General features: G+C 40.0%; 3 protein-coding genes across 9 annotated transcripts; all 3 read left to right on the forward strand.

Moving 5' to 3' along the window:
• The first annotated feature begins 3,876 nt into the window (after positions 1–3,876).
• Positions 3,877–7,906, forward strand: popdc3 (popeye domain cAMP effector 3). Its single transcript, XM_028030412.1, has 3 exons — positions 3,877–4,560; positions 5,551–5,659; positions 6,292–7,906. The coding sequence occupies exons 1-3, from the start codon at positions 4,055–4,057 to the stop codon at positions 6,568–6,570; spliced, it is 894 nt and encodes a 297-aa protein (XP_027886213.1). The 5' UTR covers positions 3,877–4,054; the 3' UTR covers positions 6,571–7,906.
• Positions 7,907–11,194: 3,288 nt separating this feature from the next.
• popdc1 (popeye domain cAMP effector 1) lies at positions 11,195–35,640 on the forward strand. Of its 4 annotated transcripts, none has more exons than XR_003597353.1 (9): positions 11,195–11,321; positions 11,966–12,223; positions 17,482–17,606; positions 18,027–18,214; positions 18,517–18,625; positions 20,176–20,343; positions 20,430–20,571; positions 27,962–28,207; positions 28,284–28,385. XR_003597353.1 is itself a non-coding variant. In XM_028032276.1 (9 exons), coding segments are annotated over exons 2-9 (999 nt in total). In that variant the 5' UTR covers positions 11,195–11,321; positions 11,966–12,000; the 3' UTR covers positions 34,870–34,980. The 4 variants fall into 4 exon arrangements, 3 of the variants coding, with proteins under 3 accessions (XP_027888077.1, XP_027888075.1, XP_027888076.1); XM_028032276.1 differs by lacking the exons at positions 27,962–28,207; positions 28,284–28,385 and adding exons at positions 28,801–28,842; positions 34,868–34,980; XM_028032274.1 differs by lacking the exons at positions 27,962–28,207; positions 28,284–28,385 and adding an exon at positions 34,868–35,640.
• Positions 35,641–37,651: 2,011 nt separating this feature from the next.
• hace1 (HECT domain and ankyrin repeat containing E3 ubiquitin protein ligase 1) lies at positions 37,652–83,702 on the forward strand. Of its 4 annotated transcripts, none has more exons than XM_028031192.1 (25): positions 37,652–37,948; positions 41,974–42,028; positions 42,184–42,273; positions 43,553–43,657; positions 43,945–44,020; positions 44,142–44,273; positions 44,746–44,805; positions 44,989–45,071; positions 46,383–46,479; positions 46,572–46,673; positions 47,237–47,343; positions 48,064–48,214; positions 49,587–49,864; positions 56,331–56,399; positions 56,557–56,644; positions 61,032–61,143; positions 62,691–62,788; positions 63,470–63,557; positions 63,638–63,787; positions 65,058–65,254; positions 66,478–66,609; positions 68,144–68,242; positions 69,712–69,782; positions 69,859–69,972; positions 80,950–83,702. In XM_028031192.1, the coding sequence occupies exons 1-25, from the start codon at positions 37,858–37,860 to the stop codon at positions 81,050–81,052; spliced, it is 2,748 nt and encodes a 915-aa protein (XP_027886993.1). In that variant the 5' UTR covers positions 37,652–37,857; the 3' UTR covers positions 81,053–83,702. The 4 variants fall into 4 exon arrangements, 3 of the variants coding, with proteins under 3 accessions (XP_027886993.1, XP_027886995.1, XP_027886994.1); XM_028031194.1 differs by lacking the exon at positions 80,950–83,702 and adding an exon at positions 71,347–71,793; XM_028031193.1 differs by lacking the exon at positions 44,746–44,805.
• The last annotated feature ends 28,480 nt before the right edge of the window (positions 83,703–112,182 follow it).

The raw sequence follows: 112,182 nt of genomic DNA on the forward strand, positions 1-112,182 counted from the left end.
TTCTTAACCTGGGTTCGATCGAACCCCAGATGAGTCGGTCTCAGGGGTTCGGCGGAGCCTCTGCCGTGGAGGTAAAGACACACTTGTGTAAAGCTGTGATGACAGACCCCACTTGGCCATCACTTGCTGCAGAGGATCATGTTACATTGCTCGGCCAATCAATGCTGCGGGAAATTTAGTGCACGCAGCATCAGCAGCTGTCGTTGTTGTACGTCGCGTGGTTTCTTTCTTAATATTTTTATCCATACTAAATATGTCGAGCAAAAAAAGAAGAAAATGAACAGACTTTGCTCTGAAGATGCACTTGCCAAGGTGAAGCCACGCCTCTCTGAACTGGTCTCCCAAAAACAACAGCAGAAGTCACACTGATTTACAGGTATGTCATTTGTGCAATACTTTATTCTGGCCCCAAAAAAGTATTTTGTGGATTTAAAACGACAAAAAACAAACTAAATTTAAAATAAAAAAAAATGAAGTTATTAAAAAAAAATGTAATTCTTTGAAAAAATCCAAATTTATTTTTAATTAGTAAAATAGTAAAAAAATATTTGGGGGGCTGAAATTCTTTTATGGGGCCAAAATATTTTTTGGGGGCCAGAATAAAGTAACACTGTAACTTGCTGTGAGTTCATGGTTTTGTTCTTTGAGCAAAGTGATGTTCATGCACGGCTCATTTTGTGCACCAGCAAAAAAACATATACCTATGTCTTGAATTTGGAAAAAATATATATTTTATTTATCACTAAAGAAGGGTTCGGTGAATGCGCATATGAAACAGATGGGTTCGGTACCTCAAAAAAGGTTAAGAACCACCGATCTAACATGTATTTACATGAACAGTCAAACACTTTGAATTGCCTTGTTGCTGAAAATGTGCTATATAATAAATAAAATGACCTGACCTTACCTTACCTTAACATCACCATAAACTTCACTTATATGCAGTTTCAGAACCCAGTACTAATTATTTTAAGAGCCAGTTTATCATCTTTTCTAGGTTTCTATCTGTCAGAAAACCTGCAACATGTTGACCAAGTATTCTAAATGACTTTTCAGGCTCTGTGATTTAATTAGCAGGACAATAAATCAATAAAAATTACTTTTAAGATACCATATACCATACATACACTATATTAACTTTGATTCTTTTATATGAGCTTACATGTTAATGTTGCTGCCTTTCTTATCCATAGTTTTCAGTCCACATGCTTCACTTAGTCAAATGCGGATTATGAGTGATTACCATGAAACACCTTTAAATGATTCAATAAATGTATAAATGACATTGTTATGGCTGCAGTGGGTCTCTGCCCTTTTTCCTTGCAGGGTTCTGGATCCAGGCCTTCTGCAGGTGTGGTGTTTTTCCCTGATTGGTGCTCTGCTGCTTTAAAGCTGCCATGCTGCAGCAGACAGGAGGCTTTTCCCTCTCCCTCCTCAGAACTCCATTTGGTTTGGTTTGTATCTTATGGTTGGGTTTTGTTAGGTTTGTTTTGCATCTGTTTATTTCTGGTTAGCTAGGGGATTTGCATAAATTTATTTTGGTTTCTCATTTCAGGTATTCACTTTTCAGGTTTTGCTTCTTTAGTATGATTTGATAAATCAAATTTTCATTTAGTCAGAAAATCCTTGTGTGGTCTCCTTTAATATTACCACCACCATAACATACATATTTAATTTGTGTCTTGAAAATGTTACATTTTCTTGCTGAAAACAAAGAACAAAAACATTAGTTCCAACACTTATGGACCAGTGACCTGTCTAGGATGTAACCCACTTCTTGCCCAATAAATGCTGCATATAGACATAGATAGATAGATAGATAGATAGATAGATAGATAGATAGATAGATAGATAGATGGTTCCAGTCCTCTTCTCAGATATTTGTTCACTTTGCGTTATTCATTTTACAGTAACTCTTGATACTGAGCACGAAAGAACAGATGAACTGGTTTAGATTTATTTTTCATGTTCATGAACAGGGTTAGGGTATTATCAAAGATAATTAACAACTCCTTTGTCATAATAGGGTAGACATGAGAGGTAATCTCAGTATAATTTTATTTAGCTAGAGCACAAGGTAACAACATGAGCTACTTCTTCTTCAAACCTGTTTTACATGTCTAGTTTCTGAGTTCTCCCCCACCGCAGGCTCAGAGCTATGTTGTTCTGCAGAACAACATTCCTTTCAGGCTTTCATGTCAATTTTTTGTTTCTCATGCATGCTTTATTCTTTAAGGTTGATTTTATTGTCCAGTGCTTTTTGATTTTATGTATGTGAAAAGCAGACATAGTAAAGTTTATATAAATGAACTGAACTTACTCTATTGTGGTGAACCAGCTGCAGCTGTAATGGCGAGTGGATCTCATGCAAGCGGTGAGCATGACAATGATTAACAACATAAGACTCTCCTGGCTCTAATTGGTTGTTTCTGACTGAGCAATGTGTCATGGTTTGGGATAATTTGTTAATCCACATGTAGATCACTCTCAGGACTCAGATGGAAATATTAAAAAGTTTATTGTACAAACAATGAATTGAGTCTGTGTCTCTGTCAGGGGAATCTGGAGAGGGAGAAGGAAAAGGGATCTCTGCAACAGAATGGAAGACTATGAGTGCTGAAAAACAGGCTGGAAAGTACAGGAGGAATGAGGTTTCTTACTGATTATGGTGGAGAAAAGTCTGTGAGGGAGGGAAGGTGGAGAGAGGTTCGAGCTGGGTCTGTATGGGAAAGGTGCCAGAATGAGGGAGATCTTGTGGATACCAGAGTGAAGCCACTGGATGGTGGTGAGGTTGGAGGGAGGACAGGTTTCTCCCTCCAACCTCAAGCAAGCTTGAGGAAGAGGAGCGGAGCGTTTCCAGTCGGCAAACAGGAATCAGAGGTACTAATCTTGAGCAATTCAACAATTGGACAATCAGGAGGAACAGAATCCAGGAGGTACCATGGAACTTTGGAAGGAGAACACAAGAAGGTAAGTTAAGGAAATATTCAACACCACCACAATCCAAAGGAAGATTAGACATAGGTCTGTGATTTATTACAAAAGAAGGTTTGTTAAGTAAAGTTTAATTACAGCTTAAAAGTCAATTGCAGCTTTCTTTAAAAATCTTTTAAATTGTTCTCACCTTCAGCAATACCCCTTTTTACTCTCATCATGAACTGGTAAAGTTTGTTATTTCAACTCACTGCTTCTGATTGCTTTTTCATGTTTTATATTTCTGTGGATCTCTACTGGAAGCCAAAAACTGGCCTAATCTTCATCATCAAGTTCTCTATTTGAAGATGAACGTGTTGACAGCTTTGTCGATTTTATTTGTTAATTCATGAGTCCTGTAGGCTCCAGTGAATCTGTCTCTTAAGGGTGATGGTGACTGGAAACATACATCTAAATGGCTCCTTGTGGTAGATGAGTCTCTTCATTCTCACTGTTTACTGAATTTGAACGATCATGTTTGTACTTCAAAAACGTTCTTTTTAATGAGTTTATGTTCTCTACCAGTCTGGAATGTGACTCATAAGGTTGTAGGTAGTAATAGTGGTTAATAATATTTGCATCTTGTAATAATATTGTAATAATATTTAGTTGGATAAGTACAATTATTACTATTGAATACATGTTTAGATAGCTGTGTACAATATCAAGTATTGAAAGAGTTTGAAACTCAATCTGGTCGTAGGATGATATCAGTGTCAGAAGTTTATTTTCTGACACTGAAAATAAACTTCAGTGTGCATTAATTTGCATTAATGATGCAATTAATGATTGCATCATTAATGCAATCATTAATTGCAATTAATTGCAATCATTAATGCAATTAATGATTGCATTAATGATTTAATGCAATCATTAAACTTGCATTTTAATGATTGCGTTGGGTGAACCTGTTTAAAATATAAATGTGATCAGCCCCTCCCTCGGGCTGTCTGCGGCGGCGCCTCATAAACCCAACAGGACAGGAAACGTTCGACAGCCAGGCAGGCAGTGCGCAGCCGCAGGTCCTTCAGGTCGGAGCTGATTCTGTGTTTGCTCTGCTTCTTTCTTCGCTTCCACCTCTATGGAGCCTCCGGACTTTGAAGCCATGAACCTGACAGTGAAGCCGGCGCCGCCAGCGTTCCCGCTCTGTGGCGAATGGAAGGAGGCTGCGGAGGGATCTCTGTTCCACCTCGCCAACATCCTGCTCTTCCTCGGCTTCATGGGAGGAAGCGGTTTCTACGGACATCTTTACCTCTTCACCTTCCTGACTGTGGGCTTCTTCTGCAGCACTGTGTGGGCATGGTCGGACCCCTGCACCACGGACACCTTCCTCTGGAACTTCGCCTTGTTCGGGGCATGTTTGTCTCAGGCTCTCTATATAGTCTACAAGCTGAGGAGCCTCACATTCGACAAGGACTTTCAGGAACTGTATAACTGCATGTTTAAAAGACTCGGAGTGTCCCTTCCACATTTTGGGAAGATAGTGACCTCCAGTGACGGAGTTGTCCACACCTTGGAGAAGGGCCAGTTCTTTGCTGTAGAAGGAAAAACAGCTATTGACAAGTTGTCTGTTCTTCTGTCTGGCAGGTGACTGCATGGTTGCTTAATTTCTACAGGACTAAAACTTGCAAGACAAATTTTTCACTAGTAGTTAAACATTTAAGTCGTTTCTGTTTAATAAAGAGATAACGTTCAAATCTGGCCCACTATTGCAGCTGGTCTGGAAAACCTCCCATTTCAGCTATGCTTTTTAAAAATAACGAACAAATTATAAACTTCTCCAGCTTTTCTGCAGCTAATCTGGATTCTATGACTGCTTCAATAGTTGCAAGTGTGGAGTAAATCAGCCAGGTTTTAGCCCTTCATACTGCAACTGGCAGAGGATAACAGTCCACAACGATTATGAAGCAAATCACATGATTCATATAATGTATTTCTAAAGAAAGCCCAAAGCATTCTTTGAGTTTTAATAGTGTCCGAAACAGCAGTTTCCCCCTTTTCATTCTAACATTTTAACATGACTGGTTCTTTAAATGCGTTGAGAGGAAAACAAGTCTGTAGTCGGAGATCAAGCACCATGCAGTCTTTTCTTCTGTACAGCATTAGTTAGTTAGTGAACTTGTTAAAAAGATTCTTGTTAATAAATCAGAATACAGAAGAATGCTCAATTGGAAAAGTGAATAAATATTTACATGCGGCAATATAACAAAAATGTCATGAATATAGTGACATTTCTTTCAATGTCTGGTTGAGGTGAAAGTCAGGGAGGATGGAACTGGCTCTGTCCAGCAGTCTGAGGTCTACACTTCATCTGACATGACTCTGTGTAACCGTGACCCAGATGGGGCTCCTAAAGGTTTAATGACAGAAGTTTTCAGTTGTGTTCTTTGAAAAAAGGACAGTCAGCCTCATCAATGCCTCACCTGCTGTCCCTGAGCCTTTTGGCTGATTTAGTCCTTTTCCATGTGCTGATGTCAGCAGCAGCTGTTGCAGACAGGAATCACAGATGAGCCGACTGACTGGCACAATGCTGGTTATAATACTGTTTATGGATTTTAATTCTCTGTTCTCTTCCAGAATCCATGTGACAGTGAATGGAGAGTTCCTGCATTACATCTACCCTTTCCAGTTCCTGGATTCTCCTGAATGGGATTCTCTCAGGCCCTCAGAGGAGGGAATATTCCAGGTGTTTATACTTCTCTGCATGTCATGAATAAAATGACATTTCTTTCAATGTCTAATTGAGATGAAGGTCAGGGAGGATGGAACTGACTTTTACCTCAAGGTCTTCTGTGTTACTGTAGGTTTATTAAGCCCTTTCAGCAGAGAAGCCCCACACATTTCTGAGCACAAATGTACACTTTTCTTTATAGTTTCAGTTTTTCATGTGTGATGCAGTTCCTCTCCCCATCTCTTCAGAATTCTTTGCTGTTGGTCCAGTGGTAGAGTATTTTAATTAGCACCTGAGCTCAGATTACTCTATTGACAGTTTTCATTCAAATCCTGGCTGAAATAACCCTTTAAAAACATTAGAAATAAATGCAGAGGTCACTGAGTCTAAGCTGTTTTTATATTTGTGTAGCTGTAAGTTTACCTCATATGTCTCTTGGGCTGATATAGAATGGCAAACCTTTAACTTTTTTGAGACTCTACTGGGAGTCACATTCTGTCATTTTGAGCATGGTGAATTTCTCATAAGTGATATTTAAATTACAAATATCAATTACTTTTATTACAAATAACTCTTTCAACACCTTGAACTGTGTTTTACTGGAAGCTCACAGAAAAACACGACGTTGTCTGGTTTTTTCTCTTCAGGTGACTCTGCATGCTGACGATCAGTGCCGATACATAGCCTGGAGGAGGAAGAAGCTGTACCTGCTTTTTGCTAAGCACCGCTACATAGCCCGGATCTTTGCCCTGATTGTGCGCAGTGATATTGCTGAAAAGGTGTACTCACTTAGTGACAAGGCTTTTGATATGGCAGGACACCGCTATGATCTTCGCTTACCAAGTTACTGCCACATGCCAGGGCCAGAATTAGAAAGAGCACATGACCTCCTAGAAGTTCCTGTGCCAGGGGAAAGGGCTGCCTAGTCACACACACACACAAGCCCCCCCACACACACACACACCCGCACCCCCCTTCCACCCACCACACACGCCCCCCGCACACAGACACACAGTCAGGCCTTTACATTTAGAACTTTCTTTCTGCATTACAAAATGTCATTGGGGTAAAATCTGTCCATACTTGGGCTGATGTTTAAGTGAATTAACCACCCTGTGCTCTCCTCTACTGATCACCTGTGAGACGGAAACCCCAAAGAAAACAAGTCAAACTGAAATCTGGCTGCCTCACTGATCCATGACCACAGACATACCAGGCATAAATCACATTCTATCCTGGAGTTTTTGTTACAGAATCCATGAAACCGTTCCAGGAATATACTGAACTGAAGATTTAACGTCAGCAGGCATCACTTCAGTCAATCAGTAATACTGCCAGATGTTGGTGGTTACAGCTGCAATCAGCCAATCAGGTTTGGCTTCGCAGAGGCAAATAAAGACACATATTCAATAAAAAGTTGAATGTTTTTCCCAATAGTGCACTCAAAGTCTAATTGTTATTGATTCAGAATCTGTAAAAAAATACATATAGAATGTTGTTTCACTCTGTATTAAAGGGTTTAACTCCAGCTTTGCAACTGTTAAACTCTTTGATTGTACATAACTGCAGATAGAATATAAACAGCTTCTCATTTTGGTGTTTTCAGTCTTTAACCTTCTGCTCAAGTTTTCATTATCCTGTCAATGATTGAGTCATGTAATAATAAGTTAGATGAAAGAGGGTTTTAACTGAACAACTCATGTTCAATTAATGTCTACATCTTTACTATTTACATAGACAGTGTTGAGAAACGAGATATTTGCTACCTGTTGCTCGTTGTTATCTCGTCTCCCCAGGTCCGTGGATGTAGATGTAGATGTCTACATCTACAGGGTGGGCCATACGTTTTCATACATAGAAAAAATAAACATTTTATATTGGACAACCCTTTTTATTTTGTGGGACTCTGTAATCGCTGCATGTCTTGGACTACTTCGTGGTTGAGCTGCAACATTTCTGTCATGTTCCGTGTTTTTCTGTGTGTTTATTTTGAGTTTCCTGTGTCTGTGAGTCTCCGTGTTGTCCTGTCTTCCCCTTGATTGCTCCCAGGTGTTTCTCGTTGTCTGATTGCCTCCTGTGTATTTAGTCTGACCTGTGTCTCTGTGTGTTGTCAGGTCCTTGTCAATGTGTCTTGTCCATGCGTGTAGCCTGTTGCTACCAGTGCTGAGCCCTAGCCTTCCGCTCTACTGTGCTGCCAGGTTTTGTGGACTTTTGGACTTATTTAAGTCTATTGTCATCATTAAACTTCCATCATTCATCTCATCTGGATCTGCTGCGTCTCCCTCACCGCTTCCACCACACCAATTCATGACAATTTCCAGTTTTCTGAAACTTGCAAATAAGGTTTCCCACAGTGTCGTGTGTGATGCTCGTTGTGATGCTCTTTCCATATTTTCTGTTAAAGTTTCGTGCAACCATGCGACTGCTTCCTGATCCAGCCATTAGTATAATTTCAATTCTTTGCTCTTTTGTCAAATGCGTCTTCTTGGGTGTCTGAACTATATAAGAAATACACATTTTACAGTCTCATATGTATGGAAACGTATGACCTACCGTGTAGATATCAAAAATATCTAGATGTTTTGTAGTCTGCTCACTAACAAAAAGAGTTGAGCATCAAGTTGCACCAGTAAGCATTTGTCAAATGTCGATGTAATATTTAGATAAGATGTGGTCGATTAAGTGACTCAGTTAATAAGTATTGTTTAAATTTCCATGTGTAAAAGAAAGTCAGGGGCCCACATGCTGTTAAATCTGGCACTGTAAACAGTGGCGGTTTCTGATATGGGCAACATGGGCAACCACCCAGGGAGGGATATTGTGGAGAGTAGCATGAGGGCCTCCACCTCCTCCCCCACCCACTCCCTGCTCTTACAACTGGAAAGTTGGTTTGCCCAGGGCACCAAACAGGCTAGGACCGCCTCTGAGTGTAAAGATTAATGATGGATCAGTCGCAAATATTTTGGCTCATTGAAGTGAACGATGGGAGCCGACTCCTCACTAAGAGCTATTTTCAGGGCCGGCCCAAGCCTCCATTGGGCCCTTAGCGATTATTTGTTTCATTCTGAATCGCACCCATCTTTACATAGACAGTTACATAATTCCTGTCTATGTAACTGTAACAGTTACATAGACAGTCTTGTGAAACGAGATATTTTCTACCTGTTGCTCGTTGTTATCTCGTCTCTCCAGGTCCGTTAATGTTGTGTGTAAAAGTGAAACCACAAAAACAACAGTCATTGTTCAACTTCACAATCAGCCAGAAATGATCAAATAATCAAGTGCATAAAATCACATCAACAACTCAACATAATCATCAGAAACCAAAGCCACAAAGAAGAAATGAATTACCGGTACCTTAGAAAAATACAAAAATACGAAGACGCGCCTTCGGAGACCACTGTGTGTGGCAGTTAAGACAGTTCCACCCCAGTGATCTGACCAGTTGTTTTAGTTCCATTACTTTTATATCAAATATAAAAGTAAAGATTTTTTACTGTCTGATGCTTTATAACGTACAGTTTAGAGGTGGACTCAAACAGCCCGTAATGACATGTTGCTGTTTGCAAGCCAGAGACCATGCAGCTTTTACCAAGGCCAAGGAATGAATTCATCGCTGTCTAAGCTATCCTCCCTGCGCATTTTCCCAGGGTACGAAGAATAGATGTGTTCATTTCATACAGAAACATTTTACTCGAGAAAGGGACCAAAGTTTATCAGCTATCCGTGTTTTTCATCCCTTCAAACTGCCTCAAACTGGTTCCTGAACCACACAGAGCTCTCCTGACCTCTGACCCAGTGCATCAAACAGCAGATTTGATTCTAAAAATTAGCACACATTTCATATAATATCTTCAAACCCTTATAAAACAGACCTGAGCAGTTTCAGGACTAAAACATCTATCACACTTAATATTTTATAATCAGTTTTCTACGTCTTTGGTTATAATGAACTGAAATATTTTTCAGAAGAATTTATGACATACACTTCGTAAGAATATGGTCTAATATAAAAGCTACTACTAATTTTAATCAAATTGTGCTCATAATATCTAAAAAAAATGTTTGACTGATAGTTATTGATTAAATCATTAGTCTAAATCTAACCTAAATTGAGGGCAACTCAAAACAATCATGATCAGTCTAATATTTCAACATGCGCTAAAGTCATCATCATTAAAACTAGCATAATTAATATTTCCAACAACAGGCAACCAAAAAATAATTTGGTTGCCTGAAATAGAATTCTGAAATAGAACTGTATTCTATTTCAGAATAAAGTTCTGAAATAGAGTTTTGTTTCCAAAAAATAGAACTTATCTAAATAGTTTCCCTAGATTCTTAATTCCAGAAATGGAGAATTTTTGAAACATTGCAACAGAAAGAATACTTGTTGAAATCCTTATTTCTGGTATATTTTACAAATCCAAAATATTGAGTTGTGGAAACAAGCAGACAGTATCATATCTGTGATTTTACTGCTGCAAAATAAAACGGTTGTCTAAAGTCTAGATTTACGAAAAATCAACTCTAGTGATGTGTCGGTCGCGAACGATCCGGCTCTAAGAGCCGGCTCTTTGAAGTGAACGATTGGAACCGGCTCCACAATGGGAGCCGTTTTAGGATCCTATTTGGGAGCCGGTTTTTTTCTACAGTATATCGCTGTCTCTCCGCCTCCCTGTCGTTGTGCTTGTGCTCTGCAAGTGCCAGAGCCGATAGTTTTTCCCCACATTGTTTGTTTTTTTGTCCTGCGGTGCCTCGCTGTCTCCCCCTTCTCCCTCTCCTTCACGTTTTGCTCTTCTGCCAGCGCTAGAGCGGAGAGTTTTTTCCCTCGGTCGGTCCACTGCCCTCATGTCAAGCGTGTGCTCCACACATCTGACCAATCACACATAGTTTCAATTAATAATGTGGCGGGAAAACACTGAAAAAAAAGTTTATCTCCACTTTTTTTGTGGAAACGGCAGGCAATTGGCCAAGCTGTATAGCGTTCGTCTGCAGGTGTTTATGTACAGACACTCAGTCAGCGTCAAGAAGCACAGAAAGAAGGGGAGTCAGTGTGAGAACTGAATAGGTGAAAATAAATGAGTGACAGAAAACGGAGCAAGATTTGGACTCATTTTAATGCTACATCAAGCTCCAGGGCAGAGTGCAGACTGTGCAAAGTCAGCATTTCCTATTGTGCAGACTCGACAAACAACCTGCACAGCCACATGCGGACATCACACGCATCGGTATTGCTATAGCATTGTTATACGGCATTTTTACTCATCATAAGTGCTTAACAATGTCAATAATGAAACAAAATATTATAAAATTAGGTTTAAGCTATTAATTAATTAATTAATAATGTCAAAAATATATATGGGGAGCCGTTTGGGAGCTGAAAGAGCCGGCTCTCCACAGTAAGAAGAGCCATTAGAGCCGCATCTCGAAAAGGAGCCGAAAATCCCATCACTAATCAACACTGTTCAGGTCCCAATGTGACATGTCGCCCCCTATCGGGAGCTTTCCGGTACTGCTCTCATTCGCTTGCCCAATTTAGCCTCCCCCTGTCAGCTCTGTGGAATGTGCGATGCACATTACGCAGACACCGAGAGAAGGTCCAACCTGCGGTCACTAGAAGCGCTCCGGTCCGCTTGCAGAAAGCGCTCTTTTGTCTTCGCCCTGAACATACTCGGTAAGAAGCCTCCCGTTTCCCTCTTCGTCATTAGGAAAGCGTTTTGGAAAGTTAGAGTTGGGGGGAATTGTTGTGTGAGTGCAGAACTATTTCCGATTCTATTTTTACATGGGAGCCTTGGCAGCGCTGGGAACAGAGCAGGCTGCAGCTGTTCCAGGACAGCTAAATCAGCTCTCCCTGACACTTCACTGTGTGTGAGGACATGATGGGATGGTTCAGCTCCGCAGCGAGATTCATCTAAAAATAATTATGCTTCATGAAGATTTTATTAGTAAAATATCCCAGAGTAAAGTACATGGACAGTAAACAGTTGCATTTTCCTCCAGTCTCTACCCTGTACCTGCTGCAGGGGAAACATAACTCACCTGCTGTGTTTGTATGTTCGGATTAGAAATTTTCCTGAAGTATAAAATCCACATTTTTGTAAGTTAATTCTGGGGATTTAGGCAGGTTCGAACAGACACAAATATTTCTTCCACTTCCGCATCTGTTCCAGAAGTGTCCGGAGGCAAAGCTTTCTCATGCTTTGCTACATGGTGGGTTTGCTAGCTGACCAGAAGATGGAGTCCAGCATCAGCACCAGTAAAGAAGTGGTCAGTTACTGTCAACCTTATATTCATGCAGTTCTCTCACCTTTTTTGCAGCCGTGTCCTGGTCCTCTGGCTGAAGCTCCATCAGGATGTCTACACCTGACTCAACCTTCTTCCTCACCATGCTGCCCACATTAACCTCATCCACTCCAGAGGTTCCAGCTGTGGAGGCCAACGCCACCTCCTGCCAGCAGTGGGAGCTGGTCCATCACATGCTGTTCCATCTGGGGAACCTGTCCCTGCTGCTGGGCCTGCTCATTCCCACCACCCTGGGGCTGCACATGATTTTGCTGCGCCTCCTCCTGATGACAGGTCAGCCTCCCCAAACCTCCTCTGAAGGCATTTCACTGATAATAATGTTGCATCAGACACAGCAGAGAACTGCACCTATCATAGTATTAGACTTCACAATATTTAGACTTTAATTCAGAGTGTACTGGGCAACATAACACTGAGATAAAGTTGTGTCGAGGTTTTACTGTTTTTCAATATGTTGTTTAAAAGTTTTATTCTACTGTTGATGTCTCATCATCAGAGCTGAGGCCTTAAAAGACTCTGGCTGAGTCAGTTCCACTCTGGAGAATATGGGGGGTGGCATGGAAAAACCTTCTCCACTTTGTTTATCTTTGCCTGGATAGACTGGAGACAGGAAACAGCAAGAATTATGGGAAATTGAGTTCTTTTTTATTTTCACCTACTAAGGACTAGCAGAGCTTTGCTGGATTCAAGATGAATAAAAATTTAAATAATAAATATTGAAATGGTAATGTTGCCAATGCAACTTCAGTAAACTGGATCATCATGTCACGGCATTACTGCGTCCTTTTTTTCTTTCTTTTTTTTTTAGAGAAAAAAACATTCATAGGACAAGAGTCCTACAGTGCTTGGGTATTTGTAGTGCTTGTTGATATGATAGAGGAAAAACGAAGATGATGTTAAAATTACTACATTACTACTACTAAAGAGAAAGAAAACTAATAATATTAAAGTAATAACAATATTAGCGATAATTAATTGAAGCTGTCTGCCCCTGAGCAGACCACCAGAGATCAGAGGGCGCAGCTCAGTGAACTCAGTCCACAACCGAACCAAACCACCGGTCCAGATGTCCCCACTCAGCCCATGGAATGATAGGTCCACCTTGTGTGCTGTGCTTAAAACCTTGGATACTCTATACTCTAATCTTGTGTAATGCAGTTGAAAGAAAGACATGGCAAAATGGGATGTGATCCCAGTTTAGACCATACTTCCCTATTTTTGTGTTTTTGCTTTTCTTTTTTTTTGTTTAACACAGTAAAAATAAAATACTGCATCTGATGGAGCTTCAGGTGGGATCAGAGTGTTTGCTTCAAAGTATGAAACCAAACAAAAAGTGGGAAATGTCTGTACACTATGTTAGTATACAGACATTCACATTCAAAGCTACACCAAATCTGTGATTGAGCTCAAGTTAAAGCTTTTAATTATACTTTAATCAATAACTCAACAACATAATAGCAAGAAAAAGATCAAATAAAAAGGTCACCTTTGACTTGATTTGAAATGTTTACTTAGGCTGATCTTCCCATTTCAGATTAAAATGACTAATCATGTATGATCTTGCCTTTATTTTAATTTAAAAAAAAAAAGTTTTTGTTTCTGCCTCATTTCCCTTTCATTTTTAAAAATCTGGTAGCCAAAGAAGAAAGTTTGATTAAATGGTTCAATTTATTTTCTCTATTTTTCTGATTGTTTTCAATCTGTTCAGTAGGTAGAAGAAGAGCACCTGCTGCCTCTTGTGTTTACGATGCTCAGTACTGCCCCCTATCACAGAGGCACGGTACTTTCTGCCTCACCTCGCAAATTTTTACTGCACATTTAAGACAGGTCAGAAAGACTAATTTCTCACTCACATTCATTAAATATATTAGACAGACAGTAGAACCTAAGCATATATGAAACATGAAAATAAACATGTTTTTAGAAGTATATTGGCAATATTGGGAGAACAGCAATAAGCATGTAGCAACAAACTGCTTCACTCACTTTTTGTGACACAGCGCCACCAAGGGTGAAGCACAGCACTGCACTGCCTCAGCCTGGTCTTCTACCATGTATTTCCAACTGCCAATTCATAAATTCAGCGATTTTGACCATAAAAATGTTGATATATTACCAATAAAAAATTATTTAAAGAAATGTCAAGTGTAAAACTTGATTTTCTCTTATAATTGTTAGAATCTGTTTTACTTCTCATGCACCTATTTAACTTGTAAGGATTACAGGTGAGGCACTGCCTGACCTGCCTCCCCTGACTGCACATCACTGGTTTTGAGAGGCAGTGGTGATGAATTTGCCTGATTTAGATGAACAAAGACCTGCATTTGGCAATGTAAGGTCTCATAATTTATGATCCTAAAGGTTCACAAATGTTTAATGTCCTGGAGTACAAAAGGAAGTAATTTAGGAAAGATGAAAAGGAAATATTTTACAGCATGTTAAGATTCCCCAAACAAACAAGTCAAGATTGTCCATCAAGGACAAATGTTTGGTCAGATTGTTCAATTACTATTTGTATTTCACATACATTTAATCACATTTTATCATGTAAAAATAAAAATCACTACATTCTGGTGAAGGGCTGCACAGTGGCACAGTTGGTAGAGCCGTTGCCTTGCAGCAAGAAGGTCCTGGTTCAATTCCCGGCCAGAGTCTTTCTGCATGTTCTCCCTGTGCATGGTGAGTTCTCTCCGGGTTCTCCGGCTTCCTCCCACAGTCCAAAAACATGACTGTCAGGTTAATTGGTCTCTCTAAATTCTCCCTAGGTGTGAGTGTGTGTGAATGGTTGTTTGTTCTGTCTGTTTCTGTGTTGCCCTGTGACAGACTGGCGACCTGTGGTGAACCCCGCCTCTCGCCCAGAGCGTTAGCTGGAGATAGGCACCAGCACCCCTCCTGATCCCTCTAAGGGACAAGGGTGTACAGAAAATGGGTAGAGAAAAAAATGAGAAAAAACAAAGGATATACAAATTTTAATAACCCTCAATGAAATCCTGTGGATCCAATGTCAGCTTACAAGTACAGGTCCTTCTCAAAATATTAGCATATGATAAAAATTTAACATTCATATATTTTAGATTCATTGCACACTAACTGAAATATTTCAGGTCTTTTATTGTCTTAATACGGATGATTTTAGCATACAGCTCATGAAAACCCAAAATTCCTATCTCACAAAATTAGCATATTTCATCCGACCAATAAAAGAAAAGTGTTTTTAATACAAAAAAAGTCAACCTTCAAATAATTATGTACAGTTATGCACTCAATACTTGGTCGGGAATCCTTTTGCAGAAATGACTGCTTGAATGCGGCGTGGCATGGAGGCAATCAGCCTGTGGCACTGCTGAGGTGTTATGAAGGCCCAGGATGCTTCGATAGCGGCCTTTAGCTCAGCCAGAGTGTTGGGTCTTGCGTCTCTCAACTTTCTCTTCACGATATCCCACAGATTCTCTATGGGGTTCAGGTCAGGAGAGTTGGCAGGCCAATTGAGCACAGTGATACCATGGTCAGTAAACCATTTACCAGTGGTTTTGGCACTGTGAGCAGGTGCCAGGTCGTGCTGAAAAAAGAAATCTTCATCTCCATAAAGCTTTTCAGCAGATGGAAGCATGAAGTGCTCCAAAATCTCCTGATAGCTAGCTGCACTGACCCTGCCCTTGATAAAATGCAGTGGACCAACACCAGCAGCTGACATGGCAGCCTAGACCATCACTGACTGTGGGTACTTGGCACTGGATTTCTGGCATTTTGGCATTTCCTTCTCCCCAGTCTTCCTCCAGACTCTGGCACCTTGATTTACGAATGACATGCAAAATTTGCTTTCATCCGAAAAAAGTACTTTGGACCACTGAGCAACAGTCCAGTGCTGCTTCTCTGTAGCCCAGGTCAGGCGCCTCTGCCGCTGTTTCTGGTTTAAAAGTGGCTTGACCTGGGGAATGTGGCACCAGTAGCCCATTTCCTGCACACGCCTGTGCACGGTGGCTCTGGATGTTTCTACTCCAGACTCAGTCCACTGCTTCCGCAGGTCCCCCAAGGTCTGGAATCGGCCCTTCTCCACAATCTTCCTCAGGGTCCGGTCACCTCTTCTCTTTGTGCAGCGTTTTCTGCCACACCTTTTCCTTCCCACAGAGGTGCCTTGATACAGCTCTCTGGGAACAGCCTATTCGTTCAGAAATATCTTTGTGTCATACCCTCTTGCTTGAGGGTGTCAATGATGGCCTTCTGGGCAGCAGTCAGGTCGGCAGTCTTACCCATGATTGGGGTTTTGAGTGATGAACCAGGCTGGGAGTTTTAAAGGCCTCAGGAATCTTTTGCAGGTGTTTAGAGTTCATTCGTTGCTTCAGATGATTAGGTTCATAGCTCGTTTAGAGACCCATTACATTATGGAAGATAATGAACTTTATCACAATATGCTAATATTTTGAGAAGGACCTGTACATAGAGTAAACAGAGATCTGCTCTCTGAAGGCCAAACAGGTTAGGAAGAAAGTTGTGAAGCAGCATAAAGCCAGGCTAGACTCTGAAATAATATTCCTAGATTGAATACTTCACAGAGCTCTGGTCAGTTAATCATATTAAAATGAAACATGGACCACATAGACCTACATAGATACCCATCTGACTTGACAATGCGTCAAAGAACAGCGTTAACCACAGAAGCACCTAAGAGACCCATGGTAACTCTGGAGGAGCTGCAGAGAGTCACACCTCAAATGGGAGAGTAAGTTGTGCACTTCCAAAAGCTCCACTATGTAACTTTTATAAATAACACATTTTTTACATATTTGTTAAAAAAATGTACAGTATCTCCTCCACCTTTTCCCTAAGTTACTATTGACGTCTGAAGAAATGCACTACTCCAGGTCAGAAATAACCAGGAGGAGGGTCTTGGTGCTATCAATCAACTTTGTGTACTCACTGCTAAATGTGCTCATGGCCGGAGAAACAACTCACCGTTCCAGGAAAACAATTTCTCTGCCATCGTTGCTAACTAGCCTGGCATTCATGGCTGGTTATGTTGTGGTGAACCAGCTGTAGCTCAGCAGAGATCCTGGTGGAGGGTGTGAGTAGAGCATACACAAGGTGAGACCCTCTTTCTGGCTCTGATTGGTTGTTTCTGACCAGGAGTGGTGTATTTTTTCAGATGGCAGGGAGGAGGCAGAGGAGCTTGATTCTTTTCACAGATTCTGTCTCATATTATCCTGTCAGGATGCAGTGACAATTTTAATAAATATATTAAAACATATAGCTTATAAAGTGACATACTAAAATAGAAGAGAAATTTAGCTCATTCCATGAACATTACTTACCATTATAGTACACCTTTAACCACTTCTTCTTAAATAAGCAGTATACCAATGAAGGTTATTGGAATTGCCTCATTCATCACTTCCATTGCATTGGGTTGAGGTGAGCTGCACAGAATAATTTTATTACAAGTTGTATGAAAATTAAAAATTTCAATCATGCAGCGGTTAATTGGCTGGACCTGTACTCCTTTACTAGCTTTGTTGTTTGCTTTATTTTGACAGGATGCAGTCTTTTCATTGCTTGGGCCACTTTGTATCGTTGCAACCTTGATGTGATGGTTTGGAACGTGGTGTTCTTGGTGGTCAACTTCATGCACTTATTCTTTCTCCTGTATAAGCGCAGGCCGGTGAGTTCTGCATCTCCATGCCCTATGCTCTCTCTTCATCATATTGTTACCATTACCTTTTACAGTATGGAAACAAAATATTAATGCTGAAGCACAGTCTTTAGTTTTTCCATCACTACCTAAGCTAATGATCACCATGTCCTCTGACATTTGACCCATTTGTATGCTAAGAATATTCAAGCAGCATCAGGACTCAGTGTTCAAATCACTAGGATCAAGTCACTAGAATGAGACCAAGATTCATAATAAGATGCAAAAAAACCTTTCTTCGCCCTCAGTTGTATTATCTAGTCACTGTCTCTCAAATTGGTTTTTACAAGCAATATACTCAATAAAGCTTTTTTGTTTTCATTAGTGATTATTTTAAGTGATTTTAGTTTACTAGAAGGATGAATTGGGGCTGTGACTGTGCTCTTTCAGATTAAGATTGACAGGGAGCTGCGGACTGTCTACAAGCGGATGTTTGAGCCTCTCCATGTGCAGGAGGCTTTGTTTCAGAGGCTAACAGGACAGTTTTGCACCATCCAGACTCTGAAGAAAGGCCAAGCATATGCTGCTGAGGACAAGACCTCCGTGGATGAACGCCTCAGTATCCTGCTCAAAGGAAAGTAAGTTATATTTGCAGCATGGCTAGCTACAGATTATGCTCCTTACTGAAGCATAATCTGAATAATCATGGCTTCTGGCAGAAAACTATCACATCCACACTTACCTTAACAACTTCAGGTTTTTTAAAGTTTCATTTATAAATATTTATAGCATCAGAAAAGTTTGCATCTACTTTATGCATCTACTCGTCATATAGGGAGGCTAAGTCTTCAAGGTTTTACCAATAGTAACACTTATTGACGATTGTTATCAGTAATTTATAAAATTGATAAGAATTGTGAATTGAATGTTTTTGACACAGGATGAAGGTGTCATATCGAGGTCATTTCCTCCACAACATCTATACCAACTCATTCATCGATTCTCCAGAGTTCAGGTCTACTGAGATGCACAGAGGGGAGAAGTTCCAGGTAAGAAGCAGAAAGTCAAAGAAAACATAAATATGCATATGCACCAGCCTATGACATCATGATATACTCAATCCTACACTGAGTAACTCTGTGTTGTAGCCAGATAAGCTCTAACCTCCCAGTGCATGGACTAGTTTAGGCCCTTGCAAGAAACCAAAATGCAGTGTAACAAGGCGGCCTTTTGCGGTTGGATTTTACAATGAGGATGAAAACCTTGAGGCAGAGTCAGGTGGAAACAGCAGTGGTTTATTCTTCACACAAAATCAACAACACTTCACAGGTGAAACTGCAGTCTTAAATAGTCCCAGCTGTGACGGACCAAACCACATTTAATTCACAGGGGAATCTCAATTCATCAATCTCCATCTATTTAAATAAAATACCTTCTACTAAATACAAACATCTCCACCTATCCCCCATAAATATCTTATGTTTTATCATTACACCATAATGAAACACCACAAAACCCATAACCCCCCCCCCCCCCCCCCCACACACACACACACACACACTTTTCAATGGCCTCTCCCAGAAACCATATACTGTATGGTGTCTGGACCCCCAGGGCAGCACTTGTCCAAACACCCTGGAGAGGACACAAAAAAGACAGGTGAGTCAATCTATAATAGCACTCCACACTTAACAGAATCTGCACAAACATTTGCTCAGTTTTACCCACCAGTAGCTCATTGCTCTGAGTAACAATTATCCTCTCTTCACAGGCAACCACCTCACTACGCAATGAGGAGCAGCTGTGCAGAGCCCAGAACAAAAGGCTACATGCTAATCTCTAAAAATACTCAATAAATACAATTAAAACTTCTTATGTGCAAATTGTTATTAATGTGCAAATCTATGCTTAAAGTGCAGTGCTAAATAAAGTGCTTGTTAATAAAGTGCAAAAATTACTTTTAAAAGTGCTTTACACTGATTTAAGTAAAAATAGTTCAAGTAATGAAGATCTCTTCATTACATGAAGTAATGGACAGAAAGTCCATTTAATGGACGTACTGCTCACAGTACATCCATTAAATACTGGTAGTAATAAAGTGGGGCCTCCATGGATTGGATTTGATTACTCAGCAAATCCCATAAAGAGTTGTCTGACTTGAGGTCTGCAGAATTTGGAAGCCAAAATTCAAGTTATGACTAAAATCAACTTTTAATGAAGGTTTGCTTGAGGGCATGGCAGTGGCACAGGGTAAAGCACACCACCGAAGTACAGAGACCTTTGTCCTCTACTCGGCCATCAGAGGTCCGACTGCCGGCCAAGAGTCCCATCCTCTTGACCATTACCTAATGTCTTCCTTCTCTCTCATAACCCACTTTCCTGACTACTCACTGTCAAATACAGTCCAGTAGAGGCAAGAAAATCTTTAGAAAAAATTAAGTTTGCTTTAATTTTTCTTGCCTGACCCTCTCATTCCCCAACCAGCCCACCATTTTCCAATACACTGGTTCAGTTCTGATGTTCATATGGGCACCGTCGATGCTTACAGTACCAACTTCGGAAATGAGTGAAAATTGTATTGATGTGTTCTTACTGATAGGTGACAATAGTGGCAGAGGAGAACTGCAAGTTCCTGTGTTGGTCTCGAGAACGGCTCACTTACTTCCTAGAATCAGACACTTTCCTGAATGAGGTGTTCAAGTACCTCATCGGCAAGGACATCACCAACAAACTGTACACTCTAAATGATCCCACACTCAGTGATAAGGTGAGGATAACTTTGTAAAGACACAACAATGTTTTCTTACCGATTGTGTTACCAGAACTTTGCTGCTGGTGGCGGTTGTGTTCTAGGCAGTGAAAAAGATGGACCGTCAGCCCAGCCTGTGCTCTCAGCTTTCTATGATGCAGATGAGGAACAGCATGGCGAGCACTAGTGACACAGATGATGTTCTTAACCAGATCCTACGAGGAGGATCTGCTGGATCATCTCTCCGTAAGTGTCACTATCCCTTCAATTCAAAACAATTTTTTTGGTCATTTAAATGGCTATAAGTTCTGCCTGCAATATGCCTGAAGATCTAAGGTAACAGTAGATTACTGAACTTCTCTAGAATTTATTGTATTGTTAGATAGAGTTTGGGCTCATTCTTACACTCTACCACAAGTTCGTGTTGAGAAACTTAAAAAAGGAGAATGGACAATGAACTTAACCCTTGTGAAAAATAAATATACTAAGTATATAACATTTTAGCATATTTGAGCATACTGGAAGCTAGACTAATCATCATTATACTTGACGTTTGTTAAGGATTATTTACCTTGAAGCATGTTATTTTGGAACAACTAATTAAATTGTAGAAAACCACTATTTGAAGTGCACTAAGTGTGCTATTACCAGAAGTACACTTTTTAGTTACTTTTCAGTGTCTTATTATTCTGCTTTGCCACTTTGTAAATTACATGCTTCATATACACTACAGCACTACAGTACACAGAAGGATCAATTACTACACACTTTCTGATTAAAAGAAAATTGCATTTTGTATTCAATATATTCACATTTTTCAAGAGTACATTGCCAATATACTGTCACAGAATTATACAAACTGTCAATGTATTAAAAGTTTACAGGGAACATGCTTATGAAAATTAGCACAATAAAAAAGATACACTTTAGAGGAAATGTGAAAAATATTTAATCAAAAGAGTATTGTTTTAATTTAGTGTCACAGTATTCCAGTATTACTCCAGACAAACTGGCTTTTCTAATTCCAGGGAGAGTCAACGACCTAACATTTCCATTCACTGCACCACTGCACTTAACAGAAACCTACAAAAAAAAAAACAATAGAGTAACTAAACAGAGAACGCACTTGTGATTTAAAGAGTACAGAAAAACGGCAAAGAAAAAAGTTTGATTCACAATTTTAGGACGTTGTTACATGTGGTATCATCAGAACTGATGATGATTGGGACCAGAGGTCGCGTTAACAATATTTTCCGTATTTGACCGGTTATTTTTTTAAACGACCGGAAAATTTAAACCCGTCCGTCATTTGACAGGTTATAAACAGGGTGGAAATTAACACCAGCCACTGGCCAAGCAGGTAAAAGTATGAAGTGGCATGTAAATTGGAGCAACGCAACCGCCACTGTGGCGGGTTGATAATTTGAAAAGAAAAAGAAAAAAAGCTGCATTCAGTTTGAACTATATCTGGCGGCCCTACGCTGTCATAGTTTAACAAAAAAAAATAAATTAAATCAAATTTTTATCGACCGCGACAGCCCATTGGTTGATTTTATTGACGGACATTGGGCTTATCCAATGAAATCCCTTAGTTCTCCTTGTCCCGCCCCTCCCCTCTATGTTTATAAATAGCACCATTTCAGCTAACCGGAGTCCGAGAAAATGAGCGGATACGAGACGAGCAGGTCAGAAATACTACAACAAATGCTAAAAAGCACATAAGCCCATTCAGAAAAATGTGTCAACTAACTTTGACCGTTGGAGGAGATTCAGTAGCGGACAAGGAGACGGAATGAGCGATTCAGGGGTTTTATTATCTTCGAGGAGGATGATGAGAGAGACGTGACCAGGGACAGATTGAGGAAGAGTTCAGATTAGCTGCTGCTGCCCGGTGGAAATGTTCATAAAGAAAACGTTTCATGCAGGTACGAAGGCAGGTGTGTGTGAGGGGGAAGCTAACACTAAGCTCCATTTAGTCAGAAAATCTCTGGAATAACACAGGATTGATGATGATGATGATGATGATGGCACGTGGAATTGATAATGAAGACGTTCTGAGATATTTTAGTAATAATTGTTCATTTCAATAGGAAACGTAATAAGTAAGGGAAAACAAATAAAACAGTTAGAAAACAGCTTTTGATACAATTTAAAAATATGGTAGAAATGACTAGACACATCTTTAATAAATATTATCAGGGAGAGTTGTTGCCAAAATTTGGAAATGTTCAACATATTATTGCAAGAATGTTAGGGTTGTGTAGTTAAAGTTTGTCGTTAGTAATTACTTCAAATGAACTTATTGCACTACAACCCTGTTAAGGTGTCCATGCTTTTGAAAACGTTTGGGTACCCCTATTAATCTGAATTGTTTTTATTTCTAAATATTTGGGTGTTTGCAACAGCTATTTCAGTTTGATATATCTAGAGAGTAGAGTGCCTTCTCCGGGTCAGGGGGGATGTCCTGCCCCAAGTGGAGGAGTTCAAGTATCTCGGGATCTTGTTCACGAATGAGGGAAGAAGGGAGTGGGAGATCGACAGGCGGATTGGCGCAGCTTCTGCCGTCAAGTGGGCGCTGTGCCGGTCCATCGTGGTGAAGAGAGAGCTGAGCCAAAAAGCGAAGCTCTCGATTTACCGGTCGATCTACGTTCCCACCCTTATCTATGATCATGAGTTTTGGGTCGTGACCGAAAGAACGAGATCGCGGATACAAGCGGCCGAAATGGGTTTTCTCCGTAAGGTGGCTGGGCTCTCCCTTAGAGATAGGGTGAGAAGCTCAGCCATCCGGGAGGGACTCAGAGTAGAGCTGCTGCTCCTTCACATCGAGAGAAGCCAGTTGAGGTGGCTCGGGCATCTGGTCAGGATGCCTCCTGGACGCCTTCCTGATGAGGCGTTCCGGGCACGTCCCAACGGGAGGAGGCCCCGGGGAAGACCCAGGACACGCTGGAGGGACTATGTCTCTCGGCTGGCCTGGGAACGCCTCGGGATTCCCCCGGAAGAGCTAGAAGAAGTGGCTGGGGAGAGGGAAGTCTGGGCCTCCCTTCTGAAGCTGCTACCCCCGCGACCCGACATCGGATAAGCGGAAGAAGATGGATGGATGGATGGATATCTAATAACTGATGGACACAGTAACATTTCAGTATTGAAATGAGGTTTATTGGACTAAAAGAAAATGTGCAATATGCATTAAAACAAAATTTGACAGGTGTTGCAACCCAGCTCAGCCAGGGGGAAAGAGAAGTAACATTAAAGAAACCTAGATGTTAAGGTTTATCAGTTTGGAATTTATTGTTTGGGTTTAACAAAATAAAAGGTAAAAAAAACCCTACAGTCAAAAGGTAAGGTGTTATAACCAAAAAGAAAAATACTGAATAAAACAATGTCCACAAAACAACCAGAGTTGGAAACCAAAGATCTTAACCAAACAAAACAGGACCAAAACCTAAGACTAACAACAAAACTCTAGTAGGCTACTATAACCTTATATACAAACCCCCCACAGGGACTATCACAGGTAACAAAGATTTACAAAAGCTAACAAAAAGACAATACAGTATACAGCAGTCAACAAACACCCAGCAAAGTGGCAAGCTGTCACTTAATTCTTCACTTAGTAAAGAATCAGCCACACCTTCTCCCAGGAAGTCTTGGGTTTAAAAAGGGAGGCCTCATCAGGGATTGGTGGAGCTGATAATTGGTGAGCCAATCAGCTCTGCTGTAGACCTCAGGGAGTGGCACAGGAGGATTAGGGCTGCAGCCAGTTCCCAATGGAGTTCATTTCATTAGGAAGCTGCAGATATACAGAAAAGAAAGAGACAAAGGAAACATACAAGGCCACTGGCCGTAACAACAGGTGCAAAAATTTGGATACCCTTATCATTTTATTGATTTGAATACCATTAACAACTTTTCACTGACTTACTGAAACACAAAATTGGTTTGGTAACTTCATTAAGATTTGAACTTCATAGCCAGATGTAGCCAATCATGAGAAAAGGTATTTAAGGTGGCCTATTGCAAATTGTTCTCCTGTTTGAATCTCCTCTGAAGAGGGGCATCATGGGGACCTCAAAACAACTCTCAAACGATCTGAAAACAGATTTTTCAACATAGTTGTTTAGGAGAAGGATACAAAAAGTTGTCTCAGAGATTTAAACTGTCAGTTTCCACTTTGAGGAACATAGTAAGGAAATGGAAGACCACAGGGACAGTTCTTGTTCAGCCCAGAAGTGGCAGGCCAAGAAAAATATCAGAGAGGCAGAGAACAAGAATGGTGAGAACTATCAAACCACAGACCACCTCCAAAGACCTGCAGCATCATCTTGCTGCAGATGGTGTCACTGTGCATCGTTAAACAATTCAGCGCACTTTGCACAAGGAGAAGCTGTATGGGAGAATGATGCGACAGAAGACTTTTCTGCAACCCTGGCACAAACAGAGTCGCTTGAGGTCTGCAAAAGCACATTTGGACAAGCCAGCTTCATTTTGGAATAAAGTCCTGTGGCCTGATGAAACAAAGATTGAGCTGTTTGGTCATAAAAAAGGCGTTATGCATGGCAGCAAAAAAATACAGCATTCCAAGAAAAACACTTGCTACCCACTGTAAAATGTGGTGGAGGTTCCATCATGATTTGGGGCTGCATGGCCAATGCCGGCACTGGGAATCTTGTTAAAGTTGAGGGTCGCCTGGATTTCATTCAATATGAGCAGATTCTTGAGAATAATGTTCAAGAATCAGTTACGAAGTTGAAATTACGCCGGGGATGGATATTTTAACAAGACAATGATCCAAAACACCGCTCCAAATCTACTCAGGCATTCATGCAGAGGAACAATTACAATGTTCTGGAATGGCCATCCCAGTCCCCAGACCTGAATATCATTGAACATCTGTGAGATGATTTGAAGCAGGGCAGTCCATTCTCGGCGACCATCAAATTTAACTGAACAGGAATTGTTTTGCAAAGAAAAACAATTCTACCTGTTGCAAACACCCAAATATTTAGAGATAAAAACAATTAAGATTAATAGGGATGCCCAAATGTTTTCATATGACTGTATGTATGCAGGTTCGTGCAGACGGGGGGGCGAAGGAGGCTTGAGACATTGCCCCTTTTATCTTGATGTCCCTAGTGCCCTTTTTGAATTTTATGAAGAGGAGGGGGCGGATCTGCGCCCTCTAACTATCAAATTATGGGCAAGAATATATATATATTTTTTACCTTGTTTTGTGAATAAAAACGTAGGTCTGATGTTGACGTTAGAAAAACGGTTTCAATTTATTTTTTCATAATTGTCCTTGCAATAGCTGGGACAAAACCCGCCTCTTTCCTAAACAGAAATGCTTCGGCTGCAGAGAAAACGTCTGACTAACTTCATCATTCTGCAAAATGCCTGGTTCGCTACAGGCAGTCTGAGTTGCTCCCACTGACAGAAAGAATGTCTGTCTTTATATCAGACATCCTGATATAAGACACGGTACCGACTGTCACTGCGAGTCACAACGCAGCTCAAAGCCCTGGTACCACCTGGCCCAAGATAATATGGGGTCTTAGACAGACCCCTCCTGACCCCCCTTTCCCAAAACCCGTCCTACTAAGAACCTCAGCATCACTAACATGTTTAAATACAGATAAGGTGAATCTGTGAGAGGGAGACCAGGTTTATTGGCCGAGTTTAAAATCAATCACTGATTATTGGTTGTTTGCTGTGATGTATTTGTGAACAAACCCAACTCAAACACAAAGATTACACCATATTGTAGCCATGGCAACACAGCAATCAAATTGTCAAGATGGTTCTTTAAACTTTTACAGGGTAAACTCCCTGCTTAAATCCTAAATGTACAATTCTTTTTTTATCAGCACGCAGTACTCCGATGCTGTTTTGTTGCTCATTCTGCTGCAGGTTGGCTCAATTTTGACGCGCAAGACGTAACCGGTAAAATCCGGTTTAGGATTTTCAAAATAAAAGATCCGAAAGTAGTTCATTATTTCTTGCGCGGACCGGTACCAGTCCGTGGCCCGGTGGTTGGGGACCACTGATCTAGTGGATGAAGAGGGAAGCAGCAGGCAACAGAAAATCCCCCAAAAGAGCCAAACTTCGGTTCCCAACATTTATTATAAGTTATTGGGGTCACAATCAGTGGTTTATGTCACTATGGAGAAAAATGTAGATGCATTTATCTGCTGTATGTGTGATGGGATCTGGATTCACGCTTCAATTAGGTGAATATTAACAATACCGCATAAAAATGCGGCTAAGTTGCCGATGTTAATATGACTATAATTTGACAGGTAAAAATAGTATATGACCGATTTTTTTAATGTGGTCAGTCAAGATGACGGATAACAAAAAAGTCTAGCGCGACCTCTGATTGGCATTGTTAAAAGTAGAAAAATAGTCAGCAATTACATAAAGTCAGTTGATGCTGGCATTAGCTATAAAGTGTGGGGTAAGTATGGAGACACACTACCTGAAAAGCTTTCCATCCATTGACATGCTGGTCCTTGCAGGGTGGTGAGGGGGGCTGGTGGTGCCCATCTCCAGCAGCCATCAGATGAGAGGTGGGGTTCACCCTGAACATGTCACCAGTCCATCACAGGGTTCTGAAAGCTAACAATGAATAAAATGTATGAAAGAGAAATGGTACAATAACAAAGGGAATACATTCTGTCAAATTATTTTCAAATCAATACATGTTTATTAAGCACTTTGTAGTGTTGGAAATACACTAGTTTCTGCTGTTGTTAAAATGTAGCCAGCTGCTCAGTAAGAAAAAAACGTGTCCCATGAAGACGATGTGGAGATTTATCCAAAGAACTGTGGTGGTGCTCTTTTGGGGCCCGGGCCCCTTCTGAGACAGGAAAGTCTTTAGGTTTTGTAATACCTGGTCCCTCGCTTCCTCTTTCATCTTGATTTGCTTAGACTGCAAAAATATGTTGAAGATAAAAACGAGTGATAACAGCTTCACAACAAAGTCTCCTTGACATGCTGAGTTTAAGTAAAACCAGATTAAGTTATATTTAAGATTACTACCAGCTAGCAAAAAGTTAGCATCCTTTGTCCCTTCAGGCTCCTTTCATGACCCACGTTTCATTTCCATCCAGTTCTTGTCCAGTTGAGTTGTCGTCTAACTTGGACTAGGACGTCACCAGCTTGAATTTACCAAAACTACTAACTATTATCAAGGCTCTCTCTACTTTTAAGGGAATATTATCAAACTTATTATTAATGTGTGCCTTGTCATGCTATTTTCTTAGAATTTTCTATGAAGACTGGAAAAAACAAAACATTGCCATAAATTCATCTTTTAATGCAAAATGTCACATGCAGCAACGAATTGCTGCATGTGACGTTTTGCATTAAAAGGTGAATTGTAATAGATTCGGTCAAAGTCTGCCTGGATGCGGACTTAAAGGTGGAAATAGGACCCAAAATGGGCGAGGTGAAGGGCGCCCAGTTGGATGTGGAGAATGTGGGACACACTACACACTCAAACCCTTCAACATGAACGCGCATTAGAAGAACACAAGGGTGGAACTAGGGTGGGAGTGGGAGTATTGGGACAGGGCCTACGTGTTCATGTTTATGAGTTTGAAACAGTTCCTGTATTGGTCACATGACTTTCTTATAGCGATATGCACATTGACACATGCTCCGACGTGTTGCCGGACAAATCACTGCCTCCTGTGGATCCCAGTGGGAAGTTCAGCTGCCTGAAAGCAGGATACCATTTCTACCTCTCTGCCTCGCTCCATCAGACTTCTAGATCTCTAATATGACCGCCGATCTCGTTCTCACCTCTGGAATGAACATAATCCATTCACCACACCGGACTCTGGCTGTTCCTCCCTAGTGCACCACTCAGATCCGTTCAAGAGTAAGCACAGTTATTCTGCTTTATCCCTCTTTGATCATCTCATTTCTGGCTGTTATTAACGCCACTTTCTTTCCAGACGGAACCGTTCCTGTGATCTTCCCACTCCAGAAAAACAAGAAGATCTTTTCACCTGTACAATCTGATCTCAATTTGAAAATAAATACAATTTCTTTATGTGGCTTCTCGTATATGATTCTGCATGTGGATTAGAAAATTAAACCAGAACATGCCGTTTTCACTGTCTCAACTTGTTTAGAATTATAGTTGGCAGATTTTGAACTTTCAAGCTTTCCCATACTGCTTCTTTGACTCTAGCTTTAACTTTCATTGAATGTTATTTTTCACCTCAATATTTGAAAGAGCCTTTATGTACAATCTTCTTATAATATCAAAGTAGAATAGTCTCCATTTTCTTTAACCTGCAACAGTGTGTGGAATTATACTAGTGTTTTCGCTTCTCCATTGTCATAATTTATTTACAAACTACAGTATAATTAGGTCCCCCACTGTAAGCTCATTGTAGTGTATTTAATTTTCCCACTTAGACAATATGTAGTGTTTCTCTGACAGTTGTCCTCCTGTCCAACCTTCAGCTGTGACCGCTCCCTCAGACACAGCACTTCCATGGAAATGTTGTAAGAGCACCTCTTTATTTCCCCCCTAACTCAACTTTCTGTAACCAAACACAAACCTACTGACCTGATTAGAGTTCTTCACTTGACATCAAAAATTTCAACTTCTTCACGATTAGATGACTTAACCTCTTCAAATCTACATTTGCCTTGTTTAACAGTCTTGTCCTAACTGTTGGGTGCTATTAACAGTTTATATAGTCAGAGGTTCGTCAAAATAAGATTATTGAAAGGCTAAGGCAGTGTTGAGGACTGGTAACATCTGATGTGGTCCTGTTAGTTGAAATACCCAGAGCTTCATTTCTAGGATTTAAGCCAGCCCAGTGCTGTTACTTTTGATACCTACATGTTCAAGCCTTTAGAGAATCTTGTGGTCGACTGTATGAAAAATTGCACTGAGATCAAGCATAACCAGAACAGACACAAGTCTATTATCTGAAGTCAAGAGAATATCATTTATAACTTTCAGAACTGCAGTTTCAGTGCTTTGATGAAACCTGACTGATACTCTTCCAACAGGCCATTAAATGCTCAAACACTTGATTAGCAACTATTTTCTCAAGAATTTTAGATATGAAAGGGAGATTAAACATAGGTTTGTGATTTATTAAGTCATCTTGATCAAAAGAAGGTTTCTTAAGTAAAGGTGTAATTGCAGCTTAAAAGCCAATGTGCCCATGTACTAAGAATAGGTTTATCATATCTAAAAAGTGGGCGGTAATCAAAGGGAACAGTTCTTTAAATAATTTGGTTGAGACAGAGTCCAACATGTTGAAGGTTTGGAAGACGTTAATGTTTTTGATAACTCAGAAAGCTCAACTGACTCAAAGCAGTCCAAAGACATATCAGTGTTGGGTATCAAAATTTGCATCAATGTTTGGCTTATGTAATTATTAATTATTAATGATTTATTACTAATTAGACAATTAGTAATATTTAGGTTTCTGTAGTTGAATCAGGGCTATATCCAAGAATCTTTGGAGTCATCAGAGAAACGGAGAGAGAGAGAGAGAAATCAATGAACTTCACAATTATTTGAAACAAGAAGACAAAGAAAGAAAGATCAGCAGAACCACAACAGCAACTAAAACCCTGCATTACTAATCAGTGTGTCCCTCCCTGCAGTGGGAGACGTGAGGAGGAAGAAGCAAAGGTGGAGGGGATCAGGTCTAGAGACACTGTTCAGATTTTGACCCGCCTGCCACTTTGGAACAAAGAGTGATAAAACTCGACCATGTGCTCAGGCCTAACCTTAAGTTAAACCGAGGATCATGGCTTTGTGACTCAGCGTACAGAAGCTCTTATAGTCAGTAACACATTCAGTTAATGCATAGATCTCCTCTCCATGTGGCTGCATAGTTTCAGTAGTCTTATAACAACCATGCAGGGTTTTTTCTGCATCCTGTAACCATCTTGTATGCCAAACAGAGCAAGGCAAACTTTGTCCAAAGATTTCAATTATTTTCTTTTGGATTGAGGTGACTAATAATTATAGGATAGGCTGTGGTGTTTAAATAGTGCTCAGTCGACACTAATGGAACTGTATAAAATATTCCCTGTATCATTACACATCTTTCAGCAGCTGAAACAATTTATGCAAGGGAGCATTAGTACATGCTTTCATACTTTTGTACCCATTTCCTAACATTTGAATGTTCCAGCTGAAGCTAAGACTTCATGAGCCTGTTCTAATTGTAGCTTCTTAGCAGACAGGAGTGGCATGTGGTATGGTTTTCTGCTGCTACAAAGACCTAGAACTGCTGTCAGTAGGCCTTTGTATTTAAGACTTTACTAAATCATAAGTTTGTTGTTAAGAGGATCATCTCTTCACCTGTCATCTGTTGGGGCAGCAGCATCAGAACCAGGGACATAAAAAGGCTCAACAACCTGATAAAGAAGGCTGGTTCTGTTCTGGTTCTGTTCTGGGGATGACAGTGGAACTTTTGGAGATGATGAGGCAAAGAAGGATTTTTCATAATATCATTAAAATTGTGGACAACACTGACCAACCTCTTCATGAGACTGACCTTGGAAATTTTGAGTGTTTTCAGTCAGAGGCTTCTTCAGATTCAGTGTAATACAGACTGCTACAGGAGAATTTTCCTGCAAACAGCAATCACTGTCTACTGTACAATAACATGATGAAGAATTAATGAGTTACAACAACATTTAATTTCCCTTTGGGATCAAAAAATTATTTTTGAATTTTGAATATGGTTTTTTATGAAGGTGATGTTGTGCATTAGATCATTTTTAAAACATTGATAATTTGTGTTCTCACCATTTAGACTTTCTTTAGCTGTGGTATTAATCCACATGTGGTGGATTAATACTGTGAAGATAATGTTGTTGTCTAAAACTAAATCAAAGAGACTGGACTGAAAAAATAACATCTCTGTTCACAAAGTCCTATTACTCATATTGTGCAAATGCTACTGAGAATTCAGTGACTTTAAAAATGAGTTTGACTGGTACATGATACAGTTGAACCCAGAATTATTCATACTCCCTGCCAGACTTACTCTAAAATAATCATTTAATTTTACCAATTTGTTTCTTTAGCTGCAAGTAATGTTAACATTCTGAATTGTTACACAATATGTGGAAGGAGTTAAAGATTAGGTGATGGCAAAGAGACCGTCTAGCCCCAGAAACTTGGACCTCATCACCAAACACCAACATTTTTATCTTACAAATGAATAATTTTAGGTGGAACTGTTGTTACCTAATGCTGACTGGTTAAAGGTTATCTTTATAGTGGATAGTAACATTTAAAAACCACAAAAAGGAAGACATAATAGAAACATTTAGGAAGGGAGAAGCAAATTCTAAAAACAAACATTTCAATCAGAAAAATCAATGTACAGCTTCACTGCAAATCAATGTTATGTTCCTTGGGTCTTTCAGAGAGCAGGACAAAACTATAGCTCTTTATTCAGTTCACTTTTTTGTATATTTCTACTTGAAAGCAAAAGTAACATTAAAGCAGCTCTCTTCAGATGACACTAATTAATACATATATTTGAGCCTGTATGCATACATTCAGAATTGTACATCCAGTTCTTAGAAGTCATTATCTTAAAGTGCTATAAAGTAATTCTGCAATGAATAAAAATATTATAATGAAGGATTCAAGGGTCACAGATACTTAGAATAATGCAGGGCCATGCAAAGACCTATGGAGGGGCAGGGGCTCAAATTTAAAAAAGGGGCACATTGAACAAAAACTCCTTACAACAACATAGCAACAACCCATATTAATCAAGAATCTAATTGGATCCTACTATATCATTGTCATCATGAGGGAAAATTCAAAGCAAATGTAGTCTATATTTTCCCCAACAGGTATAAAGTTTCTGTTTCTGCTGCTGACAGTCCTGGAGGGCTGAGCTGATCTGAGACTGTAGCTGTTAAACAGACCAGAGGAGAGAAGGTCTCTGGTTATAAAGTTATGAAATAAGCAAAATTGCTGCCATTTTACTAATGAAGCCCTCTCACTGTACAATAATCTCACTGTACAATAAAAGCTAAATCATTGTTCTGCACTAATCAGTCCGATTTTGCACAACTGCACTGTGGCACACTTGCTGTACATATATTTACATATACATATCTGCATTTTTTGAATCTTTGCAAGGACTGCTCTTAAGTTGTTTCTTATATTAACATCATTTTACATTTTATTTTTTATTTTATCTACAACTACTACTCAGTGGTAGTTGTTATTGTGTCTTGTCTCTATGCTGTAACTGCGAAGTAATTTCCCTGCTGGGATGAATAAAGTACTTCTATTCTATTCTATTCTATTCTATTCTAATAATATCTATTTAACCTCTACAACAACCTGATTTATAGATCAAAAAACTCAACTCAAACTCTACATAATAGTTTGATGTTAAACCTTTGAGACCTAAAATTATAAGACTGGGATATCAAGGCAAAGAAAACTCAGTAGCTGCTGGTAGGGGCCATTCAGGGGCCTCCAGACATTCAGGGGCCCCTAGAAATATAGCATATAGCTCCCATATTTATATTTATACACAATATCTATATCTCTTTGCTATAACCCCTTATAGTCCATACATACATAGTCTTGTACATCTGTAAATAAATATTATATCTCGTAGAGCACTTCTGGATAGATGCAAACTACATCTCGTTGCTTGTACTTGTGACAGTGCAATGACAATAAAGTTGAATTCTATTCTATTCTGTTCTATACTATTCTATTCTAAATGGTTTAATTGTAACACAGACCATAGATCTAAACCTGTAGCATCATTTATAGAGAATGACAATGTTATTACCTTTTATTTAATGCATCAGCTGAGAAAAATAAATAGTACATTTAGGATTTAATTAGGAAGTTTACTTTGTAAAAGTTTAAAGAATCATCTTGATAGTTTTATTGTTGTGTTACCATGGCTACAATATGATGTAATCTTTGTGTTTGAATTGGGTTTGTTCACAAACACATCACAGCAAATAACCAATAATCAGTGATTGATTTTAAACTCGGCCAATAAACCTGGTCTCCCTCTCACAGATTCACCTTATCTATATTTAAACATGTTAGTGATGCTGAGGTTCTTAGTAGGACGGGGGCAGAGGGGTTCTGTCTAAGGCCCCATATTACCTTGGGCCGGCCCTGGAGGAACAGCTGCTGCGATGCACATCTCTGGAATCTACCTGGAATCTACCTGGAATCCCCCGGTGGCCCCTGTCAGTCCCCCAATGCTTTGGAGACATTTTGATTCATTTCATTGTGTCATGTTTGGCTTTTTGCTGCGGTTCTAATTATTGCTACAATATTTTCTCTGATGTTTATTTTGTGAACTATCTTCCTTTAATACTTGAGGTTCTGCAATAACTTCCATTTACAGCCGCGAACCTCCAGCCCAGATCCAGTCAGCAGCGGCTTTAAACTGCCTGGTAGAAACGTTAAGGAGAAGCAGAGCGAACAGAGAGCAGGTGGTACCAGGTGGTACTGGGTGGTACTGGGTGATACTGGGGCTTTGAGCTGGGTTGCGACTCGTGGTTACAGTCGGTACCGTGTCTTAAATCAGGATGTCTGATATAAAGACACATATTCTTTATATCTGTCAGTGGGACCGACTCAAGCTGCCTGTAGTGAACCGGACTTTTAGCAGAATGATGAAGTTAAAGTCAGAAGTTTTCTCTGCAACATTTCTGTGTTTAGGGGTGAGGCGGGTTTTGTCCCGCTATTGCGAGTATGATTATAAAAAGATAAATAGAAACAGTTTTTCTAACGTCAACATCAGACCTACGTTTTTATTCACAAACCACTGTATGAAAAAATATTCTTGCCCATAATTTGATAGTTAGAGGACACAGATCCGCCCCCTCCTCACCATGGACCCGGAGTCTGAACAACATGGAGGCTCTGAGAGTCATTATTAGACTGAGGGCAGCCAGACTAGTTTAATTTTACTAAATTATTATATTTAGCTCAATATCATCGCTGAGGGGCACAAACAGGCCTTCTGACATACAGATTAAAAATAAAAATAAAAAATTCTGAAACCCCCCCCAAAAACTCAAAAAGGGCACTAGGGGCATCAAGGATAAAAAGGGCAGGGGCTCAAGCCCCCCTCGCCACCCCCGCCCCCCTCTGCACATGCCTGGAATAATGTCTTAATGGAAACTACTCACTATAACTCTGCATGCAGGTAAAAGGATGGCATACATGGAAAGCATATAATGTGTAATTTTCTTTCATTTTTTGAGAAAAAGCTGTGTTAAGTGTGAAACCATTATCTGCATTAGAAGGAAACAAACCATCTGATAAGTGAATGTGGTGAAGATACTTTCAAAATTTTATGTCAGATGCGCTACACCCAGCTCCATGAAAGGGTTCTTCATGTTGTGAGGCAGACACTCCCAGAGCTGCCGAGGAACCCTGGGGCTGATAATCAGTAGTTCTCAGTTTTACATTTTCTAACCCCTGGTAAAAAATGTGCATTTTATTTCTTCCTTATTGATGTAACTGTAATATTTATATTTCTAGAAAAATCACCTGAAACCAAATCTTCGACTAAGATGAGGCCTATAGAGGAAGGCATGGAGGATGATGTTTTTGAAGAATCCGTCTCCTCTGTGCAGCAGCACACAGCTTCCACCAAAGACGTGTAGGGATCAGGTGAAGATCAACTAGCAACACCAGTATTTTATCACCTCCTTTAGAGCCTGACTACTTTACTGATACCTGCCAGTGCCAGTAAACAAAGAAAGTGTTCATTTGTAAGCATCCTTTATACACAGTGTTTGTTCATTAGAAAGCATGAGTTTTATTTTCCTTTGTACTTTTTCAGTGTTGTGTTGTTTAAAAATTAATCTTTGCAAAAATATGTATTTTTTGCAAAATCAAGACAACTTCTTGGTTTGAGGGAATTTATGTAAAATATTATCAGAGAATACAAATGTTTGTCACTAGGTCTTTGTATTTAAGACTTTACTAAACCATGTATTTTAGTGTAGCTGTTTTTCCTTATGCTTCTGAGGTTTATTATATTCTGCTGCATTTCTATTCTTTCATTTTTGGCACCTGCTGTCATTGTTCCTATGGCAATCACTGCTGTAGTATGTAACATTTTTGTCATCTGCCATCTACTCAGTTTTTTCCTGCTAAGTCAGATAATAGTGCCCTCTTGTGTTCATTTGATTAAATACATGACTGAATCATTTCAGAAATATACTGTGTTCGATCATAACTGTCAGAAATGATCACTGTCACTAACAATTGTAATTCTATGAATAAATAAATGTTTAAAAATGGGGAAACTCTGAAGTTTTTTGGGTAAGTGCTATGGCACGTAGTCACGTGGCACAATCTTTGGGTTGAACACACACACACACATGCACCCCCACCCACCCACACACACACATTATTTCTTTGCAAAAGCACAGGATGGGTGGAGTTCCAGATACAGATTAGGGTAAATAAAAGGCATTATAGAAACAGCTATGGTCGCTAGATAATTACCATCAGGCATAATATTATGACTACTTTGGGAACCTTACTTGTCTTTGACTATGCAGCCATGTACATTAACAAATCTATATGCTATTTGTCCTTACAACTTTCTATCAGAACCAGCATTAATAGGAGTCTAAGCTATAGCTTGTCTGTTGGATCAGAACAAATACCACGTTTACTCCCATCATGCATCCATGAGCAATGACCGCCCTTGATCATAGTACCAGCTGACCTCTGTTCTGTTTTTGGAAAACCCTTAGTAAATACAAACTGACCTCTGCAGACTAGGAACATCCCCACAAGAGCTGGAGTTTTGCAGATGCTTAGAACCAATGATCTATCCATTACAATCTGACTCTTGAAAAGGTCTAAATACTTGTTGTTGATCAATAAATGACTTTAATTTATAGTTTCTTTTTGCCATCATAAATAGGAATTTCTTAATGAAATCAGTTTGGCTCGTTTTTATCTTTATATCTTTATATTTAAGTTTTGTATTTTCTCTTCCTTTTCTTCCCTCTTCACTAATATTATTTGAACTATGAATTTTACTAAATGTTCTTGCCAATATTTCAACTTTGTCTTCATCTTTTATCATATTTATATGATCTATTTTTAATATAGGATATTCAAACTTTCTTTATGCCATTCATTCATTTAATTATTTTCCAAATATGTTCCATTTTTGTTTGTTTCCCTATTGTGCTACAAACATTTCTCCAATATTCTCTTTTTGCATTCTTAACAGTTCTCCTTACCATTGCCTGCTTTCTTTTATAATCGGTTAAATTCTTATAAATTGGATTACGTTTTAGTACTTTAATGCTTTATTTCTTCATTTGTCCACCATGGTGCCATTTTCTTATTATGTTTACACCCTGCTATCTTTATAGAATTATCTGCTGCTTCCATTATTCCATTCCATTATTACAAATTTTTAAATTTACATCATTTATATCCATTCTCATAGCTACATACAAGCTCACTACTTCCTAAGAACAATGTTAAAGGTTTACTGGAAGGACATTGTTGTGATGACATACTAAATGCGAGAGTTGGAAAGCAAAGGATGTTCTTAAAAAGACAAAGATCCATATAAAAGACACTAATTTTCCAAGTCGAATTTCATTGGAGTCATGTTTGATGGATAGAGCATTTTTATAACAATTAATAAGGTGTGGTTTTAATGTAGGACTCAAATGCAGGAACAGCAGAAGCAGGGAGTTCATGATAAATGTTTAATATAAAACATTATGAACAAAAATCACAGAGGGTAGAAACAAAAAAGCCAACAAGGAGATCCACAGTACACGGGATTAGACAGGGCAGTTACAGGGTATAATGGTAGCAAGCAGTGAGACGAGGCTGAGAATGACGTACGTAAATACCTGAAGTTTGAATGCTGAACAAAAGACCTGGGCTGATGAGGTCATGGGTTGCAGGTGTGGGGAGAGAGAAAGAGGAAGTGACACGGGGTGAGGGACTAGGAAATGAATCCTAGTCAAAAAATAACTTGACATAAGAAACAAAGTGAAAACTAGAGTAACTAAGAAAAGAACTAGACACAAGAAATTAACATAAGTAGAATAACTAAGAAGAAAGGAACAGAAGTAAAATTAGAAACGATGTAGTAATAATTGAAAGAACTAAAGAGCACAAATAATAACAAAACGCAAAATGAACTCAAACAACACACAATCCTGACACATTTTCTTGAGTGTGCCTTGAAAATACATAAAACTGTCCCTTTAATGACCAGTTAGCCTCGAGCCGACCTTTTAGCTCTCTGACTTTAAGATTGCGTCACTCATACGTCATCACAACAGGAAGCATGAGAATCAGGGGAACAACGCAGGTTTACGGGCAGAATGAACCATTTAAACGCTCAGTAAATCAGCTTGTCTTTTAGAAAAACGGTTTATCTTCTGTCGGCGTCAATGGACGTGATTCATGAACAACACAACTCTATTAGCAGCCAATAGGTACGGCGAACTAGGCTCAGACGCATCGCCAGTTCACCTATGATGGAACGGGCGATGGAGCAGCTTAATGTACAGCTCAGCCGTCTGACCCGCTCCCTCCGCCGGGCCAGAACCGTGGAACTTCCAGAAGGTAACATGTTCTGTTCATTCTAACAGCATGGTGGGGCCTAGTTACATACAAATATCTGTTTATGATTCAGATCCCTGAATGGGTTCCTGTGCTGACTTATAAGTTACCATGCTTTAGCGATTAGCTGTTGAAACAGTGCAAAAGTGCTTTTGTTTTCATGGTTTGTACTCATAAGATGGACTCATTATTTTTTTTCCTTTGAGCTGTGTAAAAATGCTGTTGACTGGAAGACGAGTCCCTGCCAAGCTGAAGGAGGTTGGACAGATGTCTCATCCTCTTTTATAATTTTGACAGTTAACTTGGAGTACTACATGAAGTAGCAGTTAGAAAGAAGAACATAGCAGCTGGAATTTGAATTGGAAATGAAAAAGAACCATTTACAACATGGAAGGCAGGAAAGTCTTAATAAACTAAAGGACATCAGAACAAAGCTGGATGAGTTAGTAATATATAAAGCAGAGGATACTCTGAAATCATACACAGAAAATATTATGAAATAGGAAACAAAGACAGCACATTGTTAGCTTTTCAATAAAAAATGCACAATCAAACAAGCCCCAAAGCAATATCAATTAATTTAGCTGAATATTACAGACAGGAACAGTTATCAAGAGTAGAAAATCTAGAAGAATCCTTTACAAATTTTAAACTGGATATATGAACAAAATGAGTTTAACCACATCTATTAAAGAAAGTAAATTTAGAGAAACTATAAGAAAATTAGAAAATAAGTCATCAGGAACAGATTGATTTTCAGAAAATATTATAAAACATTAATAAATGATTTCTTAGCTATATTATGTAAACTTTAAAATTATGTATTAGCTTTGGGAAATCTGCCTGATGATTGGTCAGAAGCTATTATTAAAGTATTGTTTAGAGATGCAAAGGACTCAATAAAAAGTTATAGTTGTTGACCATAAGCCTTCTGTATGTTCACTATGAGATAGAAACTTCAATTTTAGCGACCAGAGTGCAGAATTATATAAAACAGTTAATTAAGCCGGATCAGATGGGATTTATAAATATAATGTATAAAATAGATAGATAGATAGATAGATAGATAGATAGATAACAACTTTATTCATCCCTTTGGAATTTACCCTCAGGGAAATTGTAGTTCAGTCTTCCACACAGAACCAACATATCAAACAATACATCAATACTTAAATGATGTGAGGAGAACTTTAAAGTTGAATGGCAAGAGAAGAACCATCGATGCTCCTTAGTTTAGACCAGTGGTTCCCAAAGTTTGGGGGCGCAGTGCCATTGCAGGGAGAGGGGGCGGGAACCGGTATGGATGAAAAACAAACCAAAAAAAAAACAGTTACACAAAAGTGTTTCACTGTAAAGATGGTTTGTAGTGTGTTTTGTTGCAACCTGAAGTGTGAAATAAACTTCAGTGGAGTTTGAAAACAAAATATCTTTATAGGTTTATGTCTGTTTGAACAATGTGTGTGTCCAGTTGATTTTTTTTTTCTTTTTTGGGGGGATTTTATTGTAATCCCAGAAGAAAATCTTTGGGAACCGCTGGTTTAGACGCTGAAAAGGTGTTCAACAGAGTAGACTGGAGGTTCTTAGAACACACTCTCATTGAAATGGACTTTGCTGGGAACTTTGTTAAAAGGTTCAATTTTCTTTATGAAAACAGTAGGTCAAAAATAAAAAAGTAACTGCTGTGACTTTTTTGAATTGTGAAGAGGAGTAAGACAAGGAGATTGAAGGTCACCTCTTCGCTTAGCTCTTTGGATCGAACCATTATTGGAGGCTATTTGACAAAGTTTACAGATTCCAGGAATAGCAGATAGAGAAGGAATAGTCCACAAAATGACTCCGTTTGCAGATGATGTACTGCATTTTATTAAACATTCACAGACATCTACGTATTCTAGTACTTATGTTTATATTTATATACATTTGCAGAGAATAAATTATAACAAATCTCAGGCACTTGGTATTACCCAGAGTACCTGGTGTATCAAAGAGTAATGGGAACTGGAGTTAAATATCTTGATAGATGATGAAGTATGAGACAGCCTGTGGAAAGACAGTCAAAGAGGGATTAACAGTCAAATATGGGAAATATTTTACTGGAAATTGAAAGTTAGGGTTTTTTTTACACCCCTCTTATCATTTCTAGTTTTGTAAAGGACCACTCAACTGCATGCTGCAGGAGAAAATGTAGGAAAGTATGAGACGATACACACATTCTGACATTGTCCAGTTATCCAAACACACTGGAGAATAACATTAATCTTCTATTGTTAAACTTAAACAATGAAACTGAACCACATCTATCCTCAAGCAATAAACTAACACTCACACAAAATAAATAAAATAAAAATTAAAGGATGTGAAAAACAGTTTAACTCCAAAAAGGTCAGGATGGATGACTTAACGTGGAAGAGGTGTAGACAATCACACGTATATACGCAGCTATGAAGAGGTGTAATTCTGAAGCGCTTTGGCACTGCTGGAGTAATTTGCCAATGGAAAGGATTCAGAGAGTACGTTCAGAGATCATATTGATCTGCTGGAACATGTTGATTATGGTTTATGGTCAAAAATATTTTAATGATCCCAAAGGGAAATTAAATGATGTTGTAACTCATATAATTTGAATTTTACAAAGAGTTATAATATATCCCTCAGTCGAGTCATGCCAGCTTTGTGAATGTGCTTTTATGAATAGAAAGCATCTCCATTCTGTAAATGTGCAATTTATATGAGCAAAGTTCCTGATAAATGTAGTGGGACGTTGGCCTGGTAAAATTGAAAATACGCCTCCACATTACCCCCTCACCGCAAAGGATGCTCTGCGGTGTCACTTTGTGTTGGTCTTTCACACTAAATTCCAATGAATTCTATTTATATATGTGGTTGTAAAGTGACAAAATATAAAAACGTCCAAGGGGTATAACATTTTTGAAAGCCACAGTACATAATAACACAAGAATTAATCACATCTCACAGAATTGTGTCAATCATTTCAAAACTCAATTATCCAAGTTTAATAAACAATGGTACCTGAGTTTCCTGTACTTGAACAGACAAGAAGTGGCAGCCAAGGTGTTCATCAGTGTTTCTGGAAACTTTTAAATGTAATTATTTCAATTTTCGGCCTAAGCAATTTATACACTCATTTTTTTAATACCAGGTACTGAATACGTGAAAGTATCTTTTATTAAATCTTCTATCAACATTTTCTTTCTTTTGGAGAATTATGCTGGTGGCATTTATTTGTTACTTAATTTGGAGCTTTGGTTGAGGAATTCAGGTATTTATAAAACTTTGACAGAACTACAAACCACTTGACTCAGAAACTTTAAGTGTTGAAAAGAATTTGTGTAAGGTAATCCAAATGTTCTGGTTACATTATCTGCTATCTGGTACTTCAGCATGGTCAAAGGTATTTTTAAGATGGCTTTGCTTGAAAACTTCAATTTTAATAGTTTTCTCAAACCTATAGTCATCAGTAACTGTTAATTAGAAGCTTCCTTTATACTGTAAGATTGTGGTAAAGTAAGGTGACAGGTCGCCACGTCCAGAGAACACACACTCATACCAACTTTAGAGAGACCAGGTAAGCTAGCAGTCATGTTTTTTGGACTGTGGGAGGAAGCTTGAGTACCCAGAGAAAATCCGCTTAGTCAAGGGTAAAAACTGTAAACTCCATGCAGAAAGACCCTGGCTGGACTTGAACCAGCACTTAAGACCCTGGTGCTGCTCGGCAGCAGTGCTACCAACTGTTCCACCAGGAGGTCCTAGCTTGTTTGTCCTATCAAGTAACTCAAACCAAAACTATTAAACAAAGTAAGTTATGTTTCATAATTCATGTTGGTCTTAAATTTAAAGCATAATGTTCGTAACATGTCTTAATTGAACTTATTGAATCTTTGCCCTATTGCAATATTCTTAGCACAGATACTAAACATGCCACTTGTCTGGCATTAGCTTACTTAAATGAGATTTTTCTCTATTTAAATGTTTAATGTTGTCTTTGTTCCCTTCATTTGTCTCTGCAGACAATGAGACGGCAGTCTACACACTCATGCCTATGGTCATGGCTGACCAGCACAGGTGAGAGTCCCATCTATGTGCTCCTGTAAAATTTCTTTAGAAAGCATGAGTTGAAACATGATTCACCAATGTAGTAAAGTTATGATTTTATAGCTTTTTGTTCCATAGAAAATGTATTTTTTCTGTCTTATTACTTTTGCTTCGTTTTCTGAAAGGTCTGTGTCAGAATTGCTCCTCAACTCCAAGTTTGATGTGAACTACGCCTTTGGACGAGTAAAGAGAAGCTTGCTACACATTGCTGCCAAGTAAGATGCTGTATGGCGATGTTTCTGCTCCTCTCTCTAGTGTGATGTGTTGCCGGTTTGATTCTCCGTCTACTGATTGTAGTGTAAAGCTTTTTTGGAATCCTCTGACTTGATAAGCCATTTACTATCAAGTCAAGGAACAAGGTTACTTTAAAAAAAAAAAGTAAGATAGCCAATAGTTTAAACAGTGTAAACACTGAGAAAAAAGTTATTTTTTTCCCTCTGTTGACTTGTAAGTTTCACTTCTATCCATAAAAGGACATACAAACAATCAAATCCACATCAAATATTTTTGATCTTGGGTTGTTGTCTGTTTGGAGGACCCAACAATATCATTCCCATATTGATTCTGCCCCATATATGGCCCTTTGCAGCAGTTGCTTTTGTCCCTCTTGTTATCCTTCATCCATTGATGTTTGGTAATTTATCAGTTTTTACTGCAATACCCTTTGTGGCTGTTCTCCTGCCCAGAGAGCTGATAACTTATTGGGTTTGAAAACATTTTCCCATCTCAGACACAGTCCAACATGTAAGCTTTGTTTCTACTGCAGAGTTAATTTGACATAGTTTTTTAAGTTCATTATTCCCATAAGTCTGATAAAACAGATATTTTCAAACTCCGAAGTCCTAAAAAAAAATAATTACAGATGCATGAAAATCATTGCATATTCTTAATCATCCAGTTCTTCAATACTTATGGCTGGATTACTTTTGCAGAGAAGAGTTTGTTTAGATGATCTTAATATAACTGTCATTATTCTTTAATTTTCCATTAACTTCTCCAAAAAACAAGGACCAATTTCACCTCTTCTCACCTATTATTTACTTTTTTTTATGATTATCATTTATGAAGCAGATGACTTTACCAATGATCTTAATGCTAATAAATGACGTCAATAACAAAACTGTCAGGTAAAAAGTAGCAGGTGTGTTTTCAGAACGGCGACAATGACAAAGAGAAGCTATTTATTTCAACACAGTTTTGGATCCATCTTCTGGAATAAAAAGTCTGAACTCTGAAATCTCTATTTATAAGTCTCAGAAACATTTTGGGTGTTGACGGTACTTGCTGAGGTGAACCTTCAGCCACATGTGAGCTGCTCCTATGCAGCTAAAGCTGAAGTTTAAAGACATCATCTCTATAGGCGGCTCCCAGCTGCACTCTGTTGTGATTTTAGCCTTGGTTCCTGGTACGGTCATATCACATGAGAATTTTGACTCTTCTTTTTTAAACAGTTGTCTTCTCAGTTTAGTAACAAACTTTTGTGTTCTTGTGCAGCTGTGGGTCAGTGGAGTGTCTGGTTCTGCTGCTGAAGAGAGGAGCCAATCCAAACTATCAGGACATCTCTGGCTGCACCCCTCTGCACCTAGCTGCTAGGAATGGGTAAAACATGACTAACCGCTGCCATCTTTTCTTCCTTCTATTAAATGTAATTACATTTGATTTAATCAGTTAAATTCTGAATTTAATTACGTTCAGAATTTAAATTGTTGAAGCAATTTCCCTTAGAGGAGAACAAAGATTGTGTTTTTTCTGACAGCTCTGCTTTATAGGTTTGTGTTAGACATGATGCTCAGGAGAACGGACCATGTTTAGACTCTCAGGCCTGAGTCATTATATGTGCATTAAGACTGAAGTGTAACCAACCATCTCCTCCACTATTTCCTCAGACAGAAGAAGTGCATGGGCAAATTATTGGAATATAATGCTGATGTCAATATCTGCAACAATGAGGGCCTGACTGCTGTGAGTAGTTTACAGTTAATGATGTTTGACTCTGTTAGCATAAAATTGCCTTTTCCAAACAAATTGCTGCTGTATTTTCTCCTTGTTAGAATGAAAGTGTTGATGTGATCCTCTGCTGCAGATCCACTGGTTGGCAGTTAATGGCAGAACAGAGCTTCTGCATGATCTGGTCCAGCATGTGTCTAATGTGGATGTGGAGGATGCCATGGGACAAACTGCGTTACATGTAGCATGTCAGAATGGACACAAAACAGTAAGCCAATTAAGAAATGTCTTATAAATAGGTGAAATAGGGACAATAATAGAAATACCCAGAGAATGTCTACTCTCTGGGTATCTGGTAAAGAAAGGGGCTAGTGACTACAGTCAGATGATAGGCATGTTAGAAACTCAGTTCAGGCTGAAAACAGTCTACAGTGCAGAAGTAATGATGAGGCATTTCTGCAAAAATTGGGAGTGGTCACCTCTGCTTCTAACATAAATCATAATTTGTAACAGCAGGAGGGTTAGAAAAATATTTATTACCTTTTTAATATTTCTGATTTTTCTTCTCGGATTAAAAAGAAATTTCAGGTCAAAACTTTACAAATACCAGAGATCGTAAAGCAGCCTCAAATTTTATAGTGCAATATTTATCACTGTTTAGTGATCAGTTTTCATGTACATTGGGGAATGACCATCTAAATCTTATCAGATTGATTGGCAGCAACACTTATCTTTTTAAGGTCTTTCCTTGTGAGCTCCCTCCACCTGGATTCTTCAGAGCAGCACAGTGTCTCAACCAGGTGGATGGCTTGTTATCATTTCCTCTTCACAGATGAACAACTGGAGCAGAGCTGCATGGGAAAGATGCAGGATGGCATAAAAGTTCTAAGTTTAAGTTCTAAAAACTGATGAGTAATCAGTTTCAGGGCCTCTTCTTTCAATGTCCTGATAATGTGACATGAAAAGGAGCTGTATGTTCACAGACGGTGTTGTGTCTTCTGGACAGTGGAGCTGACATCAACCGACCAAATGTCTCTGGAGCCACACCTCTGTACTTTGCTTGCAGGTAACGAAAAACCACATGACACACGGGTCCTCAGGACTGACCTGGTTTAGTGTGAAATCAAAATGTGTTGTAAATCAGATTAATTCAGATTCTTCAAAGAGTTATTGAAGATTGTCATGGCTGTCGGCAGGAAAGAGCTCCTGTAGCAGTCTGTATTACAGTGACTCTGAAGAAGCCTCTGACTGAAGATGCTCTGTTTACCCAAGACAAGAAGATAATGGTCAGGGATGTTCATAATTTTCTTGATTTTATGAAGACTCTTTGATTGTCTCATCTTCTCCAGAGGTTCCACAGTCGTCCCCAGAACAGAACCAGAACAGAACCAGCCTTCTTAATCAGGTTGCTGAGCCTTTTTATGTCCCTGGTTCTGATGCTGCTGCCCCAACAGATGAAGAGATAACGATCTCAACAACAGACTGATAGAAGATCTGCAGCATCTTGCTGCAAACCTTGAAGGATCTTAGCTTCCTCAAGTAGCTGACCACCTGGTTAGACACACAGTCCTTCAGGGTTAGGGTCAGCCAGACTCAGTCACAGATCCAGGTGATTGTTCAGAACTCCGCCTGTGTCTCCTGGAGTTTCTCACAGAGAAGATCAGGCTGAATTGTGTTAAATGCTGTGGAGAAATCAAAGAACATGATCCTCACAGTGCTGCCCGCTTTGACCAGGTGACAGTGGGTTTGTTGTGTATGATGGCATCATCAACTCCAGATCCATGGCGATAAGCAACCTGCAGGGGGTCTTGATATGTCTTTGTCTGCTTAGCCAGATGGGCCAGCAGGAGTTTCTTCTTTACCTTCATGATGTTGGTTGTCAGGGCAACAGGTTTATAGTCATTGGTGACTGATGAGTGAGTTTTCTTTGGTACCGGAACCAGGAAGAACATCTTCCATAACAGTGGAACCTTGTCTTGAGTCAGGCTAAAGTTGAAGAGATCCTGCAGAATCCCAAAGAGCTGCTCTGCAGCTTCAGGCCTTTAGGACTCTGGGGCTGACACCATCTGGGCCTGCAGCCTTGTTCAGGTTCAGTCTCTTCAGCTGCCTCTTCTCTAGAAGTTAAGTAATAGCTTAACTTCTAGATGCAGAAATGTGGGAGGGGGAGGCAAAGGGAGCAGCAGCATGTCCTGGTTTGGTGTGTAAATCACAGCCACAGCTGGTGCAGGACGCGCTTTGCTGCAAGCCTCTCCCCGTTTTCCTCCACACTTTTCTGTTTCTACTCCAAAACATCTTTGACAATTCAAAATGTTGAGCCTAGATTGAGCCAGCTTTTCTTATTACAGTGGGTTAAAGCTTGTGTTGTGTTGTTCCTCAGCCATGGACAGAGGGACACTGCGCAGATCCTGCTCTCTCGTGGTGCCAAATACCTTGCTGACAAAAATGGAATCACTCCATTGGATCTCTGTGTGCAGGTGGCTAGTTCAGCTCCATTTACTGTAGCAGAACATGTTTTACCTTTTCATTTCATTTGCTGCTGTTTTTGACCCAGCTGTGTTATTTTCAGGGTGGATATGGGGAGACCTGTGAGATTCTCATCCAGCACCATGCTAGATTGTTCCAGATGCTAATCCAGATGACACAGAATGAGGATGTTAAAGAGAATATGGTAATAACATTTTATGTACATAACTGGAACTTCATTCTCTATAAAATGCTTCCAAAGTGCTGGACTTAAAGATTTGTTTATTGTGTTTGTTAATCAGAATCACCTTCAGTTCCACTTTGCACCTAATGAAAATTCTTCATAGTTGTTTAAAGTACTTTTATCACAAAAGAAAAAAAAAGTCAATTTGTTCCAATTTCTGATGATAAAATATGAAAATCTAACTTATTTTGACACACAAAATAGTTTTTTTGTAACCAAAGAGCTTCTAACTAAAACAAGAATGACTAAACACATTCTTCTTGTTTTCAACATTTAGCTATTTCTGCTAAATGTTGAAGTAATAGCTTAACATTTGATGTATCTTTGTAGAAAGCTTTTTTTTAAGTCTATCAATTCTCCTTTTGACCTTTTTTTTGCCTTAACACACAAGCCTTGCTGTCGTGGTCAAATAAAAGCCAGTTGAGGTTTAAGGAAGACCAAGACACAGAAACCTTCCTTTATTAACATAAAGTAGTCGCGAACAGAGTATGAACTATAAGTAATATTTTTGCATTGTTTTGTAGCTCAGGCAGGTTTTGGAGCATGTGTCTCAGCAGAGTGACAGTCACTATCAGAAGGTTTTGACCAGTCTTGCAGAAGTGGCGACCACTAATGGACACAAACTTCTCAGGTGAAGTTACAGATTTGCAGCATTTGATTTGAAAAGGTTTACTTTTGGTTTGTTTCTGATATATTGCATGCACTGTGGCTTATAAAGGTATTCACACCCCTGGAACCTTTTCTACAATTTCATACTTCGATGTATTTTATTGGAATTTTAAGTGACAGAAAAGTATGCTTGGTTTTACGAATAATTTTGAAAAGTATGGCAGCATGCCCTACTACAAGCCTACCAAGATGGCGCTGCATGTAAATATCTAGGCCAGGAGAAAAGAACATTAATCAGTGAAGCAGCTGGAATGCCCATGGTAACTCTGGAGGAGCTGCAGAGATCCACAGCTAAAGTTTTTAGTCTGTTTTAGTTTTGATATTGACAAATGCTTTTGAAATGCCAACTGTGGTTCTACAACATATTAACTAAGGAGGGCTGAACATATATGCATGCCAAACTTTTCAGAATTTTAATTATGAAAGATATCAAAGTGGTTTCTTTGTACCACTTTGTGTTGGTTTTGACATAGCTTAAGATGTAAAAGGTTTTATGCTGAAGATCAAACCTGAAGATTTATGCTGGTCTGTCTCTGTGGAGACCATAACAAAGATGTAAATAAAGTCATGGTGAAAGTACATGTACCCTCACCATGTACCTTGCTCTAAGGCTGAATGTTTTCATGTATTTTTATGGTTGTACATGTTGATTTGAAACAACTGTGTTTTGTCCTTCTGTCAGTCTGTCCAGTAGTTATGAAGCTCAGATGAAAAGTCTTCTGAGAATAGTTCGTATTTTCTGCCACGTGTTCCGCCTCGGCCCTTCTTCTCCCAACAATGGCAACGATATGGGCTACAATGGGAACAAGACGCCTCGGAGCCAGGTCTTTAAGGTTAGTATGAGGTGCAGATCTAATATAGAATGATCAGTTTGACACACTGACAATTCATTTCCATTTGCACCTCACCTTGAGGCACTTTACACAATGCATGCCGGTTCAATTCTCGCTCAGTCCCTCTCATGGTGGTGGTGATCAGAGGGCCTGGTGTCTTGATGTTGCAGCCTTGTTTCTGTCAGACTGCCCCAGGGCAGCTGGGGCTACAGCGTAACTCACCACCATCAGTGTCTGAATGTGTGTGAATGGGGGAATAAGGTGGTTGAGGAATATAAATACCTCAATGTTCATCTGGAAAACAGACTGGACTGTAGCTAAGATCCTTCAAGGTTTGCAGCAAGATGCTGCAGATTTTCTATCAGTCTGTTGTTGAGAGGATCATCTCTTCATCTGTCATCTGTTGGGGCAGCAGCATCAGAACCAGGGACATAAAAAGGCTCAGCAACCTGATGAAGAAGGCTGGTTCTGTTCTGGTTCTGTTCTGGGGACAACTGTGGAACCTCTGGACATGATGAGGCAAACAAAAGAGTCTTCATAAAATCAAGAAGATTATGGACTGTCTTGATTTTTGCACCACCCTGCTTTTCATTAGATTATCTTGAGAAAACAGAACATCTTCAGTCAGAGGCTTCTTCAGATTCACTGTAATTCAGACTGCTACAGGAGATCTTTCATGCTGACATCCATCACTGTCTACAATAACTCGTTTAAGACTTTTAATTAATATGAGTTATAACAACATTTAATTTCCCTTTGGGATCAATAATTATTTTTGAATTGAATTTGAATGATTGAGTTAAGACTGCAACTAGCTATTGTTTTAGTAATTGATTAATCTATTGATTATTCTAACAATCAATTATTCTGATTGAAAAATTTGGAACATTCTGCAACTATTTTGTTAAATCACTGAAGCTTTTTTAATACAACACTAGAAATGCTTAAGAAGTTCCAATAAACAAACAAATCAATTCCTCATTTAAATACAATAAACTTTTTTTTGTGCTTAAAATGCAGTAACAACATTCCTTCAGAGAACTCTTGAATGTTTGTAGTAAAGGATGCACCGACAGCTAAAAAAATCTTCCAAACATCAATGTGTGAAAATCAATCAATACAGTGTAAGGCTGGTCTGGTGGTTGTTTTTATCGGGTCGGCTGCGTCGAGATCTGTGGCCTCCATGTACAGGGCCCCACTCTAAACTCTGAGCCATGCAGTGATCCAGTTTTCTGTATATTATGTTTAACTCATGAACTATGTGTTTTTTATAATGTGAAGCAAATGTTCCAAGAAGCCTCTGTCTTTTATTGCCTGAGTGGATGAAGTAGCTTTTGATCTTCCATCCCTCTCTCTCTCTGTGTCTCTGCAGCCGTTGGAGCTGCTATGGCATTCTCTTGATGAGTGGCTGATGCTCATCTCTACAGAGCTGGAAAGATCCACGAAGAACCCATCTTTGTCTTCTTCCAGCAGTGAGATAGCGTCCCTCCTGCTCAAGCAGCGGGAGTCAGACCCCTCCAGGACCACGCTCTCCTTGCTGGAGGGAGAAGCGTATGTTGACGGGGAGGATGTGATCTCCATGACAGCCAACCGGCTCAGTGCCGTTATTCAGGCCTTCTACATGAGCTGCTCGTGTCAGATGCCACAGGGGTTAGTGCTCAGCATCCTGGTTCACCTGACAGAGCAGAATCGCCCACTTCTTCCTGTCTTTGCACCACCCTTATCTTAGAAAATCCCATTGTTTGAATCTGAAAACCAATCGGCAAAGTGATATTGTTTGGAATAAATAGGAACTTATTCCATTTCTAAATGGCAATAAATTCAGTTAAATGATAAAGAGCCATGAAAGGGAATATTGATCCATTCTCCAGGCTAAGTTCTTAATGTATGAGGTTGAATAAGAGTCAGTGAGTTGAATTCATGAATTCCATCTATTAATACCAAAGTACAACTGGTCCATAGTTCATGCTCTCCTGAAGAGCTAGCAGAACAAAATGGCATCAACCAACAATATGCAGTTCTGCTTGTTAGCCTCTATCTAAGCTACGCCCTAAAGAGGGCGTTCCCTGAAACACCCTCAAATCTTAGCTTTGAGGGTGTTTCCTAACATGTCACTTCCTTTAGCTTTAACTTTGCAACTAGCTACAAGAGGTAGAAGAAAAACACAGAATTAGTTATTCTCAATAGTATGAAATAAGTTAACCACCATAATTATCCTGGCTTTGATACAAACATTGTTGTACTAAAATACTTGGCAAATGTTCCCATTATTATTATTATATTTCATGTGATGTGCATTTAATCCAGAACAGTGTGCTCCCCTGTGCTGTATCCTTAGCAACATGTCCTCTGTCGTGATCCAACATCATGTTCAGTTTTTACTTGAGACATTTTCTTCTTCTTCTTCTTCTTCTTCTTCTTCGTGTGAGAGGAGGGTGAGTGGAGAGCGGAAGAAGAGTGAGAGAGAGAGCGAGTGTTTACTTTTCTATCTTTGTTTTGTCTTACTGTTTTTTCACTGGGTGTTCATATTACTTGTTTAATTGTTACTTTGTGTTTTAGTTTAGTCACGCTTTCAGGGGTTTTGTGGGTTTGGGGGTGGCCGTCAGGCCGGCGTCTTCGGACGCCATGGTGGTTGGTGATGGGAATGTTTTGTCCTCCACGCTGACACGGAAGAACGGCGTCAAGGTGGGTGCCGGTTCTCCGTGCAGCGTGGAGGAAGTTTGTTTGGCGGTGTGTAAAGACATTGGGTATGGGGCTATTAAATCGGCGGCTAGGATGAACGGGGCGGTTGTTTTGTTTGTTGAAAAGGTGGAACAGGCTCAGCACTTGGTGGAGGTGGGCGTTTCTGTTAATGGCTTGTTTTTGCACGTTTCACCTTTAACTTTACCGGCGACTAAAATTACACTTTCAAACGTTCCTCCGTTCATTAGTGACGAGTTTTTAATTAAAGAACTGTCACGACACGGAAAAGTGGTGTCGCCGATTCGAAAGGTTTTATCTGGTTGTAAGTCACCTCTGCTTAAACATGTTGTGTCGCACAGACGTCAGTGTTTTATGTTATTGAATAGGAGGGATGAGGAGCTAGATTTAAGGTTCCATGTTAAGGTTGATGGATTTGATTACATGTTGTTTGCTACTTCGTCACATATGAAGTGCTTTGGGTGCGGTCAGGAAGGCCACATTGTAAAAATGTGTCCAGGCAGAGCCGAGCCGGCTCAGCCGGCTTCAGCAGAGCGGGAAAGAGAGCCACTGGGTGAGGCTACGACGGCGGAGGATTCCGCTACTGACGCGGGTGGACCCGCGTTAGCAGAGGGGGAGCCCACTGCTGACGCGGAAGTACCTGCGGTGGTGGTAAGAGAGGATGTTGACAGCATTGTTGGGAATGATAGCACGGTAGAAATGAGTGTGTGTGAGAACATTAATGAGAGCAGTGTGTTGAGTGGTGACGGTGAGAATGGTGAGAAAGGTGAAGGAGTACAGAAAGATAGTGAGCAGAGAGAGCAGGAAAGGGTGAGGGGTGAGAAGGAACAGTTAGCGGGTGGAGCTCAGGGTGAACAGAGAGAAATGCAGGTAGATGAACAGGATGAAGGAAAAGGTAGTGTAGAGAGGGTGGAGGGAGATGTAGTGGAGAAAGAGAAAGGACTGACAGATGATGAGAGAGAGGTGGAAGCTTCTGCCCCAATAAAAAGAAGGAGCAAAAGAAAGAACGTGGTGGCTGCTGCACAAGCTAGCAAACAGGCCTGCAAGCTACCTGCAGACAAAAAAGACGGGTCAGATAGCAGTGATGCTGAAAGCTGATTTTCAGACACCAGCGATGTATCGGTTACTCAGTCAAGTACCAAAGAACCGAGATACCCTGTTGAGGCTTTTCGCATCTTTTTACGCCAAACGAAAGGCTTGAAAGGTGTTAAACTCGAGAGTTATTTTCCAAATCTGAGAATGTTTTATTTTTCTGCCCGATATCACATAAGGAACAGAGAGTTGTCCGGTTTTGCGGATACAGAAGTGTTTAGACTGAAAAAAATAATGTCTAAGGTCAGAAAACAATTCTGAGCATTATGATGTATGACAGGATTTCATTTTTTCCCTTAGTTTGTTGTGTGTTTTTTTTAACCCCCTACCCAGTATGGATTCTTTTAAAGTGGCATCTTTAAATCTTAATGGGGCGAGGGAGGCGGGAAAACGGGCATTAATTTATCAAATGATGAACCAGAAAAAGATTGACATCATTTATTTGCAAGAAACACATAGTGATTGTAATACTGAAACGGACTGGGGTAGAGAGTGGAGAGGAGAGGTGGTGTTGAGCCACGGCACCTCACAGAGTGCGGGAGTAGGCTTCCTCTTCTCCAAAGCTTTCACCCCGAATTCCATGGACATTGAACACGTTGTTCAGGGGAGGTGTCTTTTAGTTAGAGCTTGTTTTGATCATTTTAGCCTGGTTTTTATTAATGTTTATGCTCCCATTGTCAATACAGAGAAAAGGCGTTTTTTTGAGAAAATTGGGGAAAGGTTGGGAGATTGTGTGTCAGAGGATTATGTTTTTATAGGTGGGGATTTTAATTGCACTGAAAATGATGTTTTAGATCGAAACCATGCAGAGCCGCATCCGGCAGCCCAACACGTTTTGAGGCAGCTGGTCTCATCTCACGGCCTGGTGGATGTATGGAGAAGGATGCACGCAGGCTCCAGGCAGTACACATGGTCCCACATTAAAGATAACCGTATCGCTTTAGCTAGACTTGATCGTATTTATTGTTTTAAACATCATTTTAATGTGTTTAGAACATGTCAGATTGTGCCGGTGGCCTTCACAGATCATTCGTTGCTCCTAGGTGCTGTGTTTATTAGAAACATCTTACCTAGAAGCGCGTACTGGCATTTTAATTCGATTTTAACTCATGACTGTAGTTTTAAGGAAGTTTTATGTCATTTTTGGATTGGTTTTAGACAGAAAAAGTCTGATTTTACCTGTCTGAGACAATGGTGGGATTATGGGAAGGTCCAAATTAAGCTGCTGAGTCAACAACACACTGTTAATGCCACTCGAGACATCACCGGATCTATTAGAGATCTGGAGATGAATATTGTGGACTTAGAACGCCTTAGTGACTCCACTGGAAATCGAGAGTATATTGAAGCTCTTAAATCTAAAAGGCTAGTCTTAGCCAACCTGTTGGAGAATAAAGTCCAAGGCGCATTGGTCAGATCTCGGGTGCAGAACATCGCAGAGATGGATGCTCCCTCCAGCTTTTTCTTCGGCTTGGAGAGGAAGCACGGGCAGAGGAAGCAGATACATTCATTGATGTCGGACGCGGGGCAGCAACTGAGTGAGCCGGGACAGATCAGGAGGAGGGCGGTGGAGTTCTACAGTTCCCTATATCGTAGTGAGTACGAGGAAGATGAGGAATTGTATGAGGAGTTTTGTAGTGAACTGCCTCAGGTCTCTGAGGAGACTAACGCTGACCTGGAACGCCCTCTGGGGCTCCAGGAGCTCCACGCCGCTCTCCTTAGTATGCAGGGTCAGAGGTCCCCGGGCGTTGACGGGCTCACTGTAGAGTTCTACAAGGCCTACTGGGACCTTCTGGCCCAAGACTTGCTTGAGGTGTACACCAAAAGTCTGCAAACCGGCTCACTCCCCCTGTCGTGTCGCAGGGCGGTAATCACCCTGCTGCCCAAGAAGGGCAACTTGCAGGAAATAAAGAACTGGCGCCCCGTGTCCCTCCTCTGCACCGACTATAAAATCCTCTCCAAGGCCCTGGCCACCAGGTTAGGGAAAGCTATGGAGCAGGTCATCCACCGGGATCAGACTTATTGCGTCCCCAGCAGGTCCATGGTAGATAACATTTACCTAATTCGGGATGTTTTGGAGGTCTCTGGTTCATTGGGTTTACAGACTGGCTTGATTTCATTGGATCAAGAAAAGGCGTTTGACCGCGTTGAACACGGCTTCCTCTGGAAAACCATGGGGAGGTTTGGGTTCGGCGAGGGTCTGATCGCCATGATCCAGGTGCTGTACAGTGGCATTGAAGGTGTGTTGAAGGTCAACGGTAGCCTGTGTGCTCCTTTTAGGGTGCGTAGAGGCGTCCGACAGGGCTGTGCGCTGTCGGGGATGCTCTATGCACTCTCCTTGGAACCCCTCCTCCGGAAAATTCGCTCAAATGTTCATGGTTTGGTTTTACCTGGTTTTATAAACAATAGGGTTTTATCTGCTTATGCTGATGATGTTGTTGTTTTTATTAGAGACCAACAGGATATCAGTGTTTTAACCAAGATTACGGACCAGTTCTCTGTTTTATCTGCTGCGAGGGTGAACTAGGGCAAGAGTGAAGCCCTGGCTGTCGGTGAGTGGCCCACGGGGCTCCCGGTTCTCCCTCAAGGTCTGATATGGAAAAGAGATGGTTTTAAGTACCTTGGTGTATTTTTAGGCAGTAAAGAAATTGTAAAAAAGAACTGGGAAAACGCTGAACAAAAAATACAAAACAAACTGTCAAAGTGGAAGTGGTTGCACTCGCAGATGTCGTATCGAGGCAGAGTGCTTGTATTGAATAATCTTGTCGCTTCCCAGCTGTGGCATAAACTGGCGGTGTTGGACCCACCATCCGGCCTACTTATGAAGGTCCAGGCAGAGATGGTTAAGTTCTTCTGGAACGGTCTACACTGGGTGCCGCAATCTGTGTTGTTTTTACCGAGAGAGGAGGGGGGTCAGGGCCTTGTCCACCTGGCTAGTAGAACGGCGACATTTCGTTTGCAGTTTGTACAGAAGTATTTGACGAGATTTCCTGTGTGGAAAGATGTGGCCAGTTGCATTCTTAGACGTGTGAACTTTCTTGGGCTGGATGCTGCTTTGTTTTTTACTGATTTTAGTTTTTTAAAGTTAAAAGGGCTGCCCCAGTTTTATCAGAGTGTTTTTAAATCGTGTGCTTTTTTTAATTTGCACAGATCAAACACGACTGATTCACTGTATTGGCTTTTAGAGGAGCCATTAGTGTGCGGCGCACGGCTGGATGTAGCAGACAGCACAGTGCCGGGTGTCGCTGGAATGCTGTCCAGGGCCGGAATAGTGACCCTGCAGCAACTGATACAGGTGGCTGGACCGGACTTTGAAAACGTCCAAGAGGTCGCTTCGACGCTGGGGGTCCGGTCTGCCAGATTTACGCGACGTTTTCTGGAAAGAGTGAGAGAGCGCCTGACGGCTGAGGAGAGACGACTCCTGCAGCGGTACGTCGCAGAGGAGTGTCATCCGGATCCGTCTGATTCTTTTCCAGATGTGCTTTTAGATCCGGACTTTGAAGAAGACGGCGGCCCCCTCCTTAAGGGGAAAAAACTGGATCTGTGTAGGACAGACTCGAAAGTACTGTACAGATGCTACATTAAGATTCTGAACAAAAGGACTTTGTACAGAAGGCCCGTTAGCGTGTGGACCGACAGATTCGGAGGATCTCGGCCACAATGGAGGACTTTGTACAAGCCTCCAATACGAAAAAGGACTGGCGATATGCAGTGGAGGATACTGCACGGTGCCATTGCCACAACCTCGTTTTTGGCGATCATCAGTCCCGGCGTGGTGAATGAGTGTCCTTTCTGCAGGTTATCTGAGAGTGTTTTTCATGTTTTTATAGATTGTGCACGATTACCTGTGTTTTTCACTGTGCTGTCGACATTTTTTAGTCTTTTTAGTGTAGTTCTCACCAGTTCTGTTTTTATTAATGGGTTTCCTCACAGTAAAGCCACAAGATTTAAGTCACGGATTTTAAATTATTTATTATCAGAAGCCAAGATGGCTATTTATTTAACTCGACGTGATAAGATGCAGGCTGGACCTCATTTGAGTATTATTGATGTGTGGAAGATTAACGTGAAAGCCAGACTGAGGCTGGAGTTTTGCTTTTACAAAGCTACCGGGAACCTCAAAGAGTTTGTGGACCTGTGGGGGTTTGAAAACAGACTGTGCTCCATTTCAGAACAGAACGAATTAGAATATAACAAATTATTATTATAAGTGTTAATTATTGTGCTGCTGATTGTTTGATTTGATTTTTATTGTTTAATAAATGTTGTGTTAAAAATCAAAAAAATCTTCTTCTTCTTCTTCTTCTTCTATTTGCTTGTTCAGAATGACCTCCCCACGCTTTATAGAGTTTGTCTGCAAGCATGACGAGGTGCTGAAATGTTTTGTAACCAGGTGAGTCGATATGCCCCTGGCTATACATCAGGCTCCTCTCACATTAGAGATGAAATATCGATCACACTGCTTATTTTGCTCCTAATTTGTTTCCACTGCTGTCTCTTTGTTCTCTCTGTGTCCCTGTGGATGTTTCCCCTCTGCCTTCTCTTTCCAGGAATCCAAAGATCATCTTTAACCATTTCCATTTTCTGCTTGAGTGTCCAGAGTTGATGTCACGTTTTATGCACATTATTAAGAACCAGGTATGAAAAAAGATTTGTGCTTTCAAATTTGTTGACTTACTTGTACATACCTTTATATTTTTGGCTGGTTAAATATTTCTTCGGTTTTGGAATAGTGACAATAGGCATGGCACAGTATGAGATTCTCATGGTATTACCTTAAAACTATCACAATATGAACATAAATATGAAAACAAATGTAATTTTATGATCTCATCACAAATTGTATGTAAAACCAAGCAGCAACAATTGCTTCTGCTGCTACTATGAGAATATTACATTAGTTTTTATGGTTACAGTGATGATCATCTGCAGATTTATTTGAATTTATTTAGATACTTAGCACACATAAAGTGTGAAGGCACAGGTGAGTGTGTGACAGTCTGTTTAACATCAGGGTACTTAGTTTATGGACTTTACAAACTAGTTTATGTAAGCAAAAAAATCACAAAAAACTAAGAATTTTTTCTTTTTCACAAATATTGAGATCAAATATGAAGTTGCCTGATTGTTTTTGTCATTTAAGAAGATTTATTGTTTTTAAACAGAAGTACACAGTGGTGAAAAAGCTGGGTGTCTGTAGCCTGTTAAAATAAAAGTACTTAATTTGCAGCTTATTCCTTTGTGTCAAACTAGTCCTTATATAGTTAATCAAACAAATTTTTATATAGTTACCCTGGAAAAAATAAGATGAAATTATTTGATTAATTAGTCAGACTGTCATGAGGTGCGGTGTGGATGAGTGGTGAGGCAGACGCGATGAAACCAGGTTAGATGAATAATGATGATTTAATGAAGACAAAGCCAACATAAAGTCCAAAACCAGGCAGCACTGCAGAGCGGAGACCAGGGCTCAACTCAGGTAGCACTAGCTATACGAGTGGACATGAAGACAGAGACAGCATGCACAAACGACTAGGACCCGACAAGGACGCAGACACACAGATGGCATTAAATACACAGAGGGTAATCACAGAAACGAGACACACCTGGGAATGATCAAGAGGAGACAGGATGGCACAGAGACTCAGGGACACAGAAAACTCAAAATAAACAGATAAAAACACATATCCTGACACAGACCACTTACTTGGTTGGCTAGCCTGAATCCTGGTGCTGTAACAGACATGCTACTCTTAGCTTCCCAACTGTACTTTCAAAAAAATCATTGACTTATAAAGAAAGACAAGTTTTCTTCCTTTACTATCGCACAATGACTTCCTAATACCCATCTTGGAATCTCTTATACCCTATAACCCTGTCACTCTTTTTCTAGTACACCTTTATAAAAACAAATTCAGAAGAATTGTGTGAATAGCTTGAAGGAAAGCTGTTTTCAAACTTAACATCCCGACATATGTTGACATAAGGTGGCCCATGCCTTGGTAAGAAGAAGCAGTTTGACGTGGAGCAGCAGTGGCTCCGTGGGGGTCCCAATAGTTGCCTGAATATTAGTGTTTAATTGTTATATGATTGAAATAAGCAATTACTAATGTGACAGGAGCACACGGCTTTGATACTTGGGTGGTTGTTGTGTGGATGTGGGCGTGGCTGTCATCAGCTGTCCTCACCACATGGCAGCATTCCTCCCACTGCGCATTTTCTTGAAGTCTCAGAAAAATCACAATCAGGCTCTAAAAAAATAGCTCAGGTCTTTCTTCTTCTTTTGTCTCAGAAAAACAACAACTAGCTTTAGGTCGCATAGTAACGAAGCACAGCACATAGCGCCCAGAGGCGGGGCGCTATACCCCCCCCCCCCTCGCCGCCAGGAGACGGCACCCTGCTACAGAGCCGAGTCGGGCTGGTGGAAACTCGGTCTCTCTGAAATAGACCTGAGCCGGCCTGCTGAAGTAGAGCCGGTGGAGAAGGGGCAATTTTCACTTTGATCAACAAATCCTTTTAGTTTTCCATTTTAAATATTTTTTTCTTGAGTTTTTTTGCTTAAATTTTTTATGAAACGACCTTGTGATCCCTGAAGGGCATCTTTTAAATAAAACGTGTTATTAGTTTCAATAGTAGTTGGAAAGCAGGGGCCGTTGGAATGATAATTGGGACAAGTGGTAGCAGCCTTCTGGTTATCCATCCATCCATCCATCTTCTTCCGCTTATCCGAGGTCGGGTCGCGGGGGTAGCAGCTTCAGAAGGGAGGCCCAGACTTCCCTCTCCCCGGCCACTTCTTCCAGCTCTTCCGGGGGAATCCCGAGGCGTTCCCAGGCCAGCCGAGAGACATAGTCCCTCCAGCGTGTCCTGGGTCTTCCCCAGGGCCTCCTCCTGGTGGGACGTGCCCGGAACAACTCACCAGGGAGGCGTCCAGGAGGCATCCTGACCAGATGCCCGAGCCACCTCAACTGGCTCCTCTCGATGTGAAGGAGCAGCAGCTCTACTCTGAGTACCTCCCGGATGACTGAGCTTCTCACCCTATCTCTAAGGGAGAGCCCAGCCACCCTACGGAGAAAACCCATTTGGCCGCTTGTATCCGCGATCTCGTTCTTTCGGTCATGACCCAAAGCTCATGACCATAGATGAGGGTGGGAACGTAGATCGACCGGTAAATCGAGAGCTTCGCTTTTTGGCTCAGCTCTTTCTTCACCACGACGGACCGGTACAACGCCCGCTTAACGGCAGACGCTGCACCAATCCACCTGCTGACCTCCCGCTCCCTTCTTCCCCCATTCGTGAACAAGATCCCGAGATACTTAAACTCCTCCACTTGGGGCAGGACACCCCCCTGACCTGGAGAAGGCACTCTACCCTTTTCTGGCTCAAGACCATGGCCTCGGATTTGGAGGCACTGATCCCCATCCCGGCCGCTTCACACTCGGCTGCGAACCGCTCCAGCGAGAGCTGCAGATCACGATCTGATGAAGCCAAAAGGACCACATCATCTGCGAAAAGCAGAGATGAGATCCTAAGGCCACCAAATCGGATCCCCTCAACACCTTGGCTGCGCCTAGAAATTCTGTCCATGAAAGTGATGAACAGAATCGGTGACAAAGGTCAGCCCTGGCGGAGTCCAACTCTCACCGGAAACGAGCCCGACTTACTGCCGGCAATGTGGACCAGACTCTGACACCGGTCATACAGGGACCTGACAGCCCGTATCAAAGGGCCCGGTACCCCATACTCCCGGAGAACCCCCCACAGGGCTCCCCGAGGGACACGGTCGAACGCCTTCTCCAAGTCCACAAAACACATGTAGACTGGTTGGGCGAACTCCCAGAACCCTCCAGGACCCTGCCGGTTATTTATACTAATTTAAATATGCATTTCTGGGTGGAGACAGGCGTCCACAAGATTGGGTTGTACAAAGGAAAGGTGAGCATCTACTTGCCTGCTCATGATTTTGTTCTGCACTTTGCACTGTCACATCATCTGTACTTTGCCATAATTGGACCTGCTGCTACTTCTTTGGTGTGGTTGAGTGCCTTTAGTTAATTTAGTTGTATATATTGTTATTATTATTATTGTGTGTTTGCTTATTTATACTGTATATATTTGACCTTTTGCACGGGAGCTGCAATGGAAATTTTGTTGAATTCTGTTCAATGACAATAAATGCTATCTATCTATCTATCTATCTATCTATCTATCTATCTATCTATCTATCTATCTATCTATCTATCTATCTATCTATCTATCTATCTATCTATCTATCTATCTATCTATAACATCTGATTGTTTTTTGTGCACTGCACTTTTCAAAATGTGTCCCTACGCCAACGTTTAGTGTGAAAGCTGTGCACTCCTTTAGGCCCCTGGCAGCTCTACTTTTGTCTCTGAGCTCGGGCATCAGATTGACTTAACTTATTCTTTATGTGACAGTTCTGTCTTTGTTTCCTTAGAGACTTTATAGAAAGTGACTTTGAAAGTCCTTTGTTTTCACTTCAGCATCATTTAACAGCATTATCTCTATGACAATAACAATTCTCTTAAGTTTAATTTAAATGGTATCATAAATTTTAAGTGCTGCTCTGAGTTGTGCACTGTTCACTTATTTTTTAGTACTTATATTTGAGCTGCAGCATTTGCGCCTCGTTACCCATGGATTATAGCTCACTCGGGAGTAGGCTCTTGTTTTAATTACAGACTTTAACCTGGTGAATTTGATTTCATCTTCTGATTCGTTTTTCAGTGTGCCCTGCAGCCCTGAGGGAAAAGCCTTTGTCTTTTTTTCATACTCATCCTTCAGTCTACCTCCGTCGCTTAGGGAACAAAGGCATATATTATGCAAATAGACTCAATCCTTGTCTCTGTATTACTGATGAGTGTTTCAGCTCCAAAGCCCTTCCAAGCCACCAGTTGTGACTGAAATATCCACAGCCTGAAAGTTGACAGCACAGCGAAGTGGTAATTAGTCTGGGAAATGCTGTGCAGTTTTGTTCAGTGAAGTCTTTGTTGTCCCCTCTAGCCTTTTAAGGATCGCTGTGAGTGGTTCTATGAGCATCTGCTGGCTGGCCAGCCAGACTCAGACATGGTCCATCGTCCTGTTAATGAGAGCGACATCCTTCTCATCCACAGAGGTACCCACAATCCTCATACAGTTTTTCTTTTATGTTTTTAATATTGCTGTTGCAAAATGGAAAGTTTAAGTTATTCTGGGCACTAGCAAATCTAAACTTTAAGTACCGTAAGTGGTGCAAGCCAGAACTGTAGATAGCCTGAATGAGCAGGTCATTGAAAAAGTAGCTTAGTTAGATTACTGATTACTTGATTTGGAAAGTAACTAAGTTACATTAAAAGTAACTTTTGGAGTTACTTTCAGCAGCTGCTAACAAAAACGCTTCGCCACCTGTGAAAACTACATTGATCTTTACCAATACTTAATTGGAAGTTATTTTATAATGTTAATATCAACATTGTGTATCCACTTATAAGGTTGAACTGAAGAGGAGATTGTTTAATGGTTACAACAGTACAAAAAAAACTTTAGTAATCTGTGCGTATTTTTGTGTGTTTCTATTGTCTGGAATAGAATTTTAAACACCCCCCACCCTCCGCCCCAGCGTCCAGGTTCTGCGTTACGGCCCTGTGTTTCTGTCAGAATTCAGCGCACAGCGCTCCTACTGCCGCTCTACATCTCAGATGTCCCGCCGCACAGATTTGTGACACTTATCTTAATGTCAATGATTATAAGGCGTTAGTTGCAAAACTTTATGGACACGTTCATTCGTGGTTGTTTTCACGTTTATTGCGTTGTCCATATTAGTCTTGATGTTTGCAGTTTTGTGGAGTGCAACTCGAAGCTTGAGGTAATTCAGAGGTAATATATTAATATGACATTAACAAAGACACAGTGGGACAGATCATCCGGGAAATGATGGACAGGGAGAGTCTGAGTAAGACTAACTGGATGTCAGACAAATTCTGGGGTTTATGTCTGTTTATTTCCAAGCCCATAAAGCGCAACCCATGACTCATTAAATCTGCAAGCGACTTTAGAAAAAAACGAGCCCAAAACTGCTTATAATAATCGGACTGGGCGAGCAAAACTCAAAATACTTCCGGTTTTTCCAGGAACAAAATGTGCATCTTCCTCTTCCCTCAACTGTTTATGTTTCTGTCGCTGCTGATACTGTCGCATAGAAACGACAATCACTCACCAAGACGCTTAGAAGAAATAAAATAAAATTACAAAAGAAAATAGTAACGCACAGTAACGCAAAGTGATTTTGATAAGTAACTGTAGTCTGACTACTGGATTTGAAATAGCAATGCATTGGATTACTCATTACTGAAAAAAGTTGTCCGACGTCAGTAAAGTCTAATTACGTTACATCATTGCTTAGAAGCACCAAATGTTTCTGTTGCTTACATTTTTTTTCAAAGAATATAAACCTAAATATACAGAAATCATTATAATTGTCCATGGTAGATGTTTTTGGCCAGTAGAAGGACTGGGAACACAGAATAAGGTGCTTTGGATTTAAAACCCAGTAAAATCACAGTGAGCCAGACATGAAAACTTCTAAATCAATCTTCTCAGGAGCAGTATGCGCTTCTTCAGGTTCCAATGTTTATGTCTGGTGAAACTTGTTAATGCTGTGCTGCTGTTGTGCTTCACACTCAGACTCCATATTCAGGAGCAGCTGCGAGATGGTTTCCAAGTCCACTAATGAGAAGCTCAAACAGGGTATAGCTGTCCGCTTTCATGGTGAGGAAGGCATGGTGAGTTTCTACATTTACATTACATTCATAGACATAAAACTTTAGAAAAAATTAAATAGTATAACTTGTCTCTTCACTGCCTCAAGTTCAGCATTTTATCCATAATCATCTAGTTTTTAAAAATATTGGAAGTGATGAACCATAATAATTGTCTGCTGCCATTGAACAGTAACTGTTTAATTAATTAGCTGATTAATTAATGCATTTTATTTGTCAGCCACTTTCAAGACGCCAAATTACAAGAAAAAAACAATACAAGAGTAAACTAAAAATAAAAACCAGATGAAGAAGGATAAACAGAATGAAACAAAAAACTACAAATGAAGGCCGGCTGGAGCAGATGTTTATTGATTTGGGATTTGAGTAGAGTCAGTAAGTAGAGAGCTCCAGAGTCAGGGAGCAGAGAGAGAAAAGGCTCCTCAAATGTTAAAATATGTCACATTATAAAGTTTTTTTTAGAGCCTTCCTACATTCAGTTTCACTAAAACAGGAGAGTGTTAACAAACATATCTGTCCTTTAGACAGACCGGTTTGGGTAATAGCTGGAAGAAAATCTGGATGGTAGATAGTTGGCTCTGACACTTTGTCCGTTTGTCAGCACCTTTTGGAGGAATAAAGAGAGTCCATTGTCTGCTGCACTCTGATCAGCATGGTGAGTTGTGTTGGGTGTGTGTGTTTCAGGGCCAGGGTGTGGTTCGGGAATGGTTTGATATCCTGTCTAATGAAATCATCAACCCTGACTACGCTCTGTTCACCCAGTCAGCTGATGGTATACAGCAAATTACCTACAGTGATAATGTCAAATGGCAAGAGCTGAACTGGAGTGCGGTGTGCTTTCCTTCTGCATAGGTACAACCTTCCAGCCCAACAGCAACTCCTCTGTGAATCCAGACCATCTGAACTACTTCCAGTTTGCAGGTCAGATTTTGGGTCTGGCTCTCTACCACCGGCAGCTGGTCAACATCTACTTCACCCGCTCCTTCTACAAACACATACTGGGTAGAAAACACAAATATATCTAGATGTTAGTCAAAGGTTCATGATATTTGTATTTGTAAATAATATATGGTTATTTGTAACCATATGTGTTTAAATTAGCACCCAGTTGCATCAGTTTTGTAAAAGTCTATTCCTGTTCAGTCAGTTGAAAGTAAAAAAGGGGATTGAAATTTGTTTTCTTGGTAATCTTTTGTTCAATTGATCAACTCAACTGTTTTCCTCATTTATCAACTTTTTCTGTATAGTTAGCAAAACCAAAACAGGTTGATAAGTCAGCTGCCAACTTCCCTTGAAGGACAGGCTGACCTTCCATCCTGTGAGGTACAAACACATACAGAAAAGGCAAGATGGAAGAAGGCAAAAAAAAAAAGAAAAAAAACATCCAAATGAAACTATTGGGAAAAACTTCATATTACCATTGTAGAATACTTTTCATTTACTTTTATTATTATTATTATTTTTTAAATGTTTCAGATCATCTAACAAATTTAAATATACAAAGATAACTTGATTAAGTAGAAAATTCTGTCTTTTAAATGAGAATTTGATTTATTAAGAATTCAAAATCTATAAAGCTTTATCAAGTCCAGAGAACCCCAACATGCTTTACGCCACATTCAGTCATTCACCCATTCACACACACATTCACATGCTAAGTGTGGTAAGTCAGACACGGTGTGATGACTGGGGCTGCTTTGTTGTAATTAGTGGAAACATTAATCCTGCTCCATAGCACAAAATCCTGAAAGAGAAAGTCAGTCCATCAGTTTGACTTAGAGCTCAAAGGGTTGCTTTGTCTTTCATGTTCAGCTCAGTTTTGATAGTTTTTTTCCCAATACATCATCATTTGAAGACTGTTTAATATTTACTCAGGTTATGTTTGTCTGGTATTAAACTGTTTTTGCTGATCTGAAACATCTCAGTGTCACAGTCAACCAAAATCTGTAGGTGTGTTCCAGAGCTGTGTGTGAGGGATGTTTTGGATGTTCAGGTCATCTGAACAACTTGATTGTAGGTTAACTATCAACTTATCAGTCAGCGCTAAAGTCTTTGGAGCATCAGGATAATCAGCATCCAGTAGCATAACTTTTTTGATGCTGGTGAAACTGATTGAGATTTCTTTCCTACTGACATATTAATACTTGATATAAATAACTGCACACTTCCCTTGTTTTAACTTTTTTACTTTGACAACAAATATCAAATACTGTTTTCAAAGCAAAATATTTCTCTTGCTAATCCTGATCATGTATTTTCTTTTGGTTGCCAGGTATTCCAGTAAATTATCAGGATGTGTCATCTATCGATCCAGAGTATGCTAAAAACCTGCAGTGGATCTTGGATAATGACATCAGTGACCTGGGTCTGGAGCTGACCTTTTCTGTGGAGACAGATGTGTTTGGAGCCATGGAGGAAGTGCCACTCAAACCTGGAGGGAGCAGCATCCTGGTCACTCAAGACAACAAGGTTAGTCACCACTAAACACATCTTTAGCTCTGGTATCTTGCAATACGTGTGTTTCCATTACTGTATGTGATGCACACTGTAAAGGTGTGAAGAGGTAAGTGGTTCTGGTAACACTTTACTTGACGCTTTATGTTATTAAAGCTAAAGTTTAATCAGTAATACTTTAATAACAAATTTATGTCAGATCAAGATTTCTAGGTTAATGTCAAGTTGTCATAACAAAGACATTTTGAATAATGTCAACTTTGTATTAAAAGTGTCATGATTTACAGAATGACACTTTATGAGAACAGTCATAAATATTCATGAAGACTTACATGTTCATGACAGGCGTTATGTCATGTTTATGACGGTTTCATGACAGTCTTATTCACAACCTGTCAAATAAAAGGTTACTGTGGTTCTTTTGCAAAAATGTAAGATTTAATTGGCTGTTGACTTGTTATAAAATGAGTAGACTTGTATTAAAAGTCGTGAAAACCCAAAAATAATTCATACCACTGGCAAATGTAGGTTTACAAAAATGTTTTAATTTAGCTACCATGTTTCTTCTGAAAGAAATAACATTAATGTTTTGGAGCAGTCCAGTTGAATCCCATAGGAATTCTGTGGAAGAAGCTAATTCAGTTTGTTTAATAATTCGGGATACATTTTTGTGGCTTTTGTTCTTGTTCCATGAGCTGTTTAATGATCACATGGACACTCAGTAAACATGACTGATGTGATGGAATTTAAAGTATACAGACAGTATCTCTCCTCTGTTCTTGGAACTATTGCTTGACTGTTCTTGTTTTGCTGAATGTGTATTCAGGTTAAAACTTTGCTGGCATGTGACGGTTAATACACAACATTTAATACATTCTCTCGTAGACAACCAGACCTGCCTGCTTCTTGCATTATTTTTTTAACAAACTAGAATCACTTGGATCTGATGAGTTTTTCCTCCAGTGTTAAAACTTGATAATATTTATTGTGGTTGAATCTGATTATAGTGACTTTTCAAATCAGTTATAGTACATACAGTATGTCTACCATCAGCCAAAAGATTGTTGTTTTTGGTTGATACCTCCTCATGTAGTTCTGCAGTTCTCCTGTAGGTGGTACTGTCTTGTAAGGCTTTGAAAAGCCTCCTGAGGAAAGAATAACTATGCATGAACTCCGTCCTTCTCTTGTCTGTCTGTATTTGTGAAGGACTTTGATCAGGGAGTGAATGTTTTTCTCAGGCGGAGTACGTCCAGCTGGTGACGGAGTTGAGGATGACACGAGCCATCCAGCCTCAGATAAACGCCTTCTTGCAAGGATTCCACACCTTCATCCCCCCGTCGCTCATCCAGCTTTTTGATGAATATGAATTGGTACGTGTTTCTCCTCCCCCTCTCTGCTCTCATGTATCACCTTTTACTGTTCCCCTCTGTGTGCCACCCCTCACATCTGATGAAGGATTGCTTTGCCAGGAGGAGAGGGGCGGCTTGTGTCACCTTGGAACCCAATTCTCTTCAACTCCATTAGGCTCTTTTTTTTATTTCCTTTTGGAAAATTTCACATCATGCATGGGTCAGTGTGCAGCGCAACTCTCTAACCTGGAATATCTTCATGGTGCCATGTTTTCAGGTCAACTCAACAGTCAATTTAGTGGTAACAGCTTTTCCATTTTCCCTCTGGCTGACTGCTTTTGGCACTGAGATGCTGCTCAGAATGTGAAGTGAGGGGTTTTTGTTTTGCAGCTAAAACATCTTTTCTGTTACAATTGTTTTTCCATGAATATAAGACAAAACATAAATGATTCATATAAACACATAGTGTCATATTTCCAACATGACAAAAATATGTAATATCATTTAAAGTTTCTAATAGTTTTATGTGGATTCCTGTGTTCAAATCCTGACCTAAGGCCATGGTTGTTTATTAATGCAGAAAAATAATAATTATCTAAACAGCAACATGTAGAAAATACTGAGTAATTATGTTTAAACTCGCATGTCGCAGAGGTCTAAGAATCAAAAGTTTCCAATCTCTGAAATCTATTTCTATAAATGCAAAATCAATTTACTCAAATGAGAAGAGCAGTTGATTCTAATATTACTCAATATTATTATTATTATTATTATTACAGTGAAATAGAGCACTACCAACCTCTGAACATAGATAACAAAATTAGTAGCCTATTGTTAACAACCTTAAGTGACATGTTGTCATGGATAAGCTAGTCATCGTTTAGCTAATATTATCTGCATCCAGATATTTACTCGACATGTTTGGGAAAAAAACTGTGCAAAGTACTTTCCCTTTTGCTGGGTTACTGTCATGGTTCCACCACACACTGGTGCCGCTTCGCACAGCAGCGTCTCTTTGCTGCCTCACGGGTGTAAAATCGGTGTGAGTGTCTTAACGCTTAATGTTAGAAAACACGTTACAACATATTAGCAATGGATTAAAATGTTGTAACAGCTGAAAAAAGTGTGAGGGACAGAGGGGGCAGATATAGGAAGACACAGGAAGTGTGGGAGCCCCAACTGTATCAAATCCAGATAGGAGAAAGTTGGCCTCTCTGAGATAAAACTAAACGGCCTCTAGCCCAGGGCTGAGGCAGTGGCTGGCTACTTAGTGAGTGGTGACTATAAATGTGTGTGGGTGTGCGTGAACCAGGTTCTTATATCCTTGTGGGGACCTACATCTATCTACGATGTGGGATTGTGGAGACCACTGCTCCTGGTGGGGACATTTTCTTGGTCCCCATGAGAGGAAATGCTGTTATAGGGTTAGGTTTAGGGCTAAGATATGAATTGACTTTTGGTTAGGGTTATGATTACTGTAAGGGTCAGGGTTAGGCTGTAGAAAATGAATATACAAGATACAAAACCACAAATGTGTGTGTGTGTGTATCTACAGGAGCTTCTGCTATCAGGGATGCCAGAGATGGATGTGGAAGATTGGTGCAGAAACACAGAGTACACCAGCGGCTATGACACTGAAGATCCTGTGATCCAGGTGGCCTGCTCTGTCCGCTCAGCTAACTTCACCATGTTGACACATAACATGCATGCCTTTTAGGGTCAATTTTACGTAATGTTATTATTTATTACAGAATTACCTTTTTGACTGACCTTCCAATTTTCAACATGATCATGCCAAAATCGATCAAAACACTGTGATCATTGATAGAGGAAGCCATGGCTATCTTATTACATAAAATTCAATGCATAAACTATTACTACACAGATAAATATTTGGTTCCAGGCACTGATTTTTTAAAAGCAGAAAAAATAAAAGCCAATATTGATTTTAACAAGGTCGCCCAACTGTTGTAGTATAGAAGATATGAGATGTTAATAGCCTTCTGTGTTTAAGACCTTTAATAGGTCTTAAACCTATTAAAGGTCTTAAACACAGGTACTGTCTCAGTTTCCTGAAAATATAACTTTACAGCAATGGTAACATTGAACATTGAAGTCACGGTGATGTTGACTTCAGGGCCAGCCCAAGCCTCCATGGAGCCCTAAGTGGAATTTTGTTTTGGGGCCCTCTATTTTTGCTAACAATGTGGATTGCTGGAATCAACAGTTAGACAATTAGATCATTCACACATGTATTATAAACTTTTTGCTTCTCTGATAGTGCTGTTTACTTTATGTCCTATGCATGTACAGTATAGGATACATTTATCAGCCAGTTGATTTCTGGGAGCCAATTTCCTTAATTTTGGGGGATCGTGATCTGCTGATACTTACATGTGAAACTAATCTTATCTTAGTCAGCAAAGGTTTAAAAATCTGTCTCTGTCCTCTTCTGCTCTGCAGTGAGAGGTTTGACTGACAGAAAAAATTCCTATCAGTCAAAATCAAAATCAGCAGGTCAGGCTTTTTAAAGATCAGCAACCAGGGATCGGCCAGAAAACTGCAATCGGTGCAGCCCAACTTAACATGGAATACATACACACATATTCATGACATTCTTTCATTAAATAAATGTATCTTATGCGTAACTCCAATAGCTAAAAATGTAATTTATACCAGGTGAGTCTTTCTCCCCTGAGAATGTGGACCGGTACCGGTACCGAACTGATTCTGAGCCTTCAAATGATTTTAACAGAAGTTTCACATAACTTAGAAGTTGATGTAAAAATAATGTTTGTTTCAACCACATAAGTGGTCATGCTCAGCAGCAAACAATATATCCCCCCATGAGCAATTGTTTTCTTTTTGTCCGTAAAATAATGATTTCTGCATACATTATAAAATATGTATTATTGTGAAAACAAATCACTTCATAATGAAAGTGTGTGTTTTTGTTATTATGACATAGAAATTGTTACTAAAAAAAAATATCAGCTTCACTGAGGGGGCCCCTTAGTTTCCCTGGGGCCCTAAGTAGCTGCTTAGTTTGCTTATGCCTTGGGCTGGCTCTGGTTGGGTTCACTTCCTGTTTAACAAGCAGCTAATCTGTCTCCATGTCTGCAGTGGTTTTGGAAGGTGGTGAGGAGTCTCACCCAGGAGGAACGTGTCTTATTGCTGCAGTTTGTCACTGGAAGGTTGGTCTGCTGTGGTTCTGATTACAGAGTGATTATCTTTCAGTAAAAAATAAAACATGTATATGATCTGAATCAGTTCCAGGGTTCCTCATGGTGGCTTTGCCTTTCTCATGGGTGGCAGTGGTTTGCAGAAGTTCACCATTGCTGCAGTGCCATATACCTCCAACTTGCTGCCTACTTCCAGCACCTGGTGAGTGACATTTTATTCACTCTTCCTTTATGGTGTCATTATTATGCCGAAAGTCGAGAAAGTAAATGAGACCCCAAACGAGCGGAATTGAGATTGAGAACATATGGACGGACGCGCGCGCAGGATGTCTCCGTTCGCTCGCCGTCTCCTGCTTCTGCTCGTTCGGGGTTAAGTGGGCGGATCTGGCCAGTCTTCTATCACTGGACATGATTCCCTGTTCTGGACTGGACATGCAGCTTCCCTGTAGCTGCATTCCCTATTCATGTGTGATTGGGCGAAGAGGAAGATGAAGAGGGGGATTTGCTGAGTTAGGACAGCAGCGTTGCAGACCAACAGGAGGTAAGTCGCACATGGTTTGAATGCATAGTATTCTTGGTGAAACAGATTATTTCTATAGCTTGATATTCAGTTAAAATATTGTAGTAACCTACTTTATTTACATGGCTGCCGCTATCTGCCAGTAGCTTATAGTTGACGAAAGCTAATGCTAGCTGACTAGCCTGTCTTATCTGTTTATGCCTGTTTAGCAGGCGGAGTTATTCTGGTGGTTGTTGTGTTAAGGAGTGTCCTTGCTAATGAAGGCGAACCCTCTTAAGAAAACTGTAAGAGTCCTGCTATCATTGTGTAAGATTATTTATCAGTGTTATTCTATATTGTATAATTGTTTCTAATGGCTGCACAGCAGAGATGTACACAGGGGCTTGAACTCCTGCCTCTTTCCCTTTCCTCCTTTCCCAAGCAGCCAAGGTTAGGGCTTTTTTTCTTTGGGTGTGTGTAGCCCTGTCTATGCCCCTCAACAATAACTATTTTTAAAACAAAAATGGCTAAACTATTCTGACTTCTGTCAGTTCCATGGTTACTTTTAACCTATGACCTCCGAGATGCACATTATGAAGTGAAATGATTATGCTGTGTGTTTCTTATCATGGTAAAGGCAAGACAAAACTGGGCCTTCCAACTATTAAAATGTGGCCAAGAATTTTTTTTGAAGTATACTTTTTGTAAACAACAATTTAGGCCTGCTATTGGTGTATCAACACGATAAAACTAAACATACGATCTAGTTTTTCTTGATCTTGAGAAGGATAAGATCTCATGAATATATTTTGTTTCTCTGCCTTCCAGACCTGAATCTCGGAGGCACAAACAATAACACAGAAAAGTAGCTCGCCCCTCTGAGCTTTATTTGTATTATTATTTTTAAAGCAATCTGCAACTTAGTTGCAGATTGACTGGTGTAGGTCAACCAGTAAATTATTAGGGTTTGTTTAGTGAGACACAAATGGAATTTAAGAAATGTTATAATGTATTCAGTAATTCTTGTTTAATGAGGAATCATCTCTCCTATGCTTTTTCTCATGTCTACAATCTCAGATCAACACAGCCCTGACTTACAGCAGCAGCAGGAGCAGCAACTCCTCAACAGCAACATTGTAGCAATCAGGTCAAACTTTGCTTTGCATTATCCCCATCTGATGACTATGACAGAATAGAAAGAGCCTTTATTGTCCTGCAAATTGGAAATTTAAGGATGCTTTAATGCCTCTGTATTAAATTCTTGATGAAAATCTGTTGTAAGGTGTTTTAAAATCTTATTCCATGAGCCCCTTTTAAAATGTGATCACCTGATTCTTTGCACAGCCCTGCTGCACAGTAACAATAAAGACAGACATCAACACTGTAATATATTGATATTAATGATGTACTGGTGCTGGTTCAAGTTAGTGGTGTTACTGATACCCACCAGCGCTTGCTCGCATGTAAGGTTGTGATGTTATGTTCTGTTGTCTTGGTTACCAATAAAAATAACCAAAGCGTCTACATCTGTGTCATTTGATATACTTTAGATATAACCTTTTAACACTACAAAGCAACAAATCAGTTCAAAAATGCTTTATTGGTCCCAAAGGGAAATGAAATGTTGTAGCTCATTACTTCAGGTTCTTCAGTTTGTGATGGCAGTAGCCAGGAAAGATCTTCTGTAGCAGTCTGTATTACAGCGAATCTGAAGAAGCCTCTGACTGAAGACACTCTGCTTCTGAATAGCAGTTTCATAAAGAGAATGGACAGAGTTGTCTATAATTTTCTTGATTTTATAAAGAATTCTTCTTTACGTCCCAAGAGGTTCCACAGTCGTCCCCAGAACAGAACCAGCCTTCTTAATCAGGTTACTGAGCCTTTTTATGTCCCTGGTTCTGATGCTGCTTCCCCAACAAATGACATCAGAAGAGATGACGCTCTCAACAACAGACTGAAGATCTGCAGCATCTGCTCATCTTCCTCTTCTTATAGACGCTTCACTGTTGCGTCTCCAGTCCAGTCGGTTGTCCAAATAAACACCAAGGTACTCGTATTGATTCATCAACTCCACGTCTTCTCTCATGATGGAAATGAGTTTGTTCTTTCATCCTGTTTTCCTGAAATCTATAATCATGTCCTTTATTTTGATCACATTTAAGATGAGGTGATTGTTTCCACACGATGCCACAAAGCAGTCCATCAGCTCTCTGTATTCAACTTCTTGTTCACCTCTGATACTGTAAAATGAGCATTGTTACTTTGTACTCAGTACTTTAATGTTTTTTTTTCTATTTTATAGTGTAGAATTAGTACTTGAAAAAATTATCTGAGCAGTTCTGCCAGTGATTACAATTTACAACTCGTGGAAACATTAACATCTACAACTCGAAGAAAACTGAGTTACAACATTTCATTTCCCTTGTGGGATCAATAAAGTATATTTCAATTCAACTTAATATTTCTAAATACAAAATATGTAGCACAGAAATATCAACTTGGAGCTGAGCTCTTAATTTGTCTGGTCAAGTATAAACATTCAAAATCACGAGGAAGACTTTCATCAGGAAAACTCACTGTCGTTACAGAGGAACAGGGAATGTAGCCGATCATGTGTAGTGATAGAAGACTGGATGGATCCGCCCGCCGAAGCCAAAAACATTAACCGCGAGCGAGCAGAGACATTCTTTTATATTCTCAATATCTACATTCTACTGGCGGAGCAATTCTGTGCATGGGGTCTCTTTTACTCTCTCGACATTTGGTATGATAATGACTTCATATTCCTCTTTATTTTACCTTAATTTTCTTGACTTTAGTTGATTTAGAATTATTCTGCAATATTTTAAACATTTGCCTTAACCTTTCATGGTCTTGGTTTGCTTCTGGGTCACCAGGAACCCATTTACAAACCCAACACGGCCTTTCCTGGCCTGTTACTTGCTGTTCTGTTCACTGAGCAAAGTGTGAAACTGCTCTTCTGTCAATGGAACTTGGTATTCAACGGTTGGCTTATGTAAAAATTAACATTTATGATTAAAGGGGAATATTATGTATTTTTCAGGCACATTAGTGCCATTTTTTAGCACTATCAGTTAACGATGTTATCGTCCATTATAAAAATACTGTATGCATCAAACATGCCTGAAAACCAATTTGACTGCAATTTGACGCCGGGCTGCACAGTGGCACAGCTGGTAGCTCTGCTGCCTTGCAGCACGCCAGGTTTCTAATGCACTGGGGGAAAACTTGAATGTCAGGGTTTACATCTGTGGTGATCGTAATTTTTAATTGGGATGTCCCATTCAGGTTTTTATTTTGACTCCAACTCATTTATTCAGTCTCATCCATCTAATACAGAATCTCAGTCACATACTTCAAAAATACATTTAAACAGTACATTCATTTTTGTATTTTATCCACCTTATTTATCATTTAACAGAACACTGAGGCTGTGTGAGTCAAATGAAGATATTTTGTTTTGGTGCAACAGTTTGTGTTAAAAAAAAAAGTAGATTATTTTTAATCCAGGACGAGATCACCAGCAGCGTTGTGCATGTGTGATTCCATTGCGATGTGTTAACTGAATGGAGTGGGTCTCCTCCACTCTCAACAAATACCTGGTAGATGTGAGGGGCTCATGGCAGCTCTCACTGCCTGTTGTAGCTGCAGTACTATTGGGGCTTTACCACTTTGCTGCCAACAGTGTTGTGTTCAAGACCACCTAACCCGAGACCAAGACAAGACCAAGACCAGAGTGTATCGAGACCGAGACAAGACCAAGACTTTTAGGGTCCGATACCAAGTCAAGACCAAGACCGAGGGAAGTCGAGACCGAGTCAAGACCAAGACCAGCGCCAGTATGTGACAATAAAATGTGAAACATGATCAAAATCACTAAAATTGATCTAAAAGACCCACATTCACGTAAAAACACCTAGATATTTTACACAGAGAACTGGAATAAACATAAACATCTTTATTTAGTACTTCTATGTTGTAATCACAGAATTTCAAACAAAGTCGATCAAAATAGTATTTTCTCTGCCTTTCATGAACAGTACATACATTTATGTTGTTTTTAAATGTGCTATTTCAAAACCATGTGCAAATATGTAAAACTGAAAAAATGCCAATCATTTCTCTCGTTTCTCTCTCGTATACAGATTATAGCTACATTATATAACTTTTCTTAAATAAATCTATATCTATCACTAAGTTGTGACAATATGTTATGAGACAGATAATTTGTTGAAAAAAAGATTGATCTCCTTCACTTCCTCCCTGAGCGACTACTGCCATCTGCAGAAATACAAACCCCATTGAAATACGTGCACAAAAACATGACTGACTTTTATCAGTTCTAAGACCCTTTTGCTGGATCAGATGGTTTGTTTTTGACCAAGCAGTGTATTTCTCCAGTTAGCACTGGGAACATGGAGAAAAGGCAGAGGAGCTCAATATTTTCACAGCTTGTCGGTCTCATAACATACTGACACAACATAGTGACATAAATATATAAAAAAAACTATATAACTTTTACAAAGATATTTTTTTGTTTTAACAAAGTTACATACTGCATCTTTAACTCTGCTGTTGAATGGATGTAGCAACTTATACATAACATACATAATAAAGAAATCTGACATTTAGAGGCCCAACTGCATGCGTTTCAAAAATAAAATTATACAACTGGAAGCAGTTTCATAATACGCCAAAGCTTTAGAAAACGTCAATGGCAAAACTCGAGAACAAGGATAACCATGTAGTTGAACAGTGGTTGAAATAAAGTAGGTGATACATAAAATTAGTTTAAAGTAAGGTTTCATTGCACTTCAGAAAGATTAGAGACTGCAGCATTTTTGCACCTAAACGTGCACGATGGGGTCTCATTACAATGCCTCCTCGACTAAAAACCCTTTCCACTGGTGCAGAGGAGGCAGGGACGGATAGCACTTTCAAAGCCAAATTGTGCAGTTGAGGATATTTGGACTGGTTTTCTCCCCAGAAGGCAAGAGCATTGTCACTGTCACAGTCTCTTATATCATTAAAGTATCTGTTTAATTGTGTTGCAATACTTGAATTCTGGACAGAGGAGCTGTGCTTCTTATGTGCCTTGTAGCGTGACAGAAGTCGAGGGCATTTGGCTGGTGGCGAATGACTGGTTGGATCCACATTCATGGCTTCTGAGCACTTGTCATCTGTACTCTCCATGTTCTCCACCCCAAAGATCAATGTGTCTGAAAAACACAAACACAATGACTGTGTTAGTTTTCAAGAACTTTGAGTGTACAAAATAATGTTTATGACAAAAGTAAACTGATGAAAAGAAGACTATAAATTCCACTTTATGATTTAAGGCTTTATGTGCTACGAATTTAAGACATTTTAAGATTTATAATTTTGCAAATAAGACTTTTTTTTCAACAAAGAAAAATGCATACCAACCTGTCAGTGTCTTCTTAAGTTCATCTCTGAACTTCTTCACCGATGCTGCATTACCTCCGTTGGTAACATCTAAATCCACCCAGCTTAAGCCAAACTGTGGATCCAGCATGGCAGCAAAGAAGTACACATCATGGTTAAAAGGTTCCTCTCTTCCACTGTCTTTGGCCATGTTTGTTTTTGTAAAGATTCCAGAAAATCTTTTCACCAGAGACTGCTGGAGGGCTCTGAACAACGGCCGGCACTGCATTCGGGTCTCCTCCATCTTGAGGAGGTGTGTGTTCAAGTCCAGTACAGTTGGAACCACCATACTAATAGTCACTGATCTTTCCCCTTGGGTCAGCTCTGTTGCTTCAGCAAATGGAGAAAGAACTATACATAGCTCCTTTAGCTGGTTCCACTCCCGCGCACTGAACACGACATCCTCATAGTCTTTGTTGCACATTTCACTGAGTGATTTGTGTTCTAGAGTTGTAAGGGCCTGTACTTGTTTAAATGTACTGTTCCAACGAGTTGTATTTGCAGCTGGAACACTTTTATTGGTGCCAAATGCAGCCTCAAACTTATCTTTAAATTGTGAGCTGCTATGTAAAAGGGTTGCGAACTTTGACGTTTTTGCTATGGTGCGAGAAATGGTCTTGACCTCCTTCATACCATCATGCACAACTAACTGGAGAGAGTGTGCAAAGCAGGAAAGACGTTCACCAGATGACCATGGTAAGTCAATGTCTTCCTCTGAATTAATGTCCTCCCACAAGTGCTCGTCATCTAAATTATCCTCTTCACTCTCACTGTCATCAGATTGCTGCTGGGGCATGTGTACTTTGAAAGCACATTTCATATTGGGTGCATTGTCTGTTATGATATAGCTAATTTTGTCACGAATACCATATTCCTCAGTGATCTCCTCAAAGGCAGACGCAATGTGCTCTCCAGTATGCCTCCCTGTAAAACGCCTACAGTCCAGCAGGTAGGATTCAAGTGCATAGCAATCTTTAGATTTGTAGCACACATGGGCAGTCACCCCAAGAAAGGAGCGTAGCCTGCGATCAGACCAAAGGTCAGTTGTTAATGACACAGACGACTGGGTCTTCAGTTTCTCCAAGACAGTTTCCTTGACTTTTCTGACCAATTCTGGAATTCGTCTCTCAGAAACTGTTTTTCTAGAGATTGGTGTGTATTTACTGTCCAGGACTTCAAGAAAGTGTTTAAAGTGTCCATTTTCCACGAGGGAGAGGGGCAGACAACATCCAATGATCAAATCTTGAACAATGGCTTCACTGATGGCTTGCTGCCTTGGCGATTGTGGGCTGTAGAGCTGCACTTTCTGTGTAAATAACGATATTGTTGGCTGTGTGACATCACTCTGTTGCCCTGCCTTGTATTCCAGGAACCTAATAAATAGGACATAGAAATCAGTTTATCTGATCATATGAACATCAATTACATAAGAAAACAACCTTAAAAATAAGTAGGAACTTTACAAATACATGTCAAATATGTGTAATGTAATGTTACTAGAAACGCATGTAGATAAACAAAATGCAAATCAATGGTATTTTGGCCATCACATTTTTGAAATGGATAAACAAGTAAGTTAAATGACTGATATGATATGAACCATAGAGAGTGAACTGGTAAAAAGTTACTTATTGACCTGAAATTGTAAATGGCAACATAACAATGTGGTTTCTAAAAGTAATTTGCCTATATCCATACAAAGCAACTAATTTATTAATTTTTCATAAGGTGAGGCATATTAGTCTCTTCACTCTCTGCTTATATCTATAGACTAGTTCCCACAGCCAAACAACAGAGCATCACCTCCACGTCTTATCTTCAATGTCAGGAGCTATATCCAGCTCCTAAGGTCAATGTAACTTACATTGACCTTAGTTCATAATTATGAGACAGTGAATGAATTCATTCACTGTCTCATAATTGTTTTTCATGAGAAAGAAAAAATCTAACTTAGGAACAGGATGTTATTATATGTCCAGTCGACTCAGTCTCTCAAGGTTAACTGCATTTGCTTACTTCCCTTAATAATGTTAATTGTAGGACCAATGCAAGAAAATACAACTTATTTAAGGTTAAGCATATCAGGTTTGGCACATTAATAAATTATATATGATGGCTTTGGAGACATTGGGGTTACCCACCAGCACAAGCCAGCACATGCTGACAGAACCATTACGTTCTGTCATGGTTACGATTACGAACCATTAGGTTCTGTCATGGTTACTTATTGACAGAACCATTACGAACCATTATGTTCTGTCATGGTTACTTATTGACAGAACCATTACGAACCATTGTTCTGTCATGGTTACGTACGTCACCTTATTATGGTTATTAAACATAGGTAGAGACTTCCACATCAGTCTTCTCCTTCATGAGAAGTATTGAACAAGAACCAAAATATATTACGATTATCTATTCAGACTTTTATTTTTGCTCTGCTTCCACCTATGTGCTGCAATCCACTCATGAAGCCGACAGAAATACGGAGACATGTTCAGGAAAGCTGTAATTGAAACAGCGTTGTCCATGCACAACACGAATCAACACTTCTTTAAATTAAATCAGTAATGTCCGACATGTTTTCACAAACACTACTAGGTGACAACTTGTGCATCAAGCTAGGTGGCAAATAGCGGATAAGAAAGGAGAACATTCACACTAAAAGATAAAGCATACATATATAACTTTAGCTAACTTAATATGTGTAGCTAATATTGAAATAAGAACTGTGTGATGGCCGGGTAGAATAATTTTGATACCGAGGAAATTGCTTACGTTAACTTGCTAGCTTTCCTAATATCACTTTTACACACAGCTTACCTTTCTTTGTGCTTTCTTTCAAGGTGTCGTCGATAAAAGTTGGACGTAGTCCCCACCGTCTCTGATAGTGAAGCACTGCAGAACTTACATTGCGCTGTATGCTTTTTTCTCAATGTTGCTTTACAAATGTATTGTTTGTGATTTAAATAGCCAAATTTTATAACCGATGATTTGGCCGACATCTTATCCCCTTCTCAGACAACCACTTGTAACTTTCAATCGAAGTGCTGCAGTCCGCGCTCAAGGTGAAAGGGGGTGGGGCGACAGCAGTTAAAAAAACAACAACATGCATTTACCAATGAGACGGGTTATTGCTTGGATTTGAATCAGGAGTGCATCCAATAAAAAGAAGGATCTTAAAGAAATTGATACTGATGATTTAGCGTTATTTTCACAGTTGTGGTCTTGACCGGTCTTGAAATAAAATACCGAGTCCTCAATGTCCGAGACCGAGACAAGACCGAGACCAAATGTGGTCGAGTCCGAGACAAGACCGAGACTATCAAAAAATGGTCTTAAGACCGGTCTCGAGACCAAGACCGTTTTCGAGTACTACAACACTGGCTGCCAAGGTCTTCAACAAGAAACCAGAAAAAGTTGCTAGATTTGATTTGTGTTGCTTTCTTAGGGAAAAAATGGTGAGTAAGTCAGCACCAGTGCTCCCATTTCAAGATGAGGCTGAGTTCTGTTCACTTTACGGCCGTCACTGCTGCAAAGTGCCACACGTGTTGCTGGGACACGGTCTTTATACTCTTTTTGGTTTATATTTTTCTGTCTGTTCATTTTTCTCTATTCACTGTAATGATTTCTTGTCTATGACATCACAGCATTCTTGCTAAACAAGGTCATGGATGTCAGTGGAGATACAATAATCAGGAATTCAGACCAAAGCATTGCAGTTCTACTTTATATAGACCATAAGTAAATGATTTATATGTGAAAATGAAGGATTTAAAAGCATGACATGCCCACTTTAAAGCTTTCTTCAGTTTATGCTTCACAGTCCTCCTGTTCAACAGGTCTGGGAAGTGAATCAATGCCCCCCCACCCCCCCAACCAGCGTCCTGGGTGGATTAAGCAATAAGTGGTCTAATGTCAGTGATATCAGCAGAATCCCATCAGTACTGTGCTGGGAAATGCAGTTTGATCAGTTTGTTTTCAGCAGGCAGGACTCAAAAGGCCTTAAATAACTCTCATAGATATTCATGGTTTCATTTTGTAAAATGATGCTACAAACCTGATACTTAAACCAAGCTCATTTGCTGCAACACCACTTTTTGCTAATCTTGCGGTTGGTCCTTCTGTTCTCTGCATGAGAAAATTCAACACAATGGAGAGACTCAGTGTTATAGAAAAAGGTCAGAGGTCACCCGTCTCTCCAGAGCCTTTAGACCCACTGAGCTTACGTTGGTATTTTCAGTAAAGCCAGCACTTGTTTGTAATTCAGTAATGGAATAATAAAACAAATGTATCTACAGTACAAAAAAGCCTAAATTTGTCCTAAAAGGCAGTTAAGCCAATTTAACAATCAATTCCTTAGACAAACAAAATACTGAATCAACGTTTTAATAATTGTTATTAAATAAGAACATAGGTAAGAATTAGTATGGGAGAGGTTTTAAGTGCGTCCGCATCTTTTACCTATCCTCAAGTAAAATAAGACCCTTATTAAATTACAAACACTGAAATCATGCTGCACATCACTAAAGGCTTGGTGCAAATAAGAACCAAATATTTTTGCATGTGGTTTCTAGATCTAATTAGTTTATAACTCAATAAAATTGGGGATGTGGGGCATGCCGTGGTGTCGTAGTGGTTAGCGCGACCCATATTTGGAGGCCTTGAGTCCTCGACGCGGCTGTCGTTCGACTCCCGGACCGGGCGACATTTGCCGCATGTCTTCCCTCCTCTCCTTCCCCATTCCTGTCAGCCTACTTTCGTAAAAGGGACAATAGAGCCCACAAAAAGACCCCCTGGAGGGGTAAAAAAAAAAAAAAAAAAAAAATTGGGGATGTGGAAGAATATCACTTCCACAAATCTGACATCCATGAAATACCTTTAAACTTGATGCTCAGCTGAAGAGATCTGCTGTCTCTGCCCTGCATTCTGCTCTGCTTGTTGGTCTGAACAGTCTGCAAGCGCTTGATCAAACACCTCCAAGAATAGGAAGGGGTTTCAGTTTGGTGGACAGAGGATTTTTCTTTGGTGCAGATCTTCATCATCATCATCATCATCATCATAATAATAGTAAATCAAACAGCTCTTTTTAAAACACTCAAAGATGTCTGGGAGGGATTGACAATCCATAGCTTCCCTCATGACTTCTTTTGAGCCACACCTGTTACCATGACAATCAACCTGCTAACTGTCAGTTTTTCCTTCATTTTTTAGCATCAACATGCTGAAACTGCCAGAATATCCGACCCAGGAGATTCTCCGAGACCGACTGCTGGTAGCTCTGCACTGTGGGAGCTATGGATACACCATGGCCTGAACACTCTGCTGCTGTCAGGGCCTCCACTTCTGCACGGTTGCTAATAGAGGTTGTTGTTGTTGTTGTCATCATCATTATTATTGTTCTTATTTTTTAATATAATGCTGGGAAAACTGTTGAACCACAGGTTCTGCACACTTTTAGTTGTTTGAGGCATTGCATCAGCAAAATGGTAGTTAATGTAAATATTTAATATTTCATCATATAATTTACTGGTCAATCAATGCTGTTTACGTTTAAAGACTTTCTGCATAAGATACACAAAAATGGTAGGAATCAATGGGAATGCTGAACATTCCATATCAGAGTTTGAGGAGCTTTCTCAGGTTCCAGCCGCAACCATTATATATATATATATATATATATATATATATATATAAATTCCCACACACCTGTAAGTTTTTGCACTGACTGTGGTGTTATACTGTACTGTGGGCTGAATGTAAAGATGTTTGCAGGCAGAAGCCAACCACGTGATATATTGAATCCTGATTTTGAAACATCCACTGAGCAAATACAAAATGCCCATCAAGTGTGTGTAAATTGATGAATTCTTGGCACCACAAATTCCATGGAACCATTTCCTACCTGAAAAAGTCGGGCACTACATGACCAACTTTCACCAAAACCTCATGGAAAAGCTGATAATGTCATGTTCCTGATGTCAGAAAGCATTTCCAACTCAACTTTATTCTCTATGTACTGGTTTGCTTCTAATAAAAACCACGTATTGGTGTGTTCATCACTGATCTTGAGTTCAGCTCCCATGTCTAGTGTCTGAAGAAATAGAAAGCTTGTCATGGTACATGAACCCCTGAGGATGAGACCTATTAGAGGAAACCAAAATGATGCTGAACATTCGAGTTGTTCCACACAAAGAAATCAAATTTTGTTTTTTTTTACCATATAATCACGAAAAATTCCATGGAATAAATATTTTAACAAGTTTTATTTGTCAGCGCCTATCAAAACATCCATTCACCTGTTGTGTCTGAATGGATGTGAACTGGCTGTGCTCTCCCACAGGAGGATTATCACTGGGAGCATAAAAAGGATTCAAGGACATTTTCATTTAGGTGCGTCTGTGTAGAATTCAACTGTTTCCTCCTCAAAAAGTAATTCAGTCATTCTCCCAACAGCAATTTAAAAACTCAATACCACCTATAAAACCATATCAGCACTGACTGCTCTGATCAAACTACTGTACATGTCTACAATTAAACTTGAAAGCAGGAGGTGCTGTTGCTGCCTACATTTAGCCCACAAACATCCACCCATAAACAGAGTGTCATGTCATGTTCTTGGTTTATCTCTGGTTGAAAATCTTGTGGCCGTTTTAAGGATTTCATTTTCCTGTGCTGGAGAAGAGCTGAACTGACCTGTATTGATGAATTCAAAGTGTTTTCCATTTGTTGTCACAGCTGCTGGGGCTCTCTCATCATATCATGTGATTGACTGTGCCGACTCAGAGTATTGCCTTTGTCTGAAATGAAGACCAATATTCTAAGTGAAAGTCTTTTGTTTGTACTTGCCCAAACATTTGGCTTGCAGTGCCAAAACAGTGAAACCTCTTCCATCTCTGTTATTGTTGTTGGTGGTACAAAATCCTCCTGAAAGTGTGGAGAGGATGTTGTGAATATGACACATCCTTGTTTTCTCTCTAAAGGGAATTAAGACACCCATTAATATACCGGTTCATGTGTTAGTGTTGTTTTCAGTTCTTGCCAGAAATGCTGATAGAAACTGAGGATGTTGTAACAGGAGTTTTTATAAATATTGTACTGTACATTTCTTCAGCAGAAAATTATGTATTTTACTTTAGAATACTTGTACTTAGATTTCCTGAAATAAAGGAAATGATTTGGCAACAACTCCCTGAGACAATAATTCAACAGAGCAGGAACAGATCATTTATTTTAAAAATGACACTTTGGAAGCAAAGAGATTTGTGCTCTCTTAGTCGCTCCGCAGTGTAGTTTATTTCAAAATAACATTTAGATTTTTGAACATGAATATTGACAGTATCAGACGCAGAGGAAGATGATGCTGGAATATCAGTTACTGAAAGGTACATACAGTATATTCATAGCATTACTCTATTATTACACCTGGAAGGCCGACATGTGAAAGATTCAGATTTCAATTCCCATGAGTTCCCTCAGCTCTGACATTCAGAGTATCCATCAGGGAAATAAAGTAACCATCCAGACTTCATGCAGAGCTTTTTTTTTCTTTAACTGAACAAAATTTCCTTTATATTTTGTAGAGTTAAAGAAAAATGTTTCATGTAACTGAGCATGGTATAGAGAAATACATTTTATTAATTTAAAAAAAAAATCATATTTTCTGAAAGGTTGAAAGAAGTGACATGACTTTCTATGTCAGCCACAACTTTGATCATTATTCCCTTGCTAATGAAAACATGATATTTAAGATTACAGTGTTGCATCAGAGCTATAAAAAACATTCTTAATGCACAAATGTGGGCTTAAAAATATGCTTTTCATACATGTTTCAATGTGACAATGCATTCTAATTTACTGGTTATAACTATATATCCCTGCGCCTCAGTCGGTTTTAGACTTAGCTGCAACTTACAACCTTATAGTTTCCAAGTTCATAAATTTTTCAAATAAATTCATTCAACTGACTTATTGTAACTTGTCCGTTTAATCAGTTTCTAATTTTAAATCTAATATTTATATAATATTAAACAAGTGGAGCTCATGTTTGTGCTGAGGTATGATGTAGGCTTTAAAAAATTTGTCGGAGGTGGGATGTGTAACTAGTTATTGAACCTTTACAGATGTTGAAGTACTGTGTATTTTTCGAGAGTGCAGTCATATACCTGTGTTAATACCCACTTCCTGCTCTCAATATTCTGTACTTCACCTCTTGCTTCCTTATCAGCTGGCTTAGTTTTCATTTTTTCATACTTTCCACACCTTCTTGACAGAGACAGATTCACTTCTCCACCTTTTGCCATGTGGAGTTATTGCCTCTGCTTTCACACTTGCTGATTGCATCTGTTCAACACTGTCCTCTCTCAGGAATGCACACTGCTGTGGCTCAAAAACACTTTATTTCTTCAAACTCCCATCCTGTGCTTTTGCTCCCACTCCCAGTCCATAATATATCCTCTGTATTCATTCTCTCAGGTTTACATCTAACATGGACACCTGTTCATATCAAATGTTCTTATTGGAGCCCAAAATTCAGTGGTAAGAAAACCAAACTGGTGTTCATAGTTAAGCTGTCTTTATTATCCTGTCATTTTATGACTTACCTTAAATAAATTACATTGCGATGACTCGCTGCTTTCTATGGGGCCCAAATGGATGTCAGTGCAAATGCCTTGCAAAGATAGGAATAGTGGTGTGTGTGGCCTTGTATTTAAGGCAGAACCGTTTTCCTAACGCATAACACCGCATCGTGTGACTGATTGGTTCTTATGAGGCTTGTGAATGAAGACAATTATAAAGTCGTGCTTCTCACGTCCCTCTTGGCAGCTCACCATGCCCCCCGGGGAGCCGCGCCCCATTATTTCAGAAGTACTGCCTTAAGTAATGTTTCAAATGCAACGTTTATAAGTGCTTTGTAGGCCTCTTGCTGTAAGACTGTAGAATGAAGAAAGTCAAAGGGATCCATGATTAGTTGTGACAATAGACCTTATTTGAGAAATATTTATTTTAGATGTAAAAACTATACAATAACAATACTGTAGGCTGTTTAGTTTATATATATTTTAATAACATGAACGTCGCCCTGTTGTTCATGCTGCAGTGCATTGTGGGTAAATGACATCTACGTGGTTCAACTGCACTAGCTCCGTCCAGCCAAAACAGCAATAAGTAATGTCATTAAGCCTTTTCAAATTGAACAGGAGCACATTGAAGTCAATGGGAATGTAGAAATCACAAGAGGTGATGAAGGTGAGGAGGAACAAAACAGTAGAGGAAGAGGACAGAGATAGGAGGTGGTGTTTGCTGCTACTGCTGCCACCTTCAGCTTCGTAAATGAAACAATGACTGACACTTACCTCTGGTCCACTGCGTGATACAGTAAGTACTTCTATAGCTCTGTGTCCAGTAACAGCTGTTTAGGTTCTGGCCTTTAGTCTGATGTTGGTCTGTAGTTTCACATTCAGCACTAGAGGCAATAGCAATGGGCTCTTTGCACCTCAGTTTCCGCGTTCGGGAAAAAGCGGCTCAATCTTTTCCGATCTATTGAAAAAGGTTCTTTCCACTGGGTGTTTGCAGGGCTTGTTCAAGGTAACAGTTAATGATGTACATCGATCCGAAGCCCCAACAATAAGCTGGAGAAAGGTTTTAATATGTTCGCCTCGTTATACATTCACAGATACGAAGGTGAGTTTTACTTTCTTTAAACTTTGTGGCTAACATTAGCGTTAGCTTATGCTAGACATTTTTCTTGTAAAAATGTGCTATTTAAGTATCTAAACATTTTTCATTATTCATTGACGGACAATGTTTTTACCTTGTTTTCAAGTATATTATGTACATTTATTGTCGTTAGTGTCAGAGACCAAGTAAGGAGGGATTTTACGGTTCAGGCTTTTTGCTTCTGAAGCCTGAGGAACAACAAGCCCATAGCTTAACAGTAGAGCAGCTCTGGTGTTGGAGTTCTAGTTCAGCTGATGGTTCAGGTTCAAAGTTGTTGCTTTTAGAAAAATATGGTCGTGTTCCTTAAGGTCTCCGTGTTATTTCGCTTTATTAGTTTTGCATGCTTCTTGTGAAGCAGGACGGTGTTTACAGCAGTTTGTACAGGCGGATCAGTAACTCGGCTATGTGGCTCTGGTCTGTTCTCTCATTCCCATAAACTCTCTTTCAGGCTGAATACAGAAGTGATTACATGGAAATAACACAGGAGGCTCTTTTACCTTCTGCTTTAGGCTGAAGAAGCTGATCCGGAGTGAAGTGAAGGCTGTAAACATTTCTGTGCAGCCTTAGCCTTAACTGGTAGCAACGAATATTTACAAGCCACCGTCTTTTTAATTCAGGACCGCTTGGAAATCCATGAAAACTTAAAAGCCCATTATATTAGGAAGACAATAATGTTCATAGTATTGTTTGATTTGCATCTGAAATAAGACTTTGTCTTTTCTAGCTGTCATGGTAACTCAAAGCGGAAAAAAGAGAGCCGCATTTGCACATGCGGTTGTGACGTCAGCGCGGCAGGTGCAAAGAGCCCATAGCTCTGTTAGTGTAGCAGTCTGATGTTATTACACTAGATTGTCAAGTGAGAAGCTATTCCGGTAGGAAATCATATGAGCACCGGCAGCTTTTATTTTTGAAAATACGACATATCCATTGCAAAACAGCAGGTAACTTCCAGTTTCAAAATTATTTTTATTCAAATTTAATGTGTTGCAAATGAAAATGTAAATTATTATCTTTACTGTTGAACATACTGAGTTCATGGATTGTTGTTTTGAGTGTCAGTTTGGGGTTTAAAAAGACAAATTAACGGATCATACCTTTATAGTCTGTGAAGGGTTTTCCCACGCTCTCCGTTGGGCTATTTCTGTTCAGATTCTGTGGGAGATGGTATGAAGTTTTGTTTTCTGTGTTCAATATGTGTATTTTAAGAACAATAAGTGACAGTTTGATTACTGTTCTTGTAAAATAATATGCTTTGGAGCACTTTGTTAAACGGCGATAGATCTGTGTTAGCAGTTATTTAGCTGCTCTTATGCTACATGAAACATTGCTAATGAAAATGCTACATCCATGTGCTGAAAATAGTATTGTTCATGGTTAAACAGGCGCTGTGGAACACTGTGATGAGAAAAGGCCTGTTTTTGACTACTATTTTCTACTTGAATGCAGGAGCATTAAAAGTGCCTTCAGATCAGCTGTTGTCTGGCTGTTATTTCCCACAAGACACAATGCAGTATCAACTACGCTACACTAGCATTTAGAAGAGCTTCCAGTGCTGCCTGTTTCTCATGTTTCTCCTAGTGTTTTTCATTCTCTATCAGGTGGCGGCGAGGTTTAGGCATTTGTGGATAAAAACTGTCGACACAGCTTTTGTTTTTAATTTAAGGCAACGATCACCTCCTAGAGCCTTCCTCAGTTTTGCTCGCACAAATGACTCAAAGTGTTCTGGCGAGAAATGCTCAAATAGGTCCTTCAGAAGTTGTGTTCAGCTCTCGTCCACTGAGCTCTTCTTTTTTCATGTGGGAAGTGATCCAGATTCACCTCACTGTTTTGTTTTTTAATTACAGTCAACAGTGACTAAAATTACACAAGTCAAACGCAATATGATGAACAACTCAGGTAAAACTAGCCTTCCTGTGTTTACTCTGTACATTCCAGTACAGAAGTAATTATGAGTTCTGGTGAATCACAAAGAGCAATTTTTTAGTTAGCAGGAAAATTACAACATATTTAGGACAATATGTTTAACTGATCTTGGATCACTTTAAGTCTTAACAACAAATGACAGAGTAATTTAATATCAACACATAAAGCTACATAACTTTTCAAAGTTTGATAATTATACCTGTTATATTTATCAAAGAAAATGTTTTCTTAGTTAATGGCAAGTCGTCATAACAAAGACATTTGAAACAATGTCAACTTTGCATTGTCGTTATTTACCGACTGACAATGACAACAGTCATAAACATGTACGACTTCATGTTCATTACAGGTGTTATGTCATGTACTGTATATGTGACAGTGTCATGTCAATCTTGTGCATATGTTACACAGTAGAAAATGTGATTTTTGATATTTGGTTGTATTTTTGCATTTTGTATTTTTGTTTTCTCTAACACCTCAAAGACTCTCTGAACTGGTCGTCTAATAATGAGGTGGAGCGCAGTAATTGCTGCTCATACAGGTGTTGGCAGAGAGTAATTGAAGCCACATAAAACGAGCTCAGGCAGAAGGAAGAGGAAAGCTGATATGGTGGGCGACGACCACAGATGCGATCCAGGCTGAGAAGCAAAAATCCCCTTTCTAGCCGCACAGTTCTGTTTATCTGTGCTACCTCGTCAGATTTTCCTACCGTAGTATGGATAGATAGCTAAGTCTATCTGTTAGTGCTACACGTCCAAAACTGCTACCGTCATATTTACAAACAGAAAACTAGAGCGGGTTGTATTAATGTTAAATACATTGGATAACATTATTTGAGCGACGGGACTGAAGTGGAAGCTTAGGAGTTATGCTTAGCTTAGCATTGAAACAATTTATATACATGACAAAAACAATAGAAGATCACTTCCTTTATCTGAATATTCTACCCGGTTAAAATGAAAAGCTATAGATGTATGCACTAATCCTTTTACTAGAATATTCTACCTGTTAAAAATATTTTAGATACAAAGGTGTTTGTAAGAATAAAACATTATCAGACACACGGGAAACACGTTTTTATTGGAATTAAATTAAAAAGACAAATACAGATCACCACAACTTTTTTTTGCGCATTAATACTTTGTATGTTTCTTATCAAATGTAGCGCAGCCACAATGTGTCCACCGAACTGCGCAGATTATTGTGTTCCTGAAATGATTGGATATACTTAATGTACACTAATATTACATGGCTATTACACAGCTTCAATCCTACATAATATCGCTACCAACGTCTATTTAGCAAAGTTTAATAAAAAAGAGTGTAATTAAACTAAATTTTAAAATATAGGGACAAAATAGCCCAAAAAACAACATATTTTGTCGTGATTAACTGCCAAACAATGACTTGTTTACAGTAGTAACAACTTTGCAGATGGCAAACTAAAGCCATTTTTAAGCTGCCTGTCATGTAAAGTAAAAACATGAAGTAATACAGCAGCTTAATGAAAGCCAGGTCTGTCCGTCCGTCCGTCCATCCATCTTTATCCGGGGTCGGGTCACAGGGGTAGCAGCTTCAGAAGGGAGGCCCAGACTTCCCTCTTCCCAGCCACTTCTTCCAGCTCTTCCGGGAGAATCCCGAGGCGTTCCCAGGCCAGCCGAGAGACATAGTCCCTCCAGCGTGTCCTGGGTCTTCCCCGGGGCCTCCTCCCGGTGGGACATGCCCAGAACTCCTCACCAGGGAGGAGTCCAGGAGACATCCTGACCAGATGCCCGAGCCACCTCAACTGGCTCCTCTCGATGTGAAGGAGCAGCGGCTCTATTCTGAGTCCCTCCTGGATGACCGAGTTTCTCACCTATCTCTAAGGGAGAGCCCAGACACCCTGCGGAGAAAACCCATTTTGGCCGCTTGTATCCGTGATCTCGTTCTTTCGGTCATGACCCAAAGCTCATGATCATAGATGAGGGTGGGAACGTAGATCGACTGGTAAATCGAGAGCTTCGCTTTTTGACTCAGCTCTCTCTTCACCACGACAGACCGTTATAGCGCCGCTTCACTGCAGACGCTGCGCCAATCCACCTGTCGATCTCCCACTCCCTTCTTCCCTCATTCTAGAACAAGATCCCGAGATACTTGAACTCCTCCATTTGAGGCAGGATAACCCCCACCCCCACCCGGGGCGGGGGTGCGGTTGGGGGTGGGGGCACTCTACCCTGTTCAAGCTCAAGACCATGGCCTCAAATTTGGAGGCACTGATCCTTATCCCAGCCGCTTCACACTTGGCTGCGAACCGCTCCAGCGAGAACTGCAGATCACAACCTGATGAAGCCAATAGGACCACATCATTCGCACAAAGCAGAGATGCGATCCTAAGGCCACCAAAACAGATCCCCTCAACACCTTGGCTGCGCCTAGAAATTCTGTCCATGAAAGTAATGAACAGAATTGGTAACAAAGGTCAGCCCTGGCGGAGTCCAACTCTCACCAGAAACAAGTCCGACTTACTGCCGGCAATGCGGACCAGACTCTGACACCGGTCGTACAGGGACCTGACAGTCTTATCAAAGGGCCCAGGACCCCATACTCCCAGAGAACCCCCCACAGGGCTCCCTGAGGGACACGGTCAAACACCTTCTCCAAGTCCACAAAACACATGTAGACTGGTTGGGCAAACTCCCATGCACCCTCCAGGACCCTGCTGAGGGTGTAGAGCTGGTCCAGTGTTCCACGACCAGGACGAAAACCACACTGCTCTTCCTGAATATGAGGTTCGACTATCTGACGGACCTTCCTCTCCAGGACCCCTGAATAGACCTTGCCAGGGAGGCTTAAGAGTGTGACCCCCCTGTAATTGGAGCACACCCTCCCCTTTTTTGTCCCCCTTTTTGAACAGGGGAACCACCACCCCAGTCTGCCAATCCAGGGGAACTGCCCCCGATGTCCAAACAATATTGCAGAGTCGTGTCAGCCAACACAACCCTGCAACATCCAGAGCTTTAAGGAACTCCGGGCGGATCCCATCCACCCCGGGGGCCCTGCCACCGAGGAATTTTTAACCACCTCGGCGACCTCGTCCCCAGAGATTGGAGAGCCCAACCCAGAGTCCCCAGGCTCAGCTTCCTCAATGGAAGGCAAGTTGGTGGGATTGAGGTGGTTTTCGAAGTATTCTTCCCACCGGCCCACAATGTCCCAAGTGGAGGTCAGCAGCACACCATCCCCACTATGAACAGTGTTAGTGCTGTACTGCTTGTCCCTCCTGAGACGCTGGATGGTGGACCAGAATCGCCTCAAAGCCGTACATTAGTCTTTCTCCATGGCCTATCCAAACTCCTCCCATGCCCGAGTTTTTGCCTCAGCAACCACCCAAGCCGCATGCCACTTTGTCCGCCGGTACCCATCAGCTGCTTTTGGAGTCCCACAAGCCAAAAAGACCCAATAGGACTCCTTCTTCAGCCTGACGGCATCCCTCACCGAAGGCGTCTACCAACGGGTTCGAGGGTTGCCCACCGCGACAGGCACCGACAACCTTGCGGCCACAGCTCCGATAAGCCGTATCCATAATGGAGGCACCTAAAATGGTCCACTCAGACTCCATGGCCCCCACCTCCCCCGGAACGTGTTCAAAGTTTTGCCGGAGATGGGAGTTAAAGCTCAATCTCACAGGGGATTCCACAAGACGTTCCCAGCAGACCCTCACAGCACGTTTGGGCCTGCCAGGTCTGACCGGCATCCTCCCCCACCACCGGAGCCAACTCACCACCAGGTAGTGGTGAATGGACAGCTCCGCACCTCTCTTCACCTGAGTGTCCAAGACACACGGCCGCAGATCCAATGAAACGTTGACAAAGTCGATCATTGAACTGCGGCCTAGGGTGTCCTGGTGCCAAGTGCAAGTATGGACACCCTTATGCCTGAACATGGTGTTTGTTATGGACAATCCATGATGAGCACAGAAGTCCAACAACAGAACATCACTTGATCGGGGGATGGTGTTCCCCCCAACCATGCCCCTCCAGGTCTCACTGGCATTACTCACGTGAGCGTTGAAGTCCCCCAGCAGAACAAGGGAGTCCCCAGGAGGGGCACTCTCCAGTAACCCCTCTAAGGACTCCAAGAAGGGTGGGTAATCTGAACTGTTGTTTGGCCCATAAGCCAAACAACAGGGCTGAGCCCGGCCAGGCTCCATGGGTAAAAGCCCAGCCACCAGGCGCTCGCCATCGTGCCCCCTTTCCAGGCCTGGCTCCAGAGCGGGGCCCCGGTGACCCGCATCTGGGTGAGGGAACACCAAGTCCAAAGTTTCCATTCATCATCGGGGTCTTTGGGCTGCGCTTTTTCTGGTTCCTCACCTAGTGGGTGACCCTACCAGGGGGATAAAGCCCCAGACAGCATAGCTCCTACGGTCATTGGGGCACTCAAACCTGTCCACCACGTTAAGGTGGCAGCCCAAGGAAAGGTGAAAGCCAGGCATAAAATCTTCAATGAAATAAAACACATGATACAAAACTTCCACAGGTAGGACGTATTTATAAGAAATCTGCTGAGTAAGCAGTACGTGACGTAGCATTGATCAATCAATCAATCAAATTTTATTTGTATAGCACATTTCAGCAGCAAGACATTTCAAAGTGCTTTACATCATTACAAACACAGAAACACAATGCAACACAGAATCAACAATCAAAACACATCATTAAGTCAAGTTCCATCAATAAATTTGTAATTGATTACATTTCAAATACAATTCTAAACAAGTGGGTTTTTAGTTGAGATTTAAAAGAAGTCAGTGTTTCACCTGTTTTACAGTTTTCTGGAAGTTTGTTCCAAATTTGTGGTGCATAGATGCTGAAAGCTGCTTCTCCTCGTTTGGTTCTGGTTCTGGGGATGCAGAGCAGAACCAGAACCGGAAGACCTGAGAGGTCTGAAGGTTGATACAACAACAGCAGATCTTTAATGTGGCCCGTTGATGTGCTCATGCACATTACCACAAGGTAAGACGAATTTATGGTGTTCTGTTTATCTGTGCTACCCGTAAATCCATCCTACCTTGTGGCATGCTTTCTCAGCAGATTTCTTATAAACACGTCCTACCTGTGGAAGTTTTGTTTCATTTCATCGAAGATTAAGGTAAGCTTTATTTAATTTATTTAATACCCGGCTTTCATTAAGCTGCTGTATTACTTCATGTTTTTACTTTACATGACAGGCAGCTTATAAATGGCTTTAGTTTGCCGTCTGCAAAGTCGTTACTACTATAAACAAGTCATTGTTTGGCAGTTAATCAGGACAAAATACGTTGTTTTTTTGGGCTATTTTGCCCCTGTACTTTAAAATATTTTGGTTTAATTTCACTCTTTTTTATTATTAAACTTTGCTAAATACATGTTAGCGATACTATGTGATATTGAAGCTGTGTAATAGCCATGTAATATTACTGTATAATATTAATCATATCCTATCATTTCAGGAGCATAGTGTTACATCCACCAGGCTTGTTTGGTGAGGTAATATGAAAAGAGACCACAGAAGGATTTTCTGACTTAATGAAAATTTAATTTAATAAATTATACTAAAGAAATAAAATCTGATAAAGGAATACCTGAAATCAGAAACCAAAATAAATTTATGCAAATCCCCTAGCTAACCAGAAATAAACAAATGCAAAACAAACCTAGCAAAACCCAACCATAAGATACAAACCAAACCAAATGGAGTTCTGAGGAGGGAGAGGGAAAAGCCTCCTGTCTGCTGCAGCATGGCAGCTTTAAAGCAGCAGAGCACCAATCAGGGAAAAACACCACACCTGCAGAAGGCCTGGATCCAGAACCCTGCAAGGAAAAAGGGCAGAGACCCACTGCAGCCATAACAATAGTGACCTGTGCAATTCGGTGAACACATTGTGGCGCTGCTGCTGACAACAGACATACAATGTATTAATGTGCGAAATAGATTTTGCAGTGATCTGTATTTGTCTGTTTCATTTAATTTCAATAAAACTTGTTTCCCCTGACTGATACTGTTTTATTATTACAAACACATCTGTATTTGAAATATTTTGTAACAGGTAGGATATTCTAGTAAAAGGATTAGTGCATACATCTATAGCTTTTCATTTTAAATGGGTAGGATATTCAGATGAAGGAATATTTTGTGGTTTTGTCATGTATATAAATTGTTCCAATGCTAAGCTTCCACTTCAGTCCCGTCACTCAAATAATGTTATCCAATATATTAACATTAACACAAACCGCTATCATTTTCTGTTTGTAAACATGATGGTAGCAGTTCAGTGCTACGGTAGGAAAATCTGACGAGGTAGCACTGATAGTCAGAACATCAATCCAGAATCGGCTGTGTGCCTGAGAAGTGCGCTGCAGAGATCGCTACGCTTGTGAGCAACACAACAAGTGGGGCTCAATCAGTGGCTCACAGTACCAAACGTTGCCCTTCACCTGGTGATTAAAAGACAATTGTTGACTCCTGTTTATCTAAAAGAGACACTGTTTTATCAATTATACCACTGAGGATGGATTAGAATGAAATACTGTATGTTGAACCTAATGTTTTGTTCCTTGGGTGTTTTGAGTTGCTTGCTCCCCCTTGTGCCGAAGGTGGAGTGCGGGACCATACTGGCCACACCCCCTTTTCAAATAAAGTGCCTCAGTATATTTTCATGAATAGACAGTTTTGCAAAATTATACTTATGTTATGTTTGTGTGGGCATGTCCATTGTTCAAAGTTGGTCAAAAATCCTATTCTGTCATTTTACTGGAGTCTATAATTCCAATTTATCCCTGTTACTGTTGCATAATTGTCAGTTTTACAGTTGCATTAATACATTCTTTAAAATCAAGTCATGGTTACAATACTGTCGAAGTAAAAATATTCCATCAACTTACAGGCACCATAACTCACTTTCTGAGATGTAGTGGTGACCAAAAACAGCTTAACTTTAAATAAAATAAAACAAATAAAAGAAATTGAATAATCAAATTATTACTCAAATTACTCATTTATAGTATAGTATACCATGAGAATCTGTATGAGAATCAAAACCTACAGAACAAGCCTATAATGATACCATTGTGTGCTTACTATGGTTAAAACAAAATACATGGTAAAACCTAAATGATCATTATCTCGTTAGTAGGTTTGGTTTTAATTGGAAGCTTCAGAGTGAACCTTGAAACCACTTATCAATTTTGAGCTGTTATCGTGCAATCCTGATTTAGGCCAATGTGTCGGCACCATCTCAGTCTTTGTTAAAGTCAAAAGTGAACATATTAGACCCCAACATGTTGGGCTCCCATGTCTTTGAAAAATATTTGAATTTTAGTAGGTCTCTGCTAAAATGGTCCAGCCTCCAGTTCCCTCACATACAAACATGACATGATATGTAGAGTGAAGCAAGTCATGCCATACTGATGTATGTACAGTAGAGAAAATAAGTATTTGTTCCAGCTCTCCTCAGATCTTTGACTAGATCCTCCCATGTAGTTCTGGGCTGATCCCTCATTTTTATCATGATCATTGATTCTCCACAAGGTGAGATCTTGAATGTGTCCCAGTTTAAGGGTGAATAACGGTGATCTTGAGTTTCGTCTATTTTCTAATAATCACAGCAATTGTGGTTGCCTTCTCACCAAACTGTTTGCTTTTATTTCTGTAGTCCATCCCAACCTTGTGCAGGTCTATTTTGTCCCTGTTGTCCTTGGACAGTTCTTTGGTCTTGTCCATGGTGGACAGTTGGAGTCTGCTAGATTGAGAGTGTGGATGCGTGTCTTCTACACAGTTCAACAGGTTCAAGCAAGTGCAGTAAATCCAGGTCATTAGTCTGTAAAACCCAGAATTCTTGCTGGATGGTAGATAATAAGATATGTATTTAATCAATAAAATTCTAGTTTAAAGTAAAATCTGTTGGGCTTCTCATGGACACATAAATTATGGATTTAAAAATCATAAAATGTAATTTTCCCTTTTTTTTGTTTCATTAAAATGTGTCTCACAGCTGAGGTGTACTTATAATAAAAATTGCAGAGCTCTCCATTCTTTGAAAGATGCACTAAAATGACAGCTGCTGGGGCTGGACTTATTGGAGAGCACCATGAATTAAGGTTCTACGAATATTCCATGTTCAACACTGCAAGGGCAGGGTCTCAGAAAACAGGACTCCAAACTCAATAACTTTGGCATCTGTTGTTGGTTTGTTTTGCTTTTTTTCTAAGCTTTCCAGGGTTAGAATTTTATGGGAACCCCTTTTTCCTCAACTCTCAGTAACTTAATATTTCTTCAAAAAAGGAATTTATGTTGTTGCTCTGAATTTTCTATTATTTGCATTGTACTTTGCTCACATGTGGTGTTTGCACAAAATGCACAATGGTATCAGTTTGATCCTTTTAAAGTCTGCTCTCTCCCCACCTCTATTTACTCCCCAGTTCCCCCAATTCGAGTTCTCTTCATTGAAGTAGACTGCAGCCCTCACTGCTGCTTACTGGGTTTGGGCTACAACCTTAATGTGCTCTGGCATTCGTGTTACAGGTGCTGTTTTCACTTATTAATTCAGGCTTTTGGGGAGTACAGGGCCTGAGTCAGCCCAACAAGAGAAACAAATTTTGTAAAAGACTATTGTCAATCATGCTGAATACACAGAATCTGTCAGGGTGTTTGAATATCATCTGCAACTGTTTCTGCTCAGTCAAAATAGTCTTTCCTCATTCTGCACACAACTTCAGACCAGAATCAGAAGACCTGAGAGGTCTGGAAGGTTGATACAACAACAGCAGATCTTTAATATATTGTGGTGCTAAGCCGTTCAGTGATTTATAAACTAACAACAGTATTTTAAAGTCTATTCTTTGAGCTACAGGGAGCCAGTGGAGGGACTTTAAAACTGGTGTTATGTGCTCTATCTTCCTGGTTTTAGTGAGAACGCCAGCAGCAGCATTCTGGATCAGCTGCAGCTGTTTGATTGATTTGTTGGACAGACCTGTGAAGACGCTGTTGCAATAATCAATGCGACTGAAGATGAACGCATGGATGAGTTTCTCTAGATCTTGCTGAGACATTAGTCCTTTAATCCTGGAAATGTTCTTCAGGTGATAGAAGGCCAACTTTGTAACTGTCTTTATGTGGCTCTGGAGGTTCAGGTCAGAGTCCATCACTACTCCCAGGTTTCTGGCCTGATCTCTAGTTTTTAGTTGTAACAACTGAAGCTGTGCATTGACTCTAGATCGTTCCTCTTTAGGTCCAAAAATAATAACTTCAGTTTTGTTTCTGTTCAGCTGGAGAAAGTTTTGGCACATCCACACATTTATCTGTTCTAAGCATCTGTTCAGTGATTGGATGGGCTCTGAGTCACCTGGTGACATCGTAATGTAGAGCTGTGTGTCATCTGCATAGTTATGGTAGCTAATATTATTTCCTGTTATAACCTGAGCTAGTGGGAGCATATAAATATTGAATAAGAGGGGTCCTAGGATTGAACCTTGGGGTACCCCACATGTGACCTTTGGCCTCTTTGATGAAAAGTTTCCAATTGAAACAAAGTAATCCCTGTTCTTTATGTAGGATTCAAACCAGTTGAGCACTGGACCGGAGAGTCTGACCCAACTCTCCAGTCGATTCAGTAATATGTCATGGTCAACAGTGTCGAAAGCTGCACTGAGGTCCAACAGAACCAGCACTGTGGTTCTCCCACAGTCCGTATTTATATGGATGTCATTGAACACTTTTACGAGGGCGGTCTCTGTGCTGTGGTGAGCACGAAAACCAGACTGGAAGGAGTCAAAGCGGTTGGTTATAGTTAGGAAGCTAGTTAATTGTTTACACAGCTTTTTCAATAACTTTGCTGATGAATGGGAGGTTGGAGATCAGCCTGTAATTCTGCATTAGTGATTTGTCCAGATTGTTCTTTTTTATAAGTGGTTTGATTACTGCTGTTTTCAAAGCCTGGGGGAAAACGCTTGATGAGAGCGATGAGTTTACTATTTGGATCAGATCAGCAGCAATAACAGGCAGGACTTTCTTAAAGAAATGTGAGGGTAAAACATCCAGACAGCAGGAACTTGAGCTTAGTTGACTTATAATTTCCTGTAGGGTTTTATAATTAAGTAGTTGAAATTGGGTCATTTTTCCTGTATTTGTTTTGTTTGGGCACAGCATTGGTACTGGCTTTATAGTGGATGTGCAGATTAATCCTCTGATTTTTTGAATTTTCTCTGAAAAGAAGCTGGAAAACTGGTTGCAAGCGGCAATACATTGGAATTCAGGCGGTAACGTCACAGGAGGGTTTGTGATTCTGTCAACTGTTGCAAATAAAGCTCGAGCATTGTTAATGTTTTTGTTTATGACATATGCAAAGAAAGCCTCTCTTGCATGTTTTAGTGTTAAATGATAGTTACGTAGTCTTTCTTTATAGATGTCATAATGAACGTGGAGTTGAGTTTTACGCCATTTTTGTTCTGCCCTACGGCAGAGTTGTCTTGCAGATCTAACTGTTTGTGTATTTCTCCATGGAGATTTCTTTTTACCAGACACAACCTTCATTTTAATTGGGGCAATGGAATCAATAATATCTGAAACTTTAGACTGAAAATCATTTACCAACTTATCTACATCATTACAGCTTAAGGGTGAGGAAGAAGAGTAGATTTGATTAAAAGTTTCTGCTGTGTTTTCAGTGAGAGAACGTTTTGTGATGGTTGCTGTTTGTCCAAGTGGGTTAAAAGAAAGAACTTTCAAAGATAACAGGAAGTGATCCGACAGGCGACATCAGTTACAGAGGCATTGGAAATATTCACACCCTTACTGATAAACAGGTCCAGTGTGTGTCCTTGAGTGTGTGTTGCTTGTTTGACATGTTGTGTTAGACCAAAAGTCTCTAAAATATTAGCGAGCTTTTTTGCCCCTCTGTCTTGGGAGTTGTCAGCATGAATGTTGAAATCACCGACAATTATTAAACAATCATAATCAATACATATAAGAGATAGAAGCTCATTCAAGTCAGTGAAGAAATTTTCCACAAAAGTTGGAGTTTTGTATAAAGTTACTGTCAAAGTTCGTTTGTGGCCTTTAACCTCTATTCCAAGATACTCAAAAGAGGTGAAGTGACCCAAAGAGATTTTACTACTATTTATGGTATTTTTAAATATTGAAGCCACACCTCTTCCTTTTTTATGTTTTCTATTCTCACTGAAGAAATTGTAGTTTCTTCAGTGAAACTACAATTTCGTACAGATTCAATTAGTACGATTAGTTCATTATTGTCATTCAGCCATGTTTCTGTCAGAAACATAACATCGATATTATGCTCAGTGATGAAATCATTAATTAATAGAGCTTTAGCACAGAGAGATCTTGTATTTAAAAGAGCTAGTTTAAGTGACGTGGAGGCCAAGAGTTCTTCAGTCTGAGGTTCCTTTAGGCAAGGGAACAGTCTGATGTTTGAATTAAAACAGCTGTATTTTATGTTTCTGTTTCTTGTAAATTTTCTTGTAGTGATCCGGACAGGTAATACCCTGTTCTGCAGTGCCAGGGGGCCAGACACATTCTGGAGTAAGAGGGGTGTAAAGCTAAAATCTGGACCCCGGCCTCAGACCTCAGAAACGCAGACTAACGCAGAGTTAGTCTGGGAAGTTAGTCAGGTGGCTTAAATGAAGTGAGGTCTGCTACGTGAGCGCTAAGGAGAGACGTCCCAAGTAAAACCTGTTGATTCATTCCATCTGTAAATTTAAGAAACTCTGGTCCAGAAGACATTTCTTCATGTGTATCTTGTGAAGCCTGTGAATTAGTGGGTGAGCAGAGAGGGAGGGGGGAAGGAGGAAGCGAACCAGTCGCTCCGTCTTCAGTCGATGTTGTAACAGCTTGTTTTGAAACTGGTTGTTCCTGATAAGCAGAGGGTTTCATCCTAGTCAGAAATCCTTGAGCCTGTTCTTCTGAAGCAATGATCAAATTGCTGTCCTTGTTGATAAAATGAAAAAGATTTGCAGTGAGTAGCTTTATCCCATGTTTATTAAGATTGCGTCCGCCTCTTCCAAAAAGGTGAAAGCACTGCCAATAGATCCAGATGTTATTGATGAAAGTCACTGAGCTGGCAGAGCAGGTTTTAATCAGCCATGTCTTTATCATGTCCAGCCTGGAGTGTTTTCCTTCTCCCCATTGAGGTGATAGAATTGGACCACTGAGAAATAACTTCATTTTTAATTTTCCCATAGTGTCCAGAATAATATTAAAGTCCTTTTTCAGAATCTCAGATTTCTGCTTTGCCAGATCGTTGGTTCCAACATGCACAACTAAAGACTCAATATCTGGCTGATCAGCGGTTAGTGAAAGAACTTTACGAGTTAAATCAGATACAGTGTCACCAGGAAAAGAAATCACTCTTGTTTTCATGGGATTGCACACGTGACTGATTCCATTTACTGCCTCATCTCCAGGTGCCGTTCTTCAACCCTCTCTTTAAAAATAACCCTGTAAATATTTAATTGGACTCTTAAAACTTATTGCAACTGTACTTTGTAGTTACTTTTTCCAGTATTATTATTATTTTTTTAATAAATAAGTTTTGATATTCTCCATATGCCATCATTAACATTAAAAATGTTAATGTGGACTTTGAGGCTTCTTTTTTTCTCCCATTGCCATGGTGAATCTCATTCTTCCATTGATGAGGGCTTTTTGTATTCTCCTGCTCACGCTTACCTCAGAGGTAACTTAACTCAGAATCAAGTTACTTTGTTGATATCTCTTGTTCTGAAAGCTAAAATCCTGAGTAGATTTATTCAGAGTATCTGCCTTCTATTCAGTGCTTGTTAACCCCTTTTCTGAAACAAGACCTTAGGGGCAAAAAAAATAAATAAACAGCACATATCCCTACAATTGTAACTAAACCCCAGAGACACAAAGTCAAGACGAAAATGTAAATTTTAATTAAAGGTTTGTCCTGAAAGTGTACCCTCCCAGCAAATTTTGGGAGGATTAAGGTAAGAACATAGCAGTAGCAGGTGAAGTCCAAACCCAGCATGATACAAATGGAGCAATGAAAAGGAAAACTTCACCTCTGTAAACAAAGCATTGTCTGTTGCCTCTTGATAACAGGAGCTTCCCATTTAAAAGGGCATAAGTTAGGACAACCTTCAATCAAGACAAACAGCTAAAAGCAGCTAAGAGGGGCACTGGGTGGCTCAGTTTGTGGCACGTACACTCCATGTGCTGGGGCTGTGGCTATTGTTCTGGATTTGATTCTGGGTCTCGGGGCCTTTGCTGCATGTCTTCCCCTTCTCCCTATTCCCTGTTGTTTTACTGTGCAATAAAGACCAGTAGAGCCTAAATAGAACATTTAAGAAATAAAATGGCAAACATAACAGAGCATACCTCAGTCAGGAAATCTGCCAATGATTTCATTTGGATTCAGCTCAACATTTCTGGACAGTCATTCTTTTTTCCCCTTCTTGATTATTTGTGGTTGGCAAGCAAGGCTTTGCTGTGCTTCTCTACCACAGGTGAGCCCTTAAAAAAACAGTTTAACCAGTTTTTCAACAGGTTTAGCCCACCTCCTGCTACTCCCCTACCACCACCATCCCCCCACACATCCACACTGCCCCAAGTTGTTCAAACCACCTACCGGCATTCTCCAGCACACCACCTCTCCTTCAGCCCCCCCCCCATCCCCCCTGCCCCCCATCTCCACTGCAGACAACAACACCTACCCCCAGCTAACGGTGACTACAGGCCAGGTTGAGAGACAGTTGGAGCGATTACACCAGGGGAAGGCTGCAGGACCTGATGGCATTACACCACGGATCCTGAAGACCTGCTCCATCCAGCTGGCCCCTGTACTGGCACACATGTACAACCTGAGCTTGAGAGAGTCCCGCTGTGGTGGAAGACATCACATGTGGTTCCTGTTCCCAAGAAACCAAGGCCATCCGACCCAGAGGACTACAGACCAGTTACTCTCACATCTCATGTGATGAAGGTCATGGAGAGACTGCTCCTGGCCCAGCTGAGGCCTCAGGTGATGAGGCCTCAGGTGAGGACGTTTCTAGACCCCCTGCAATTTGCCTACCAGCCCCACTTAGGAGTTGACGATGCCGTCATCTTCCTGCTGCAACGAGCACTGTCGCACCTGGATGGTGGAGGAGACACTGTGAGAATCACATTCTTTGATTTCTCCAGTGCCTTCAACACCATCCAGCCTCTGCTACTGGATGAGAAGCTGCGGAGGATGGGTGTCAACGACTCAGTGATCTCCTGGGTTACTGACTACTTGACAGGCAGGCCACAGTTTGTTCGTCTGTGCAGTGTCCTGTCTGATGTGGTGGTCAGTGACGTAGGAGCTCCACAGGGAACTGTGCTTTCTCCCTTTCTCTTCACCCTGTACACCACTGATTTCCAGTACAACTCTGAATCATGTCACCTACAGAGGTTTTCTGATGACTCAGTGGTTGTCGGGTGTATAGGAGATGAAGGGGAGGGGGAGTACAGGACACTGGTGGACAGCTTTGTGGAGTGGTCTGACCAGAATCACCTGAGGCTCAACATTAGTAAGACCAGAGAGATGGTGATTGACTTCAGAAGGAAGAAGATACCTTCATGGCCACTGAAGATCAAAGGGGAAGTGGTGGAGGAGGTGGAGGATTACAAATACCTGGGAGTTGTAATCGGCAACAGACTGGACTGGGCATCTAACACTGACGCTGTGTGCAGGAAGGGGATGAGCAGACTCTATTTTTTAAGGAAGCTGAGATCCTTCAATGTGTGCAGCAAGATGTTGGAGACCTTTTATCACAGTGTTGTTGCCGGTGCCATCTTCTTTGCTGCTGTGTGTTGGGGAAGCAGCATCAGAGCCAGCGACTCTAATAGACTAGACAAAATCATCAGGAAAGCTGGCTCTGTACTGGGACTAAGGCTGGAGTCCCTGGAAACTGTGGTGGAGAGGAGGACACTGAAGAAGGTTCTGTCTATTATGGACAATAAACAGCAGCCTCTCCACCACATAGTGGACAGACAGCGGAGCTCCTTCTCACATAGACTGCTCCAGCTCCGCTGTCGTAGGGACAGATACAGGAAATCCTTCCTGCCACATGCCATCTCACTGTACAATAAAAGCTAAATCATTGTTCTGCACTAATCAGTCCGATTTTGCACAACTGCACTGTGGCACACTTGCTGTACATATATTTACATATACATATCTGGATTTTTTTAAAATCTTTGCAAGGACTGCTCTTAAGTTGCTTTTATATTAACAGCATTCATATTTTTACAATTTATAGCATTTTATATTTTATTTTTATTTTATTTTATCTACAACTACTACTCAGTGGTAGTTGTTATTGTGTCTTGTCTCTATGCTGTAACTGCGAAGTAATTTCCCTGCTGGGATGAATAAAGTAATTCAATTCTATTCTATTCTATTCTATTCTAATAACAGAGCAGTAAATCTACTTCAGGCAGTAAAGCCCTGCCTGAGTTTTCTATGAAACGAAGTGAATTCTGTAGGAAGACTTCATACTAATTACTGAAACTTCATGAAAACATTTAGTAAGCGGCAATAAAAATAATATAGAACAAAAAGAGTGATCATTAGACGTATTAGTACTGATTGACTACATCATCTGGTCGAATGGATCCATGAATCAGCTGATGTGTTGACACTGGAGAGAAGAAGGACAGTGTAAATGCCTCAGGTTTATTGTTAATTCTTGGATCAGTGTGGTTATTGTGAAGATCACCACATGTGTTTTTTGTACATTGCTTCACAACACTGTGAAAGGCTCATGCCATCAAAGTGCAGATTAACCACTTTAAAATCAGTGTTTTTTGTGTAGGTGTCTGTGGAATATCTTATCCTCTGACCTTGGCTCTTTGTGCTTGACCGTTATGAATACACATTAGTTTTGTGTTGCTTTTGAAGGGTCAGCTGTGAACACAGTAATTCTGTTTCTGCAGTTGTACTCTCCCCTTCTGTTTGTCATCATTTCTGATGATGGAAATTGTAGTAAAGCTGGTTTCTTGTTAAAGATGCATTTATGCAAATATTTAAAACTTTTCCCAATAATTGTGTAGAGACTGTATGGTATGTAGAACGTTTTAAGGGGAGACATATTTGTTACTAAAAAGCAAGCCTGAGGTTACCAGGTTCATATGGAAATAATATATCTGATATATGATGGCATTGATTATCAAGGGCATTAAATCTATAAAAAATAGTAATTTTAATTCAATTCTACTAAAATGGCAGAAATATTTTCTTTATAATTCTCATAAGGAATCTTTCTGGGTGTCCTTACAAAAGGAAAATACATTTACTAATGTATTAATGGAAATATATTGTAATGTATTCTAATTCGGCCTGTCACGATAACAAAGTTTGCTGAGTGATTAATTGTCTCAAAAAATTATTGCGATAAACGATAATATTGTTTGAAGACCTTTTTACACTGATTTAATGGAAATGACGTAATAATTCATGCGATTTCCTGCCAAAGATAGATACACTTTATTTTCAAAAGAACACTAAACACTGGAGCTGATAAACAAAATAAAACAACCAAAAATAAAAATGACCTCCATTAATAAAAAATGTACTTGAAAAAAAACTAAACACCATAAAGCTAAAGTGGAAATAAATACTGCATTCAACCAAAAGAGTGTAGATTATGAAGTCTGTATATTATGTTGCCCTTCAGTAATAATTAGATTTACATAGAGAAGATGGGCAAATCGACTACCTGATGCAATAGTTCACACTACACGATTTTTTGCTCCTATTTTTCCCCTTACGACAATCTTAGAACGTTGGCTGTTCTAAGATTGTCGCTTACGATTTCATAACCGATCATCCTGTAGTGTGTGGTGTGTTATGGTAGATTGTCGTTGCCACTCCGATCCAAATCAGGGGTTTTCCCCACTGAGAGTGTTAATGCAGCCTGTTGAATGTGACAGGTCAGAAAGCATTAAGGAGGGGAATCCCAAACAGCTGACACGGTGCAACCAGAAGTCCAGCGGACATTGGAGATGATATGTGGAAACAACATTAATGTTTATTCAACATTTTGTGCAAAGAATATAGAAATGACGAGGGGAGGAGTTGGAGTGAAATTGCTACTGCAGTTGATGAACCCTGTAACTTTTCAGCTGTTCTTCATTAACGTGACATAAATACTGTAGGTTCTAATGATTTTCATTCAGTCAGGTTTGACACTAGCCACATGCATTGCAGGTAGATTGTAGTAGTTAAAATTAGTTCACTGGACTTGTAGCCATTATTTTGTGCCCATTGTTGGACACCACGCGGCAGGAACGAACCCGATCGAACCGTTATACCTAGGATTTCTGTCGGCTAATGTGTGGTCTGTCAGGTTTTGAAAATGGGCCGACAGCTTTAAGATCGTGTCATGTGTGCTGGGCTTTACACTAAGGAAATGAGGAAGGGAGGGTCAGTGGAGAGCACCGGAGTTGAGCCTTTTTTCATTCGGTGTCATTAACAGAAAGAGAAAAAGGCCGGAAGAGACGATAATGCAAATGAGGTTGATAGTTTGAATTTATCGTACGATTAATTGATTTATCATTTATCGTGACGGTCCTAATTCTAATATATTATTTTCACAATATATTTTCTGATAAATACTTTAAATGCATTATATATGATTAATGTATTATGGAATATACCACATATTTGTGAAATACTTTGAAATATATTACAAAAATACAAATGATTGCTGCTTTCCATATATTCTATACATAGCAAACATGAATATATAATGTATGTGTTTATATATCCCAAAATATGTGTGTTATGATTTATATGGAAAAATGTATTGGTAACATATGTTAAGATATAGTGTTCATAAGAAATATTTTATATATATGAAAACATAAATGAAATTATATAAATATATATAAGCAACCTATTGTAGAATATATTAATTATATAAGGCAAGCTGATGTGGAGGGCTGCACAGTGGCGCAGTTGGTAGCACTGTTGCCTTGCAGCAAGAAGGTTCTGGGTTTGATTCCCGGCCCAGGGTCTGCATTGAGTTTGCATGTTCTCCCTGTGCATGGTGGGTTAGGGTTCCTCCCTCAGGCCAAAAACATGGTTTCTCTAAACTCTCTCTAGGTGTGTGTTTGTGTGCCTGTTGTCCTGTCTGTCTCAGTTTTTCCCTGTGACAGGTTGACCCCTGGCCAGAAACATTTGCTGGAGACAGGCACCAGGATCCCTCCTGGCGAAGACAAAGTAGGCTATGCAGGCATCTGACTGTGTGTGTGTGAGTGTGTTTTTTTCTATAGCACATTCCAGTTGTTGCTCTATGAAGTAACAAGGCACAAAACACCAAAATAAAGTCAAAAACATCATACAATGACCAACTGAGAAACCAGTAACAAACATTACATTTTGTTACACATCAAATATGTTGGTGAATGCTTGAGTGATGGGTAGGTTAACCCTTGATTTAAAGGAAGTCAGTGTTTCAGCTGTTTTATAGTTTTCTGGAAGTTTGCTCCAGATTTGTGGTGCATAGAAGCTGAATGCTGCTTCTCGTTGTTTGGTTCAGGTTCTGGATGCAGAGCAGAACCAGAACCAGAACCTGAGGGGTCTGGAAGGTTTATACAACAGCAGCAGATCTTTAATGTGGTGCTATCGTGGCAATGTGGCCTTTTTGAATTATTTTCATGTTTTATTTTTTACATTTGCTGTGTTTGCTTTGGATTAATTAGCTTTGCTGTGATATTTTGAAAGTATTTAATTTTGCTGTGTTATGTTTATTTTGGATTCATTTGGGATTGCTGTGTTGCTTGTTTTCCTCATTTGTTTTATATACAGTATATTTCATTTTGAGATACATGTCTCAAAATGACACATTTTGAGACACACTGGGTGCCAGAGACACCCAGTGACAGCTCACACAGGTGTTCTCCATCAGCTGCAGTAGCAGCAAGCCAGAAATGGAGGAAATAAAAATAAAAGACTATCAAATTAGCGGCATGGGGCCGGACAGAAGCAAGGATGCAGCAGTCAGCTGGTCAGCACAGCAGTGGGACTAGAGAAGGGGTGAGCAATCCTGGTCCTCGAGGGTTGGTGTCCTGCAAATCTTAGATGTCTCCCTGGTCCAACACACTTGAATCCAACAGCTGAATCACCTCCTAAGTGCAGTCAAGTTCTCCAGAGTCCTGCTAATGACCTCATTATTTGACTCAGGTGTGTGGAAGTAGAGACACGTCTACAGGTTGCAGGAGACCGGCCCTCGAGGCCTGGAGTTGCCCAGCCCTGGGCTAGAGGCATGTACAGCGGGGCCACAATGCGCATCCGATCCAGGAGATGAGGAGTCAGCCTCTACCTCCACACACAGCTGGAGGTCAAGGCCAAAGAACGTTGTGCAGCCGGTGAGAGGACCACAACTTCCTTTTTAGCTTAAACTGCTTCTGTCTTATTCCAAAGACTTTTATTCATTGTGCTACCTTTAGATTTAGATTTGCCTACTGCATTTTTAGTGAATTTATTGTAATAAATTATTGTGAACTGCATCCTGCTTGATTTTAAAACATTGCTCCTGCGATTACCTTTTTCCATTCAATTAGTTGCCCTGGTTGTGAGCTTTAAGGTCCAGCCATGGCCCATCTTCAATGTCTTTACTGAGGGACAGAGGTTGTTGGTTAAGATCTTCTGATACTCGGCTCCGTCCATCGACCCTCAACATGGGGTCAATGGACGCCTTGCAGAAAAGCATCCCCAAAGATAGTTTCCACTCCCATGTCTCATGGTTGGGATGGTGTCCGTGGGACTGCACTCATCTATCTTCTTCCTCCAAATATGAACATTGGCGTTTAGACCGAAAAGCTCCACTTTTGTCTCATCAGAATTAGAATAGAATTCAATGTTGTCTTGTACACATATACAATGAGATTAAGGCAACTCCAAGGTCAGTGCAAACAATGTAAGAAATATATACAATATAAACATAAATATGGTGACATATACAATGGTCTATATACATTTTTATGCATACACATGTGCATTTACATGCTTGAGCCACAATCTGACCCAGAGCAGGAGAATGAAGACGACTCATTCAAATGAATGCATCACAGTGGTGCATTATTTACACCCTCACCATGCACACCAAGTACCTACAATGAGAAGTGTGGTTTAGGTATAGTGTCCATGTATATCCAGATATCTTTTAAAATATTAATGCTACTATAAAATGAATGAAGTAAACAAAACTTCACATAATTAAGGAGTTCATTAACTCAAGCATCAAGAATGTTACTGAATTGGGTCTTGTGTTCCCCGAGACAAAAACGGTAAAAACGAAACCAAATAATTATATCCAACACATGCCGCACAGTTATATCTTTAAGGAGGCAGCTAAAGCTAGCAGACAGTGCTAACAGAAGCAGAAGATACAAGATTATTAACCAATGGCCAGGACGTCATTATTAACACACAAAATGAATTTCTAAAAGAAACTTTGTTGTCATTTTAGCATTATTTGGAGCTTTGCAGTTTCCCTCATTTACATAGAGGAAATAATCCACACTGATCATCAAATTCCATAGAGGACCCTCAATCAGACGAAGTCAGAACATCACTCTTGATCGTGGCAGAGGTTGCTGAAGCATTCTTCCTTTCCCCACTGTTGTGGGAACATTCTCGAGAAAAGTAAAATTCATCCATACACTTTAAAAAAGCTCTCATGCTGGCGGATGATGTAAGGAATCCTTTGCATTAATACACACCAGAACTGAACATTTTGACTTGCTTACTTGCAACTTCGGCATAACTGAACATGAACTACTAAACTGCTGCGAGGGAAAACATGGTGGATTTACAAAACTGATTAGCCTTAATTCATGAGCTTGTTTAGCAGTTCCACTGCAAAAAGAGAAAAATGAACAGACTGAAGAATCTAATCCAAAGAGAGAATAACATATCTAAGCACCAACGGGAGAGAAAGAATTTAATTTATATACACACTTAGACACTCAAAGTACACAAAAGCATGTATTCAAGGACCAAAATAGTGATTTTTCATTATATGACCCTTTTACAAGTTAAAAATTAAAAACTACCAAAGATTTAAAATTTTTAAGACATGATCGTTTAAATGTTGATAGATAAATTAGATTCAACAGGCATTTTTTTTCACACTACCTCATTGTGTCCAAATTTAGCCAAAAACCTATGTTTGAAGCTGGACCTGTTCCTTTCATACACTAAATATTAATGTATATTTATGTCTGACTTACAGATTTTTGTTCCAACCAGGCATGTCAACATCCTGGTTGACATGCCAGAGTCTGCCACTTTTGGGCAGACTCTGGCACAAGATAAATTGCCAGTCAGAAGATAAATTGTAACAGAGCTTATGAAATATGTCTTGGCAACCTCTTTGATAGAGGCAAAAGGTATTTTTGTGATGTTAACATATTCAAAGTGTGTTTTAAACTATGTATTTGTTTAATTATATGCCAAAACTTATTGTAAACATTATTTTAAGTTAAGTTAGAATTCATAATTAAAGTATGTAAAGAATGCCACAACTAATATGATGTGACTTGTTTACAATAATACCTTTGTTTCTTCATCTGCCATTTGTGTAATTCTCTCAACTCTGCAATAGTCTATTGAAGAATCTATTTCTGTTAAACTTAGAACAGTGGTCTTCAGAAACACTGTAACATAATCCACACTGATCATTTTAAAATTAATAATGGTATTTTCCTCCCTCACAATGTTAAAATAATAGTACTAAACCATGGGTCTCAAACTCCAGGCCTCGAGGGCCGCTGTCCTGCAGTTTTTAGATGTGCCACAGGTACAAAACACTGGAATGAAATGACTTAATGACCTCCTCCTTGTGTAGATCAGTTCTCCAGAACCTTAATGACCTAATTATTCTGTTCAGGTGTGGTGCAGCAGAGGCACATCTAAACGTTGCAGGACTGCGGCCCTCGAGGACTGGAGTTTGAGACCCCTGTACTAAACTGACTACCAAAATGAATTAGTGGTATTTTAATGCAGCATAATAAAAAAGATCAAAACAGACAGATAAGAAAACAGAATCAGATGAAACTCATTGGTTTTTGTTCGGTGTGACCACTTGGCTGACTAAGCCTGGTTGCTAGCCTGGTCTGAAGCTTCACGGGCTAGTGTAGCTTCACGGGCTAGTGAAGCTTTTATGAAACCGAATCGTGGCTTAATTCAGCCAGAATATCTTGGCTGAATATTCAGCCAATATTCAGCCATTGATCAATCAACAGAGAGTTGTTCCAAAGAAACAAATCTCTGTATAGTTAGATTATACAACAATGTCACCAATTACAAATGTTCAGTATTAACACCTGAAATAAGACTGATCCCATATCTAGAGCTATACCTTTATGTTTTGATGTCACTTTTTAAAGTACTGCTACAAATGTTCCTTTGCACACTTAGTTTATACACATACACATTAACATTCTGCATATATTCAGGTACAAAACACAGACAGTGTGGAAACAGGTATTTTCAGGAAGAATATGCCTAATAGGAATTCACTAAAATAATGAAAAAAGTACAGCAAAACCAAGCAATGACAACTTTTTAAAGATTATTCTATTTAATTTCACATTCAAAGTAGGCTTGCTGAACTGTGAACTGTGCTGATACAAAGAAAATGTATACATAAGGACAGCGTAGTAGGGAATAAGGACATGAATCGACAATAGCATTTGTAAGAACTGGGCTGAGTCATGGCTCTGCAGAGAAGATAGTAACCTTTTTGTCATGATGTTTGATGGTAAGTGGATCCAAAAACAGACTGTCTGAGACAAAAGGCAGATCTGAGTGATGTAATGAAAAAAGAAAACAAATAAACCACAATTCACAAATCTCCAAAAAGCTGTTTCACAAAAGCAGGATTCAGAAATCCAGGATAAGAGTTGAAGCCATCAGCCATAGCACCATCAGACCATCCAGGCTTTATCCATTTCACAAAGACCAAACCAGGCTCAGGAGTGTGACTGTCAGTTGAGGCAGGCCTAAGTAATTCAGGTGAATGCGTGTGTATAGATTTCTTCAGCAGACCAATTAGATCCCAGCAAACGAACAACATCTTTTTATTGAGGATTATGAACACAAAATTCAAAAGAAAAAAAGCTGCTGCTACAATAGCAAACAATAACAAAATAACTGAAAGTGCTGATGGATGGATGGATGGAAAGACAGATGTGTGAATCTGAAAGGCTGTCACTGACATCTTATTGATATATAGAACATTTTGCAGTATCTGGGAAGTATATGGACAAAATGTTGACTACAATGTACAAATGACTTGTATCAATAGCTTCGAAGGTCCCTGAAGGGACAATTTCCTGTTAGTGCAAAGGCAGCCTAACTGCAATCAAAAGACAGAAGATAAGTTGTAACAGAGCTTATCAAATGTATCTTATTAGCAGCACAATGTATGTTTATGCTATTATTAAGTAAAAGCTTTAAATATTGTGTGATTGAAATTGTGCATTTGTTTAATTGTATGCCAAAACTAAAATTATTTTAAGTAATAAACATGTTAAGTTTGAAGGGTTCATTGCCATTAAATCTTAATATCATCAGTAAAGTGTCATACTTTGTAAAATCACCCAAACTCCAAAACAAACCAAGATCCTAACACTTATAAGCAGGAAAATCACACACCTCTTTACTTTCTTTTCCATGGAGAAAAATATGTTGGCTATGATAAATGCAGGGAATACCACATAGAAATGAGAAACACTTCTGCAGGGCTGTATCAGCTGAGCTGCTTTTGATTCATTACTGTTGTTACATGACTGATAAATTTCTCAGCTGGCCAACAACCTTGGCTGCAGTGACAACTGTGGATTAAAACATTTTTATCCCCCTTTTCAGGAAGGTGATGAGTGGATGAAGGGTTTACATGGGCAAGCAGTATTTGATTTCACAACCATTCTTTTCCTACCCCTCCTCTTTACGGTGCTCTGAGAGATAAAGACAAAATGGATGGTTGTAATGGTAATGATACAGCTGGCTGCAAGGCTAAGCATGACTTCAAAATGGATGTAGAGGCAGAATAAGAGAATGTTGTTACATTAAATCTCCCCAGTGTTTCAATTTTGCTTTCTCATTTACTTTAGTGTATTTCTACCCATTGCCCTTGTTCTAGTTTCTCAGAGAAAATGTAAAAATATGTTGATGACTGCTTATAGGTCTGTGAAGTTTTTGGCAGTCTCAGGATTTTTTGTCAGCCATTTACTATGCAAAGTGAGGCAACTGGTCATTTTGTTATCTTGGCAAGTCAGTCTGTTGTAAATAGCTCTGAAGTTATCTGGGCAGCACAGTCATTCGGTTAGAAGTAATTGGATAATTAATTTAGTTCTGGACAGTTCAAACAGATTTTTGTCTCATGCTCTCTACAACCAGGAGATTCTCACAGACTCATGATTGATGCACCTCAGTATAAAGATGTGATCTTATGTCATTGCATGACTGAATTACTAAGATTGAATGCTGTTCTTTTTTTCCAGTTATCCTTATAATGCAAACAGTCTGAATGAAAATTAATGCCTGCTGGACATGCCAAATCTGGTAGGTTTGCTTTTTTCCCCTGTAACTTTTTGACTGAACCAATAATGTCCTACTTTTAGTTTTCAAAACATTTTTCCTTTCCTTTGTTATAGCTGGACTCAAGAGTATGGAATGGAATAGAATAGAATAGAATAGAATAGAATAGAATGACTTTATTCATCCCAGCAGGGAAATTACTTTGCAATTACAGCATAGAGACAAGACACAATAACAACCAC

The sequence above is a fragment of the Xiphophorus couchianus genome, chromosome 11, assembly GCF_001444195.1.
Source record: "Xiphophorus couchianus chromosome 11, X_couchianus-1.0, whole genome shotgun sequence".
Lineage (NCBI taxonomy): Eukaryota > Metazoa > Chordata > Actinopteri > Cyprinodontiformes > Poeciliidae > Xiphophorus > Xiphophorus couchianus.

Excerpts from the sequence above, each read along its gene's own strand:
- popdc3 (XM_028030412.1), top strand. The coding sequence starts at position 4,055 with ATGGAGCCTCCGGACTTTGAAGCCATGAACCTGACAGTGAAGCCGGCG. Across the intron at positions 4,561-5,550 it reads TCTGTTCTTCTGTCTGGCAG|AATCCATGTGACAGTGAATG; the intron begins GTGACTGCATGG and ends GTTCTCTTCCAG. Across the intron at positions 5,660-6,291 it reads CAGAGGAGGGAATATTCCAG|GTGACTCTGCATGCTGACGA; the intron begins GTGTTTATACTT and ends TTTTCTCTTCAG.
- popdc1 (XM_028032274.1), top strand. The coding sequence starts at position 12,001 with ATGTCTACACCTGACTCAACCTTCTTCCTCACCATGCTGCCCACATTA. Across the intron at positions 18,215-18,516 it reads AGTATCCTGCTCAAAGGAAA|GATGAAGGTGTCATATCGAG; the intron begins GTAAGTTATATT and ends TTTTTGACACAG. Across the intron at positions 20,572-34,867 it reads ATCTGCTGGATCATCTCTCC|AAAAATCACCTGAAACCAAA; the intron begins GTAAGTGTCACT and ends TTATATTTCTAG.
- hace1 (XM_028031192.1), top strand. The coding sequence starts at position 37,858 with ATGATGGAACGGGCGATGGAGCAGCTTAATGTACAGCTCAGCCGTCTG. Across the intron at positions 43,658-43,944 it reads CACCTAGCTGCTAGGAATGG|ACAGAAGAAGTGCATGGGCA; the intron begins GTAAAACATGAC and ends CTATTTCCTCAG. Across the intron at positions 62,789-63,469 it reads TTCATGGTGAGGAAGGCATG|GGCCAGGGTGTGGTTCGGGA; the intron begins GTGAGTTTCTAC and ends TGTGTGTTTCAG.